Raw genomic sequence first — 144,179 nt, forward strand, 5'->3', positions numbered from 1 at the left:
AAAGGGAAGCATCAAAACTCTATACAATCTGCATATATACACAACATGCGGAAGAACGGCAAGCCGGCTAGGCACCGCTACATATCTTGTACACAAAAAATGAAAGCCGACAAGGCTACATCATCTAACTACTACATACAACTGTCTACGGACCTCTCCGGAATAAAAGCTGCCAGAAAGGACGGGACAGGCCCCGTCATACCCATGCATACACATCTCAAAGAGCATGGCAAGCGGCGCCTTCGGATCAAATGGAGTGCGGCGACCCGACCCTATCGCTAGATCTAGAGGTCCTTGCGGACCGGACCCTTCGTCTACCCGTACCTACGGGCGTGAACGCGTAGCCCCCGAGCGGCGGGAGTCGGTACGAATAATGTGTCGAGTATATGTAAGGCATAAGAACAAATATATATATATATATATATATATATATATATATATATATATATATATATATATATATATATATATATATATATATAAGAACTCTCATAAGGCGAAACGATTCTTCCGCATGTACTTGTATGAACTAGTATGCGCACGTATCTACATAAATCTATGTGAATCGACAATGCCATCGTGGGCGCATAATGTGTACGCTCATGCCTATCAACGAAGGTCATACATCTATATATGCATGTGCGCATATATACGCGATATATATGTGCGTATATAACGCCGTCCATTTTCTCATATCATATCGGCCTCTCTGCGGCCATCATCATATACATTGTTGCGGTACTTGCAGCCTGATTCTCATATCATCATCATAATGGTAATGCGTATACAACGCCTCTATCTCTTCTCATACTTTACATATATCTAATATTCGCGTATGTAACGCCTTCTAGTCACGGGTCAATGTACATAAATATATAATGAATGTAATGCATGGATAAACTGTATGCATGGAACTGGCTACATAAGACTGGACCCATGAACAGAAGAATCACTCATAAATGGGGTACATGAACATCAAAGACTGAAGTACTCCTAATGCTTCTAGGAATAGAGTAATATGGAAGCTCGCTTACTCACTTGTTGGATCATACGATAGGATCATGCCAAAGGAAAGAAAGCATAGCCTTAACATACCTTGAAGTACACTCAATCGTCCAACTTCTACCTCTCGAACTTGCAGTCTACAATTAAGATAACATGGCCTCAATTAGACTATTTACCGCGCTTACTAATCATTTAAACACAAATAGAGCTTGACAATTTATGGGCAACATTTTCCTATAAGCTTAACAGCTCTTTAACTTCTCATTCGATCCAACATCAACCACAATACCCACAACACAATGCCAACACACACACACATACACACACACACACACACACACACACACACACACACACATATATATATATATATCAAAAAATACTTAAATCCATCCCCAATCATCTTTTAAAATATCCTCAAATCATTATCTTACCCTTCATCAACTTACCACTTCCATAAGTATCCCTCTTCACTTAAAACCACTAAGACTCTCGATAATTAACTCAAATACAAGGGTAGAAATCATTTACATACCCTGAGGGGTCTAAGATTCCAAGAATCACTTCAACTCCAACTTCCTTAGCTTCACAACCTTGAAGAAACCCTAGGATCAACCTTCTTCCTTACAAGCACAGGTTCACGGGCTCGGATTTTTATCAAATCTCCACTAATAATGATGAAAAATATTGTGAGAGAATATATTAGGTTTTTTCTGATTTGGAATAGAGGAAAATATGAAATAGGGTCGTGAACCACCTATTTATACTCGGAATTAAAAAGGCTACAGCGGTCTGGTTCGACGAGCGGGTCGACGACCCGTCAACGTGTCGACGGTCCGTCGACTTGCTCCGTCGACCTGCGTCTATAGATGCAAGGCTGCTAGACCCTGTCGACGCCACATATCGACGGTCCGTCGACCATGTCGACGACCCGTCGATGATGACTGGTATCTGCAGATTTTTCTGACTCAGTCCAGATCGCGTCGATTCGATTCGTTCAACTTCTAACTCTGTAAATTGCCAGGAATATCTACCGGTACCCTTGTACACGGGGTAAGGCACTTTCTATCTCCAAAAATCATACACCAATCTCAATTCCAAGGGCATACCCGACTAGGAAATCATAGGCTCTACTACCACGAAAACAAGGAGTGTAACAAGAACAATCAATCACAACAGAACGGGATGGCTAGTCCCACACACACAACAGGTCCCAACCTAAGACAATATCCATCCCAACTTTATACCCGAAGGTTCACATGATTTCTCCGACAATATAATCTAAATATATGCTTCGCTATACGAAGTCACACAAGGGTAAGCCATAACCTACCTGGATGGCCAAACAATGACACCAACAAATCACTCTATCGCCTTCCCCTTCCGCCGAGCCTCAATATTGAAAAAGTCTAGGCATAATCAAATTCTATATTAGAAATCATAAAGAACGATACTAATATTGCCATCATTCAATTTAGGTCAAATCTAACCCTAAAATTTGGAAAAACGGGCCCACAAGGTCAAAATGGAAAATTCGGAAGCAAAATATCAAATTAATCACTAGGTGATCATAACCTAACCATTAATCGCTAAATTAACTCATAGATTTACCTAATCTCGAATTTGAAGCAAAACCCCCAATTTGGGTATAAACCGTAACTTTTCGATTATGAAATTCAACGCTAAAAATGAAAGATATATGATTAATATACTTAGATTCATCAAAAACTAGCATAAAGTCCACCAATTTCACCACTTATAAGCCTAGAGAAAAATTTCATCAAAACCCACTTTCATCTTTCATTACTAAAGGATTATTAAAGGAAAGGGGGAATCTATGATGATAAGGATTAATGGAATCGAAGAGGGATAGCAAGATTTACCTCCAAGAGTCTCCTCCAAATATCTCTAAGAACAGTTCCCCAAAGCTCTAATTACAAAATGGAAATAAATGAGGGCCTTAAGTCTTTTAACACTTTATTAATTATAGACACTGCCCGTCACCCGCTTTGGCAACACTGGGACCGCCCCAACGGAGCTACTTCTGTGGTCCCTCGACAGCTTTAGCGGTCAAGCCTAAAATGCTTGGACCGCTCTAACGGCAAGGTCACTGCTCCAGCGATACCGCTGCCGCTGTGCTGGAGCCAAAAAAGCGAGCACCATACACCAGAAAACTCACTTAAGTTTCACAATTCAATCCGATTTTCTGACTAATTTCCGAGGCCATCTGCTCATATACCATACAAATAGACACACATAAAAACATGCTTTGAAGGCGCTCGTGGCTTTAAAATTCCCAACGGAAGTCTCGTTGACCGAGTCAACCCCCGATGCCCTAATTCTAATTTCCCAACCCAAGTCCTAAAATGCCTCCGAGTGCATTGGGAACCGAACCAGAGATACATACAAAATCTAAACCACCATCCAGACCTCTCGGAATTGACAAAATTTTGAAAAAGGTTCCTTTACCCAAAATTCAACTTTGGGTCAACTCTTTTTCACTTTAAGCCTATATTTCAAGAAAAGTTGCTGAATCTGGTCTAGACACCTCAGGAAGCGTGTCAACGGTCCCCTCGGGTCAAAAATGAGGTAATCAATGCTCGAAAAAGGGCGAAAATGCCGAAAAGACTATACAAATGCCTCCAAATACTCAGGGTCTATTTATAATGTAATCTAGATTAGAAATCATGAAAAACAGTACCTATAATGCTAGGCTTCTAATTTGGTCAACTTAAGCCTATGGGATTCGGGGAAATGGGCCCACAAGGGCAAAATGAAAAATTCGAAAGTGAAACATGCAATTCAAGTCTAAGTGATCAAAACCCATTAATCAATTCCCAAAACAACTCGATATTAAGCTAAAATCGTATTTAAAGAGAAACCCCCAATTTTGGGTATGAACCCTAGTTCTCAAATTCATCAGTTGGTTACTAATAAAGAAGGATTCATGTTTATAAAGCTATTTCCCAACAATTCGATACTAAATAAAGCTTATTCCCCCAACAAATCAAGGTTTGATTATCAAAAGTTCATTCAAGAAAGAAACCCAAGAACCTCTTTTAATCCTTATGCTATAGGAAGATTCTAACATGAATTAGGGAGTTTCTAAGGTGGATTATGAATCATAAATGAAGAATAGGGTTAGATGAACTTACCCTAATGAAGAATTGCCTTAGAATCTCTTGTTTTTCTCCCAAAGTACTCTAGAACCGAGAGTAATGAATGAGGAGTGATAGGTTTGAAAAAGGATTTAAGTCATTTAAGTTCCCGTCGACCACTACAGCGGTCAGAAGTCCGCTACGGCGGAACCGCTGCAGCGGTGACATGACCGCCCCAACAGTCACTCACAATCTCGCTGAGTCGCTCTAGGGGCAGGGCCATCGCCACGGTGATACCGCTGCCGCGGTCCTAGTGCCGCCATGACGGTACACCAGCATCAGAAAGTTACTCAATTCCACAAGTCTCAACCCGAAATTTGACTATCACCCGAGGCCCCACAAATACAAAACAACCATGCATACACACGTAAAAATTATGCTACGAACTCACTCATGGCTTCAAATTTCCCAACGGGGGTCTCGTTGACCAAGTCAACCCCCGATACCCTAAAACCTACTTTCCAACCCAAGTCTCAAAACGCACTCTAATGCATTGGGAACCAAACCGAACATACACGCGAGTCGCAAATGACCATCCGAAACTCTCGGAATCGACGAATTTTCGAAAAAGATCTGTTTACCTAAAAGTCAACTTTGGATCAAACATCTTTTGCTTTAAGGCTTATTATCACAAAAACCCATCTAAAATTCATCCGAAGACCTTGAAAATCGAACCACCCATCCCTTCAAGTCTAATATAAGCTAAAGACGCTCAAAAAAGGGACAACAAGGTCAAAAGTACCGTAACGGCCAAACGAGTCGTTACATCAGATACCAATTAAACAATCGCTCGTCCTCTAGCGATAAGGAAATGGAAGGGGGGGAAAGTACCTGAATCAGTGAACAAGTGGGGATATCTCTCGCGGATATCAGACTCGGTCTCCCAAGTAGCCTCTTCAACAGGACGATGCTTCTATTGAACATTCATAGAAGTAATCTCCTTGGACCTCAACTTCCAAACCTGCCTATCTAAGATCGCTATCGGCTCCTCCTCGTAGGTTAGATTCTCATCGAGCAATACTGAATCCCAACGAACAATGTAAGAACCATCAGAATGGTATTTCTTCAACATAGACACATGAAATGGTGGCAAGGCCAACTCATAAGCAACATCTCCAACCCTACGGAGAATCTCTAATAGGCCAAGATACCTCAAACTCGACTTGCCCCTCTTCCTAAATCGCATGACACCCTTCATGGGTGAGATCTTCAGAAGCACCTGCTCGCCCACCCCAAACTCTAAATCCTGAACCTTCCGGTCCGCATACATCTTCTGTCGACTCTGAGATATTAGAAGCTTTTCCTGAATAAGCTTCACCCTGTCCACTGACTCTCTTAACAAATCTGTGCCCCATGGGCAAACCTCAAATGCATCACACCACCCAATAGGAGAACGGCACCTCCTACCATACAGGCCTCGAACGACGCCATATCAGTACTCGAATGGTAGCTGTTGTTGTACGTAAACTCCGCTAGGGGCAAGAACTGGTCCCAATGACCACCAAAATCAATGACACATGCTCTTAACATATCCTCGAGCACTTGAATAGTCCTCTCGGACTGACCATCGGTCTGGGGATGAAAGACTGTACTCAGATCTAACTGAGTACCCAACTCTGTTTGAAAAGCTTTCCAGAAATTGGAAGTAAACTGGGGGCCTCGATTCGAAACAATAGAAATAGGGACCCCGTGCAATCACATAATATCACGAATATAAATCCTGGCTAACCTCTCCGCAATATAAGTGACCTGAACTGGAATAAAATGAGCAGACTTGGTCAACGGTCAATAATAACCCACACAGAGTCAAACTTGCCTAAGGTCTTCGGAAGACGCCCCACGAAATCCATGGCAATCCTCTCCCACTTCTACTCGGGAATGGGCATTCTCTGGAGCACCCCCACCAGGTCTTTGGTGCTCATACTTCACTTGCTGAAAATTCCCATACTTTGACACAAAATCTGCAATATCTCTCTTCATCATCCCCCACCAGTAGTCTTTGTCTCAAATCACGATACATCTTCGTGGCACCCGGATGAATAGAGTACCTCAAACTATGGGTCCCGGTCAAGATCAAATGAATCAATTTACCAACACGAGGAATACACACGCGTCCCTTGATCCTAAGAATCCCCTCAGTATCAAGAATAGCCTCCTTGGCCTCACCCCTCAGAACCTTATCTCCAATCTTACATAACTAGGTATCCTCAAACTGATGAGCCCTGATCTGCTCTAATAGGGACGATCTCTCCTAAACACAAGCTAAGCCTTTACCTGGAACTAAAATATCAAGACGAACGAAACTGTTGGCCAGAGTCTAAACCTTCATGGCCAACGGACGCTTAGAAACAACCAAACAGGCTAAACTCCCCATACTCGTGGCCTTGCGACTCAAGGAATCAACAACAACATTAGTTTTCCCTGGATGATAAAGAATAGAGATGTCATAGTCCTTCAGGAGCTCCATCCATCGGTGCTTCCTGGAATTAAGATCTCTCTGGGTAAACACGTGCTGAAGGCTATGGTGGTCGGTGAAAACCTCATATGGACGCCATACAAGTAATGCCTCTAGATCTTCAAAGCGAAGACCACAGCTACCAACTCCAAAACATAGGTAGGGTAGTTCCGCTTATGGATCTTCAATTGACAGGAAGCATAGGCTATGACACTACCATCCTGTATCAAAACAGCACCCAAACCCACCCTCCAGGATAATGCTAGAATCGAGGCTGAAGTTAAAAGGGTCTTGAGCTTTTGGAAGCTCTCCTCACAATCATCGGACCACTGGAAGGGAACATCCTTCTGAGTCAATCTGGTCAACGAAGAAGCAATAGAATCGAAACCTTTCACAAATCAACTGTAATAGCTGGCTAATCCCACGAAGCTACGGATCTCGATCACAGTAGTAGGCCTCGCCCAATCTCTAACTGCCTCAATCTTCTTGGGATCAACCATGACCCCGTCCTTAGCCACAACGTGGCCCAATAATGCCACGGACTCAAGCCAGAACTCGCACTTCAAAAACTTGGCATAAAGCCTCTTCTCCCTTAACAACCCAAGAAGAATCCTCAAATGGCGCTCATGCTCCTCTCTACTCTTGGAATAAACCAAGATATCATCAATGGATACAATCACAAAGGAATCAAGATATGGCTTGAAAATGCCATTCATCAAAGTCATAAATGCAGCTGGGGCATTTGTAAGCCTAAAAGACATCACAAGGAACTCACAGTGGCCATAACGAGTCCGAAAGGCTGTCTTCGGAACATCCTTGGCCCGAATCTTCAGGTGATGGTAGCTTGACCTCAAATCAATCTTTAAAAATATCGAAGCACCCTGAAGCTGGTCGAACAAGTTATCAATACGAGGAATAGGATACTTGTTACAAATGGTGACCTTGTTCAACTGACGATAATCAATGCACATCCTCATAGTATCGTCCTTCTTATTCACAAATAATTCAGGAGCACCCCAAGGAGAAACACTCGGTCTAATAAACCCCTTACTCAACAGATTTTGCAACTACTCCTTTAGCTCCCTCAACTCAGTGGGCACCATCCTATAAGGAGGAATAGAAATAGGACACGTGCCCGGATCCAAGTCGATACAGAAATAAATGTCGCAGTCGGGCAGCATACCTGACAAATTAGAAGTGAAGACCTCGACAAACTCACTCACAATAGGCACAGACTCAAGGGGCGGAGAATCAACACTAGTATCGCGAACATGGGCTAAATACGCAGAACACCCCTTGGACACTAACTTCTTTGCACGGACACAGGAAATGATCTTCCTCGGAGCGGGACTCGGAGTACCCCTCCACTCTAATCTAGGAATCCTAGGAATGGCTAATGTGACTGTCTTGGAGTGACAGTCCAAGATCATATGATATGGAGATAACCAGGTCATACCCAAGATAATATTAAAGTCAACGATTTCCAATACCATCAACTCTACCCACGTATCATACCCCATGAAAGTAACTAAACAAGACCGAAAGACTCGATCAACAATAACAGAATCTCCGACTAGAGTAGATACACGGATAGACACACCAATACGATCACAACACAAATCCTAATCAACAGCATGGTAGACTGACACATTGAAAGAAATAGACCTCGAATCCAATAATACCAAAGTAGGTCGATGTCGAATAGAAATATTACCTGAGATCACAACATTAGAGGGCTCCGTCTCGGGACTACCAGGGAAGGAATAGAAAAGACCGCCACCACGGTCACCCCTAGATGCCTGAGTACCAACTCTACCTGACTAGTGTCCACCTCTAGTCTAATAAGAGCCACCGCGGCCTGACTGAGCACCGCCTCTAACTGATGAGCCACCTCTGCCACTAGAAGGTACTGGGGCCCTCAGAGTCTAGAACCTGAAACCCTGCTGGAACCCACTCTGCACCGGCCTGGGAAAATCTCTCATAAATTTATCGGGGTCACCACACATATAACATGCTCTAGGAGCTGGAGATCAATGCACTGAAGCTGATGAACTGGACGGACCGGCACGGTCCACTGTACAGGAGTAAGATCCACCATAAGACTGCCCAGCTCCATATCCACTGGGTCTAGTAGGGCCAATCGAAGAAGCCTGAAGTGCTAACTGGACAGGGCGGCTGGGGGCTCACCGATAGGGCCTGGATGACTGTCCCCCACCCCTGTAACTGGATCCACTTAAAATACCAAAATGACGTAGCTTCTTCTTACTACACTCTCCCAAAAATCGAGTCTTAGCAGACTCGACACCAATGGCATGATCAACAATAGCCTGGAAAGAAGAACCCATGGTCACCAACTGAAGACAACCAATATAAATCGCGTACACGAGTCCATTCACAAATCTACGAACCCTCTCCTCCTCTGAGGGAATCATCTAGGCAGCATATCGGGCCAAGAACAGAAATCTAGCCTCATGCTCAGAAACAGACAACCCACGCTGTCGCAAATGGAGAAACTCATCCCTGCGTGCATCCCTCAAAGTACGCGATACATACTTCTTCAAGAAAGCCAGATGGAACTTAGCCCAAGTAAGAGGGGGCGCACCCACTGGCCTGCTATCAATAAATGCTCTCGACCAAGTCTTCGCGTCGCCGCGAAACTGGAATGACGTGTAATCTACACCATGAGTCTCAACTATACCCATCTAGTAGAGACGCTCATGCATCTCCACAGGGAACTCATAAGCATCCTCGGTATGTAAGCCATAGAACTTGGGTGGTTTTATCTTCAGAAACCTCCCAACAAGATCCTGATCATCAACAGTCATAGTACGCAACGAATAGGCCTAGGATCACCTCGGGAATGCGAACGGCACCAATACGCGGGCCGTGGGCGGGGTAGAGGATGCATACCCGTGCCCGTCCCTACTCGGGAGTCTGTACCCCCACTCGAGTCTGAAAATCGCCACCTAGAGTAGTGGCACCCCCTACAGCATGCTGACGGTCCAAATGAAGAAGTACCTGGGACATGATATCCTGAAACACGAGGACAGACACAGTGTCGGGGTGAGTCTGAGCTGGTCCTGCACCACCCCCGACTACTGGTGCTACCTCTGGCCGCGTTTCTACGGCGAGGCCGAGCGTGCTCGCCCGTCCGCTAAAGCGCTCCACCCCTAGTTGGTGCGCTCCACGGCCCCGCGCTCGCACGCGCCCTCGCTCCCCCCGGCCCTCTAGTGCCTGCCATAAAATCCGGCTCTGGCACCTCATCCCTCACTATCATAGCTCGAGTCCTCACCATCTGTGAGAGAACAAAATTTGAATCAGATACCAATTAGAATAAAGTAGTACGAAGGAATGAAATAAGGGAAATTTCCTAAAGTTCTAAAGCCTCTCACAGATAAGTACAGAGCTTTTCGTACCAATCCGCAAGACTCTACTAGACTTGCTCTTGTACTTGTAGACCGGGTAACCTAAGGCTCTGATACCAACTTGTCAAGCCCCAACTCGGGAAACGTGCGGGCACCTATAATTTTCCACCTCAATAGGCGAACCCGTCCTTTATGCAATCAACCAACAATAAATAAATAAGTGAAAACCCAAGAATAATACAATAAGTCTGACATAATATATAAAAACTAAATGCGGAAGATAGATAAATCCCCAAAAACTGGTCTGATCGGTACAAGAGCTACTAAATACTACTTCAAGTCTGAATAGTCAATACATCATCTGAAATACATATTGTCTCGAAATAGAAATGACACAATAAAGAAGATAGTGTCTCGGGCTGCATGGATCATCAGTAGCTCACCCTCAGAACTCTAGGAGGGTCACCTCAGGATCAATCGTGAGGTGTGGAAGTCTCCCCAATAGCGAAGTATGCACTCAATAAAAAAGTACAGCAAGGTAACATCAGTACAAAACACGGTACTGAGTAAGCATCATAGGCCGACAACAGTTAGATCACGCATGTAACAAGAAAATGGAAAGATAATCATGCTCCCAGACAGATACAAGTCAACAAGTCCAAATAGTGAAATGAATTACCAAACAATGTCTCAAATATTTCACAAGTCCAAACATAACCAAATAATCACCCAATAACTCAAATATCACCGAAGATAATATCAATCCAAATGACAATAAGAACATATATTGTGAATACATATGGAATGCAATGCAATAATACACACATGCTCCAAGGGGACGATGTCCACCTCTCGACAGTTATAACCCATGGGGGACCGCTAAGTCCATGCAGCGTCATTCTGTATCACACAGCCTAGAATGACTCTTCCAGCTAATATCATTGCAAACCACTCTGTATCACTCAGTATAGAGATGGCTACGCAAATATAGTAATGTCGCATGAATCATACTTACCTCCGTCATCACCATTTTCCAATATCAAGAGCAAAATAGATATATTATGGATATGAGAAAGTATGCCATGCAATGAGAATATCATTAATAACATATGGATTCCAGTTAATTCATATAAGTACAGCCATCGTAGTACCAGTATCACATGAATCTGTTCCTTCCAACCAATCTGCCATAATACATAGAAACCACCAATTCACGTAAGAAAAGTCAAGCATAACCGAGGGATTCTACAAGCCATGTGCCCGAACACTCAAGTCACACAACAGTATCAACCTAAGAATTCCATCCCAAACTTCATACTCGAAGGTTCACTTGATGCCTCCAACAATTCCCTAGTACTACATATGAGTCCCTAACCGAAGTCTAACCAAAAAGGTAAGTCATAACCTACCTTGAGTGCCGAACAGGAATCCCAAACAATCACTCTAGACCTTGCCCTTCCTCAATACCTCCAAATACTCAGGGTCTATTTATAACATAATCTAGAATAGAAATCATGAAGAACGGTACCCATAATGCTAGGCTTCTAATTTGGTCAACTTAAGCCTATGGGATTTGGGGAAATGGGCCCACAAAGGAAAAACGGAAAATTCAAAAATGAAACATGCAATTCAAGTCTAAGTGATCAAAACCCATTAATCAATTCCCAAAACAACTTAATATTAAGCTAAAATCGTATTTAAAGAGAAACCCCCAATTTTGGGTATGAAACCTAGTTCTCAAATTCATCAATTGGTTACTAATAAAGAAGGATTCATGTTTATAAAGCTATTTCCCAAAAATTCCATATTAAATAAAGCTTATTCCATCAATAAATCAAGGTTTGATAATGATGATCTCATTCAAGAAAGAAACCCCAAGAACCCTCTTTAATCCTTATGTTATAGGAAGATTCTAGCATGAATTAGAGAGTTTCTAAGGTGGATTATGAATCATTAATAAAGAATAGGGTTAGATGAACTTACCCCAATGAAGAATTTCCTTAGAATCTCTAGTTTTTCTCCCAAAGTAGCTCTAGAACCGAGAGTAATGAACGAGGAGTGATAAGGTTTGAAAAAGGATTTAAGTCATTTAAGTTTCCGTCGACCGCAACAACGGTCTGTAGTTCGCTTCGGCGGAACAGCTGCAGAGGTAACATGACTGCCCCAGCGGTCACTCACAATCTCGCTAAGCTGCTATAGCGGCAAGGCCATTGCCACGGCGATACCGCTGCAGCGGTCCTGGTGCCGCCATGGCGGTACACTAGACATCAGAAAGTTACTCAATTCACAAGTCCCAACCCGAAATTCAACTATCATCCGAGGCCCCACATATAAAAAACAACCATGCATACACACATAAAAACGCGCTACGAACTCACCCGTGGCCTCGAATTTCCCAACGAAGGTCTCGAACCAAGTCAACCCCCAATACTCCAAAATCAAATTTCCAACCCAAGTCCCAAGACACACTCTAATGCATTAGGAATTGGACCGAACATACCTGCGGGTCACAAACGATCATCCGGACCTCTCGAAATTAATGGATTTCCAAAAAAGGTCCGTCTACCTAAAAGTCAACTTTTGGTCAAACATCTTTCTCTTAAGGCTTATTATCATAAAAATCCATTGAAAATCATACCACCCATCCCCGCAAGTCTAATATAAGCTAAAAAAGCTCAAAAAAAGGGCAACAAGGTCAAAAGTACCGTAACGGTCAAACGAGTCGTTACAGGAATCATACAAACCTAGGTAATGTCCAACCAGACATCATGTCTGAAGACCTATGCATGCTTTCTCCCATCAATTCTACTACACATACAATCAACTAATCAAAGTCTAAGTGAAGTAAACCATAACCTACCTCAGATGCAGAATTGGAACAATGCAAGCTACTTCGCAAGAGCTTTCCCCTTTCGTAATGTTTCAGAACACTCAAAGTCTAGCAATATAAAGCTAAGTAAGAAATAGACCTTTTAATAAAATAAGAACAATAATTGGGGAAGAAGGCCTAATTACTTCTACCCCTTTCAAAATAGATTTTAGGCCAAAGTTCCCATTTTTAATGGAACCCTAAGTCTCCATATACAATTTTCACCATAGGTAATCAATTTCCCTTCCTAGAAAGTGATATCTACACTCCTAGGTGATTAAACAACAATAAAATCCACAACCCACCAATTATTCAAAAGTTTAACAATTTTAGGGCTCTAGTAGTTTCATTTGCCATTAGAGAACCCTTAACTAGTATATGAACTTAAAGATGATAATGGAATGAACAAGGGAAAAGGTTAAGACTTACCCTCAAAGAAGAATCCACCAAGACGCTAGGAAATTTGCCTCTCACTTTCTTGGAAACAGTTTTTGGAGTTATGTGGGTAATGGCTCGAAGTCAGCAATATAAAAGTGGGTTTCTGTCTCCCGTCAACCGCTACAGCGGTCACTAGTCTCGCTGTAGCGGTCTCGTTGTAGCAAAAAATACCACCGCTACGGCGGACCTCATTAACTCGCCCGACTCGCCATAGCGGTCAAGACCGCACTGTTGCGATCCCGCTATGGCGGTCCACCGCTCGCTATGGCGGAGTTTACCAATTCAAGAAATCCCACGATGTCGATCGAAGCCCCATTGTGGTGGACTCGCTACAGCGGTCCTCTCCCGCTGCAGCGGTCGCCTTCGAACCAATGACCTCTGGTTTTCTACTAGATTTTCACCCAAAATCCCAACATTAATCTGAGGCCCTACAGACACAAACCAAACATGCACACATATGTATAAACACACTACAGACTCACCAGTGACCTCGGAATTTCCAACAGAGGTCTAATTTACTGAGTCAACCCCTCCAACAGAAATGTACCAAGTTTTTCAAACAAGCATACAAAGTGAAATCAAGTGTCTCAGTTTTTAGAATTCTAACTCTATAATTTTTCATTCGGCTCACTCTTAGTCCTGAAAAGGAACTAGCAGGGGTAAAATGGTCAAAATGCCCATAACGACCTAGTGGGTCGTTACACAAGATTTGATGATATCCTGCGAAGCAATCCCCGAATAATTCTAACTCGTGTTTTGCACAGTTATCAATGAGTATGTAGATGTTCAGGAGTGGGGAGTTGTCCTTGGGACTAGCCCGATGAGATCCCGGTAGTCCACACATATTCAGATCTTCTCGGTAGCCCGATTGTCGCCTCTTTGTGGTTTATTGGCTTGTTGCCATGTTTGTGATATTGGGCGATGTGTGGAACGATAAAGATTTGCTTATGATTTACACTTGAGATTGATACATACATATCATTCATACACATTCTACATGATTCATTGACGCGGGCTGTGATTTGATATTAATAATGATAAGAGGGAAAGTGAAACATCCGAGGCTTTTTATTATGGTTTTTGCTATGTGCATATTTCGTATGGCCTCACTTGCATATATATTTGTTGTTACCTATGTGGTTCGAAGGGAAATTGTTTTGGACATGGCATTGTACAGTTTAGGGTATAAGTTCGTATTGGTTTTTAATTTACAAATGTTGTTATGCTTATTCACCCTCCTAATTATTGTTGAAATTGGCATTCATACATGCATTTCATCCTGTATTTCTCATGACACTTTGATATGAATTATGAGTTGGTACTGATGACGATAAGTGAGAGAGTGTAGCCTCCAAGGTCTTTGCCAGAGAGTGTAAAAGAGAGATGAGAGTCTGTGATCCGAGGTCATTTACCGAAGCAGAATGAGCGTACTTTGCCCGAGGTCTCTTGCTGAGAACGAATGAGTGCTCGATGCTCAAGGCTCTTGCCGAGATTGAGAGAGTGCTCATCGCCAAGGTCATTGGCGGGACAAGTGGTACATGGACTTTGCGGGTCCCCCATGGGACATGAATATCGAGACGTGAAGGTATTCCGTCCGTACCATGTGCGTACGATATGAGACAGTTGGCCAGTGCATTGCATAACACACGCATTCATATTACATCTATTCACATCTCTGATTCTGGTTGTTGTATCTGTTGTACTGCATGGTGCGTTTTAGCCTTGATTTATTGGTTGTTGATTTATTTGAGATGTTGCGTGCTTGTTAATCACTTACCTAGACACTTGATGGATTCGAGGGCCAGAGGTTCTGCCTGGGCTATGACTATAGGCTACTGAGATCTAGTGTGGTTCACATTGTTGCAAGACTTACGTGGATGTGCTAAGTGATTGCATTTGAACTGCTTATCTGCCTATCTTTCAGTTTCTTTCATTTATATATGTTAGCTAATTGTTGTAGGACTATGATGCCTACCAGTATGTGTTGTTTATACTGATACTACTCTTTCTACATCCATTTCGGGGTGTAGAGTTGTTCCAGGTACTTGAGCGAGATTCAATTAGCCTTCAAGGATCTCACGGAGTTCATCTCGACTTTTCTAATAAATTCTCATTCTAAAAAGGAGTTGTATTCAGGTTGTGGTTGTAACTCTTATTCAAGTTGTATACTTAGAAGCTCTTGTACTATCCGGTAATTTTCGCATTCCTTGGGTAGTTTATGTATTTCTGCAATTATTACTTTTAAATGATGTTTGAGACCTATTAGCATTTATATTATTCTTCTGCATTGATAGATTGTATGTTGGGTAAGGGAAGGGTTCGCCCACTAGGGGAGAGTGTCTGGGTACCCGCTCGACCCTCGGTTAGGGTCGTGACAGAAGTAGCGGCGCTAGGGTTTGATAGAGAAACCCTTGTTCTTATGAACAAAGGATCGTTTGGCCATGTTTTCTCGTAGACTTAAGGGGTTCTGGGCCGGGTCTGGCCGTGTTTGGGCTGGACTCGGCTCTTTAAAAAAAAGGAGAAGAGGCCCAAAACATACACACCCACACACACACGCTTGTATACATGTATATATGTGTATATACATGTATATTCGTGTATATATGTATATATATGCAAGAGTAAAACTTGCAATTTTAATAAACGGCCAAAATTAAAACCTGACAATCAATTAAACATTTTTATTATATCCCAAATTAAAAGCGTAAACTAGTCAATTCCTTTTCAAATGTGGCCAAATGCATAAAATGATTAATTATTGCAATTATAACCTTAATTGACCCTTAACAAGCAATTGGCTATTTCAATCATAGCCACAATTCACTCATGCAACTAATTGTAATCAAATTTTGAAAAAATAAATGCAATTGTAGCCAAATAAATCATAAAATTGAGATGCAATTGATTATCTTATTTAATTAACCAAATTTTTTTTTAATTAACAGAGTAAAATACCTATCTATTTGATATTCAATACTTCAAACAATTAATTGAATAGTAGTTTTAAACTATTTTGAATTAATTTTGACAAATGTTTTTAATATTTATGGTAAAATATGCAAAGTATTTAAAATGATCCACAATATATATTTGAAACTATTTTGCCAAATGAAATGGTAAAATATTATCGAAATAATTTTGTAAAAAAATTTTGGTTTATAAAATACATGTTTCACCCCGTTTGAGATTCAAGAACTTCCCGATAATTAAATAAAATTATTGGATGGCCAAAATTAGGTGTCAAGAACGTGAAAAATTTCACAAGATAGTATTGGACAATGAAGATTGTACTAAAGTTATTGTGTCCCTGTTATAAATTGGAACAATTGAACACATGCATGCGTTAATGAGATAGGAGAATGAAGATTGTACTATAGTGATGACTCGTCCATCATAAGTTGTGGCTTGATTGACTATAAGTCTTAATAAACCAACACAAATCAATATCCTTGAAAGTTTACAGAGCAACTAAAGTATTATGTATGATAAAGTCTCGATTTTCACGTAAAACTAATTCACATGATACATTCCTTTTAACAACCTTAATGTCGTTTCTTACGTATATCCACATTACACATATGGGACTCATTGGAAGTTCACAAAGACTTCATTTCCCTCACAATGTGGTACAGGACTCCTAAGTCAATTACGACAAAAGATTAGCCATAGAAAGGAGAAAAAAAAAACAGAGAAAGGAGAAAAAAAAAAACAGTTAGCAACACATACATTACTGGCGTAACGAACACGAAGTACCTTTTTGGACTCATTATGATCTGTTTTATTAACCTTACTGCAATCACTAGTGCGGTGATCCTTTTAATCACAATTGAAGCATTTCACTTTAGTCATATTTTTTTTCTTTCCCTCTTTCTATCGTCTTGTTGGTTATCATTTTATGATTCCTATTTGGTTGAGCCTTAACTTTCCAGTTTTCTCTAATTTTACGTTTAAAATCATTTACCGAGCTAGAAATTATTTCGTACACTTTTGCACCTTATTTGGCAGCCTCATGCCGCTCCTCTTCTAACTCTAGGTGTTGCCTCACATCATAATATGTACTATTACATTTATTACAAGTCAGGTGCATCTTCATATGCTCCTAAGATTGAGGTAGGAAACGGATAATCGCTTGAACTTGGTTTTTATTAGTCATCTTATGACCTTAAGTCTGGTAACTGTAGTGCTACCACACGTAAATTCAAGAGGATCGCACAGAGTTTTGGCAATCTTGTGTGTAAAATTGCAGTGACATCTTCTCAGCTCAGCAACATAATGCGAGTCAAGAAATTATTTTAATCATCACAGGCTTCATCCATGACATTATTTACAATTAAAAGAATTTCTTCCAGCACATATCACAGTTTGTATTTTATAATTGTTAAGATTGAGCTTTTCACTTTTGATAAGCTCTACAATAATATTTTGAGGCAGTAGACATGGTATTTATGGAATTCAAAAGTTCCACATATTTGTAAAACACAGTTTCACAATAAAACCACGTGTGTTTAATACTTTTGCGTACACATAAATGTAACTTTAGCAAATTGACAAGGCTATTAAACATAAACCTAAACATAAATCCTAGAGTCGAAAGTTCACTACATTCCAAATCACTTTCTAAGGATGGATGTTAAATGTAAAATAACAATATCAACTCAAGCTAAATCACCAAATATTTCGACAAATATTTTTATTTCTTGATTAAACAAGCGGTATATACACAAAAAATACGCACACCAAATCGAAAAATTAGCATCTCATTCTAGATACACTTATATATCAATAGAACAATTTTATTAGATCTAAAAAATTAGACATGTTATATGTATCATATGATGATTTTTCATATTGTTAAATTTTCAAAAGTACCCTAGAAAATAATTCATAAGATATTAATAGTCTCAGGACAGTATTAATTACAGGAAAAATGTTTTCCAGCGTCAAAAACTTATTTTCAAAATATGAAAAAACCAGAAATTTAATTTTGAGCAAAACAAAAAGAAAATCATCAAAATCAGAGATCGGGGTGAGCCGCACTCTCTCGAAACGTGATCCAGCCAAGAATGGGATTCGCACTGCTAGACAGCAGCTTATTCTCCAGCCAATTCGACACAATTTGCTGTAAATGGGTCAAAAATGGGTTAAAATGCGACCCAAGTTGCATTTTCTTCAATTTTGGACCGTTTTGATTCAATCAAAACACCAAGTTTTTTCTTAAACGTGTTTTAGGATTGATTCCAAGCATCAATTTCTCAAATATCATTAAAAAAATGGTGCCAAAATTTGAGAAAACTTGTTGTTTTTTATTTTTTTCGACGGGTCAGCTGGTCTTTCGTTCAAAACCATATTTTCCGACCATTTTTCTTCAATTAAATCACGGGTTTACATCCTAAACATATTTTATGAATGATTTACACAATCAAATCCAAGAAAAAATGTTCAAAGATCGATCCATATGATTAAAAAAAATGATGTGTTTTGTTCTAAACAAACCCTAGCGAATTTTCCTTAAAATGCTACCCAAGTTTTTTATGAATATCACAATTGATTATATGGTTTTTCTCAAAAACATATGGGAAACAGATTACCCAACTTAATTTTCTAAAAATTGCATGAAACACGGATTATTGAATTTCTGGGTTAAATTCGTGATAATAAAACTCTAAAACTTACAATTCAATATCTCACAGACTACGAGGCCAAAAAATATGATCCACATATCGACGGAAAGCTCTCAATGAGATCTACAAAATCCCTAAGGTTTCATGAAAAACCTAGGCATTAAATATATGAAATAGTGCAATTAAGTTACGGGTTTAACATTGAAACACTAAAAATACGCTTTGCATACTAATCATGTCAATCATCGAAACATGAGTCTATGGCTCTGTTGCCCATGTAGTATTTGAAGCATAAAATACTAGTTCAGGAGACTTATGGGTTTCTCCATAGCGGAAGCGGATTTGCACCAATAACGACTCGTGTCATCCAACGTCGGAATCCTCACAAAGCTGATGAATCCCCATGTTTACAAAACCTAGATATTCCTTCTGAAGCAGAGATAGATTTTATATGTAAACTCTAGCCATCTCTATATGATGGATGAACCTTTATCAAACACCCATAATAGTGTTTATATAGGCTAGCTAATAGGGTTTAATGTGGAGGAATATTTAAGGGGCTCATGTGTTATCTTGCACCCCTTATGGGTGAACCCGACCCAATAATACTTTCCAACAAGGTGTATCAAGAAAGTTTAGATTTTAAGGCTCAAACTTGGTGCTAACATGGGACACATACATACATACATACATACATACATACATATATATACTTACATACATCATTTAAAAATCATTGTTTATAGAATTCGCTTGGATAGAGGGCAAGCTCTAGCAAAATTATATGAATTCTATCTGCTTGTGATCATAACACTTCTCAATTTCAATGGTTCTCAGATTTGGAGATACTAACCATTTGTCTTCACAAAAACAAAACCACAAACTTAGAAGTTATATGGAATAAATGAAAAGGTTATGTTTAAAGGTATGTAAATTTTTTATTTTTAACACTTTAAACTGTACAAGTGCAATAATGACAAATAACATATGAGTATAATGAAATAAGCATTATTCTTGATTCAAAGGCAGTAAACCTTAGACACAAGATATTTTTTTATTTTTGTTTTAGCACATTCTTTTCTGTATACTTATCTTAATTATAAAACCAAAGAGAATAGTTAGTATAAGTGTTAATCCAAATGCAAAAAAAGACATAAAAAATGCAATGCAATACTTGATTATGAGAATGCATCACTTCATAACGTAAAAAGAAATGCAGCACTCCAAACTAAAGAAATGCAGCACTTCAAGAAAAAAATTGCAGCACTTCAAACATTCTCATAAAAACACAGCAACACTTCAAAGTAAAATGCAATACTTTAAACATTCTCATAAAGAGCTTCAAATGAGAATGCAACACTTTAAAGTAATGAAGAGCAGCACTTCATAATAAAATCATATTCATATAATTAATTTTTTTTTTTTTTTTTGGTTAAACATATAGACAATTTACTTATTCACATAGTTAACTTCAAGTTTCCGACAACTCCTAATGACAAATATTCATTCTTCGCTATTTGTCAAATCATTCTACTACATCATACTAATTTGGAGTTCTAGACCATTCTATTGCATTATATTAATTTTGACAGTAAAAATATCTTACCAACATTCAACATCTAACAAATACCCAAAATCCTCCCCGTCTAACTAATTTGGAGTTATAGACCATTCTATTGCATTTTGATATTGAGTTGTTTTTGGAGGATTATAATGGTTTAAAGTGAAGGAAAACATTGTATAAAGGTCATAGTTTGATATGTTGATGCTGTTGGCTTATGGGCTGGTTTTCGAATGAAGTCATGGACGGATTTGTATATGTATGTCATGTAGTATCTTGATTATGTTATTGTTGATGTTGTTAATGATGTTTGGAAGCTGTTTAGGAATTGGTTGGTGTAGATAATATAGGGGAAATGTTGTCCGAATTCTGTTAACTTATTAACTAGCTAAGTTTGAGTGTGAAACTGTTCCTATGGCCTGATTGTTGAATGAATCATCTTGGATATAGATTTGCAGACTCGGAAGGTAGACTTTGAGTAGCTAAGTTAGCAGAAAGGTATGTTAAGGTTGTCCCTTTCTTTCTTAAGGCATGATCTTATTGATACATACTTACACCAATGATGTCCATAATGACTCCACTCATAAAAATGTTAGAAGCTTGTGTTCTTGACCTTCTTCTGATATATTGATCGTGTCTTATGGTTATTGATCTTATTTATTGATGTTGATCTCATCTTATGGTCATTGATTCTTTCAAGGTGAGATATGCCAACAATGATAGATCCATAAAGATAATCGGAGGTATAACGACCTTACGTCACTCCGATGAATTTAGAAATGTGTTCTTGAGGAATGTTTTGTAAGACATGAATAGTATGCTAGTTATGAGATCCCTAACGAGCTATTTAATGCTAGAAGATAGGCTTATGATGCAGCCAGGAATTGAATAAGGACTAGTTAATCAGGAAGAAGTCTTAATGGCCCGGAAATGTGTTTATAAATCTTATGTGATCATGGTGCATCAACAGATAAGTGACCATCACAGATGTATAAAAGTTACTTTGTTAGTTATAAAATCCCTAATAGAGCATATGACGTTAGAAAGTAAAGCTCATGACGTATTTGTGAGGTAGTCAAGGTTGGATCAATTCAGAAGGCGTTCTACCAATTTAGAAGTACGTTCATAAGACTAAGAGTTACATAGAAGCTAATAGATAAAGAACGAACTCTAGAAGTATATAAAGGGCACCTATAGGGGATATTTGGACTGGGTTGCACATTTCGCAACACATGCATTGATATTTGGATCGGGCTGCACGTTCCGCAGCACATGCATCCATATTTGGATCGGGCTGCACACTCAGCAGCACATGCATACATATTTACCACTAGTCTACAGCTAGCTGAGCAGATTATGTATCATTATTTACAACCATGCTACGGCCGGTTGGGCAGTTATTAACACCGGGCTACGGTCAGTCGGGCAGATATGTATTTACCACCATGCTCCAGCTGGTTGGATAGTTATTACTACCGAGCTATGGTCAATTAGGCGGTTACCACTAATCAGTCGGGCAGTGCGCTCTATCATTGGGCGATAATCGGATGGGCAGTTACCACCATGCTACGGCCAGTCGGGCAGTTACTACTGATCAGTTAGGCAGCTAGCACACGGATGATAAGTAGGTCAGAAACACAATATTGTACATATATGTAGTTAAGCATACAAGAGTATAGAGACACATATATGCTAGATTCTCATCGGTAAGTCAGAGGTGTCAGGTTGATTCTTATCCTTCTTCTTCTTTTCAGTATATGTTTATTATGTTACATTTTTCGTCTTACATACTCGGTACATTATTCGTACTGACGTCCCTTTGCTGGGGGTGCTGTGTTTCATGCCCGCAAGTCTTGAGATACAGGTTGACGGATCTCCCAGTAGGATATCAACTCAGCAGATAGTGTTGTGGCACTCCACTTGTTCCGGAGTTGCTCTCTGAGTCAGCATGGTTGCATATGTATTTGCATGGGTATGGCGGGGCCCTGTCCCAACCACGTTATGTCATGTACTCTAGTAGAAGCTTGTAGACAATATGTACAGTTAGATGTATGTGACAGTCTGGTCCAGCTTGCATACTTTGGATTAGCTTAATGACATATGTATATTATGTTTTGGGCTTGTGTCCCATACAGCTTTTGATATCTACGAGTTAGCATTATAGCCCACTAAGATATGACTAAGAGATGCATGTATGTGGTGCTCAGTAGTTTAGCTCCGTGTGCCCATCATGGCCCTCCGGTTAGGTCGTGATAGAAGTGATATCAGAGCAGTTCGTCCTAGGATTTATCTACGAGCCGTGTCCAGTAGAGTCTTCTTATGGGTGTGTAGCATGCCACAGTTATAAACATGAGAATGCAGGGTATTTCGGATGGTTACCCTTCTTTGTATGCTAAATCGTGCTATAGAGCTGAGACATAGGGTATAAATCTTCAATCATGACCTCTGTTATTTTACAGTTTGACGACCACTCCTTTAGAAAGGACTACGGTGATTCGAGGATTACAATGATGACGAGGAAAAGAAAAGGAGTACTATTAAAGAGGAACTTAGAGTGGAATCTGTGGTTAGACAATGGATTAAAATTGTGATTATGTTGATAGTGCAAAAGTATGATAAATCAGGAATGGCATGTGTGAGGAATATAGTTCGATGAAGAGATTATATCTACAAAATTACGAATGATGGGTATTAAGAGGAATCAGTAAGATATGAGTGGCTTGTGAGTAAGGGAAGACAGTACAGTACAAGGGGATGAGCAATGACATGAGGAACAATTATTGTGCTAGTATTGTTTGTATACCCTTGAGGGTGGTATTGATATATTATATGCAATTTTGTTAAGGTAAAGTTTGAAGAATTCTGATGGGACTTAAAAAGAAGAGAAGTTTGATGGGATTTTCAGTTGGGTAATAGCAAAGGACTGTAGTTATACTATGAATGGTTATCAACCTTAGAAGTGCTTTATGAATGAGACATTGATATGATTAGATGGAAGTCATATTTTCCCCTCGAGGAAGACGTGAAAAGGAAACATATGTGTTTAAAAATGATCCTTGAGTGTAAGTATGCCAATGATTTACGAGCAGAAAGAGGCGAAACTGGAATTCCGAAAACAGAAAGAGTAGCGGTTATAAGGATGATGATGTTTAATGTCTAAAAGGGATATGATACGGAACGCAAGATTTTGCCAAGGATAGTTCTTGTTTGAATGTTTAAAAAATGATATGATTGGTTAGAAAACATAAAAGAACTATGTATGTCATTCAAAGAGCTAGATATTGACAAGGGTCTCCTTATTGTATAGAGTATATTAGCAAGGGTGTTATACAGAAATATGAGATTAATGTATCCGCATTTTTTATCACTCCCAGAGGAGGCTCAGACTAAGACATCATAGCCTTCAAGTGCGTATATATTGTTAGTTACTGTCATTGGTCGTATGGGGCCATTGTTGTTACTGATTGTTATAGCCCTGGGTGGCATTGTACTGTTGGTTTGCTGCATGACAGGTTGGTAGTATTACAGTTACATAGGAAGCTCTGCCGAAATTTCCATAAGATCTCTGAGAGTTTAAAACTCGAGGACGAATGTTTTTAGGGGGGAGGGGAGAATGTTACACCTCGAAAATTTTCGCGTCGTTTGCGTCGTAAGTAAACTAACGTAAGATCGGAGAGGTCATGGAACCCTTATAAGGTTAAGAACTAATTTTAAAAAGTGTCTAAAGGTTTCGAGATCAAGCAAGAAATTACGTTTGTCGAAATTTTGGAAAACTTGGCAGAATTTTGGACAGGAATTTTGGTAAAAATTGAGGTAGGTGTATCTCCTAGAATAGGAGGAGTTATGGAATGTATAACCTATGTAAATTGAGGTTCATTGAGTCTAATTTTCAATGCAACAAACCATTCATCGATACGACATCGGATTAGAAAGTTATGGGCTTTTCAAGATAGGCTGCCAGATGGTTCCTCCGGGGGCCCATTTGGAAATTTGGTGGAACCGACCTTCAAGGGGTATAAATAACCCCATTCCCGTCATTTTATCATCATTCTACACTCCCTTGAGCTCTAGAAACCTCGATAAATATTTCTTAAACGTTTATAGCCCGTTAGATCAAGAATTCAATAAGATTACACTAAACTAGTTCATGAAAAGTGATTATTCTTGCTTCTACTTGATGTTATGGTGAGTTTGGTCTTGAAGAAAGCTGGTGTGGCTAAAGTTATTCAAGTATAAGGTATGCTCTTCATCTTGACTTTGATATTGAGTTGTTTTTAGAGGATTATAATGGTTTAAAGTGAAGGAAAACATAGTATAAAGGTCATAGTTTGATATGTTGATGTTGTTGGCTTATGGGCTGATTTTCGAAAGAAGTCTTGGACAGATTTTTATATGTTTGTCATGTAGTATCTTGATTATGTTATTGTTGATGTTGTTATTGATGTTTGGGAGCTGTTTTGGAATTGGTTGGAGTAGATAATATAGGGGAAATGTTGTCCGAATTCCGTTAACTTATTAACTAGCTAAGTTTGAGTGTGAAAGTGTTCCTATGGCCTGATTATTGAATGAATCATCTTGGATGTAGATTTTCAGATTCGGAAGGTAGACTTTGTGTTATACCCCGTTAGTTTCGTATGTTAAGATTCGAGCTACCTTTCACGAGGTATGTGAGCGTATATGTGTTTAACTTATGGTTATAAGGGTTTAAGTGCATATAGTACGCTATGGAAGGATTGAAGGGCAAGTGAATTAAGGAAATTAAATTTGTTGGAACTTGGAAGAGAATATGAGGGGTAATTTTGGCCCAACTCAGAGAAAGAATATCTTTTAGTAGATGAGGTGTTTTGAAGCAGCGTAAAAGCCTGAAATGAAGTTCGTCGAGTCTATCTCCCAACACAATAAACTGCTCGTCGATAGGACATCGGAGTAAAGAATTATGGACGTTACAATTTCGGCTGACAAAGCAAAAACGCGAGCTACGGTCTTGCTACGAAGAACCGACTTTAAAGACAAAAATCTGATTTTTGCTACTCATGGAGCCGACCCGAATTTGACCCACTATTTAAGGATCCAATCTGATCCTAAACCTCATTTTTCAGCCAAGAACCACTCCAAATATTTCCCACATCTTCTAGAAAATTCTCCCAACTTCCATCCATTAGATTTTAACGCAAATTAAGTGAAATCCCCGAATTTAAGTTCGGACAACACATAGCTGCGATTATAATATCGAATTGCGGCGAAACTTGGCTTGGATTCAAGGTGATAATCGAAGATATTGCAATTCTAGCGGGTGAAAGGTATGAATCTTTCCTTATTTGTATTGATTTAAGCTTATCTATGGAGGAAAAGTTACTAAACGAGCGTATAAGGAATTTATGGGTCGAGAAATTGGATAAAACATCGTGTGGGGTGTTTATGGAATATTTTGGTATTGATAATATTGTTGTTGATGTTGGTGTTGTTGTTGTTGTTATTAGTTGCTGAATTGAGATTTTGGGCTAGACATATAAACAGAGGAGAAGTTGCCGAAATTTCGGCAGATTCTAGAAAGATTTATTTGGAGGCTTAGGATAAGTATATAACAACTGGCCTAACAATAGTATGAATGGTTTTATATGTAGATTACGAGCCTATGAATGATCTTGCGTAGATTGTAAGGCAAGAAGTAAGTTGGAAAGTGAAATGTAAGCTTCCAGGTAAGTAAGGCAAACCTTTGTTCTTTTGGCATGATCCTTTTGTTATTCATTCTATATGTACCCCATATGATTCCATTCTTAGACAAGTAAGGTCTAAATGCTTCTTGTGATGACTTATTGATATTGTACTCCTATTCCTTTTCGAAGGGAACACCCATAAGGTGCCACGTTGAGTTGTGTATATAGTTCTACTAACGATTTCGAGGAAATGAGTTTTATACTAAAGGAAACATAAAGTTTGATTTTCAAAACCACTCCGAAGGGGGTGCGAGATTTTACTACTTCATTTCATTTACGATTTATGTCTACATTCCATAGTATCATCCCTTTGTATTGATATGATCACTTATTCTTTGGGTAAGGCAATAAGATGAAATTGAGTAGAATATAGGTAGTAAGAATTTCATAACAATTCTACCCTCAAACATGGAAGTACGTCCTCCTGAGTCTAGTGAGATACAAATTAGATAACTTTTATGAAAGACTAAGGCTAATAACTGGATTGTGATGAATGGATTAGTGACTTATGATATGATTGAAATTGATACTTATGGATTGAGTTTGTGTTGACATGATTGTAATATCAAGCCGGAAGCGGCTGCCCGAAGGGGCTATCATTATTAAGCCAAAAGCGGCTACCCGAAGGGGCCATCATTATTAAGCCGGAAGCGGCTGCCCGAAGGGGCCATCATTATTAAGCCGGAAGCGGCTGCCCGAAGGGGCCATCATTATTAAGCCGGAAGCGGCTGTCCGAAGGGGCCATCATTATTATGCCGGAAGCGGCCGTCCGAAGGGACTATTGTGATACTAGCCAGAAGCAGCTATCTGAAGGGACCATTCTGTTAACATGTCAGAAGAGGCATGTGTGTTGGATTGCATTATTTACTTAAGGATTGTGTTGAGATTTTGTGTGCACATTTATGTTTCTTCCAGCGAAGGCTGCAGGTGTTGAGTTAGATCGTGATTTCTTCTCTCCTAAGTCAAATTATGATTATGATTTGTTACCACCTTACATACTCAGTACATTGTCTGTACTGACGTCCTTTTGCTTGGGGACGCTGCGTTCATGCCCGCATCCCCAGATTGTTTGGCAGGTTAAGTGTATAGCTAGGATGCTTGGACGTCAGCTAGGATTGGTAAGTTCCACCTCATTCTGGAGCTGTGCTGAGTGATGTATAGATATGTATGATTATAGGTATGTCAAGGCCCTATCCTGACTCATAATGTTCAGTTTACTTCTTAGAGACTTTTGTAGACAGTGTCCTACGGTATGTTTGTCGAGATGGCGACAAAGTGATGTCAGTTGAGTCATTTGTGGACTTTAAAAGAGTATGTATTTTAGATGATTTCTATTTGGAAAAGTTTTATGTTCTTAAAAGTTTTTGAAATGATGTGTTTTGATAGAGCGAATGTCTGAGGGTTCGCTCGACTCTGATGAGAGTCGGGTGCCCGTCATGCCCTATCAGGATTGGGGTGTGACACTTTGAGTGGCTAAGTAAGTAGCAAGATATGTTAAGGCTGTCCCTTTCTTTCTTAAGGCATGTCACGACCCATTTTACTAGGCCGTGCGGGCACCTATCACTCCTATCGCGATAGGTGAACCCTTATCCCAATATAACCAATTTAAGTAAAGGTGGAAGAAATAAATATAGAATAAGTCTCAAATCATCTATATAAGATAAAGTGCGGAAATACTAAATACAACCCCATAGATCTGGTCTAGTCATACAAGAGCACTAACTAAATACTACAAGTCTGAAAGATGATAAAGTCTCATAATACAACTGTCTCAAAATAAGAATAAGACAATTAAGTAAAGGAAAGAACATCCGGGCAGCGGCCGTCATCGTGCTCACCCTGGAATGACTCTACAGCAGCCTCGCCAATCAGCCATGAGGAAAGAGTGGAACCTGTCTAATACTCTGCATCCATAAAAGAATGCAACAAGCGTAGGTCAGTACAAAACAATGGTACTGGTAGGCATCATAGTCCAGCTAAGACTAGTTGACATATATAAAGACAATAAGGTAAGAGAAAACAAGCAAACCATAGAGTACAAGTCATGCTTCCAAGAAATCGACTCACATAATCAAGCCTTAATATAACAACTAGCCCCAAGTGAAATAAATATCCAAGTATACCGAAAACCAAGTCCCATCAAGAAAAATCAACACGTAGCCCATATCAAATACAGTCCAAGAATATGACCAACACAGTATCCAAATCATAAGCAACCACGAAGCATAATCAAGCAATGCAATATGAGATATGAATGCAATGCCTGTACTCTTGTACTCCGACAGCGGAATACCTCCATGCCTCGGCAGCACAACCCATGAGGGACCCGCGAAGTCCAAGCACCGTCACTCCGCACACAACTCAGAGGACTGAATTATCAGTCAGCATCGCAATATCGGTGTTCCAAATAAATCCCTTCACACACAGCTCAGAGGTGACTTACCATGTTCTATAATAAGCCCCTCCGTACATAGCTTAGAGGTAACTTATCATGTTCCATAATCATCAATGTTCCTTCTCGTTTCCATCAATAGTGTCAGTCATACAGCATAATAAGATGATATGAAATGAATATGGAATGATGCAAGTACAAACAATGAATAATATCAAGTTCAAGTTGTGCCACACACAGCGCACCAATATCATCAACAAGTGATCCACACAGTAATTGTAATGAATCTCCAATTTACATAACAATAAGAGCCAACTATCCCAAAATGGCTATACCAATAACGAGGCGTACACTAAGTACTAATATCAATATCTCAACTTGGCGACGAGCCAACAAGTAAATCACACAGCAAGTAAATCAACACAACGGGGTGTCATGCCCCATAATCAATCAACAATTGATCCACACAGTAATCATAATGAAGCTCCAATTTTCATAACTATAAGAGCCAGCTATTCCAAAATGGCTATACCAATAACGAGGTGTACACTAAGTACAAGAATTAATATAAAGTAATTTCATCCTTCCAATTGACTCCCAATTCACAAACAATCCACCAATTTATACACAACGTACCAAACAAGATCCTATGGAGTCTACAGGCCACAAACCCGATCAAACAAGTCACAAGCAATACCAAACCCTAAGGTAAACATCCAACCCAACTTCATACCCGAAGGTTTACATGAAATCTCCGACAATATCATCTAGATATACACTTCGCTAGTCGAAGTCTCACCATAAAGGTAAACCGTAACCTACCTGGAATGCCAAAATAAGTAGTCACGAACCGTCAGCCACACGCTTGCCCTTCCTTTGAGTCTCCAAATAATCAAAGTCTATTCATATTCGAAATCTTGATTAGAAATCATGAAGATCAATACCTATATTGCTATCATTCAAATTGGGTAAAAAACCAACCCTAGAATTTGGGGAAACGGGGCCCACAAGGGAAAAACGGAAAATTCGGGGGTAAATTATCCAATTAACCACTAGGTGATCAAAACCCATCAACTAATTGCTAAATTAACTCAAGGATTCATCCAATTTAGAAATCCAAGCACAAGCCCCAATTTTGGGTACAAATCCTAACTCTTGAATTGAAGAATTCAACACTAATAATGGAAGGTATATGATTAACAACCTTAGATACATCATAATCTAGCATAGACCCAATCAATTTCATCATTTAAAGCAACTTAGGGAGTCTAACCAATTTTATGAACTTCTCAAGAAAGGCCCATTAAACCTTCTTTCATGAAAAACCCCAATTTCCTACTTTAGAAACCATGGATTAAAGCTTAAACCAAGGGAATGAATCAAAGGGAAATACTTAGATTATGGTTTAGACCTTACCCCATGGAAAAAACTTGAAGAACATCCTTGAATTCTCCCGAACCAAACTTTCAAGATGAGAGCAACACCAACAACATTAATAGCCAAAAACGCCCAGCTGTTCTGCCTCATTTCTGGTGCCCGACAATCCCAAAACTCTCTTTTGATGGCTCCAATAGATTCCTTGTTAAATTTCAGTCAAGTTACGCTTTTGAATCACTCCATTTGACCTTATAATGAAGGATCTCCATTTGACCTTATAATGAAGAAGATATGTTGGTTTCAATATTTGGAATAGTGCAGATTTTCAATATGAATTCAGTGACAATTTCATAATTAATCTGAAAAATCTGGCAACCCAATTCTTAGTAAAATGACCATAATTCCCTCATACGATGTCAAAACTTGATGATTTCAGTTGATGTGGTTACGAAATAACGATACGGATATAATGGTTTAGTCGAAACACGAATCAAAGGCCGTTTGCTCAATATAGTACCTTTTATGCTCAAATCGACATCGAAATCGAAAACAATAACCATACAACCCAAACTTATCCAAAACTCATCGGAATCTAACCAAACTTTGTGGACATGTCAAAAATCTTGAAACAAACTTATTGAAACTTTCAAAACATTGACAAGAGTTCATCTTGACCCGATGTTGACTGTGATCAACTCCAATTCTAACTTAACCAGTTTTTCAACCAATGACCCAAATCACACCCGAACCCTTCGGGAACCAAACCAATGACACCACCAAGTCATAAATCACCCTCCGGACCTAATGAAAATGTCAGAATTCGATTACGGGCACGTTTATCCAAAAGTCAACTTCGAGTCAAACGATTTTGCTTTAAGATTAAATTTTCTAAAAGTCATCCCAAAACCCAAAATGATGCCTAGGGAACAATGCCACCGGTCCCCGCGGGTCAAAATAGTACTAATAAGGCTCAAGGATGAGTCAACGGGGGAAAAAATGGTAAAAATGCAATTACGACCAAACGGGTCGTTACAAGGCATGATTTTATCGATACATAATTACACCAATGATGTCCATAATGACTCCACTCATAGAAATGTTAGAAGCTTGTGTTCTTGACCCTCTTATGATATATTGATCGTCTCTTATGATTATTGATCTTATTTATTGATGTTGATCTCATCTTATGGTCATTGATTCTTTTAAGGTGAGATTGCTGACAATGATACATCCATAAAGATAATCGGAGGTATAACGACCTTACGTCACTCCGATGAATTCAGAAATGTGTTCTTGAGGAATTTTTTGTAAGACATGAATAGTATGCTAGTTATGAGATCCCTAACGAGCTATTTAATGCTAGAAGATAGCTTACTATGCAGCCAGGAATTGAATAAGGACTAGTTAATCAGGAAGAGGTCTTAATGGCCCGGAAATGTGTTTATAAATCTTATGTGATCATGTAGGCATCAACAGATAAGTGACCATCACGGATGTATAAGAGTTACTTTGTTAGTTATAAAATCCCTAATAGGGCATATGACATTAGAAAGTAAAGCTCATGACGTATTTGTGAGGTAGTCAAGGTTGGGTCAATTCAGAAGGCGTTCTAACAATTTAGAAGTACATTCATAAGACTAAGAGTTACATAGAAGCTAATAGATAAAGAACGAACCCTAGAAGCATATAAAGGGTACCTATAGGGGATATTTGGATCGGGTTGCACGTTCCGTAATACATGCATTCATATTTGGATCAGGCTGCACGTTCACAGCACATGCATTCATATCTGGATCGGGCTGCACGTTCCGCAGCACAAGTATACATATTTACCACTAGTCTACAGCAGCTGGGCAGATTATGTATCATTATTTACCACCATGCTACAACTAGTTAGGCAGTTATTACCACCGAGCTATGGCCGATCGGGCAGATATGTATTTACCACTATGCTACGACTGGTTAGGTCGTTATTACCATCGAGCTGCGACCGGTCGGGCAGATATGTATTTACCACCATGCTACGACTGGTTGGGCAGTTATTACCACCGAGCTACGGCCAGTTGGGCAATTACCATTGATCAGTCGGGTAGTGCGCTTTACTATCGAGCGATAATTGGACGGACAGTTACCGCCGTGTTACGGCCGATCGGGCAGTTACCACTGATCAGTTGGGTAGATAGCACCAGGATGATAAGTAGGTCAGAGACACAGTATTGTACATAGATGTAGTAAAGCATACGAGAGTATAGAGAGACATATATGCTAGATTCTCATCGGTAAGTCAGACGTGCCAGGTTGATTCTTATCTTTCTTCTTCTTTTCAGTATATGTTTATTATGTTACATTTTTCGTCTTACATACTCGATACATTATTTGTACTGACGTCCCTTTGCTGGGGGGTCTTTGTGTTTCATGCCCGTGTGCGAGATACTGTTGACGGATCTCCGCCAGGATATCAACTCAGCAGATAGTGTTGTGGAACTCCATTTGTTCCGGAGTTGCTCTCTGAGTTAGCATGGTTGCATATGCATTTGCATGGGTATGGCGGGGCCCTGTCCCGACCACGTTATGTCATGTACTCCAGTAGAGGCTTGTAGACAGTATGTACAGTTAGATGTATGTGACAGTCTGGTCCAGCTTGTATACTTGGGATTAGCTTGATGACGTATGTATATTATGTTTTGGGCTTGTGTCCCATACAACTTATGATATATGCGAGCTAGCATTATGGCCCACTTAAGTATGACTAAGAGATGCATGTATGTGGTACTCAGTAGGTTAGCTCTAGGTGCTCATCATGGCCCTCCGATTGGGTCGTGATAGCCATCATACATCCAATTTATACCAAAAAGAAATAAATCAGTATCTTGCCCAATGACAACCTAATTCAGATTGGTTTTGAAATTTTGAGTGACTCGATCATCAATATTATCAAGATCATAAAGATGATTGATTTTCTCAACTGAACAATCAATTTTCACTCCTCTAACCACTGAAAATATGAATGCTTCTCCAAATTTGGATAAAATTCCAGCACCCAATTCAAATAAAAATTACCTAGTGGAAGTACAAAAGTATTCTAGCCATGATGATTCACTATTTGAACGATGATTTTCATCAAAATCTCCATCCTCTTCATAAAATTCCACCCCCCTTTCCTGAATTGTTCCCCTATTATACATTGGAACATTGGTTCTCTATGGACCCATGGAATATTAGTGAATGAAAAGAAGAAAGAGTGAAAAGGATGGCTTTGAAGTGATGATTTTCAAGTGCTGGATATTGAACAAAGATTTTAGGAATTTTGAGTATTCTAATGGTCCCTTGACTTCTCCTTTAAATACATGGTCAGAAGTTTGAAAATTTACCTGTAGATACGCCAAATAAGAAGCTTTGACGCGGCTAAGATTTTGGCAGAAAAATTGTCTTTCCATCTTGTAACACCCCATAAATTTGAGTTAAGTGTGAATGTATAAAAGCTAGTATTAAGATGATATTTTATCCATAGGAATCTATTCGGGATGAATTCAAGTGATAAACAGTCGTTTTAAAGTCAAACCAAAAAGTGGAGTTCTTAAGAGCTTCTAAATTCGTCTAAATCTGAGATAGTCTGTACTTATGGCCAGTTTTAGGGTATTTGTCCTAGGAATTTGAGAAAACTTATAAAATGAAAGTTGTAAGCCTCTAAAATACCTTTCCAACCATGTAAAGTGGGGCTCAAACTGAGCTACGTACAGGGATTTATGATCATTTTATGAAGCGAATATCGACTGTTAGAAGAAAAAAAAATGTGTTGGGCGTGCGTCGCGGACCCAACACGGAAAAATTCAGTTGCAGACCAAAAAAAACATGATCAGCAGCTGAACCCACTATGCCGACTCAGCAGAGAGCGAGGAATATTTTCTGGTTCCGAATTTTCTTTAAGTCCTACTTCGTTGTGTTATTTTCCACTTCATTTCAAATCAATATTTCTGAAGAAAAGAACCCTAGAAAAGTCTCTCTAACCCTAAGGTGAGTTCTCACTCAATCTTGATCATTCCCACACCATATCCATCCCACTCTTGATAGTAAATCATCTCTCTAAAATCCTAAGTTCTTGAATTCTCAAGAAGAAGAAGATAGGGGCATGTAGAATTTGTCTAAAAGGTACAGTTTCTAAATTTTCCTAGTATTAATAAAGTAATGGGTTAGAGTAGAAGTTCTACAAGGTTGGAATCCATTAGTGATTCATGAAAGGGTTCAAGAACCCGTTTATAAGGCTTACGAAAAAAAACCCTAGTTTTCGAAATTCCAAGAAAACTTCAAGAAACTATTCAAGTTCTAATATTTATCATCTAAAACCATTGTAGTGTGATTATTGAATATTGGAAAGCGCGCTTGAGCTGGATTTGAAGTATGTTTAGATTTTCTCAAAAGTCTTTCTTGAAGTATGTCTATATTTCAAAAATCGTCTTTTCAAGTATGTCTACTTTTGAAGTATGTTTATATTGTGAAAGCTTGATTTATATTTGAGAATCCTTCCTTGATTGTTTGTATAAGTTATAACTCTTGTTTGGTGGAAGTTTTTTTGGAATTAAAGAAGATTTCTTTTAGATAAGGTCATGGGTGCGTAAGGTCAAGCCCGCATCGAACCTTATACGAACTATATTACTTTGTGAAACTCGCTTTTCCCATTATTGGATGATTGAACTCACTTTTCTAAAGGTTGGACCTTAAAACTTGTTTTGCCGTTGAATGGATTTCTTGAACTTGAAAATTGAATAAGAGATTTAAATAAGATTCTAAATCGGCTATGACTTGAAATATGATGACTTGAGAAGTGAGATTCGGCTCTAAGCTATGATTGATGATTCGGTAATATGCCATGATTTGTATTTTGTTTGAGTTTGGGCCTGTATGGGCAAGCTATGCTAGTCCAGAGGACGATTAGCCGTTATGGATCCTAACGTATCGATACGAGTATTGTTGTGTCAGTCCAGAGGACGATTGACCTCCATTGCTTCCTAGCTCGGAGTATCTACTGTTGTGTCAGTCCGGAGGACGATTGACCTTCGAGGTATGTTGCCAGTGCATTTGTTGTTGTGCTAGTCCAGAGGACGATTAGCCTCCGTTGGAGTATCTATTATTGTGCTAGGCCAGACGATTAGCCTCTGTGGTTTCCTAACCCGGAGTATCGATTGATTGATTTTCCTGTGAGTGGCTTGTTTCGTACTTTGATTAGCCTGTGAGTGGTTTGTTTCGTTATTGTTGCCTGTGAGTGGCTTGCGGTGATAGTGAATTGAAATACTTGGCCTGGAAAATGGTAAGGAGTTAAGTTAATGTGTCCGTCGTTGTTGGATTCTTTGATGACTCTTTAATGTTGCTGACTTACTTTATTCCTGGGTTTGGAACTGCTATTTTCATTGATATCATTATATTGACTTAGTTCATCATATCTTGTTTTGTTAACTATTGCCCCTTAGACATTCATTGAGTACGAAGTACTCAGGCATACCATTGTTTTTTTTATGGTATGTCAGGTAACATAGAAGAGCAGGTTCTTGGTACTCAAAACGCTTAGGAAGGACTTGTTGTTGCTGCTGACTTGGTGAGCCCACATGTTCATTCGTAGGACACCCCTTATCATATTTATTTACTATTCTAGTTTTTTTTTTTTTTTTTTGGGCTGCGTCCCGATGTGTCAGACAAATTACTCTTTTATCTTAGAAGCTCCATAGTACACATTCTTGTGGGTAGTTGTTGAGTTGTGTTTAACTCTTGGGCGTTCGTCACGTTTTGATTAAGTTTTATAATATTAAAGACTTCCGCTGATTTAATTCATATTCATGATTTGATTGTATTTATTTTATAAACTGTTGGAGGTGAATATTAAACCTGGCGGGTTCAAGTGTTGTTATTGCATCTTTTAGATTCGTCCGATGTTGTTCATGACATCGGATGCCAGTCACGTCTAGGGTGGGTTTTGGGGCGTGACACATCTAGTGGGATGGATGTGTCGAAGTACACTTCTGAAGATGAACAATTCTTTTGTACTTCTGAAGATGATAACGTAACTTTAGCCCTCTTTGCCTTTTTATCCTTCCTTTATATTATCCTTATTTGAATGGATTCCTAAGACTTATCCCTAAGCAAACACGAAAGGCTAAGGAGAAAACTGGACCATGTGAAAAGGTCTTAGCACATGACAAAACATAAGAAAAATATTCCTCCTACCAACAGCCTATTAAAAGGGAGTATGGGATATACCAGTTCCTAAAAGATCCCTCTCCCTATTGCATATAAGAGAAACTTGAAGATCTCTTGCAGAAGACACCTTAGAATTGAAAGCCATGAATCAAAGTGCCGATGAACCAAACTCTCCAGATGCCTACAGCAACAATCAAGAAGAATAGACAGAAAGTGAAGAGAAGAAATCAAAGAACCTGATCCTTCACAAAGACAACCAATGGCCTGATTGAACAGGGAGAAAGCAGTAGTACAACATATGGCCAAAAGAAAGTAATAAATATCTACCTTTACCAAGTACTATTACAAGGAACCTGATTCTTAATAGAGGATACACTATTTCTGGAGCTGAACTTAAAAGACCCCCATAAAAGAACTTATCAGAAGAAGCCTTATGAACATTAGCAAGGAAGAAGAGTAAACCTAGAAGATTAGCCAACGAGAAAAGGCAACCATAAAGTCATATTAATGCATATGGATGAAGGAGGAATCTACATCAGATAGACAAGAAGCCGACACCTGCACAGACTTATGGTAATCAAATACTTCTAGTGAAACCACATGTAGAAACTGGCTCTCTGAAGAAAAGTAAAAATATAATCCAGGAAAACCTATCAAAAGAACACCTATAAAGAAATTGATCCAGAAGAAGTGTTGAAGAAGTAGGGAATAACACAAACCTGCATTGATAGAAGAAGAAGCTAAGAAGCAAAATTGGAAGATAGACTGACTATAACAGACTTCTCCTCAAATTGGCTATGAAAAGGAATAGTGAAGACGAATATAAGTGGAAGAATGTCTTACTCAGTCTTATACCTTTACTGGTAAGCACTTATGGCACATACAATGGAGCATAGACAACACATACAATGAGGAAGCTAATCTAAGAACCTGATTTTTATGACCTTCAGATATGCACCTCCTTTCCAATTGAAAGTTGCGTATATATGTCTATAGTGCCAATCCATCCTAGTCAATCATAAAATTCCATTCCAGAAAGCAACCAACTTGAGTTGCCTTATACCAATATATCTTGTGTTGATTTACTTATTTCCCACTTTATCTTCTTATATAGATGCTCAAGTGCATAGATCACAGCTGAACTAACACATATTTAGGTCTTTCTGTTTGAAGATGTATTGATACTGAAGGCTTTTGGGATCTATGAATATTCCACATGGCTCATCATACAAGTAGTGACGTCATAACTTTAATGCAAAAATAGTTGTTACTTTTGGATTTAAATCATCTCGTGGTGTAGTTTTTTCCTGAATCATAAGTAATCTGGAGGTGTATGCAATCACCTTGCCTCTCTACATCAGAAGACAGCCCAAGCCCATACGTGCAACATCACAGTACACTGTATAACCTTCCTCCCTGGTAGGCAAAGTCAAGACTGAGGCTGTAGTTAAAGTTGTCTTGAGATTCTGAAAGCTCGACCCACACTCCTCTATCCACTTAAATGGAGCACCTTTCTAGGTCAATTTAGTCACTGGAGATGATACGGTCGAAAATTTTGCCACAAAGCTCCTGTAATAACCTTCAAGCCTAGAAAACTTTATATCTCTATGGGAGTAGTAGGCCTAGGCCACTTCTGCACTGCTTCTGTCTTCTTTGGATTCACTTGAATACTATCCTTATAAACCATATGACCAAAAAATGCCATCGTGTCTAGCCAAAACTCACAATTTTAGAATTTGACATAAAACTTATATTCTCGATGTTTCTCCAACACCGCCCTCAAATGACCCTCATGCTCTACCTGAATAAGAGAGTAAATCAGGATGTCATTAATGAACAATATAACAACAGTGTCGAAAAACGACCTTGAACACCGGTTCATAAGATCTATAAATATAGCTGGGGCATTGGTAAACCCAAAGGACATGACCAGAACTCAAAGTGGCAATACCTAGTCTAAAACGTTGTCTTGAAGATATTCTCCCCTTGATCCTCAAATGGTGGTATCCCAACCTCAAGTCAATCTTAGAGAAATAGAGGCACCCTACAATAGGTCAAATAAATCATCAATGTAAGACAAAGGATGCTTGTTCTTCATTGTAACCCTGTTGAACTGCTTGTAATCGATACACATATGCGTTAAGCCATATTTCTTCTTCATGAACAATAGTGCACCCTAAGGTGACACTCTAGGGCTAATTAAGCCTTTATCAATCAAATCTTGTACATGTTCCTTCTACCCTCTCAACTCGGTGATCCGCAGATTCCGTTAGCTCCTTCGCATATCCAAATTTCACTTTATCAGAATCGGGAAGTAGATTGCATCTTTAGCTCACAAACCTCATCTATATATTCACGAACATTTCACATGTATCTTCCTTATATTGCCAACCTTCTATTAAAACATGCTGCTCATCATCATTGTTTTGCTATTCGCAAAATCCATCTACGACTTGCATATTGTCTTTCTACATTTTTGACTATTTTTTATACTTTACATATCGTACAAACACACCATAAATATAATAAATGTTCGAAATACATACTTAATAAACTGCAAAACTCACGAGAGGGTGTGCATACTACTATAAGTTCACCACTCATCTAACTCCCATACAACATAAAATGAACTTCATAAATACACTACATATACTCCATTATAACATATAAAAGAGCCCAGGTTAAGTGGCGTTAATCATATTCTTATAGTAAATTCTCACCTTTTAACTTTTGGGTGATCCTTGAGAGAAAATGAAAATCTAGATAAAATTAGGAACTTTTGATTGTCTAGATAAAATCAAGAACTTTCGGTTGCTAGACTAGTATTAGTGAGTCACAATTACACCAAGAGCTCATACATGATCTTAAATGATCTTACCTTGATAGTTGGAATGAGCGGAACGTCCAAATTTAACTCTTAATTCATGCCCTACCTTTTGGAGTTGGTAGGAGTGAGATAAATTATGTTTTGAGACCTTTTATAGGAGAATATACAGGATAGAGCTAGAAAATCACATGCTTATGCCGCACACAAAAGAAAAACTTCAGAGAGTAGAAATACTGCTATCTGCGAGTGCGTTTTCCCAAGCCATACATATGCACAGAATTTTGCGGGGCGCTACAATTGAAGAAGATTATAGAACAATATTGAGTGCAAAAATACAAATCTTCATGTTTTCTCTTCTTGTTTCTCTACGTGAGGTAATGACTTCATTATATAGTCATGCCCTCTCTATTTAGCTAGGACTCAGCAATCCTAATTCTAATAATATAAATAATCCTAAGCTATGTCAATGTTTAAATTCTAGAATAATATGAATTGGACTCTACTTCTCTATCGTACCCCTCGCGCTACACGTTGGCAATGTACAACTTCAGCTTGCTCTAAAGTCCACGTAAATTTTGTTGTATGATAGTTCATTGATTGTTAATGTAGAAAGTCCTTATGGAGTTTCCTGTTGATATCGATAGGAGTAATCCCACCTATAAAATATAGTAGTGCATGTGGTTGTTTCTTTTACAATTTTGGCATGAATTTACTTGTGTTTGATAGATTGTGTGATTATTTTAGAAACCAGATTGCCTCCCAGACTGTCCACCAGCTGTGTACGTGTTGAACCTTCACGAACCTTGTATTTTTTGGGTTTGAAAATCCATGACCTGATCAACAGTCCTTCTCGCTATCTTCTTCTCTCATATCACACTCTCTCAGTGCATCAACAAACTGGGTGAAGATTGGATATGAAGCTTTGCTTAGCATAACAAACCTCAAGGTTTTATATCTGTTTCCAAGATCTTTAACAAAGTTTATAACCTTGCTATCTTCGTCTAACGATTTGTGTAAAACGGCGAGACAATCACAGATTCCCTTGAATTCCTTTTATATTCATCTACAAATTTGGATCTCATCTTGATACTCTGAATTTTTTGCTTTAATTGAAATTTCTTAGCATTGCTAGTTTGTAGGTAATTATCCTCAAGACTCTCCCAAATTTGTTCGTTCGAAGTGCAGCCACTAACAAGGAACATTGGCTCTTTAGTCATAGATCCAGTTAGCCAACTTCTCACCAAGACGCCTTTTTCTTCCCACTCTATAAACTTAGGGTTGACATTTCTTCATCCTTTTTGTTTACCACAACCTTAGATGAAAATTTCTTCACAATAATGTTATTAATCGTCGAGGTCTGCATCAACTACTTATCTGGGTTCTCCGAACAAGATAGTTTGAGAATTTCAATTTTATCGAATATATAACCATGATTTGATGGAGAAACCCTGGTAAAAGGGAAAGAGTGGAGGAAGAGAACTAGCCATTAAAGAAGGTGGAACATGGTTCAAGATACATAACAACTTAGGTTAGAATCAAAGCTCTGATACCATAAGATTATAGAATAATATTGAGTCTAAAAATACACCTCTTTGTGTTTTATTTTCTTTTCTTCTCTACGTGAGGCAGTGACTTCATTATATAGCCATGCCTTCTCTATTTAGTTAGGACTCAGCAATCCTAATTCTAATAATGTAAATAGTCCTAAACTAAGTCAATATTTAAATTCTAAAATAATATGGATTCGACTCTACGTTCTCTTTATCAGCAGTGAGGTATATTAAAATTTAGCGATATGCAATAGGGTTTGTCCTTATGTCTACATATGAGAGTGAGTCATCTAATTAAATCCAATTAGCAATTTTGACCATGCCGAAAAACCTATACAAGCCTTTTAAAGAAAATGATGCATCTATGTATGCTAATTGAACTAAAATAAAGCTTATACGATATTTTGATCGGAGATTAAAGAGTACTGAACCTCGTGCACAAAGCAATGCAACTATGAACATTAATTGAACTATACTGAACAGGGCTAGCTTTGTGCCCGATACTCTACTGAAGAGGGTAAAGTACTTTCTATCAAATTGTTATTCATTCTCAAAGTTCGAACGCGAAACTTTTATTAAGGCTGTGTGGGTCCGACCAAAGCCCCACAAATTAAAGCTGTCATTTCATTTGGTTTAACACACCGAAGAAAAAAAAAGGAAAAGAAAAGACATAAAGAAAAAAAGGAGGAGGAAAGACTAAGAAAGGAAGAGCATTGCAGTTTTGTTTGTACAGTATGTTTTTTCCTTTTTTCCATGTGATACACCAGTTTGGTTTGTTCATTGAATTCAATTTGCATAAAATCATCTTTGGACACTGTTATTTCTCTTAACGCAGACTCTCTCTCCTTCATTTCCAGATCCAGACGGATCAACGATCTTTCAATTGTATCTTTCCCAGATCTCCAATTCGCAGTTTCAGCTCTTATATTTTATTGCAGCTTAATTTCACGTGACAATTAATCAACAGTCCTGGATCTGATCGAGCTTTCGCAGAGTTTCAAAACGGACCCAATCATGAACCCTTTTTCTTCCGGCACTCGTCTCAGGTTACTACATAAAATAATCTACTAATTGCATTGTTGCTTATGACTTGAGATGATCTATATACTTCGCCCCAACTAGTTTTGTAATTCAGAGTTATTGGTAATGGGTTAATGTTTCATTTATTTAAGGGCTAATTTCTTACTTGGTTCTAAGGGATTTAAGCTTGAATTCTTAATTATTTTAATCACTTTCTAGTCAAGTGTAAACTTTCTTTATGGCAGAATATATAGATAGACACCTTAACTTGGTCCCGTAAACACCCAACTCTGAGAATGCACATCTAGCACGCACAATTTGAGGATGGAAAAGTGTGTTTACGAGGCCAATTTAAACCAAGTTAAGGTGTCTAGAAGTGCATTTTCAAAGTTTGGGGTGTTTAGTTGCTAGTTGAGCGCAAGTTAAGGTGTCTATCTATGTATTTTGCCTTTGTTTATTCCTTCAATTTCTTCTTTAAGAAATTGTCCATGGGATTTATTGGTTTAGTGCTATGCTGAAACACAACATTCAAATATGGCTGGCGTTGCATAGTATAAGCTTCAAGTCTGGAACTTTGTCGGTTCTGGGCTCAGTTAAGAGGAAGAGGGAACTGTTGAAATTGGATGATTGATCAGAATGAAAATGCTCGTGGTTATTTAACTGATATTTATACTGGACACAAAATCTCAAAAATCCATGATCAGGCGTCTTTTAAACCATAAAATAAGGTGTTGAGTAATGAGTAGATGTGTAATGTGATGTGGCTCCCTTGAATGCAGTAATTTAGTGATAAGTACCATTAGTGGCCTTAATTCTCTTAACTGGATAGTTATAATCTTAGTTTTTGTCTTTTACCACCAGAAAGACTAACTTTGTAGTAATCTAAAGTTAATTCCTTGTTTTTCTCTACCCTTTCTTTATTTTTCTTCATTGGATAGTTATAGTCTTAGACGTTGCAATCTGGAGAATACACAAGAATGAAGATCAGCCACATGCTTCTTTTTTTGTATTTATATCAAGATATATATGGAAATTCCCAATTATTTTGGTAGCACAGGAAGCTTCTTAGTAATCCTAGATTGCTGAAAAATGAAGCAAATAAATGCGTCCACTGATTTCCAGGTTGTCCTGTAATGCCAATCTGAGAGAAAGATCAAACTGAAGGATCTTCCCAATGTGCCATGTTGTCTGTTCTTTTGAGCCCGTTTCTTCATATCATGTTTACATAGTATTCAAACCCTTTGGTGGTGGCTTCTCTGAGAGCTGGTTTCTCCTTTTTCTCGATGACTTGGCCTTAGAAGTGAGAGTGTGGACATGGGGGTTTGTTATGATGTTGGATTGGCCATAACCTTTGTATTTAGTATATGTGTTAAGAAGAAATTGTTGGTTGCTAATATTAAATACGGCTAATAAGTATGAAAATTAAGGTTATCTGTATATGATATTTGAATATCTATGAAGGAATGATCTTTCAGATATAAGGATTTGCTTAATGTAATCTAGAGATTCTACGTCTTGAAAAATGCGACTTTTCATGAGTCTATATGATTGGTTATTCTTTTCTACACTGATGTATGATACTAGTTCCTGGCTGCATGAGCTTGGCAGTGTTTGGTGTATCCAGACTAGTTTGAACGAGTTGAGAGTTGGGCATATGCAATTAATTCTTCTTTCAATTTTATGTTTATGCTTTTATAAGCTCAATTTTGATTCCTTTATTTTGTTCAGAACAGTAAAAATTTCAGTGAAATTACATTTTTAGATTTTGTCTGGGACTTGAAGCATTATTGATTGAATGATTCATTGCATTTTCTGATCCCCCCATTCCTTCTATATCACACTACCATAATACAACAACATACATAGTGTGGTCCCACAAGTGGGGCTTGGGGAGGGTAGAGTGTACGCAGACCTTATCCGCATCTCTTGTGCAGGTAGAGAGGATGTTTCCAATAGACCCTTGGCTCAAGAAAAGTGTTTCCGAAACAGGTTTGAAAAATACAAGAGTGCAATAAGCTTTGATGAAAACATGAAGAAAAAAGAAATATTGACAGCAAAAATAATACGATAACCAAAGCAAAAGAAACAACAGTAGTAATAAAATTGAAGAATAAGAATAAGATAATGATAGAATAATAATAATGTTAAATACTACTGAAAAGGAGAAGAGAGAGAAAATAGAGTGCTCCAAGCTAGAACCATGCTCTCCCACACTGAAGAGAGAAAATCGCTCGACTACCTACTAAGCTTCTACGCTAATCCTCGACCTCCATGCTCTCCTATCTAGGGTCATGTCCTCGATGAGCTGAAAATGTTCCATGTCATGTCAAATCACCTCTCCCCAATTCTTCTTGGGTCTATCCTTTACCTCTCCTTAGGCCTATGAATGCCAACCTCTCGCACCTCCTCACTAGGGCATCTGTGCTCCTCTTCACATGCCCGAACCATCACACTCGCTTCCCTTATCTTCCTCATCACGCCTTGCCCCGTATATCTTCGTTCCGAATCTTATCTCTCCTAGTATGCCCGTACATTTACCGAAGCATCCTCATTTCTGCTACTTTCATCTTCTGAACGTGTGAATGCTTGACTGGCCAAATCTCTGCCCCATACAACATAGTTGCTCTACCAACCACTCTGTAGAACTTATCATTAAGACCTGGTGGCACATTCTTATCACATAGGACACCGGATGCGAGCCTCCATTTCATCCACGCAGCTCTAATACAATGTATGACATCACCGTCGATTTCCCCACTTGGATTATTGACCCAAGATACTTGAAGCTTCCTCTCTTGGGGTGACTTTGTGTATCAATCCTCACTTCCACATCTGTCTTGCGTCACTGAACTTGCACTCCAAGTACTCTGTTTTAGTCCTGCTCAACCTGAAACTTTTAGACTTTGGGGTATGTCTCTAAACCTCCGGCCTAGTGCTAACTCCGCTGCGTGTCTCGTCAATACTATGTCATCTGCAAATAAGACACACCATGGTACCTCCCCTTAATATGCCGTGTCAATTCATCCATCACGAAGGTGAGTAAAAACGGGCTAAGAGTTGATCCCTGGTGCAACCCCATCACGACTAGGAAGTGTTCTGATTCTTCCCCCACTGTCCTTACTCGGGTCTTGGAATCATCGTACATGTCCTTATATGAAATGTCTGAATTATTTCATGTCAGTTGGAGGCTTGCACATTTAGAAGAAAAACCAGGCTTTCTTTTTGTTTATATTCCTTTTTCAGACCGCATTGTACAGGTTGTTGATACACTTTTATTATATGCTGCCGTTTTTAGAAGTTGTTTTAGTTGGATAGGTAATGTAGAGAACCTCGGCTGTTATAGAACACCTAGTTTGTCTTAAAAGAAAAATTATTGAGCATGATGGATAATGATGATTCCTATAGCTGACTCAAACTAGTTTGGAATTGAGGCGTAGTAGTTATTGTTGTTGTTGTGTTGTCTACAAATCACTCTGAAACTTGTGGTTTCAGTTTTGTCCAAGTTGGCAGTTTAGTAGCTTCTTTTTTGGACTGCCATTAACACTTTAAATGTAAAAAACACTTTTAGTTTAGTTTGGTTTAACCTAAAAGTGTGCTGTTTTCTACATATTCCAGATCACATGTAACACTTATACATATGGTTTCAGTTTCCTCTGAATTGATGGTTTTACAGCTTTGTTGGCATATCTGCAGCCTTTCCTTGTAGCAACATGATTCTTTACATTTCATGTGATATAGAACAGAACAGCTATTCGTTCTCTTTATTTAGTTTTGGAGTTGTTTCTGATGGGTAAGACAATAGTGTGGATGGACCCTAGAGGTGTAACTCATGAAGGATTATTTTAAATTCTCACAAAAAGCATCCAGGAAACAGGAATTACTTGCATTACAATATCTTTATGAAACAATTTTCCTCTCGAGCTACGGACTGACTATTTCATTTTATTTGCCCCATCCTTGCATAACCCATCCCCACAGGAAAAAGAAAAAGTGTGTACGGATGCTGATGCTAAGTTTGTGTCAGATTCTGTTTAGTTAAACAATGATGCTTAGTTCGTAAGATAGTGTAGGTGTGATATAGATGATGATGTACCCTTATTGTACCAATGCAGGGACATGATTCGGGCTATCCGTGCTTGCAAAACTGCAGCAGAAGAACGTGGCGTAGTAAGAAAGGAGTGTGCTGCTATTAGAGATTCAATCAGTGAAAACGATCCGGACTATAGACATCGTAATCTTGCAAAACTAATGTTCATTCACATGCTTGGTTACCCGACACATTTCGGTCAAATGGAATGCTTGAAGTTAATCGCATCTCCGGGATTCCCAGAGAAACGAATAGGATATCTTGGTCTAATGTTGCTGCTTGATGAAAGACAAGAAGTTCTCATGTTGGTTACAAATTCTATAAAACAGTATCCATTTCAGATTTACTGCTTTTATTGTGGTCCCTCTTTAATTTATTTCTCTCTACATTAGTAGAAGTCCCTTGAATAAATAGGCCAAATTAAAATGACTGAAGAAAGAATTACTGGAGAAGTTTTTTTTTTTTTTTTTTTTCATTTCTCCTCTTTTGCTTCTTTCGAAAAATAACTAAAATGCATAAGCTGTTGCCCATTGATTTATCATTTATCCCCCAAAAAAGAGAAAAATATAGAATACGAAAAGAGAAAAATCTTTTGCTGGTCAGTTTGTTTGGAAGATGAAATTTGATTTTCTGAGATATCTTAACTTTTAATAGAGATCTTAATCACACCAACCAATATATTGTTGGACTTGCACTTTGCGCCTTGGGAAACATTTGTTCTGCCGAAATGGCTCGTGATTTAGCACCTGAAGTTGAAAGGTTGCTGCAGTTTAGAGATCCTAATATCCGAAAGAAGGTAAGTCTTATATCTCTTGCTAATAGATAAAGTTTTCCATTTAAATTGTTTAAGTTCCATTCCAAAATGTGAAATTCTGTGGGATTTAGTTTGCCTGCGCGAACTCGTTAAATATTAATTGCTTAAGGAATTCATTGATGAATCAATTAAAGTTGAGGCCTTCTGTTCCGCACACGGTGAGTGGTGAATTAAAAGGAAAAGACAAAATGTTTTAGCACATGTGTGGAAACACTGATATCTTAATAGGAATTTCCGTATGTTGTGTTAGAGAAAGTGAACTTGCTCAATTTTATTATGATGTCTGTGGGATGTGTGAGCCAATTCAGTGTGTGAGAAACGAGAAATTTATCGAGCATTTCAGGATTTGTTATTAGAAGGTGGCTTTTCCTTGAGCAGCAGTAATATGGAGACTATCCTTCAGATCAGAGGTTTCTGGTTTAGTAAAATGTTGAGATGGAGGCTTTATAATGAAGGCCTTCCACTATGCAATCCTAGATGGTGAAATTTATATTATCCATTTTGCAGAGCTGTCATCAAACTTCATGTAGGAATTAGGAATTAATATGGATGAGAACTGGTTATTTCCATTTCAACAACAAAAAAGAAAAGGATGAGAACTGTTATCCTAGGCAATTAAATGTTCTTGCTTGACATTGATCGCTGAACAGAAAATTCACTCCACAATCAATTTAATAGCTGAATAAGCAGAGTCAGATTTTACTTTTGCTTAGTGTAGTCACCAATACATTGTTTTATGAGTAGCTGTTACGTCTGTGGGCATATCTCATTAGATCCTTTTGGATACCGTGCATTTATATGATTACTTTCCATTATCAACCATCAAAATTTCCTTTGTGAAATATCATCTTGCGCTCCAATAAGGGAGGAATAGCCCAGTGAAAGGACATTCATGGTTGGAGGTTCGAGTCACCAAGGAAGCAAAGTGGGAAAGGGCCACTATTGACCCCTGCATAGGAGGGGGGAGAAGGTGGGTTTGGTTATGGGTGGGGTTTGCCATACAAGAAAATCAATCCACTTGGGCTCCCGTTCTAGTTTATCACTCTTCCTTTTTATCCGTGACCTCCTTTGAACAAGATTAACTTATGCATATTATTCAGGGTAATCCATTGTTCCTTAAGTATTCTCTTCTGTGTATTGGTCTGAGGTGTCTTTATTCCTACACTTACATATGGTTGTTGCCAACATTTATTCAATTTACTTTGGTCTACTGTAGGCAGCACTTTGCTCTATAAGAATTATAAAGAAGGTCCCAGATCTTGCCGAAAATTTTGTAAAGCCTGTAGCTGCCTTGCTCAAAGAGAAGCACCATGGAGTTCTCATCACTGGTGTTCAGCTTTGCGCAGATCTATGTAAAGTTAGTCCAGAGGCCCTTGACTATTTTAGAAAGGTAAGTTGAATATGGGCAGCATTATCTTTTGCTACTTGTACATTCCGTCGCTAGGAAATCTGTTACCTTGGAATTGCTCGTTCTTTCTCCCTTTTTGTGACATTCTGCTCTTAAATGCAGTTCTGAGAAACTATTGTTAAGAAAGGAAGACATCTTCGTTTTAACTGGTGTACAATCTAAATACAAACATAGTTACATAAAAAAACCAGCATTTTCTCTTTCTATAGCTCTTCCCAACTCCAGTAATGGGATCTGATCTTCTTAAATTGAATGTGGGAACCTGGACCCAAAAGAAAAGGACATGATAATCAAAATTGATGGGGAATATATGCACTGACAAGTGTGGCTGTAATCTATGATCCCCCACCCAACCAGGAAAAAAGAGAGAATATAGAGAAAAGGGGGAAAAGGGGATGGGAGATATTCTGATTGGTATTAAGATTTTCGCTTCCATGGCGTTATTTTATAAACTTGGTTGGAGCATGACGTTTGTGATGGTAACTCAGATTTTACTATATCTTGTGTTAGGGTTTTGAATTTCATTGCCATGTGAAATAGTGCTTGTTGTGATTTAGGGCTTTGCCGATATCATTCTTGTGTCTACTACTGTTTTCTTTTTCGCTTTTGGTTCTACAAGGATATATTTTGTTTACCCTTAAAAAACATCTTTTATTTGCTGATTTTATTGCTTGCTCAAATTTAGGAATCCTTTTCTTTGCTTGATAACTTGGGAAAAATCTATGACTGAATAGTTTGACCAACGGTTTGTCTGGAAGGTAAGAAAGGAATGCCAAGTCGAAGTTCTAGAAATTTCTGTTCTCTTGTTCGGTATGCAAAATGGAAATTATATTCCTCTGGGGCCGGCAAATTTTCTCACTAGATCAACAAAAAATCTTATTCTCTTTCCTGTTCTCTCTTTCAGCCCAGAAAGGAAAGTTAATACTTTTCTCCACTCTTCCCGTTTTCCCTCTTCTTGTTTCTCTTCCTTGGTATTTCATTTTCTAAAGGGTAATAATCTGAAGCTTTGGCAGGTCAACCAGGTATAACCGTATAAGTACAACCACATAGGTAAAAGGAAAAAGTGGAAGATGTTCCCAAAGGGGCCGGGGGAGACTAGGAGAGACATTTTGTTTGATAAATTAAATATCATTTTATTAATTTTTTAAGATGGTTCCAAAACTTTTTAAGTCATTTGGGCTATGTAGGCTACTGTTATTCTCCTGTCAAACCGACCCTACTACCTATACAAGAAGGTATTCTTTCTTTATGCCAAAAGTGCATGTGAAACAATAAGAACTCTTAACTCTCTTGAAGCTCTTGTTCGTTGCTTTGATACATCCTCCCAAACCTTCCATTCCAAATGCATAAAAAAGGAATAATGGGCTAGATTTTTTTTAGCAGCAATGCTTGGTCAACCTATTGTATCTTATTTCTTGCTTATTATAACTTTGAGTTTGCAATATTTTTGTGGAAGTAGTATTTATTGCTGAGATTTCTGCTTTCCAGAAAGTTATAGTTTTATCTGACCTGTTAAGTTAGATTTGATAATATGCCTCTACTTTTATTGGTCAAAGCACGTTATTAGGATCTCGACCACTCTTTCAATTCTGATTCTTCCTTTCTGCACCTCAGACTTTTTATTTGATGTTCCAACTGAAAAGAATGACTAAACTTGCACAGGTAGATCTTAAATTCACTTGTTGCCATGATTGGTTGAGGTGAAAAAACGAGAGGTGGGACGATATGAAGTAAAAGAGGAGGCATAATTTTGTGTCTCTTTGGTTAAATATGAAGTATAAGGGAAAATGAGCTATTCTTTCGGTGTTTGACATCTTTGATATTTAATGGGAAGGGTGACAAATTTTGCTTACTTCTCTCCTTTAGACCAGAAAAATTGGAGGTGAACGTTGAATACTTTAGCTAACGGAAGTAATCAATGATCCCAGCTAAACATTTTTATGCTTCACCTTGCCTTATATTGTATTAAACATAGTGTTAAAATATCTTAAGGAATAAACATGTTGGATTGTAATGGATAAACATTGTGTTAAAATATTCTGTGCATAAGCTTTGAATTTAAATGCGTATCTGAATTATGAAATCGATAAGATTTAAAGGTTTGAATTTTTTTTCCTGTCATCCGTGGTTACAGAAATGCACGGATGGTTTAGTGAAAGTTCTAAAGGATGTCGCCAACAGCCCATATGCACCTGAATATGACATTTCCGGCATTACAGACCCTTTTCTTCATACAAGATTGCTCAAGCTCTTACGTGTTTTGGGCCAAGGCAATGCGGACGCTAGCGATTCCATGAATGATATTCTTGCTCAGGTCAGTTATAGCTTAGTGATCTATTGAAGCCTATGTGATTGTCATGGAGTTGTAAAGTTTTTCGAATGCTTTCCTCATAGGTATGGTTTGTCAACATTTTGGTAGTTCACTTGTGAAATCTTGCATTAGAATGGCCCATATCCCGTGATTAGTCTATACAAGATAGAAGAATGGGTTTAATTCCAGTATGTCTGTACAAGATAGACGGACTGTAGTTGATAAATAATTGCTTATAGTCAAGGATAAAGAGAGCAAGGTATCATTCTAGTTGATAAATGTTTGCTTGTTGTGGAAGATAAAGAGCAAGTGAATACTCTTTTTCATTTTATTTTGTTCCCTTATTCTCATCGAGAACTTTATTAATACTCACAATCACACTGCTGGGCTAGCTATCTTTATTTGGAAATTTTACTATGCGAACCCCAGTGTTTTGGACGGCGCGCGGCGACAAAAGGCGACAAGGGCTTGCCTCGCCTTAAGGCGCGGCGCGCGGCGAGGCGCTCGCCTTTTTGAAGTGCGGCGCCAATAAATACCAAAAAATTAAAATATTTAATTGCATATGTAAATAATCAAAATCTCACTAGCAATAACATATTAGCAAATATTTCAATTCCAAAAATTAAAATTAGATAGTAGATACTAAAAGTCTAGAACTTGAATGAGTCAATGACTCAATAATTCATAAGTGACAAGACAAGCAACACTAAAATTTAAGCAATAGTGCAATACTAAAAGTCCATTGAATTTGAACCTACTGTTTATAGCTGTATAACAAAATTTAAACAATTATTGAACAGAAAAAATAGGAGCAAAACAACCACTGCCTCACTGGTCCAAACAGAGAAAAAAAAACAGAGGAAAAAACAGAGGAGAAAAAAACAGAGCAAACAACAGAGGAGAAAAAAACAGAGGGTAAAAAAACAGAGAAAAAACAGAAAAAGAAGAAGAGAATAGAAGAAGGGAAAAAAAAAAAACAGAGGTGGCCGGAAATAGGGCAGTTGTCGCCGGAAAAAAAGAAGAAGAAAGAAGAAGAAGCAGAAGTCGAAAATAAGAAAGAAGAAGAACTGAAGAAAAAGAAGAAGGAGAAAGAGACGTACCTGAAACCTTGAAGGAGAAGAGAGGAGGAGGCAAACAAAAAACCCTAGCTGCTATTTTTATTTAAGTCCTCCACTTCATTTAAGTCCTCCACTTCTTTTAATTGTTTTTTTTTTTTTTAAAAAAGTTCTGCTCGCCTCGCCATAACTGGGCGCCTCGCCATGGCGCCATTAGCGCCTTTCTCGCCTTTTTGTCGCCTTTTGAAGGCCTGCTCGCCATGGCCATAAAAGGCGATGGAGCCTCGCCTCGCCACGCCTCTCGCCAAAGGCGAGAAGGCGCTCGCCTTTAACAACACTGGCGAACCCTTTATGAGGAGACCGAATGAAGCTCTACTAGTAAATGATTGGGCTAAGCATATGCATCACGATAAGTTTATTCTCAGTTCAGAGACTGATTAACGCAAGCATCTTAGCAAATACAACAATCTGAGGCAATTGATATTTTCTCTTAGTGCTTTTTGACAACTAATTTGTGGCAAGTTGGACTGTACCATCATTGAAATTAGTATTAACTATAATAAGAAGCATTAGAGTTTGCTGAATATCAAGGAAGTTATTATGTAATATAAGATTTTCTTATTCATTCTCTAACAATTTTAAATTACTTTTAGGTGGCAACGAAGACGGAGTCAAACAAAAATGCAGGCAACGCTATTCTCTACGAATGTGTTGAAACTATCATGAACATTGAAGATAATGGTGGTTTACGTGTGCTTGCTATTAATATTTTGGGAAGATTTTTGTCCAACCGCGACAATAATATCAGGTCATCTTCATTCATCTAGTTAAATTTTCTTCCTAATTTTTTTTGGGGTAATCTTCCAATTTGTTGGGACTCTTTTTTTGTGTCCTAGGATTGCACCTTAGAACATTCTTTGGTTGAACCCGAATTCATCGTTTTCAAAGTTTGTGCAAGTTCAGTATGTGACTTCTTCCTGAACACCCTCCAGTTGGTTTTTCAGATATTTTTGCAAAGGAGTTGTATATATTAATTTTTTGCTTGTCGCTCACCTTGAATGTGCAAAGTCTTCTTGTGTTATGATGCTATTGGTGTTACATCAGGAGTGGGACTAGAAAACTAATTTGCACCAAACCTATAATTACAAATTGGCAAAATACCTAAAAACTCTCCTAAACTTGGAACGGATTATTAGTTGAAACCTAAACTATTCAGAGTGTTAATTATGCCCTGAGCTTGGCTATTTGATAGTTATTACCCTCCCCCTGGACGATCTCATCCCAGGGAAGTGGCATGCACACGCCTGCCACTTGGATTTTTCGTCCACATCATATTTCTTTTAAATAAAATAGGTTTTTTTACCTTTTTAAATTCGTTAATTTTTAGATCATCTTTTTCGGGTCAACTTTGTAAAAGAATTTGCCTAGAACTCCCTTATTTAGGCTAAATTTTTATAGTTTCAGTTAATTTTGACAAATTTGGCCTAAAAAAGAAGAAATACATAGTTGAAACAAATAGTCAGTGCATCTAAAAAAGATATAAAAAGAAATACACAGTTGAAATACTAGAGCTTTAGTTAAGTTTTTTTATTGATTTGACCCGGAAACAAGAACACACAGTTGAAATAAATAACTATTGCATCTAAAGAAAATATAATGAGAAATAACAGTTGGAACTACTTCATTTTAGCTAAAATCTTTTTATTTGGCTAAAATGGAGTTCCAGCCAAGTTGTTTACAAATTTGGATGCAAAATGAAAAAAGACATAGTTGGAACAAATAGTCATTGTATCTAAAGAAGAAATTAAAAAATGCAAAGTTGATGTAAAATATGCATGTGATATTTAGATGAGCCAGAAGAACTACATAATTGTAACATAGAAGCATTTTATATAACTATGCGCCAATTAACGATTGAAAAATACCCCACCTGGAAGTTGATTTTTCTATTTTTCTTCACTTCCACGTGCCATAAAGAGAGTGTATCCACGCTCTTTGCCATGCCAGCCAAGGGGTAACATTTATCAAATAGCCAAGTTCAGGGGGTTAATTAAGACTGCAATACGAATAATCTGTGCCAAGTTAATGGGGGTTTTAGGTAATCTGCATTAAAAAAATCGTAAAAGATCGTCATATTTCTTTAAAATCTAAGGAAAAAAATATCAAGGAGACCAGTGTTGTCAATGGCGAAGAGCTTTAAAAAGCGCTCCAGGTCTATTGGGCCATTAAGGGCAGAATGCAGTTAAAAAGCGTGGGCTTTAGTCAAAAAGGGGCAATGAAGAAAAATATTTTTACATATATATTTTAGTACTTTTTTTTTTTTTTGATAATATCATGTTCATGATATATAAAAAAAGTGTTAAAAATATATATGTAAAAAATTCATTCATAATATTTTCCTTAACAATTAGTATATCTTTTTGCGGATTACATTTATGCTTAGTACCACCCAAACTCAATTCAATATATATAGAATGCATGGGCAATTAGGAGCACGTCTTCGTTAGTTGCCTATACTGAAGCATAGCTTAAGGGAGGCGAATCGCCTTCCATGAGTTTTTCTGTGCTTCAGGGCTTAAGCGTGTCGTAAATTAAGACAACACTAAACGAGACAAGTATGAACTAAGAAATCGTCCAAGTGGCTCGAAGTCTAGAGTGCTGGACTAAGGAACATAAGAAAATATACTCATTTTTTTCAAATTTATATGACACTCTTTTCATTTTGTCATGTTCCAAAATGTTTGACACGATTCCTTTTCTATAAAACATTCACGATAGTTAAGAATAGAGATTTATCTAACTACTCAAAATTTAACACTTCAATGTGATATTTTTTTTCTATAAAACTAACTTTAACTTCACTTCATCTTTTCCCACTCTCACTAGAATAATTTTTAAATTAAATTAAAATCTTAGCTCCATGAGTGGTCAGATAACGTCAAATGGAGTCACCTTATCAAAAAAAAAAAAAAAAAAAAAAAAAAAAAAAGAAAAGAAAAGAAAAGAAAGAAATGGAGTTAGTAATTCTTTCATGTGTTCCAGACATAAATGGAGAAAGCTATTCAATGGTGAAAAGACAACACTGTGGTGATACATATAAGGAAGAGGAAAGGGCCCCTCGTAGCTCCCACTTATTGCACCGAAGCTGTACCTTAATTATGTGCAGTCAAAGTAAGACATGCTTTTGTGTCTCAAAACATCCCTGGTTTTGGTATGATGTGAATCTGACTGCAATCTGCATGGAAATTCAGTACAAAAATCTTCATGCTTTCAGTTGACTTACCACTTTTGCACAACAATCCTGGTAACTTCTGACTGTGTACAACAATCCTGATGATGATACCTGTCTAATTTTCTTTGTTTATTTTCCTTTCTTTGGGCGGAAGGGAGGGAAAAAGTGGTTTCCTTCTGTGTTATTTTGGCTGCATAATTACTGGTATTCTTCTGCAATATGCTTTCCATTTTATTGAGGTCCAATTATTTCAGATATGTTGCCTTGAACATGCTGATGAGAGCTATAGCTGTCGATAGTCAAGCAGTACAAAGACATCGGGCAACAATTTTGGAATGTGTGAAGGTATATTACCTTTATATTTTATTGTTTCTTATAAAGCATAACAATTTACTGCTTCTCATTTTTCTTCTTCTCCAATCCTCAGTGTTCTTTTCCTCTCATATATGGAGTACATCCTTGATAATACTTCTCCGCGTATGTTTAAACTTCTGCTAGCCAGCACTTTGCATGATATGTGCTCTAGATATGCAGTACTCTAGGTTTATAAGTCTGTCTTAAAAGTTATGTAGATGCTGCAGGGGAATGTATAACACGTACATATATACATAGAGCCCGTTTGGATTGGCTTATAAGTTGCTGAAAACAGCTTATAAGCTGTTTTCAGCTTTTTTGAGTGTTTGGCTGGCCAGCTTAAAGCCATTTTGTGCTTAAAATAAGCCCAAAAATAATTGAGCCCGTTTGGCTTAGCTTATCTAAAGCAGCTTATAAGCTGAAAACAACTTATAAGCCAAAAAGAGCCCAACTTATTTTTTTTTGGCTTATAAGCTGTTTTCAGCATATAAGTTGCTTTTTTTAAGCCCATCCAAACAGGCTCATAGTTAATTGCATTTTTTCAATATACATAGTTAATTGCATTTTTTTCATATTGGTACTAACGCCATTATATGGCTACTTGAGTTGAAATGCAAAAGTCTTACATCTTTTCCCGAATTTTTCATATTTATCATTTCTGTTGCAACTTTTGTGCTTATTTAATTTTCAGGACTCCGATCCATCAATTCGTAAAAGAGCCCTTGAGCTAGTGTATCTATTGGTGAACGACACCAATGTGAAGCCATTGACCAAGGAGTTAACTGATCATCTGGAAATAAGCGATCCAGAGTTTAAGGGAGATCTGACTGCCAAAATCTGTTCCATAGTGGAAAAGTAAGTCAATACTGAATAAGTGTCAAACTTATCATCTCTTAAGAAAAAGGGCAGCCCGGTGCACAAAGCACCCCGTGTCAGCAGGGTCCGGTTATTGGTTATCATCTCTTATTTTTATAATTCACAGAAAACTCCTGCTTTTGAATATTCTGGAAAGAGATCTTCTGGTTATTGCTTTGCTATTTCCTGTTTTTGTTTCTGTTTATTTTTCTGGTTGTGTCCCAAGGGGATTCTTGTGTTGTAATACGATTACATAACTTTCCTGAACATGTGGATTGTTCGTTCGTTTCAAATGCATCTCGTGCTTACAACTACTTATGGTGAACTAGGTTCTCCCCTGAGAAAATTTGGTACATTGATCAGATGCTCAAGGTCCTTTCAGAGGTATGTGCTGGCTTTAGATTTGACTCTACATATTTGAAGCCCCTTGTTGGATAAATTTGTACTTATCATACCTATTTCTCAAATATCTATCAAAGTGTCAGTCCTTAGCATCCGATTCATGTCGGCCTGTTTTGGTGGATCTACTTTTTCTTTCTCTCTTTTTTTGTGTGGGTAAAGAGTACTAATATGTCAGCTGTGCTATAGGCTGGAAAGTATGTCAAGGATGAGGTGTGGCATGCTCTGATTGTGGTGATTACAAATGCTTCCGACCTCCATGGATATGCGGTACGGTCTTTGTACAGAGCCGTGCATACAGCAGTGGAACAGGTATGTCACGCATTTCCTTTATCTTCTATCAGAAGCTAGGGTCCTGTATCCCATGAGCAGTTTTCTGGTCTTGAATATGTCCATATTGTTTACTGTTTTCTATTTGATTGTTTCGTTAGGAAACTCTTGTTCGAGTTGCAGTTTGGTGCATTGGAGAATACGGTGAAATGTTAGTCAATAATGTTGGAAGGCTTGACATAGAAGAACCCCTAACTGTGAGTTCATCCATTTGGACAGTTTGCAAATATGATCTATGAATATTTTTCTCCATATCAGTATGCATCATATTCTTAACTAGCTTGTATTTCATTCGTGATCCAGCAATCTCTGGATGAAGTTTCTCATTCATTATTGTCATCCTTTACACAACTCACGATGGGTGTGTTGACAATAACTATAACCGTTGAATTTCCTCTTACATTTATTGGGAAATTCACTAATATTGAATTTATGCTCTGGTTGAATGTAGTAATGGATGTAAACTGGTTCCATGTGATTTCAAGTAGTATATAAAATACAGATCTCCAAGAAATGTCTTATTCTTCCAAAATACTAAAATAGGAGGAAAAAGGGGAGAGTGAAAGAAAGAAATATCGACAAACAATTATGTTTTACCATATGCTGCTACTGGTGTATTTCAAGACCAGAATATGATGATATATTGTGAAACATTATTGTTATAATGTGCATATGCCATCTACTGATGTACTGTAGTCAAACAAAGATGTAAGTTTGAAAACAAATGATGGATAGTCCAAAAGATGGCTTATAATCATCACCATGACTTATAAAAAAGAAAACTAAATATTTTGTATGTTATCAATATTTCCTTAAAAGAGATTTAACTTTTTTCCTTTATGGAGTTGGGTGCATGTTATTATCATTTCAGCTTTCTCTGCAAAACTAAATATTTTGTATGTTATCAATATTTCCTTAAAAGAGATTTAACTTTTTTCCTTTATGGAGTTGGGTGCATGTTATTATCATTTCAGCTTTCTCTGCATGATAATTTTCTCCTTCTGCGGCATATATGAAGAAGTTTCTTGGAGCAGGTGACAGAGTCGGATGCTGTGGATGTGGTGGAGACATCTATCAAAAGCCATTCATGTGATCTCACATCTCAGGCGATGTGTCTGATTGCTTTGTTAAAGCTGTCAAGTCGCTTTCCATCTTGTTCACAGTATGTATTCGTTTCTACTATGCTTAAAATACTCTTGACTTCAGTATATGAAGCTCACATATCTTATCCATCGGCTGACATTTCTGCCAGAATTCATGTTTCATTCAGTTGGATATCGGTTTGTGCTGTTCAGCTCTAACATATAGTCAATCGTGCTCTATTTTTATGTGAAACTCTTCATTTTTGGTAAATAGTCTGGACAATCAAATCTGCCTCTTGTGCTTTTAAAATCTTCTGCTCTCTCTTCTCAACTATTCACATGTTTCAAAACTTTATTCATTAACTAGTTTAATTTAAGCAGTGATGTGATGTTTGGGACACCAAACAACTTTATATTCAAGCACCATGAATAATTTAATGTTTCTTCCTTCAGTATTAATAATGATTGGTTAATTGACTGATTCCTAAGTTTCTGAAGAGCCAAGGAACTCTTCCTTTTCTTTCAATAAGGTTTTATTGATGATTTGGAAAACCTGTATACAAGTTCCATCCTCGAATTCTGATATTTATTTAAGACAGATTAGTTTCAGCCATTTAGAACAATGCTGATCACCACTCCCTATGATGTCCAGTTGAGCAATCTCTTGCTCCGTTTTCTGCTAACCAGAGGCTGTTCTTGTTTTATTCCTTCCTTGATATAGCCTTGCTCAGTCCATATCATGTTGTCCTTAATTAGTCCATTTTCCTTGATAATTGACTTTATCCTAAAGTTATGCTGAGGCAATCTCCTTCCCTTTCCAGCCTTTGAGTTAGTAATTACCTAGCCTACGTTATGAACTTCAAGAAATTCTTTCTGCAATCAAGTAATTTTGTCGAAGGTGTGGGTCTTCGGAGGTAATTCTTGGGTTTTCGCTTTCTAGAAAGAATGTTTGATCTCTATACAGGCTACTCGTCCATCTAGATTTCAACTTAATGCAACTTCTTTTGGTTTCTATGATACTCTTCTTGAAGAAATATGCATTCCTTTTAACCTTGTTAGAGTCCCACATCGGATAAGTATATGAGCTATAGTATCCTTATATGATCTCGGACCATTCTTTAAGTGACTCTCATTGGTTGACGGAAATGGTGGTTGTCTTGTTATATGGTTTTGGACAATCCTTATCTTAGGAGCTTAGCTTTTTGGGTTGAGATAGGTTAAGGTCCATCCTTTTTATATGGTATAAGAGTCATACCCATCCTAATTCTTGGTTTACCCAATGTTGGTCCTTTATGTTGGTTTACCCAATGTTGGTCCATGCTCTAGGGGTCTAGTTTGGGGATGTGAGCCGGTTTCAAAAAAGTCTTACTTTAGTTGAAGGAAGGGGATGTTGTCTTCTTATATGATCTCAGACAATCCTCATCTCATGAGCTAGCTTTTGGGTTGAGTAGGTTCATGGTCCATGTTCTTTGCTCTAGCATTTCGGGCTGAATAAGGTCCAAGGTCCGTTTTCTTAATATGGATTCATAGCCACAATAATCTTTGATGTTGGACTACCCAATGTTAACCGAGAAATCCCTGGGTTAGTTGCCCAGCCCTAGCTGGTGCACATGTCCAAAACTCCGAGGAGTATGACATTGCCCTTCTATCCTTCTGCCACTTAAATATCAGGCTTTTGTTTTCGGCAGAGTTCGAGCTCGTGATGTGCGTTTACCCCACATTGTACTGTACTTCCTTCATTGTCGGACCAAAGCCACAGGGCATGTTGGACTAACCAATGTTGGGCCATCCATGATATGCTGCTCTTTCCAAATTTCATGCCCAGTGTTAGAACCCCACATCGGTTAATTATGTGGGCTATATCTCCTTATTGATTTTGCACAATTCTCACCACTTGAGCTAACTTTTCTGTTTGAGTTAGGCCCAAGGTACGTTTTCTTAACAAACCTGTTCTTTTCATCAACACGGAGAAGGACGTGTTGTATTAAACTTTTTATTACATCTGTTTGTTGTCTACATCACTCTCAGACTGTTATCCTGTATTGTTCCTTGGGAATGTTATCTGTACTTGCAATCCCACATGCCTCGAACTTGGTAAATTGTATTTTCTCCTATATAATATTCTTAACTTGATGCTTGGCTATGTTGCTCGGACTCGGGTGCGGGTGTCCGACACGGGTAAGGATCTAGAGGTCGGATCCTTCATGATCAAAATTTCAAGATTCGGGGATATGGATAGAGGTGCGGGGATTCGGCTAAAAATAATTCAAATATCAAAAAATATAGGTATAAAAATGTAACTTAGGTGTTCTCAATTCTTTCTATGCTTTGATTTTATCTTTTCAAAAAATCTCTATTTGGCTCTTTTAAGTAATATTTTTTCAACTGTTATAGAGAAGTAGTTTGTTCCCTAATCATGTGAATTACAGTTAGGGAAAATACATTCTTATCTATCATAGGTTATATAGAAGTTTCTTGAGGAGTTTATAATGGTCTTGGGTCACTCAGCCTAAAATATTGAAAGTCTTAAAGAATATGATACAGTGGATTATATTGAAATTAAATTAGAAGGTTTATCTATTACTAGGTTAAACAGCATAATCTTAACGAAGTTCCAAGTCTAGCCTAGGTCAGAAAGCATGTAGTAGATCTGCATCCAACTTCGATAACATACTCTTCATACCAACCCCTTTCATAAACCCCAATCCACCATGAGATAGATCGACTCCCGACGACCTGATCTCTGAAAATCCCAGCCGCAAACGACCTTGCACGCTCCGTTACGTGCCAGCTGTCAGTCAGTGTCAGCGAGTGCGTCAGCATCACATGCAGGCAGGTGAAGCACTTTTCCGGCAGTTTCCAACCTCGTTTCTCTTCTTCTGTGGAGGTCGTCAGCACCTTCCGACTCTACCCGTAATACTTTTTCTGTTTGATTTGGTCAAAGTATCCAATCTCTATTGACCGGATCTGACATGAATCCCGCACCCTAACCCGTGTCGGTGTTGCGTCGACACGGGTACGGCGGCAAAAGTACTGGGTCCGAGCAACATAGATGCTTGGGGCCCTTACATCTAGTTGGTAAACGGTTGGTCTGAATATGCAACTTAAGTGAATAACCTGCAATGCTCTTGTTTGGTGTAGGCGGATAAATGATATCATTGGTCAGTATAAAGGAAGTTTTGTGCTTGAACTGCAACAGAGAGCTATTGAATTTAACTCTATTATCGAGAGGCATCAGAATATGAGGTTTGGTTGATATCTTATAGAAAGTTGTTTCTATTCCTTTTGTTGTCTTTCTAGTACGCTTTATGCTGAGCAGCGATGTATGTTTTCAGGTCTTCACTCGCAGAGAGAATGCCGGTTCTGGATGAAGCAACCTTCAGCGGAAGGAGAGCTGGTTCTGTGCCAGCAGCTGTGTCAACTTCACAAGGAGTATCAGTTAATCTTCCAAATGGATCTGCCAAGCTCAGTACTGCTCCTGTTGCTGACTTGCTCGATCTCAGTTTAGATGATGCTCCTGCACCTAGCTCTTCTGGTGGAGAGTTTCTTCAAGATCTTCTTGGTGTCAATCTGATGCCAGTGTCTTTGCAACCAGGTCACATTTACTGTGTATTGCATGAATCTTTCAGAATGCTTTTCCTGATTTATAATTCTGATCATCCTCACATTTTTTCTTTTCCTCCTTACTCCATTTAAATTTTAAATTGCCATCTTTTGACTATTCCAAGCACAAACTGACACCTAACATAAACTTGACTTCATAGTGGATTTTCTCTTTATGCTCTTTGAATTTCAGATACAAATCAGGCCCAAAAGAGTGGCTCTGATGTTTTACTGGATCTTTTGTCGATTGGAACTCCTCCTGCTCAGAGCAGCCCGTCTCCACCTCAGGTGTTATCCTCCACAGACAATGGAAGTCCGTTGGATATATTAGATAGATTGTCCACACCTTCAGCTCCTTCCGCGCAAGTCTCTTCTACAAGTGGAAATTCTTCTATGTTGGATTTATTGAACGGCCTTCCCTCCAGTCCACCAATGTCTGGTACTATCTCTATCAGATGTTTAACCTCCCGGCCAGTCTAATTTTATTCTGGAAATGCTGACACCAATTTTTTTAAGTTACAGAAGGCAATGGTCCGGCACACTCATCAGTTACTGCGTTTGAAAGCAGCTCCTTGAGATTAACATTCAACTTCTCGAAGCAGCCGGGAAACCCACAGACAACACTTATTGATGGTAGTTTTACAAATAAGTCACAAGATGTTTTCACGGACTTCATCTTCCAGGCAGCAGTTCCAAAGGTAAACAAAGGAACCATCATCCAATAGTTAATTTGTTCTGTTATTCTTTTCCTTTTCGTTATTTTTCACTTGGAATGACAATCAGCCCATGTATTAGAGTGTCCCAAGAGAATAGACTGTTGTCTCCTTGTGTGAGTTTGGGCAATCATCATCTCACGAGTTGGCTTTTCTGGTTGACTTATGCCCGAAGTCTACTTTCTTTACACTATCATAGTCAGTCCCATGCCAATTATTCGTTTACTTAATGTTAGGCCTTCATGTTGTCCACTACCAGATGTCCAACCCGGGATGTGGAATTTGGGGGGGGGGGGGATTAAGGGGCTTATTAAGTGTCTCACATTGGCTGAGGGAATGAGTTGTTGTCTCTTGATATGATTTTGGCAATTCTCACTTTATGAGCTTCCTCTTGGGGTCGAGTTAGACCTAATGCACATTTTCTTAATATTGTTCATTGATTGGTCTTCCCTCCTGGCTTGCACCTTCTTGGTAGTTATGTGCTATGCAATAATTGCATCTCAGTTCCAAAAAAGCTGGGGTGGACTACATGAATCATCACTTGACCATGTTTTTTTATTTAAATTCATCTCAGGCTGACATTAAATAAAATAAAAATAGAAAGTACTTGAAGTTCTCTATATTTAAAAAATCTCGACAGAATACATAAGCGGTCTCTCAAACTTGCCAAAATTTTCTATTCAGCTACTTGAACTAAGGGATGTACCTATTGAACACTTGATGTTAGTGAAAAACGTACCTACTTGACACACACAGGTGACATGACACAACGTGTGTAGTACACTCCATTGAGAGCGTGAGAAGCCTCTTTTTTCTTCTCTGTTAGTTTTTTGCTTCTATCTACTTCAACTTCGAACTGCCACCACCATCTCCCCATTTCTACCACTATAACAACTGCCTCCACCTCCTCCACCACTATTATAGCCACTGCCACCACCGCCGTGCAGACCGTCCCAAACAAGAGGTACTGCAAGACCAATTCCAAATCCCTCTAATACTTGTGCTATAACCAATCAAATTTCTGAATTACAGTATTAGAACATAACTGTTGCTGCGTGGAGACTGAATTTTATTTCCAACTTTCTTAGAAAATCTGACAACCTTTTCCGACCTATGGGACTCGACCGGAGCTTCTACCGGAGGTTTTTCAGGTCGTTAGTCAGTTTTGATGGAGAAACTGGAGTTTTTGAGAATGGAAGTCCGATATGGGTTTAGAATGAAAGTGAGAAGTGAGGTTGTCACAGGGTCTGAGTGAACTAAAAAAGAGTTCTTTTTTGAGAATTGACAGGAGCTAAGTAATTTTTGGGGTAGAGAGAGGAAACAAAGGATGAAGCTAAAAAGGTTTTCTGGATATAGGTGCGTTCCGTCTCAGCTAAGCCATTGTTCCGTCTTGCTAGACGCCTATATCTTCATTTGGCCAATGGTTACTAGTTTAAAAAAAAAATATTCTCATTTAGCCATGGAGTTTTAGAAGTGAGAATTGACCAATCTGTGCCAAAAAAGTTCAGTAATCAACTACTATCTCTTGGATAAATATTAACCAAACTTTTAAAAGGTAGGCGCAGTTTCGAGAGCAAAAAAATCAAACAAATATAATAATGAATTGTTCAATACTAAGGAAAACACATAGGGAACTAATCTTTAGAACTTATTGATAACTAATTTTGATTTTTCTTTTAAGAACTCAAGTGTGATTTCAGAAACTAAATTTTAGACGACTTAATTCTGATTTTGAGAACTCAAGTCACAGTAATGCTGTGGTTAAGGAAATTTGCCGCTTTGTTGTTGGAGATGGGCTGATGATGGTAGTTATGCAGGTATTGAAATGAAGAAGATGGATGTAGTGCGAGGGGGAAAAAGAAAAGCTTTTTCTTTTTGATATTTTACACGTGTTATTCATTGATTCATCTCTTTACCATGTCAGTGCGTTTGAAAGTCATGCAGCTCATCTTTGCAGGAGATTGTCATTTAGGGATTTTGCCTCGAGTTCCGATGTCAATACGTTCAATCCTTAATACAAGTTTCTAAATGAAAAATTTTGGCAAGTTTGAGGGGCAAAGTCTGTATTTTGCCAAGAATCTCTGATAGGGATAAAAGACGTATAGAAAGCATAAGACCTAAGATAAACATACCAGCGTAACTAAAACATCCCAACTAATTGGCATAGCCTATACAAATATTTTTCTTCCATCATGTCCAGTATTTCACCATGTCTGCAAGATTCCAAGAAATTATACGCCTTTTAAGACACCTTACCTTCCATGTGATTTTAGGTCTACCTCGTTTCCTTTTAACACCTTCATTCATCATGGTTCACACCTAAGTACAAAAGCATCTGTAGGATTAAGAATTGTTGGAACAATCCTTTAGCCTAAGCTCTGATATCAAATGATACGATCCGGCTTGTGAAAGACACGGATTTAAACAACAAATATGCGGAAATAAAGATAACGAAGAAATCAAAGATGAGAAGTGAAGAATTTGAGATGAGGAGAGAGGATAGGAACAAGACCCACTTGATAATCAATCTATGGGCAAACCTAGGTATACTAAACTTAAACCCTCCCAATTGGATTCAATCAAAGAACCTATACGATTTGAATTCTATTAAGAGTCAATCCAATGAATCCACAAATGAACAACTCTCATATGAAATCAATGGAAAATGGGTTCAATAGCCAACAATGGAATCCACCATAATCAACTCTCTCACACACACTAATCACTAGATTAGCGCTACACTAAACTACCAAACAAACTATCACTCTTCTCAACATCATCATAATCTAAGTAATGAAATACCAAGCCTAGTATTTATACTACTAGGCTAAAGAAGACTAACTAGCTTATTACAAAAATACCCTTAATGAAGTAAGGGCCTTGTTTGGTCTTCTTCCTGGATGGTGGCTTGTCTTAAAAAGATAGCCTCTTGCGTAAATAACCACCTTCCGGCCTTTGACTACCCAAGCTTGCAATTGTAACCATAGATCACACGTTTTGGCTTCTTCTAAGAGGCAAGAATTGGGCCTTGGGTTCTTGTACTCTTCTTCCATAGCTTGGAGGCCCTCCAACGCATGTCTTCAAGTGCTTCCAAAGCTCCATCCTCCATGAACAGGGCTTCTAAAGCTCGAAAGTCCTTGACTTCTAGTACACGGCCTTGGATAAAATTGAGCACTTGAGCCATCCTGTATTGTATCACATATGACATAATTAAACCATCTCAAGCGACTTTTTCTCGTTTTATCCTCAATGGGTGCTATCTACTCTTGTTTAATCATACATCCATCTTAATATTCACATCTTTGCCTCACTCATCTTGTGGATGAGTGAGATTTTGATGGCCCAACATTCATTCTTGTTGGTCTTAAAATTGTTCGAGATAACTTATCTTTCTCTTAGGTAGACGAGGAGTCATCATGAATTGACTAGCTTTACGCTAACTACCACCTACCGCAACCTTCCTTCTTTATTCGGGCTTGAGACTGGCAATGTGAACAAGCTCACATAGGCGACGTTGGTATTTATGGGGTATAAATTCATTTAAGTGTGTCAGTAAATCTTTTCTCTATTCAGGGAGGGCATTGCCCTTGATGTGGATTTCATGCCTTGCAAATATCTCATCATGGTTGACTTTTCTGATAGGCGAAAATTTTAAGGATAGCTTGGTGACTCTTGTAAATAGGTCTACCAATTATTCTAGGGAGTAAATTATCCACTTCTTTGAACTTCTAAATGGAAAAAAATTAAAACAATTTGCTGAAGGCTTAAATGCATTGGGTAATTCTTGGTATACAGGTCCTTTTGATTAATTGCAATTGAATGTCAATCGTAATATACGTTGGATGGCCTAATGTTATTCTCAATACATGTAACATTTTTCATGTCTTGACTATGCTTATTTGGGGCATTTCTATGAAGTTCCTTCAACTGCAAATGGATCCAGCTAGCGGTAATACCCTACCTGCAAGTGGTAATGGATCAATCACACAGAAGTTGAAAATTACAAACAGCCAACATGGGAAGGTATGTGAATTGTTCATTTTCTGGCTTGGATTACTTTTACTAGATGTTTTCCAGGTAGAAAAAATGTATGAATTGTATGGTTTAGAAACCTCTTTTAGCCTCTATTTTGTCTTAAAGCACAAATATGAACGCATTCAAATGAAATAGACCCAAATAGAGTGAATGAAGATAGATGATTACAACAACATATGGATATTATGAAAAGCTTTTGAATAGGGAGGAGATGGACTTCCCTTATAGAGCGATTTGGATCCTGAAGATATCGAGCTGACCATAACCTCTTAAACCGTGCCTGGCATCACCCAGAACACCCCAAACCATGTAAAAATCTCCCACCATAATCTCGAAGCTACTGGACAGTGAATGATGAGATGGTCGACATTTGCACCTGGACCCTTGCACATAAAGCACCAACTGACGCAAGTGATATTCCTCTTTCGCAGAATCTCCACCGTCAAGATCACCCCTCTAGTTGCTAACCAGGTAAAAGAACACACCTTTCTCGGTTTCTTCGGGATCCAAATCGCTCTATAAGGAAAGTCCACCTCCTTCCTATTCATAAGCTTTTTTTCATAATATGATTTAACCGAGAAAATACCATTATGTGTGATAAATTTTCATCAATCTTGTTAGCAAAAATATGGCCTCCGCTGTAGATTTACCAGGCATTAATCCAATCTGGTGCTCTATCACTCTTGTCGTATTCCTAAGTTTATGCTGTATCACTCTTTCCCAGAATTCAATTATGTGATTCATGAGTTTAATGCCACTCCTTCCCAAGTCTATGCTATCATTCTTTCCTAGAGTTCCGTCGAAAAGATGATTAATATTAGAAACATCGTCTAGGCTCATTATCAATATGATACTGATAAACTGGCAGGCATGTTGCAAGTCCAATCTTAAACATGAGTTTAGTTACAGTATTATGAATCAATGCTAACTTCAGAATTTCATTTGTTCCATTCGCTCATGAAGAGAAAAGCTATTACCAAATGTTTGCACGTGGATCCACAAAATTATAAACATGAAAATATGCTTTATGAGTTCAGGCTTTTACCCCCACTACTTTTCATATGGATTCTGAGTGAATTGGATATGAGATGGGAGAGATTGAAAACTCTTGAAACATTATTTTGCCTTGTAGAGGTTTGAAAATATAGCTACAGATGTACGTTGTTATTATTTAGCAATCTTTGTCTCTTTGCTAATAGAAACAGAAACTAGTAACGGAATTTTGTTTGTCAGCTATTGGAATTGAATGTATTTCAGCATTATGCAGTTCCCTTAAACCATGAGACTGAATGTACTTTCCACTTCTCTGTTGAATTCCTGTGATTCTTTAACAGCTATATCTTTATCTTTATTTTACCAGAAATCCCTTGTCATGCGCATACGGATAAGTTATAAGGTGAATAACAAAGATATCTTGGAGGAAGGCCAAATCAGCAATTTTCCTCGTGATTTGTGAGGTTGCATGGCCCTATAAGAGGATGCTTTGTAGCATGTCATTTTTTTTCCCCTTCTCACAATGAAGAAGCTTCTGCTCGTTGTTTGTACTCCCTAGAGCAATTTATTCAATTGTTTTGGAAGAAGAGGCAGTACTGGTTGGACTTTTCAAGTGGTGGCTTTACCTGGGAATCGCTCAGATGCCTGGCATTGCTTGCTTCTTTTTACCTTCAAAGGTGGCATTGTACATTATGATCTGATTACCATGTATGCCATTGTCAAAGTCAATTTTTGCCTATGAGGCACTCACAGGTGGAGATCATGTGTTTGGACTCATTAAAATTTATGAGATGTGCATTGTGCAAGTATTATTCTGTTTCTAAAATTTTGGCTAATCAGATTCAAAATGAGGAATTGTAATGCAGGGTTTTCCTGTTGGCTTGGTAAATGTTTTATCACAGGTGTTATAAGTGGGATATATTTAGTTGTAATGAAAAGCTCCTTAATTGGTTATAATATTGGGTGTGCTTAACGCTAGTTCATATTCTTCATTTAAGTGCAATTGCACAAAGGTTTCTAACCTCATTACAATTTAGGACTTATTCTGGGCAAGTCTTATGCGACCTAAAGCCTGTTTAAGGTTTATTCAACCTTTAATAGGAGATGACATATAAACAATAAACCTATCTGTATAATGTCAGATAGATCATATGTTTTCCTGATAAGCGAATTCACGTTCATCAACATTAATTGAGTGTTTATTAATTGAGTGTTTTCTAAATAATTGCTTTCAAGTATGACTTCTAGTTTCTGTACAATTCGAGTTTGTGACAAAAGATGAGATGAGAAAACGTAACCAAACTTAAAATTGGGATTCCATCTTTTAGCTCTCTGAAAGGATGTGGATCTTGTTCCAATATACGTGACATTCTATTTTTTCCTACATCAACATGGCTCTTTCCAAAAGTATTTTCTTTTTGCTGTCTCTGCATTTGTTTTTCTCTTTGCACTAGCCTTGGCGTTCTAAAACTTTCTGACCGCAATGACAACAGCACCACATCAATCGATACCAATAATCTGTCGACAGAGGAATTGATTCAGAGCTTATCAATTTGACCATCACCAAGCATGGAAACAAGCTTTGGATCAACAGAGTTATGATAACCCTCCTCCTTGGGCACCACCACAATGATTCTATTACATATTTCCACCAGAAATTGGTGAAATCATGACAGTTTATTTATAGACGCCGCCACAATGGTTACAATTTTCTCAACCAAATTATTAGTATTATTATTGTCCTCCATACCAGTAACCCGGAAATGGGTATTGTATCAACAACATGAAAACGGGTACCAATCAACAACCTGCCGGTACCAACGAGCTGGAAATGGATATCAACCACTTGGAAACCGGTACCAACAACCTGGAAACGAATATAAGTAACCTGGAAATTGGTACCAACAATCTGTAAATAGATATCAGCACCTGGAAATCGGTACCAACAACCTGGAAATGGTTACCAGCAACCTGAAAACGAGTATCAGCAACCTGGAAATGGGTACCAACAACTTGGAAACGTTACCAACAATCTGGAAACAGGCGTCAACAACCTTGGAAACGGGCTTCAACAACTTGAAAACGGGCACCAATCACCTCCCACCAGACACCAACAACCGAGAAACTGATATGATCTCATTATAGTTCATTCCTATTTTGTATTTTAGATTAGTTTAATTGATAAATGTTGATTCATCATTAGTGAGTTGATCGAGTAGTTAGTGTCTTAGTTGTTGAAGAGTTAGTTAGCTGCACGTGACATGCACGTGGTTCCACAAGTTAGTTGCTCAACTATAGCAAACTTACTCGCCCACACTTGCTCATATAGGATCAACTAGACTGCATTGATTCATTTGTGAAATAAAACAGTTTCTCTTTTTCTGAACTCATTTCATAGCTCTTGAGCTATCGAATGCATCTATTCAAGAGTGATTCAATCTTCACTCTTTAGGATCATTTAAATTCTTTTCATAATTGTTCTTTACTTTTTTAGCTCACATCACTGGTATAGAGCCGTGGTTCTCTGACCTGTAACCATGGGAGATCATAACACTCGTATGCAAGAGTTGCGAAGAGAAGTCGATACATTAAAGGAATTCATGGAAGGAGTTGTCAACTCTGTTGCAGAAATGCAACAGTCTATGGATGCAAAAGTAGCACAAACAATGGAGGAGATCAAGCGATTATGACGAGGAACTTTAACCCTGCAATGGATCCTATTCCTCAAGTTAATTTAGAGGAAAATAGAGAACAGGATGAAGCTGGAGATCTAGGTAATCGAAGGTGAAATGGTGCCCGAAGAAGATAACTGTAGAGGCAATTAGAGGGCCTGAGATCATCACTTCACCAATCACAGTTATCAAATGGATTTTTCCAAATTCGATGGGACTGGATTGAAGGATTGGTTTTACAAGAGTGAACAGTTTTTTGATATGGATGAAGCTCGTGATGGTTCAAAGGTGAAAATAACTTCTTGTCGATTGGAAGGCCAAGCATTGGAATGGCATCAAGCAATGATTGACCAGGGATTGGCCAAGGTGGGGATGAGTATGTTAGATGTTTGCACTCTAGATTTGGATTTGAACTCTTTGATGACCTTATGGGTGACTTCAAATACTTGAGACATGTAAGTCCTGTCCAAGAATATGTTGATATTTTCGATGAATTGCTCACTCGAGTAGAACTTTCTGAAGAATATGTGGTTAGTTATTTTGTGAGGGGTCTGAAACCTGAGATTGGACTAACAATTAAAATGTCAGGCCCTAGAAATTTGGCTAAGGCTATTGGCTTAGCAAGAACCCAAGAACAAACGTTAGTAGTCTAACAACAAGTTTCCTTTCAGAAACATATTTGGTCAAACCCCAGAAATACCCATGTATCCTCTTTTCAAGGTACTAATCAACCCTATTCAAAACCATATAACAACTTTAGATCAATGAATGCATCTGGACCAGTGAATGCCGTTGCTCGTAGTTCTAAGCCAGTTTTTAAGAATCCAAAACTACCAACTCTTGCTGAAATGGAGGAAAGTAGAAGTAAAGGGTTATGCTATAACTGTGATGAAAAATACTCATTTGGTCATGTTTGTAAGAAGAAAAGCAGTTATTTTCAATGGAGGTGGATAGCTATGAAGAACTAGTGGAAATAGAAGAAGAAGTCATGGTGGATCCAAGGATTATTAGTTGTAATGCCTCAGGGTTTGGAAACAAACTCTGAAGGATCTATTTTATCACATGTGTCAATACATGCAATGACTAGTACTCATGACTTTAGGACTATGAGGGTGATGGTGTCTATAAGGGAGCAAGGCTAATATGGTCTTAATTGACACTGGTAGTACCCATAACTTCTTGGATTACAATAATTCTCAAAGTTTGGGGTGTGGCACGACTGCTATAGCTCATTTCAATGTGTCCATAGCTGATGGTAATAAGGTTCAATGTCAATATGTGTGTAAGAAAGTGGAATGAAAGATGCAAAGGGTCTGTTTTGATTCAGACATGTTGATACTTCCTAATGGGGGTTGCAACATGGTGCTTGGAATCCAATGGTTGATTACACTAGGTGATATTATGAGAAACTTCAAAAAACTCAAAATGGAGTTTAGTATCAATGGGCAGAAGGTGTCTCTCAGAGGTGCAGAACCACTTGTAGCTAAAATGATTCCAGCTGGCCAGATAGATAAATTGTTAGCTAAACCTGCTAAAATTTGTAAAATATCAGTGGGCATGCTCATTGAGGAAGGACAAGAAGAAGGGATTAGTTTATGTTATATGCAAGGGGAACCTGTTGCAGATATGCAGAAGCAGGACTTAAATGTTGTTTTTGGACAAGTACTCAGACTTGTTTGAGACATCCACTGAACTACCTCCTTCTAGAGGACATGATCATAAAATCATCCTCAAGGAAGGTACTTCAGCAATCAATATCAGTCCTTATAGATAACCCACTATACAAAAAAATGAAATTGAAAAGATCGTTGATGAAATGTTGAGAATTGGAGTAATCAGAAACAACACTAGTCCTTACTCGTCACTTATTGTCATGATGAAGAAGAAGGATGGCACATGGAGGATGTGTGTTGATTATAGGGAACTGAACAATTTTACAGTAAATGATAAGTTTCCAATTCCTGTTATTGAGGAATTGCTAGATGAATTACATGGTGCCAAATTCTTTTCAAAGCTGGACCCTAGGTCTTGCTATCACCAAATCAGAATGTTTGAACTTGATATACCCAATACTACTTTTAGAAAACACCATGGCCATTATGAATTCTTAGTAATGCCTTTTGGGCTTACTAATACCCCATCCACCTTTCAAAGGTTAATGAATCAAATTTTCCACCCTCATCTCAGAAAATTTATCCTTGTTTTCTTTGATGACATACTCAGTTACAGTTCTAGTTGGCCTGATCACTTGTCCCATCTGGAAGAGGCCTTTAGAATACTGAGGAATAATGTCCTATTTGTGAAGAAGAGTAAATATGACTTGGGGGGTACTCAAGATTGATAATTTGGGGCATGTTCTAAATGAGTAGTGGAAATGGACAAACATAAGGTGTAAGCTGTGCTACAGTGGGCTCAACCTAAAACCTTGACGAGACTGATAGGATTTCCTGGGATTAACAAGTTATTATAGAAGGTTTATTCAAGGATATGGAACTATTTCTAGGCCCTTACATGATTTGTTGAAGAAATGCAGTTATCATTAGAATCATGATGCTGCAATAGCTTTTGAGAGGCTGAAACTGGCCTTCACTTCTGTACCTGTGCTGGCCCTTCTTGACTTTTCTAAGGAATTTAAGTTGAAACTGATACATCAGACCATGGTATTGGTGCTGTGTTAACTCAAGACAATAAACCCATTACCTTCTTTAGTAAGGGGTTGTCTGCTAGAAACATGGCACTATCTGTATATGAGAGAGAACTTTTGGCTTTGGTTATTGCAATTCAAAGGTGGAGACTATACTTGCTTGGTAAACATTTTATTATTAAGACTGATCATCAAAGTCTTAAGTATTTTCTTAAGCAAAGATATCAATCCCAAGCCAGCAAAAATGGTTGATTAACCTACTTGGTTATGACTATTCCATATGTACAAAAATGGGAAGGAGAATGTTGCTGCTGATGCATTATCTAGGCACGGTGAATTTATTCAACTTTACATCATCTCAGGAGTGCACTCACCTTTAATTGAGGAAGTGAAACCAAGGGCAGACCCACATAGAGCGTGGTGAGTGCTCGAGCACCCATTAACCCCATCCCGAATTATATATATTTGTTTATAAAACTCAGGAAAATGGACATATAATGTTGGTAAGCACCCACTGAACAAAAATACTGATCGGTGCTTTGGTTCAGGCGTAGGAGGTTAAGGTTCTAGCTTGCGTAAGGTTCGGTTTCGATTCTCGACCAAAGCATTTTTCTGAAACTCTACTTGCTTTTATTTCTATGTCTTGGTGCTTTCTTTCTTAATTTTTTTCCATTCAGATTCTTCTGCGATAATTTTCAAGATGACACTAAATAAGATTTCATTTGTGCTTATACTATTTTATTGTTTTAAAATATTGCTCTCTCCATTTCAATTTATGCAAATCTATTTCATTTTTAGTTTGTGCAAAAAGATGACCTCTTTCCATATCTGAAACCAATTTATCTTTATGCAATAGTTTATAGCCACACAAATATGTACCTTATTTTACACCACAAATTCAAAAGTGTTCTCTTCTTTCTTAAACTTCGTGCCCAGTCAAATAGGTTCACATAAATTGAAGCAGATGAAGTATTAGTTTTAATTAAATATATAATTATATTGAAGACAATTCGCTAATCAATTAAATTTAGGATTTTTAACCTTTTATTAGCTTATATTTAGATAGAAAAATTAGATAGAAAAAATTATTTTTATTTGGATAATAATATAATATATATTGATTCTATATGCGATTAAATATTTAAGTATAATATTCGACATTTCTGTACTTTTTGTAACTATGAAATATTGTACCGAATATCAAGTATTTTTTTAAAGATGCATACCAAATACTGTAATTTTGATTTCGATATGATATATAATTCGGTATATACCAAGTATGCACACCCTGCTATCTTCGGTCTCTAACTTGAACGCGATATTTGTCGTTAAAGGCAAGCACCCAGGATCTTAAAATCCTGGATCTGTGACTGAGTGAAACTATCCTGGTCCCATGATCCTCACTTGCAGAAGTTATTGCAAGCTATTAAGACCAATGATCCTCACAAGCCTTATTACCAGTTCACTGCTAGTATACTAAGTAGAAAGGGAAATATTATGGTAGGGTCTGATATCCAATTGAGGAAAAAGTTGATGCTACATTTCCAAGCTAATTCTGTTGGTGGTCACTCTGGCATTTCAACAACTTTGCGTAGTCTGAAGCATGAGTTCTATTGGAAGAAAATGAAACAAGATGTTTACACCTTTGTAAGGGAGTGTGATACTTGTCAGAGGTGCAAAGGAGAAAATGTTGTTACGACCTTGCCCATACCTGAGAAAGTATGGCAAAACATCTCAATGAATTTTATAGAAGGCTTTTCAAAAACCGCTGATAAAGAGGTCATTTATGTGGTGGTGGACAGGCTGAGTAAAGCAGCTCATTTCATGGCTCTTATAAACCCCTATTCTACATTGGATATGACACAACTATTCATGAATGGTGTTTTCAAATTACATGGCATGCCTGATGTTTGGCCAAAAATGCATATATTTAGCCATTGTTGCCTCACATTTTAATACTTTTAATTGTCTTTTGAGTATAAACTATATTGCTTTGTGCTTAATATTATATTTTTATGTGTAGGAATAAAGCGGTGTAAAGATGAAGAGATTTGGAGCAAAATTGAATAAAACGCGGAAGAAAAATTAACAAAAAAAAAAAAAAAAGAAGGAGAAAGAGACGAGAGAAAAAGAAAAGACATAATAATTGGTTCATCATTTCTCCAATGATTGGAGCAATGATGAGACCAAAGTGGAAAAGGAAAGAAAGAGTAAAGAATTGAAAAGGGGAAAACGTACCCGAAGGCACCGACCAAAGAACTTGCGTGCGCATGAAATTCGGTCTCGAATCCTATTCTCGTTTCCGGTTATATTTTATCCCTGTCCGACTTGGACTGGTTTATTTTATCTGGGTTTTTTTCTACACCTATAAATACTTCATAAGCCACAATTCTTAAACATCTTTGGCATAAAACACAATGGAGGCTAGGGTTCCTATGTATATTTTCTTTCTTTTATTCAAATCTTGTTTATAGGAATTTCTTGGTGACAGTTGAGATTGAAAAATCTTGTTGTGCTTATTTATTGATCGACATTATTTTTAATCAAGTAAGTTATTGTTATTTTAACTATTCTTGTTCTTCAACGTTTCTCAAGGGAGTAGCTAATCCTGGGACTCGCCCATTTACTTTGTTTGAAACTCGGAAGAGGAAGAACGGGATTGGGATAGAATAATTAACATGAATTTGGGGCGTTAACCCCCATCTAATGGAAATTGACCTAGGAATAGGCGATACCACTTGTAGCCATAGTCGGGTGTTCTTAATGCTCCTAATTGCTTTAGGGATATTCAATTAGGTAGTCTAGTTAATCTTCGGGAGAAGTTAATTTAGAGTCATTATCCGAGGCTAATTAACATAATATTACCATTATCTGTAATTCGTGAAATGTATTGGATCGTTACTTGAGAAGTAGTTTCCTTTATTCCATTCTTGTGGCAATTGATCAATTTACTTGCTTTCTAGATTAGATTTAATATTTTCGTATTTTATCAAAACCATATCTAAAAACCACCATTGATGCGTTCAGCCTAGCTGTTGTTGATGATAATTCCTAATTTGCTTAAACGCCTACATATTGTTCTCTGTGGGATTCGACCCCAACCTTGTTGGGTTACTATATTTGACAACGTCCGCGTTAGGCCATTAAAAGGTGTAATTTAAGTGTATCAAATTTTGGCACCGTTGCCGGGGAAAAATTGGCGTATTTTGGCTAATTTAGGAAATAAGCTAACTTTCTTTGAACCGAACCTGTGAATATTTGTTTAGTTGTTTTCTGTGTTTTACTTTATTTGTAAAACAAAAAGAATAAAAAAAAAATGGCATTTTTCCATGAAAACTTGTTTGGTAGTGTTTTTGACTTATATTGTGAGCATGGCCAAATTGGTGAGTTCGAACTCATGTTGGAATGTCTGCTTAATGAGGGTAACAAAAATCAAAAAGTCTTGGAAGAATACTTGGAAACTAGTCTCCAACTTGGTTTGATGACAGAAGAAGAAAATCCGCCATGGGCATTCGATCCAGATGAGAATCAATATGAACTCCCCAATGCTCAATCTGAAAAGGTAATCCCTTTGTTGGGGGTCAATCATGAAGATGAGTTTATTGGGCATGCCAAAGAAAAATATAAATTGGAGTCAACCATTGTTCTGAAAAATATGGTTGTTGTTGACTCCAATCTGGGGGAAAAAGAGGATGTCGAAATTCAAGAAGTTCAAATGCCATATATCTTGCAATTTGAAAACTTAAGAAGCCAGAACGACATTCCTCACTTGAAAGCCAAGAAGTGTAAGATGAAAAATATTATGCTTAGCTTGTTCATCTACTTACCACCCCCCGCCGCTCGTGGTCACAAACTTGAATCTAAGTTGGGTGCCTAATTCATAAGCTCCAAATGGCGAGAAAAGCAGTAAAGTTGATTCACGTCATGCCGGGACATTAACTAAGGCGCTTATTGGGAGGCAACCCAATGTGTAATAGTTTTAGATTTTTATTTTTATAGTGTCACGTGTTGTTTTGTTTTTGTTTTGCAAATTAGGGGAAGTCTGAGTAAGTCTGAGTACCCGAAGTTGAAAGCTGAGGAGCATGTTTGGGCTTAAGTGTGGGGTCGTCCCGACCCTTAACATTGAGAATTATGCTGCTAGTTAGGCCCTACAGGGTCTCAGCGAGTATTTTTCACCCTTGTTTTAATTTTTCTCTATTATACATACATCGAGGACAATGCATATTTTTAAGTTTGGGGTGGGTACTTCCGATTTTTGAGGTCAAGGATGATTATGCCATAGGATTTTTTTATTTTTTATTTCTTAGCCTATATATATATATATATATATATATATATATATATAAACTAATAAAAATTCAAAAGGATTTTTTTTCTTTGTTCGTTCTTATATTTTTCTTTTATAGCTTCTTTTTCTCTTTTAGTGGCATACATCATCCGCCTCCTTTGGTTTTCTTATGGCCTCGGTTCTTTCCAGAGGGGGGGCTTTTGAACCGGATAATTTTTTTATTTTTAGGGTTATTTTTTTTTTTTAGGAGTAGTAAAGGAGAGAGAAAAAAAAACCTGTTTTGACTTGTTTGATACTAGCATATTTGGGCTTGAGCTTGAGTTATACTTTCATGTGAGTGCTTGAGTAACGAAAAGATAGCAGACTTCTGACACCTAAACTCATGGTTGTGACTTTGTATATAGCTTTTCTTATTTTGTAGTTCGTCATGATCCTATCTGTCCTAGAATAGAATTGATCCATCTTGATTGAGACTTGTGCCATGTGTGGTGAGGATTTCTTGCAGATATTCTATGTTTTGCATCTTAATCTAGAACTTGTCCTGCATGTTATTGAAGCGAAATAAAAAGTGTTGCTCTGTTTAGAAGATGATAATAGGCTTTCTTTGATATGTCTTGTAAATTTTAGCCTTTTCAGATATTGTACCACTAGTTAGCCCTTTGAGCCTGTGGCCGTTCTTTTATTAGCCATAATTTAAAACTTGATCCTTTTGTTGAATTCCTCGTTTTTGCACCCTGCTTCCTTGAGCACTGTAGCATAGACTGTGATATAATTGATAAATATGAAGAAAAAGGATGGTCAAGTGAAAAATGGTGACCAATGATAGTTGCAAAGTGATGAAAAGACCCTCTTAAAAAGAATGTAAAAAAAAAAAAAATGAAAAAAAAAGTTGCTTGAAAAAAAAAAATTGAAACGTTCTTGATATGATGAGAATTACTAGAGAAAAAAATTGATGAAGAGACGACTGAAAAATAAAGTGAAAAGATGAAAATAATGGGTGATGAATTTAAAATTGCAAAGTGCTTAGGAAAGTGTAAGTCACTATTATATAGTTTTCCTACCCGTCTCCTAGCCAACATTACAACCCGTTAAAGTCCTATTTGATTCTATTCAAGCACACTTAATTAGTAGAGATGTACATAATGGGCAAGCCTATGGTTCTTTGTGCATACATGTGAATTTCTTTTTTGAGTGCGAGAGTTGTGCTTTGATGTTAAGTACTTAATTTACATTCGATTCTTTGATTTAAGTGTGTGGACTATTTCTTCTTGTGAGGGCACTTGTTTCATGATAGATAGGTAATGTTATTAGATTTCTTTGACAGAGTAGGTGAGCGAGCTTAAATTTGATGAGTTAGAGTCCGTCTCTGAGATTAGGAGGTTAGACGTTTGTTGTTTGTTTGTTGATTTGTATATCTTGCATGATGATCAGGAAGTATATATTTGATGGTTTGAGTTGCTATAGAGCCTAATTGTTGGTATCAATCAAAGTGGTGGTATTCCTAGGCTTGATTTATTGAGAGTGGTTTTAGTGCTTACTTGAGGACAAGCAAGAGTTTAAGTGTGGGGTGGTGATGTTCGGCCAAAAATGCATATATTTAGCCATTGTTGCCTCACATTTTAATACTTTTAATTGTCTTTTGAGTATAAATTATATTGCTTTGTGCTTAATATTATATTTTTATGTGTAGGAATAAAGCGATTAATGAAGATGAAGAGATTTGGAGCAAAATTGAATAAAACGCGGAAGAAAAATTAACAAAAGAAAAAAAGGAGAAAGAGACAAGAGAAAAAGAAAAGACATAATAATTGGCTCATCATTACTCCAATGATTGGAGCAATGATGAGACCAAAGTGGAAAAGGAAAGAAAGAGTAAAGAATTGAAAAGGGAGAAAACGTACCTGAAGGCAGTGACCAGCAACTTGCGTGCGCACGAAATTCGGGTCTCTGAATCCTATTCTGCAGTCGGTTATATTTTATCCCTGTCCGACTTAGACTGCGTTATTTTATCTGGGTTTTTTTCTACACCTATAAATATTTCATAAGCCATAATTCTTAAACATTTTTGTCATAAAACACAAGTTTGGAGGCTAGGGTTCCTACGTATATTTTCTTTCTTTTATTCAAACCTTGTTTATAGGAATTTCTTGGTGACAATTGAGATTGAAACTCTTGTTGTGCTTATTTATTGATCGACATTATTTTTAATCAAGTAAGTTATTGTTATTTTAACTATTCTTGTTCTTCAACGTTTCTCAAGGGAGTAGCTAACCCTAGGGCTCATCCATTTACTTTGTTTGAAACTCGGAAGAGGCCAGAAGAACGGGGTTGGGATAGAATAATTAACATGAATTTGGGGCGTTAACCCCCATCTAATGGAAATTGACCTAGGAATAGGCGATACCACTTTTAGCTATAGTCGGGTGTTCTTAATGCTCCTAATTGCTTTAAGGATATTCAATTAGGTAGTCTAGTTAATCTTCGATAGAAGTTAATTTAGAGTCATTATCCGAGGCTAATTAACATAATATTACCATTATCTGTAATTCGTGAAATATATTGGATCGTTACTTGAGAAGTAGTTTCCTTTATTCCATTCTTGTGGCCATTGATCAATTTACTTGCTTTCTAGATTAGATTTAATATTTTCGTATTTTATCAAAACCATATCTAAAAACCACCATTGATGCGTTCAGCCTAGCTGTTATTGGTGATAATTCCTAATCTGCTTAAACGCCTACATATTTTTCTCTATGGGATTCGACACCAATCTTGTTGGGTTACTATATTTGACAACGTCCGCATTATGCCATTAAAAGGCGTAATTTGAGCGTATCAATGCCCAAGACTATTGTTTCAGACAGAGATCCTATTTTTGTCAGCAAGTTTTGAAAGAAATTATTCACACTGAAGAAAGTTTCCTTGCTCACTTCTAGTGCATACCACCGTCAAACTGATGGACAAACTGAAGTTGTAAATAGGTGCTTAGAATGTTATTTGAGGTGCATGACCTTTGAGAAACCAAAGGGCTGACCTAATTGGATAAGACTTGTTGAATGGTAGTACAACACTTTGCATAATTCTTCCATTAACATGACCCCTTATAAAGCTGTTTATGGTCAGAAACCTCCTCCATTACATCCCTATTCTCCTTTTAACTCCTAACTGGATGTTGTTGACAGAAGCTTGCAGGCCAGAGAACTACTCTTAGGAAGTTGAAATTTCAATTGGGATAAGCTCAGAACAGAATGAAGGTGTAGACTGATAAGCACAGGACTGAGAGATCTTTTAATGTTAGGGATTGAGTGTTTGTTAAGTTGCAACCCTATAGGCAGCTTTCCCTCAAAGATCATTCCTTTCAAAAACTCTCTTCCAAGTTCATGATCCTTTCCAGGTCATTGCTATAGTGGGGTCTGTTGCGTATACCTTAGCATTGCCTATTGGTTCTAAGATCCATCCAACCTTTCACGTATCACAGTTGAAGAAAAGTTAGGTTCTCATACTACTTCCACAACTTTACCTAAAGTTCATTCTGATTCGAGCTACATTCTATTAGCACCTGAGGCTATTCTTGATAGAAGACTAGCTTAGAAGAGGGGCAAAGCTGTTACACAAGTCCTGGTGAAATGGTTGAACACTGCTCATTAGGATAGTACATGGGTAGAGCTGTAGGACTTTTCCAGGGGATTTCCCCATAATAATACTTGAGGACAAGGATGGTTGGGGGTTGGGGGGTGATTGATATAATCATTATGGTTCTTTCATATTTTGTATTTTAGATTAGTTTAATTGATAAATGTTGATTCATCATTAGTGAGTTGATCGAGTAGTTAGTCTATTAGTTGTTGAAGATAGTTAGTTGCATATGACACGCACGTGGTTCCTACAAGTTAGTTACTCAACTGTAACAAACTTTTCCGTCCAACACTTACTCATATAGGATCAACTCGACTGCATTGTATTCTTATTGATTCATTTGTGAAATAAAATAGTTTCTCTCTTTCTCTTTCTGCACTCATTTCATAGCTCTTGAGCTATCAAATGGATCTATTCAAGAGTGATTCAACCTTTACCCTTTAGGATTATCAAATTCTTTCCATAATTATTCTTTACTTGTCTAGCTCACATCAGAAACAATCGACAACAACCTAGGACCGAAATCAGTCAAGTATAACCTGGAACCAAAAATCAGTCACATCCCGTCAGTGGACAACAACCTGAAACTAGATACTAACCACCTCCCACCAGGCACCAACAACCTAGCAATGGATGTGCTAGGACATCAACTAGAGTGTATGACAATTGTTCAGCAAACTATGGAAATAGTTATGAGTGTAGTTGTTTGACAACGGGTGATGGATGTTGCCAAGCTGCTGCTACTGTGAGGAATGAATGCTACTGCGAATCCTATCACCTTTCTCAAGCACTTCTGTTGCGGTTTCTGAGGTCGTTAGAAGAAAATAACCTAGTATTAGTTTAATTTGATTTTGTAGCTAGATAGTTCAGAAGAGTTAATTAGTAATTAGATTTCTTCGTTTCTTATTTATCATGAACTAATCAGTAGCTTGTTGCCTCTATTATATTTATCTATTCTCGTAATAGCTTCATTCTCTCTCTCATAGCACCTTTCTATTTTCTATTTGCGTTCAATAACTTTTCTGATGAGACGTTACAATTCACGTCGTGTTATATTGTGAAACTAGATTTATCGGATATAGTCTTTATCAATACATAGTCCTTTTTCTTGGTCAAATCTATAGTCTAATGAGTGCATAACATAGTATTTGTTCTGGCTTTTGTAAGATGTGTTCTGAAGGCAGCAATTTTGACTTGTACTCCCTCCGTCACAATATATTTGTCTAGTTTTACTTTTCGAGAGTCGAATTACTTTAACTTTAGCCAATGTCTTAAGATGTATTTTTTCACCATATTGATATTAGGAAAATTGAAACTTATAGTACTTTTATGTAATGTTTTCATATCTAAATATTAATTTTAAAATATTAAATTAATATAATCCAATTTAGCTTCGAAGAGTGGTCATATTGATTCCGGAGAAACGAAACGTGACAACTATTATAGGATAAAAGGAGTATTATCATATCCTATTTGAACTATTATATTAGATTATCTGGATTAATAACTAAAGGGTTAAAGTCTAATTGATCAAAATGAGAGAGATCATTCTAAAATAGGTGCCTTATTAGTATTTCCACTTAATAGAATGTGAGACATAAAGGGCCTTCTGGAAAAAATAGATTTTCTCCAACCTAAGAAGGATGCTTATTAACTAAATGAAAGGGTGAAAAGGGAGAGGGAGAAAGAAGGGGGAATGACGCATTCTTGGTCAAGCTTTGAAGAACAACTCTTTTATAATTTAATAGATTATGACTATGTTTTAAATTTAATAGATTTCTCATTTTATTCGGAGTCCATAGTGGAGTTTAAACTCTGCGACGATTCTGCCTCTTCTCTCCAAAAGACAAAATAACCTGGTTGAGGAATATGTCTTATGAATGGAGAAAATTCAAATCAGATTTTGGGTTCTTAATTCTATTTCGTATTGCATCCTAGTTACGTATGTTTAGATAAGTAATTTTTGGTATTTTCAATTAAGTCCAAGAGTTGTTACTCAATAGGACAAGTGTCCAGGTAATAATTGGACGTAGTCGTTATACTCTAGTTATGGATCCGCTTGCATTATACTGAGTCTTTTATCACATATGGAAGTCAATATTTCCTTTATTCTATGTATTCTCTCTTCAACCTTTTCCCTGAATTCAATAACAGAGCTTCAACTCTTGTTACAAATGGTATCAAAGCCAACGTTCGGCCTCACTTCCACTTCCACGTCTAACATATCGTCAAGAATGGAGGAATTTCTCACTCCAATAAAAGTCCAAAAGGCTAATACCCATTTTCACGTATCGCCCGGTCCATATGAAGCACGATGCGGTGGTGAGCAGCAATACAATTATCATCATTCTTACGCCCATCAATTTTACAGGTGCAAATCACAGTTTCAGTCCAAATCCATATGGCTTGGGGTATTACTATGTCACTGACTGCTCCTGTCCACAGATGAGCATACAATGACGACAACGACAAGGAACTTGGCTGGGCTTTAGGTGTCAAGGCAGGTTCTGAGCATTCATATGCTTGTGACGAAATTATACTTACGGAAACTGAAAGCATAGAGGCTATAGACAAGGTGTTTGATAAAAGTTCTCAGAGAAATGAGACTACAAAAATTTATCCCAATTAAATCACAACTTGGAGTGTAGGTCTTGTGATGCCGTCTAAACCAAATGGACTCGAAATCGGTTGTTGGACGTGAGGATGAGCTAAATGAAGTTAACGATGAAGATGTGGAAGATAAAAAATTGAAGGAAGATCAGATGTTCGATGTAAGTCATGAAAGATAAATCAACTCAGAGTGTGAACCTGATTTTACGGCAATGAAACCAAAGACTACATATGAAAGTGATATGAAAAAGTGTAAATGTGCCTGTTCTATTTTCTTTTGGTTGCCAGAATGTCGTGAGACTGAGGAATTTACCCAAACTAAAGATATAGTTAGTTTTTCCATAAGATATCTATATGGTGATTCTATTGAGGCAGTTTCTGAACCAACAGTTGGTACTGCTAGTGTGGAGGAGACGAAGTAACATTCTATCCTTGCTATATAACTAGTGATATCTTTGGCTATGCAACTCAAGCTATTGAGGTTACTAGATATCTCATTCTAGTTGAGAATGATGTTCATGTTGTCACTAGTGCAATTGACATTGTCTTCACACTCGAGCTACCAGGATATTGTCTAATACATACTTTTCAGGATGTAATTGTCGCGCCACTGGTTGCAGGGAGATTACACAAATCTTGCAAAGAGGTACGAAATAAACTTCGAAGTGGAAATGATGTGCATGTGGTAATTCTATAAACCTTGCTGGGCAGCTTGTAGTTGGGAAGTTGGAAGAGAACACTATTACTATCGAAGCTCTTATTGTACCCCTTATTCCCTATGTTTCTACCGATGTATTTATCTATTTGAAGTTGGAATATTTGCATATCTCAGTGTTTCTGCTTAGTGCTCAACAATGAGATCAATCTGGTAACTGCTTCTACCTTCTTCATATCTATATGCAGAGAGATACCGGCTGCATTGTGTTTCATATTATTATAGATAAGCTCACAATGTTTTCCGAAATGATGTTTTGAATTGAATTATCTTTGAACAGTAGCTCTACTGTTGAGTCCTTCATATTGGTTGTATTGCATTGTTTTATAAATATCGGTGCTGTTAAAGGGAATATTTTGAAGTTGACAGTAGAAGGTCAAACGATAGATGAAGTAGAAGAAACTTTAGCTTCCTTGTTGTCTCTAAGTGAATTTCTTCACTCCTTGTTTATCCGAAGCTGTACAGGTTCTGAGAGCAGTATAGTAGCTATGAGGCATGGAGCAGGGCCCGTCAAGGTGATTCTTGGTGACTTCCTGAACTTGACAAATCAAGTGGTGGTCTCATTAGCTAGACGACATGATGAGACCCTAGAATTGCGAAATCTTGATTGGTGGAGGGAGGTTGCAGATGCAAGATCAGTGGCAGTTGCAGATGCAAGATCAGTGGCAGTTGCAGATATTTGCCCATTACTTAATGATCTGGATATGTCTGAGTGTGTAATAACTGATTACAATCCTTTATTCTGTGAAGTACAAGTGAAATTTGCAAGGTTTTTCCTTATCTGGTTACTCCATGGTTTCAAACAAGAATATTTCTTCCTCTGCATTCGTTCTTGTAGCAACAAAGAAATTATGTCAACTGGCAGATTTGTTAAATGGAAGTTCAAATAGAAGTTGTTCATGGTAATCTTCTCTCATAATCAAAAGTGAAAGAATGTTATGAAGTGCTCATTTATGCAAATAATTTTTGGGAAGACATTGTCATTGAAATGGATGGTAAGTTCTTATTTATTCTAGTATATTTTATCCAACTTAATGTGACCAATTCTGCATTTGTACTATCTGTTTGTGTCAGAATGCTATCTTTATCATCAACCACTAGTTTTGCCGATCATTATTGTGCAAATGCTAAGTTGAGTTGGATCAAGGAAACAAAGATTTTCAAGGTAGCTAAGAAGGTTGATTGGATAAGATAGTACGACGTTCTTACTGTTGGTATTACATAGAAGGATGTGGCTAACAATGAAGATTCTATATTCGCGAATGTAAGATTTCGTAAGCTCAACAGACAAGTTGGTTGTTTAACATGTGAAGCTTCATTTTATGAGGACTATACTGAAAATTCTAGACAGTTCACAAGTCGTAGGCTCTCTTGTCTTGGCTCAGTGAAATATCTGCCTCATATACAAATGAGGGGACATGGTATGCTGCATTTTGAGGATTATTTGCAGCCATATCTTGTTGCAAACATGTGTTGGAGTACTTTAAATGCTCCAGTTGATCTTTTTATCAATCTTAAGCTTATCATGCCATCACTTCCTGGGTCAGTTTGTTCCTTTGCTCTTGTCTACTATTCATATTAATTCCAAGGTTCCCATGAAGAAAAATTTAATGGAAATGATGTTGTTTTAGGTTCATTTCCGCAAGTTTGGAAGATCACTTGGACTGTTCGGGTAACTTCTTTACTTTGTCTTGTTGAGTTCTTTTCAATTTTAGCTGCATCTAATTATCACCACTGGGTAACTACATCCTTACTAGGAATTGGTGGCACCTTTGTCTTAAAAGTTACTGGTTATATTTATCAAAATAAATGGATGGAAATAGCATTGATGCGAAGTACTTTTAGTGTTGTTCGAGGTGTTCTTCTTTGTAAAGAAGCTTGTCGAAGAATCAAAGATTTTTGTTATATTGCTCCCTTTGTTTTTGGTACTAAAGCTATTAGTGTTTTCAAATTGAATAAATTCTTCCAATGCTAAATGATTCTTCAATCAGATTACATGTTCAATGTATGGCCAATGGTATTTTAAGTAACAGAATGGGAGGAAGTGAGCATAGGAAGGTCCTGTTGTTTGCAGTATCAAGCCTTGAGGTCAAGGTTTGTGTTAAAGGAGGATGTAATGTCATGAATGGAGGAGATTCAAATCAGATTCTAAATTTTTAATTGTATTTTCGTATTGCATTTTCCTCACTTAAGTTTAGCTCAGTAGCTTTTGGTATTTTCAAATAAGTCCTAGAGTTTGTTACTCAATAGGACAAGTGTCCAGGTAATATATGGACATGTGTCTAGGTGACAATAGTCGTTCTATATTATTTCTAGACTTGCTTATAAAATCCGGTGCATTGTAAATTTGCAATGAGCATTTTATCATATATGAAAATCAATATATCCTTTCTTCTATCTATTCTCTCTTCCTTCTGTTCCCTTTCCTGCGAATTTGGTAACAGAGCTTCAGCTCTTGTTACCGAATATAAAGTTGAGTTTGTTTTATTGTAACGAAACTATTTCCATATAAAAGCTATCCAAAGTTTTGCCCATCATAACAGGAGTGTGGATTCTGCTTTCTTCATGAAATTATTTGTTTCGAACTTATGCAGAGAAAGTGGCTCTACTAGAAATTCGCTTATTTTACGATCGATATTTCCAACGACAAGAAAAAGGATTGTTTTTTTTTATTACTTTTCCGAAGGACGTAGTCGGAAAAATATTTAAAAAAAAACTTAATTTTTTTACATTTCTGACTACAATTCCAATAGAGATAGTCGGAAATGTTGTGCATCCAAAATTCTAACTAATCCTGTCACCTAGGTCGTCGATCTAAAGTCAAAGCAATAACAAATATTGAAGCCGCTGAAAATTATAAAAAATAAAGAAAGATAAGAGTTATTTATAGCTGAGAAAAGATTTAAGTGTAATTTATAGAGGGTTAAAATTAAATTTTGGAGGAGAGGAGGGAGGGGTGTTTTGTGGGCGTGGGGGGTTGGGGGCCAGTTTTCATTTTTTTGCGCGGAGTGCCCTTCTTTTGGGGTGGCTTTAAATTTTCTCATATTTCGTATTTTGTGTCTTTTTAAATTATCTTTTTATTTCATATTCTTTTAATTTTGCTTCTTCGCATTGCAACTTTAAGCTTTCGCGCCGAAATAATGAGGTTCGAGTTCGAACCCCGCTCAAGCATAAATTAAAAAAAAAATCGCAAGACAAGGTTTGGGTCGCGTGTATGCGGACCTAAGATACTTTTGTTAAGGAATTACACATTTTATCTGGGACCGGCATACTCGTGCGCTTATGGGCGGACTTGGCATAAGTATGCGGGTCGGCGTATACTTTGATAATTCCTTCACAAATCTTTGGTGGGGCATACTTTTAATGGGCAAACTTTTATGCCGGACCCGGCATAACTTTGTGAAGGAATTATCAAAGTTATGCGGGACCCATACTTATGCCAAGTACGCCCATAAGGCATAAGTATGCGGGTCCGCATAACTTTGGTAATTCCTTCCTGCCAAAGTTTGCCGGTGGGGCATACTTTTAATGGGCAAACTTTTATGCCGGATCCGGATAAACTTTCGAATAATTATCAAAGTTACGCGACCGGCATACTTATGCTAAGTCTGCCCGTACAAGGCATAAGTATGCGGTCCGCATAACTTTGGTAATTCCTTCGCAGTGTATGCTTGGGGGCATAGCGAAATTTAAACTTGCCTTGCGAATTTTTTTTTAAAATTTTGATCGCGCGTGGGTTCTGGAATCCTGGAACCTATGGGTTTATGCGAAGGGTAAAATTTAAAGATTTCAAATATGAGGGGCAAAATTTAAAGACCACCCCAAACGAAGGGCAATTCTGCGAATTGCCCGCCAGTTTTTGAGCATTTGGCCGTTGGCCCAATAACTATAATTTCCCCAACTTTCCAGTTTTTTTTTTTTTTTAATTACTCTGGGCCGGTGCATCGATGGGCCGCGTCTCCGGATCCTACCTGGGTCGGTCTACCAGGCCCAGTAGCTCGGCTGGCCTCAAGCCCCGCAACCTAGCCCCATCCAGTTTATAGCTGAGTCGTCTTCGGCCGGTCTTTTACCGTGTTGGGCCGATCGGGCCCCATTGATAGGCTTAATCCAAGCCAAACCAATTTAGATGATAAATTGTACCATTATTTTGTGCGGATTGGCCTTCAAAAGCACTTGTCTTTAATTTTTCTCCCTCAAATTGGTGGTCTTTAATTTTTATCCTCACCTAATACCTCAAGGTTCTGGGTTCGAATTCGAGCTTAGTAAAAAAAAAAAAAAAAAAAAAAAAAAAGGAATTTCACAAGGCAGAGAGGTTTGGATTCGTAAGGTGGAGTTTTGCAGAGGTTTGGATTCGTAAGGCAGAGTTTTGCATGCAAAACTCCACCTCAGGCAGAATTTTAAATGCAAAACTCTATCTCGGTGCATTTTATGCAAAACTCCGCCGGCAGTAGGGGTGTTCATGGTTCGGTTTGGGTCGGTTATTGGTTAAAACCATAACCAAACCAATTTAGTCGGTTTTTAAATGTCTAAAACCATAACCAAACCAAGTAAAATAATAACCACCGGTTTGGTTATTGTCGGTTTGGTCTCGGTTTGGTTCGGTTTTTTTCAATTTATGACTACCGTGACAATTCAAATATTCTCTCTCTACATTCTTCAAATTTCTTATGAAGCTCTTTTTTCTCTTTTTTACCACAAGGGCGAACTTTCCGTATTGAGGAAAGACATCCGACGGCAATGTAAAATGAAAAGAGATAGTAGGATTTTTACTTTTTACCCTTATGCTTACGACTTATTAGAGTTGAGGCTTCGATTGTTGATTTCGACATATTCTTTTAAGACATGGGCCTTAAAAATAAGTAGATCAAAATTAAATTAATAATTAAAAGGTATAAAATATCTTTAATTATTTATGAAAAGTTAATATTATACATATAAATAATTATAAATTTTATGTATATAATTATCGGTTTGGTTCGGTTATTTATTCGGTTATTTTTTACCATAACCATAACCAAACCAAATATTATCGGTTTTTCAAATTTAAAACCAAACCAAACCAAATCAAACCAAATGTCGGTTTTTTTATTCGGTTTGGTTAAATTTTCGGTTTGGTTTTGGTTTTAACCAAAACTGTGAGGCAGGTGGAGTTTTGCATTCAAAATTCCGCCTGCAGGTAGAGTTTTGCATTCAAAATTCTTCCTGAGCCCTAACTTTGGCCGGAATAGGCCTAACTTTTCTACAAAACTCTGCCTTGCGATTTTTTTTTTTGACTGAGCCGGGGTTTGAAGCCAAACCTCATGGTATTAGGTGAAGGACAAATATTAAAGACCACCAATTTGAACGACAAAAATTAAAGACCACCCCAAAATAAAGGCATTCCTGCGAATTGCCCAAATTGTACTAGTATTTTAAAAACACAGTACATGGTACCTAAACCCAAACTAATTACGGCAGATATATTAGAAAAACGTAATACAATTCTTATGCTCTGATCAAAACTAAACCACATATACTCCACTCCCTTATTCCCATCATCACAATCAAAGTGTTCTTACAAAATTAAAAGAACACCCGGTCTTATACTATCACAAACAACTTCAACTTGCGACCGATGGAGGGTTTCGTAAAACACACCCTCCAATACATATTTACAATTGGTCGATCGTTCTTTCCAGTATCCTAGACCGTTGAATCTTCTTCTTCTTCTTGTTCTTGCAAAAGAGGGGCTCTTTCATCAGAAGCAAATACGTTGACTTTCATGTCTCTCTTTGTCTCGTCTTCTTTGAGTTGTCCCCATAGCGTAGTGTAATAACCAAGTCCACATATACATGCACTAAACATGTTGCATGCACATATCACCGATGTAAATATTCTATTTGGTCCTACTTACAATAATATGTCGTTATCTTTTAAGTGACCTGATAATGTATTAAAAAAAAAAAAAAGATAGAAACTTGCCTTCCATAGTGGAAAGTAGCAGCAAAGAGTACACAACCACAAGTGCTGGCAACTGGAACTCCCACAGGCTTGAAAAAGAGGATATAAGAAGACCCTTTCAAACGTGTGCACCACATCTGGACACTGCTACGTATTAAACTCCCGAAAATTGCCTATTACGTATTATAGCATCACATTATTAAAATTAGCTAAGAAATGACTAAATTTACCTTATAATTAACTTAAAAGTCTGATTGCTTTAATTAGCTAGTGAGCTTACAGTTAAAACAATGGCAAGAAGTTCAAAGTCAAGCTTAAGTCTCCAAACGCTAAGATCTTTTTCCATAAATAGAGCAAGTAGTGCAGATTGGATGGTTCCAAATAAGGTATAAAGACAAGTTATTTTCATCACATGTGGGTGCTGCTTGCTAGTTCCCGCCTGAAAACAACAACGCAACATATAAGCATTCTATTTGATAATAAAAACCAATTAAAGGGGAAAATTAAATAGAACGAAAGGAAATTATAATACCTGAATAATGTTCCATATGACAAGAACAGAGGAAGCAGATGAAAACAAGAAGCAACCAAGAACCCAATTCTCATGTGTTGAAGTGAAGACAAGGAGCTTCGGTGACGTGGCAAGATGAAGGAAAGATGGAGAATATTGTTTGACTACTGGACCTTTATATAAAGTCATTGCTAATATCCCAACTATTGATATTAAGGTCCCAACCACTCTTACTATACTTCCTTGGCTCTTCCAGTTGATTTTTATTCTCCTGAAAGAATTATATTAGAAAGTTGTTCAAATAACATAGATGTAAAATTAATACTTATAAGTTTTTGGTGATGTTGATAATATAATTAAATAATAGAAGTATTATTTCTAATAATTTAAATTTTTAGATGAGAAGATCACACAGTTTAATAAGTGACTCAAAAAATGATAAGCCATTCAGAAAAATGGTAAAGACACTCAATCCCAAGATATATAATTGATGAAGTTTCTTTTCATTATGCTCATCCTTTTTTTTTTTTTTTTTAAATTCCAATTTTAAGAGGGAGGATGTTGGAAAATCTATTTTTTTCTTTGAAGCAACTGTTTTGCAAATAACATTTTATTCCAATAATCCCACACATGCAATATAAGAGTGGCAGGTCCATTCACTTCTGCTCTTTACCTACCAATTACATCAGTTCCAAAAGTATGGCCCATCAATAGATTCCAAAAAAGGGAATCCTGAATATTTGAGAAATAGTCACACGAAAGCTGAATCTAACCAAACTTTGTAGTACAATTTGTAAAGTCGTTAACAAGTTTTATCTCCCTATCTCAAAACTTTATGAGTTCGAGTTCACAATTCTACCACATCGCATTTCATTTTGTGTTCAATTTTTTTTATTTTATTTTTGAATGATTTTTATATAAGGTCTCAATCAATAGGCCATAAAAAGATACGAAGTAAATAGGTTATTAGAAAGAACCTGAGGATAATGGCAATAATGAAAGAAAAGGCTGGTATCATGTTGGCTGCACCACATGCTACTATTGGAGAACTATAACTTAGTCCAGCAAATGCAAGGTTCTGAGCTATTGTTACCCTGCAGCATCCATAATTTCATTACATTTTATCACACTAATATTCAAGTCAACCGTATGTGAAATCAAGAGAGTACTAACCCAACTAAACCAAGGAAGAAGGCACGCGAAAGAAGAGGAAACGTCAATAATGGTTCCTCCGTGCTGCAATTACAAGTTATCGAAAGAGACGATCAACACAAGAGTCACACTTTATCTATATAGAAGAAAGAAAAATGAATTCATGAAAATATATAGTACGTACTTGTCTTTTCTGTGTAAAAGGAAGGAGTATGGAATGAGAAGGATGAAGCTAAGAGCATTTGTATAAACCACGAATACAAAAGAACTCATCCCTAGCTTCGACATGGCGGTACTCGCCATAATTGTCAAGAAAATGGTGCAAGCTTCAATTATGATCATGGCTATGCATGGCAACATTTTTTCTCCTATGGCAACCTTCACACCCATCTCTCCTTCTCTCTTTTTGTTTGTGTATTTATGTTTTTATTTCTGTCAACTTCTATAGCTCCGGATGATCCGGTCCTCCATATTTATAGAGGCACATTAATTCAATTTGCTATTTGGAAAATACAAGAAATATATAAACAAGGTAACCTTTCATGGGAATGATAAGCTACTTGGAAAGAGAATAGGCTAATTGAGTGACCCAGACATGGCATGGAAGGGGGATGCAATAATTGTTTAATGCTATTAATTCATTTTTGATATAAAAAAACTTCTCCATATATGTACACCTACTATTTGTCCTGCGTGGACTCTGAGAGTACGTATTAACCAAGAATTAGATTTTGTCCTAGGTGGTCTAAATTATTTAATAAGAAAACAACCATAAGGTTTGGTTTGTGGCTGGCATTAACAAAGGCCCTACTTTGGGTTGTTACTGAACTCCAGTGGGTCAGTTGCGGTTACGTTAAACTCAGGAGCGTCTTCATATCCGTTTTTTGTATAAAACAACCCTTAGCTATTAAATCACATGACAATTTATCATAGTAATGAAACTATGAAAGTAGAAAGCTAAAAAAAATACTCCTTTCGACTCATTTATGTGAAGATGTTACTATTAGTGTTACATCTCGAAGATTTTCGTGTCGTTCGCGTCGTAAGTAAACTAACGCAAGTTCGGAGAGGTCATGGAACCCTTATAAGGTTAAGAAATACTTTTAATAAGTGCTAAGCAAGTGTCTAAAGGTTTCGCGATCAAGTGAAATGAAGGAATTAAGTTTGTTGCATTGCATCTCATACGATTTCCAGATGTCCAGGTTTCTCCTATCCTCATTTATGCTATATTATGTCTTACTTATGTCATTACTTCCCTGCCTTACATACTCAGTACTTTTATCCGTACTGACGTCCCATTGCACGGGACGCTGCATTTCGTGCTGCAGGTCCTGACAGACAGAGCGGAGGACCTCTTCAGTAGGATTGACAGCTCAGCGACATCAGCAAGTGCCATTCCTCCGGACTTGCTTATTTTGGTACATGTTGTGTTCACATGTTATGCATATGTATCTTTTGGATATGACGAGTCCATGTCACGTCCAGTATGTCATGTATATGTACTCTTAGAGGCTCATAAACACAGTGGGGTATATAGATGTTATGTCTAGCCTCGTCGGCCCTGTTTTGGTTTTGATATTCTCTTGATAGCCTTGCCGGCTTTATGCCACTCATGATGTTGCAGCGGCCTTGTCGGCTCGCCTATGTGTATGTGTATATATATATGTTGAGTTATTGCATATTTCTGTAATGAGTGCATATTAAATTTCTGTATTTCAGCCTTTTCTGCGTGTAGGTGTCCCTCGAGCTATATTATATGATAATCATGGTATACGTTATGCCAGGTGGTACCCGACTTACGGATCGGTGCCCGTCATGCCCCTCAGTGGGGTGTGACAATTAAGGGAGTCAAATAATCTTTTCTTTGGCTATATTTTTTAAACTGTTTTTAAATAGTTTGAATCATTAGTTATGTTGGCTTGTAATACGTTTCGTGTAGGTTTAAAATATGTAATTTTATTTTAAAATATTTAAAAAATTTATAACCGAATTTATAATCAAAATTACGTGTATGTCACTCACACTTTGCCACTTCACAAAAATTGAGACAAAGGGAAATAAGTACTTATAGAGATAGTCTAAAAGTTTATGATATTGTTAGGGCCGTTTTGTTAATGGGATAAAAATAATTATTTCGGGATACAATGTGGTATTATTTTATTCTATGTTTGGTTGCAATATTTGATTCCAATATGTTGCAATATTTGATTCCAATATGTAAGTAATCTTGAAATTATTTATACTACAATAGTGATATATTATTTATACCACATTAATCGATGTGGGCGCCATATTAACTAATCCCAAATAAAATAATCAAATGACAAAAATATTGTTCTCAATAACTCTTCCGAAAGTTCTCCAAGAAGATCAATATTAAAATTTACTCAAGTCCGTTTAATAGTAAAACCAAATACCTATTTTACATTATATCATGTATATTCTATTCTTAATCAAATACATCAACTAATTAATGGAATTATTATTTAATCTCCTTATTAAAATGTCCACACTATAATCTCAAAGGTTAATGTATATATCCATAATAAAGATTATTAATAGTATTTGATTAATTGATTGGTGAATGGTGTTAGAGTACAATGGTATGGGACAGTTGAGTAGTTGATAAAGAAGTGAGCTATGAGAATTCTTTTTGTTTTGGAAGGGAAGTGCGTAAGCAGAAGAATGGGGAGAAAAGAGTAGTTAATTACAATAAGAGTAAAACGTCATGAGAGGCGACCACGACGTTTTTGGATACATATATTGGCGCCTTGTCAGCTTTGGACTCACTATTAGTGTCACATTATCAAGAGGTGGCCAGTCCAGCTTTGCAATTTCTTCTTATAATAATAATAGTAAGGCTAGCATCCTATTTAGGGTTTTATGACGCAACTCATTTGAACTATTCTTTTTTAGTTTCACTATTCTTGGAACAAAGGCATACACATTAATTTCTAATGCTTTTGCTTGGATGGACAGAGGCTAACCTTTGGTGTCAAACTCATTCAAGTTAGAGTCAATAAGATTCAGAATGACACATGCTGTCATGAAAGCCCATCCAACAAACCGAGGGGTCGTTTGGTGGATGGTTAGAGTTATATTGGTCAGCAATGTTGGCTTTAGTTGTGCATGCATTAGTAATGTGAAAATTAGTTATGCAGGTATTAGTAATATGAATATTAGTTAATGCAGAATTTTATTATGCAGGTTTAGTTATTAATGTATTAGTTATTTCATCTTTTATCCTGCATAAAATAATATATAGTTTCCTCATAACTTATACATGTTTGAGTTATGCGGAAAAAAAATATGAACAAAACATTGTATTAGCAATGCTATGTTTTATATGGAAGGACAAAAACAAACCAAATATTGTATAACTTATGCTAGATTCTATATTAAAATTATTTTTGCTCATTTTTAGAACCAAACAATGTATAAAATTATGCAAGTTTTAATATATGATAACTCTTCTCCAACCAGCAACCAAACCACCCGGAAGGGTCGGAATTGTTCCATAAGGGTAGGGATTAATGTTCCACAAAGGATGGGACGACTATCACACTGAATAAAAGTGAAACAAGCACCTTGGTCATAGGAGCTAGGTTGCATGCTAGATTACCTGAAAAATAAAAATATATTAATCAATAGTATAATATGAGAATTGTATTCAATTGAATTATTAGTTTAAAACCCAAATGTTCTTAAATGAAATATTAAACATTAAAGTCAGCTTTTAGACTTAATAAAGTTAATTCATCAACATGGATGAAATAAAACCTAAATTTGAACTAAATTAACCTCTTTTATAAGTTGAATTCTTAAATTAAAATTTCAATAATATTTTAGGTCATCCAATTAAAAGTTTAATTACATTGAGTAAGGATAAATTAAATATTTATCAATGATCAAATTTATGTACATTATAACTGAGCGTAAGCATTCAATTTTATTTTATTAAAATAAATTATATGATCAATCAAGTTAGCCAACTAAGCCAAACTTGACCTAGGTTTGATAGTGCCTATTCAAACAAAGTCGAACTAAGGCGAGGTAAAATGCAAGCAACCATCAAAGGATGTGGTGCAGTGGATGGAGCTGCTCCTCCCTTAACTAGAGGTGTCAGGTTCGAGTCTCGAATATGAAAAAATTCTTGATAGGAAATGCTTCCCCCGAATGGACCCTACACAGCGCGAATCCGGATACAATCGAACTCCAATGCGAATATCAGATACTGGATGGAGAGAAAAAAAAAAAAAGAAAAAAAAAAAAGAGGTAAAATGCAAGCAAGCCGAACCCAACTCCAAACTGCCTACATAGGCCTAGATGGACATATAAACTAGACCCCACTTAATTTTACGAAAAAAGGACAAAAAAATACTTCTAAAGTTCGGAATAGGTGCTCTTAATTGTAAAGATTTGAGCAAAAATTCATATTGGTGATTATGAGATCACTTTGACTATTTTAAACAATAATGTTTTTACGCTGCCAATTTTATGTACTATATACTTTAATAACCAACATTGATTTTTTAATTAAATGCTTATTCTATTGTTTTTTTTTCAAAATTATTATATCGTCGACTGAAATATGGAACTAGTTGAAGTAATATTAAGTAAGTAGTAACATACCACGATATCATTGAATTTGATTACTTTTATCGTATCATTCTTAGGATGAGTAAAATAAATCCACTATTATTAATGTTGAAAAATAAATTGTTAAATAGTTATGTAAGAAAAGGTATATGCTTTCAGGTTCAAACATAATAACTTATACCTAATGCCAAAGGAAAAAAAGGTTATCTGCCATCGTTTTTTATTTATATATTAAATTATGTCAAGTATTTATATACTACATACTTATTTTCTTAGTGTTGTTATTATATTTCTCACACATTCAATCAACCGTCCCAGGGGGGAAGCCAGCGTAAGTGTTACGGGTTCGGCTGAACCCAGTAACTTTGGTCCAAATTCTGTAATTGTCTTAAGAAATCCATTGAATATATACATATTCTTAATTTAGAACCCTGTAACTTAAAAACTAGCATCCCAAACCCAGTAATATCAAATCCTGGCTCCGCCTCTGCACCCCCCTCCCCCCACCCCCCACCCCCTCGCATGAAAAGAACAAGGGCAAAATTATTTCATCTTGAATAGTTTAAGGGCAAAATTGACTCTTTTTTCTTTTCTCGGAGCAACCGTTAGTAAGGAGGGTATTTTTGAGCTACTTATTTAGCTGGATGACATATTTTTGTTTTCCTGGAGAAAACAATTCATTGCTAACTGCTAAGTCTAATAGTGGATTGCATTTAGTTTGAAAATGAAGACTCCCGATGTCAACAAAGAGACATTTTACGTTCAATTATCATATATATATATATATATATATAAAATTGACAAGAGGGGGTTGCTCAGATGGTAATCGTCCTCCACTTTCAACCCGAAGGTTGCGAATTCGAGTCACCAAAGGAGCTCCTGGGGGGAGGGGTAAAAATAATATATATATATATATATATATATATATATATATATATATATATAAAATTGAAATTGAAGGGGAGTTCTGGAATAATGTCAAAGTTATTTTGGTATGATATATAAATGAAGGATTCAAGCCGTGCCTCTAATTTTTTATTTTATTTTAATGATAGTCTGCCTACATTTACGTCCTCTTAAGGTGTGATTTTTTCTTGAACCTTGTTTGTGCGCGTAATGCTTTATGCATTGAGTTAACTTTTAATTAATGTTCCACAAACAAAGCTATATAAATTTCTATCGATGTTTTAGTTTTTAGAAATGTAATGAACAGGCACTTAATTGGATCCACTATCAAGAATTTGACGACCTTTTAAGAAACTAGAGAGTTGTCCCCTAATTTTTTTATATTCTTCTCTATATATTAGTGTATGATTTTTGTTTACAATCAATAGTAGCTTTATCCTTATATATTCATTGTCGGTTGACCTTTTTAGAAACTAAAGAGTTGTCTATGCTTATTATTTTCTATTCTTATCAATTAATATAAATTTCATTAATTTGGTTACCATGAGTAGAAGGCCTTAACCACATTAAAGTGGGAGATTTTCATGACCTTCTTTACCTGTATCAGTAAGAAATATTATTGCAGAAGTAATCAACTTACTTCTTCAGTCAACAAATATAATTAGAAATAAATTTCTTTAATCAATTGTGTATCGGTATTTGTCTTCTTCAATTAGCTAACTTGTCATCATTAAACATGCAGAACTTAGCTAATAAAAGAATCTTTTTAATTAAAGAGGCTTTTTATTACATATGCAACCTTTCTAGATATGTAAGGGCATTTCTTTTGGATATCTTTGAGAAATGAGAACTTCTAGTTTTCCTAAAATAACGATGCTTCAAGTTAATATAAGAGTGCAATGTGTCTATATTAAATTTGAAATAAGTCCAATTCCAATTAAATTATCTACTTCTCTACAAAATGTTCTCTTCTGATCTCAGCCGGCCCTCTCTAGCAATCTTTGCCACATTTTTTGTTTTCAAAATATGATTTTAATCGAACTTTTACTTTTAACAGGTTAAGTTCATGTCAAATGGATGAGCAGAATCTTTTTTTTTTTTTTTTTGGTTGCTGCTTCAAGTATGAATTTTATGTAGGGAAAAAGGTCAATTTTACCTCTGAACTATTCAAAATCGGACATCCTTGTCGTTCTACACTTCTTTTTTAACCTAAAAGTGCCTTGCCGATGATATCCACCGTTAGGCAAGTAACTCAAAAACGTCCTCCTCACTAACGACCGATGATAACAAAACAATGAAAAAAAGTTCTCCCTTTTAAATAGTTTGTATTTTTGGTCATTTTTCTTTAAAATTAGATTCCTCCATGGACCATGGCTGCATATGTTAGTTGTAAAATTTGTTGAGAAAATAGCCTTTGGAGATTTTGTGGGCAATCAACTTGTTAATATCTGAAACTTTTGTGTCCATCACAGAAAATTCGATACGTGAGGAAATGGTTTTACATTAGCTCATCTCTTTACTACTTCGAGTTCGACTCAACCGAATGCTAAAATGAGGTTCTAAAAACGTCCAAGAGCAACTGTAAGTTTGTTGATTTGCAATGTTTTTCCTGGGTTTAGTGAATTGAAAATAAAAAGTACAAAATACTCCCTCAGTATCAATATATGTGATACACTTTCCTTTTTTATCTGTCCAAAAAAGAACGATACATTTCTATATTTATAAATAATTTAACTTAAAACATCTCTTTTCCCTTAATGAAATGATTTACAACCACACAAATATCTATGACTTGTTTTAGACCATAAGTTTTAAAAATTATTTTTTCTATCTTAGACGTCGTACCTAGTCAAACTATATCACATAAATTAGGACAGAGGGAATAAAAAAGAAGCGCAACTCTCGTTACTAAAAGTTTGGATAGATTAGGAGCTGGGTTTCTAAGCTTGGTGGAAAAATGTTAGTACTAATTCTTGACTAAATTTTTTTGGTTGAAACTATTGTTTTTTTTTTTTTTTTTTTTTTTTTTTTTGGTTGTTGAATTGGTCCGATTAATTCATGTGGCTCTATTCAAATTTTGACAACAGCGGACCTCAATCAGGTCGTGGTTTCCATGTATGTCACTAGGACGACATGCCCATCAGACTTGCTTTGAATTCTTCTATTCCGCAGGCACAAAATAGCTTAGCATAGTACATAGACATCTTAAATTGACCTCAACTGCAACTAAACACTCCAACTTTGAGAATGCACATCCAGACACCTCAACTCGTTTTCAATGTATCTTGTGGACAGCCGGTGTTGACATAACACATAAATTTTGGAGGTGTCTAGATGATCATTTTGTAAATTGGAGCGTTCAACTGACACAGTGAAGACGAGTTGAGGTGTCTAAATGATCATTTCGTAAGTTGGGTTGTTCAATTGACAATAGCGGCAAGTTTAAGTGTCTATCTATGTATTATACCAATAGCTTATTATGCAAATGGGTATTTTTATCAAGCATAAGACTCCTAATAACACATTTAGAAGTAAATGACATGTGTGAACAGGTCATCATCACACTTCATTAACTTGAAAATATAAGATATAACCATCAAACTGTTGAACATTTCAGAAGAAGCTACATGGTATGTCAGTCTTGGTTGACCTTTACTTAGAAGGGGAAATACCTAATTAAGTTGCTTTGAATGATATCGGGAGACATGCGCTATGTATTCTCCTAAAGAACCTCTTATTCAGCCTATATAGTGTCAACCTCAACCGACATTTTGAAAAATTACATTTTAAAAGCAATGTCAACCATTACAAAATAAGAAGTGTCTTCTCCGAGTTTGTAGGCAATATCTGTTGGTCTGTTTAAAATAATTGTCAAAAGGAGTATATATCGTTCTCCTTTTCTTGAAGAACACAATTCAAACAAACGATATCAAATTAAGAGAAATATAACAACATATATTCACGATTCAAAATGTAAAAAAACAGTGTGCAATTAAGAATTACGCGCACATCACACACTTAAGTCTTGCCGTAGACTAAAAACTTGATATTTACGTAGAGACAGGTAAAACACGAACTCACCATTCGACAAGTTTTGAGTCGTGCTAGTCCGGGATTCTCGATTATCAAAGAAAAATGAAAATTACATAATAATTGTTTCTCACCACAAATATATCATTTGATGTCTATACAAAGTTAGATTTCACCTTTTCTCCCCTCCCCCCCCCCCCCCACCCCACCACCACACACACACACATTCATTTGTGTTTACCCATAAAACGCTACAGTTGCATTTGTATACGTAGTTATGGACATGCAGATCAATATGAACAAAATAACGAAATAATAAACAAGAAAAAGTAAGATAATTGTAAAGAAGACAAATGATATTCAAAGTTAATAGTCTGAGCCTTGGCGAAGCTTTGAGCTAGAGTCTCTGGGTGGACTTATTGTCAAAACTTTGTTAAGATAAATCAAGTACGGGTATAAAGAAATTGCGACTGACATTCCAGTTATACTCTTCTAGTTAAATAACTTGTGAAAACTCTTCCACTTCCCAATCACATCTGAACGAGTGTCCCCGAAAAGTGGGGGGACTATCTGTATTGGGCAAATTTTATAGATACCAATCGGATGTATTGTATAATGACACGTGGCAACGGTGATAGATCATATTAGAGTCAGCATAAAAGGCTCCGAAAAATCATATGCGGCCCCAGAAAAGTAACGTGGTATCCTGCCTCTAGAAACAGAGATTATAGAGGATTCGGAGAATAATACTTCTTCAAGCGACTGACATTCCAGTTAGTCGAGAGTTTATTCCCTTCCTGATCTTCTAACTGGTACGTCCCTTTCCTGACCATTCTGGTGACTTGGCTATTGTTAGTTACTTTTCGGAGGACCAAGTCCCCAATTTTGAAGTGATGAAGGTTCTCCCTCCTATTATAGTACCTTTCCATTTGCTGATTTTGTGCCACCATCCGGATGAAAGCTAGATCCCTGTGCTCCTAAACTAGATCTAGCTGAACCAACATAGCCTTATTGTTATCCTACTTATTTGCTCGTGAATAACTTAAACTCGGGTCCCCTACTTTCACTGTGATCAAGACTTTGGCACTATATACGAGAGACAATGGTGTCTCTCCGGTACTTATCTTTGGTGTAGTGCGATATGCCCACAATACTTCAGGCAACTTTGCCGGCCACGAACCCTTGGCATCTTCTAACTTCTTATTTAAATTCTAAATGATTGTCTTTTTAGTGGATTCCGCTTGCCCTGACACTTAGATGATAAGGAGAAGACCTGATTCTCTTGATGTTCAAAATCTTCCAGGAACTTAGTGATTTTGGATCCAATAAATTGAGGACCTCTGTCATGGAATATCTCTTATGGGATCCCAAACGGACAAATAACATGTTGCCAAACAAAGTCTATCACCTACTTTTCTCAGACCTTCTTGTATGCACCTGCTTCAACCCACTTAGAGAAGTAATCAGTCATAACCAATAAAAAATTTACCTGGCTCGGACCTGAGGGTAGAGGTCCAATAATACACATTCCCTACTTCATGAACGGCCATGGTAAAATAACCGGGTGCAAGAGCTCCCTCGGTTGGTGAACTATTTGAGCATGACATTGACACTTCTCACATTTTCTTACAAAAGTTCTAGCATTGTCATCCATTCGGGGCCAGTAGAATCTAGCCCTTTCTCCCCAGAATAGTTGCCACATATTTTCTCGTGCACTTCTCTCTTCACCTAATCAGCCTCTTCAGGGCCCAAACACTGTTCCAGTGGGTCATAGAAGCATCACCGATGTAGCATTCCATCTTGTTGTACCGGACAACTTTTGTTCTAAATGCCCGGGAAGCCTTTGGGTCCTCGGGTAACTTTCCATGCTTAAGATAATCCTGGAGCTCATTCCTCCAGTCCCAAACCAAGCTCGTCGAGTTTACCTCGACATGACCAGTGGCATTCAAAGCTTAAAGGAGAAACTGCACCATTGATCCGGAGTCCGGTCCCTCTGCCTTTGTAGACGAACCCATATTCACCAGGGCATCTGCCTCTACATTTTCTTCTTTGGGCACTGTTAGGTTGCACAACTTACTTCCTATCCTATGCAGTCTCCAATTTTAGCCTATGGGATGGAACACGTTACTCCACTTTTTCTATGCTAGCGTCTTGTAGAATATAAATTGTAGGTAAGTAAAGAACATAGTGATTTTGTTACACCCCAAAAAAATTTGCATCGTTTCCATTGTAAGTAAACTAACGTAAGCTCGGAGAGGTCATGGAACCCTTATAAGGTTAAGGAATACCTTTAACAAGTGCTAAGCAAGTGTCTAAAGGTTTTGGGGATCAAGAGAATTGAAGAAATTAAGTTGGTCTCACGATATTATTGATGTTGGTCTCACCTTATGATTATTGTTCCTTCAAGGTGAGATATGCCAATGATGCTAGATCCATAATGGAAATTGAAGGTTTACCGTCCTTACGTCACTCCGATGAATTTAGAAATGTGTTCTTAAGGAATTTTTTGTAAGACATGAATAGTATTCTAGTTATAAGATCTCTAATGAGGTACTTAATGCTAGAAAATAGGCTTATAATGCATCCAGGAATTGACTAAGGTTTAGTTAATTCGGGAAGAAGTCTTAATAGCCTAGAAATGTGCTTATGAGTCTGATATAATCATGTAGGCATTAACGGATAAGTAATGATCATGAGAAGTGCATAGAAATTAATAGATAAAGAATGAACACTAGAAGTATATAAAGGGTACCTATAGGGGATATTTGGATAGGGCTGCACGTTCCGCAGCACATGCATTCATATTCGAATCGGGCTGCACGTTCCGCAGCGCATGCTTTTATATCTAGATCGGGTTGCACGTTCCACAACACATGCATTCATATTTACCACTGGTCTACAACCAGTTGGGTAGATATGTATTTACCACCATGCTACGGCTGGTTGGGCAGTTACTAAAATCGAGCTACGGTCGATCGGGCAGATATGTATTTACCACCATGCTATGGCTGGTTGGGCAGTTATTACCATTGAGCTATGGTCGGTTGGGCAATTAGCACTGATCAGTCGGGCAATGCGCTATACCATCAGGTGGTAATCGGATGGGCGATTTTACCGTCTTTACGGCCGGTCGGGCGATTACCAGCGATCGGTTGGGCAGATAGTACCAGGATGATAAGTAGATCAGAGCAACAGTATTGTACATAGATGTAGTTAAGCATATGAGAGTATAAAGAGACATATATGCTAGATTTGCATAGGTAGCTCAGAAGTGCCAGGTTGATTCTTAGCCTTCTTCTTTACTGTATATGTTTATTATGTTACATTTCCGTCTTACATGCTCTGTACATTATTCGTACTGACATCCCTTTGCTGGGGGCACCGCTTTTCATGCCCGCAGGTCTTGAGATACAGGTTGATGGATCTCTCAGTAGGATATCAGCTCAGTAGGTAGTGTCGTGGCACTCCACTTGCTTCGGAGGTGCTCTGTGAGTCAGCATGGTTGCATATGCATTGCATGGGTATAACGGGGCCCTGTTCCGGCCACATTATGTCATGTACTCTAGTAGAGGCTCGTAGACATATATGCACAGTTAGATATGTTATGGTCATCTCGGTTTATATTCTGTTGTATCACTACTATGGATAGCCTTACCAGCATATGTAATTAGGATTAGCTTGATGACGTATGTACATTATGTTTTGGGCTTGTGTCCCACACAACTTATGGTAGCTACGAGTTAGCATTATGGCCCACTTAGGTATGACTATGAGATGGATGTATGTGGTGCTCGGTAGGTTAGCTCTGGATGCCCGTCATGGCCCTCCGGTTGGATCGTGACAGGTATCAGAGCGTCCTAGGTTTTGTCTATGAGTAGTGTCCAGTAGAGTCTTGTTTATGGGTGTCTAGCGCGCTACACTTATAAACAGGATGTTGCAGGGCATTTAGGATGGTTACCCTTCTTTGTATCCTAGATCGTGCTATAGAGCTGAGTCATAGAGTGTAAATCTTCAACCCTGACCTCTGTTGTTTTACAGTGAGTCGACGACTCCTTCAGAAAGGACTATGGGTGATTTGAGGATTGCAATGAAGATAGGGAAAAGGAAGAGGAGTAATATTAAAGAGGAACCTAGAGTGGAATCTGTAGTTAGACGATGGGTTAAAATTGTGAATATGTTGACAGTACGGTGGGAAAAGTTATGTCGTGGTAATAAGGCAAAAGTATGATTAATCAAGAAGGGCATGTGTGGGGATCATAGTACGATGAAGAGGTTATATCCACAGAATTCCGAATGATGGGTGTTAAAGGGAATTAGTAAGATACGAATGACTTGTAATTAAAGGGAGATAGTATAGTACGAGGGGATGAGTGATGACGTTAGGTACAATTATTGTGGTAATAATGTTTATACACTCTTGAGGGTGGTATCGATATATTATATATAATTTTGTTAAGATAATTTTTGAAGTATTCTGATGAGACTTAAAAAGAAGAGAAGTTAGATGGGATTTTCAGTTGGGTAATAGCGAAGGACTATAGTTATACTGTGAGTGGTTATCAACCTTAGAAATGTTTTATTAATAAGACATCGATATGATTAGATGGGAGTTGTATTTTTTCCCCTCAAGGTAAGACGTGGAAAGGATACGCATGTGTTTAACTATGATCCTTGAGTGTAAATATGCGAATGATTTACGAGCAAACAGAGGTGAAATAAGAAATACGGAAATAAAAAGAGTAGCGGTTATAAGGATGATAATGCCTAAAGTCTAAAAAGGATATGATACGGAACACAAGATTTCGCCAAGGATAGTTATTCTTTGAATGTTTAAAAAGGGACATGATTGGTTAGGAAAGGTAAAAGAGCGATGTATGGCGCTCAATGAGCTAGATATTGACGAGGGCCTCCTTAGTGTATAGAGTATATTGGCAAGGGTGTTATAAAGAAATATAAGATTAATGTATCCGCATTTGTTATCACTCCCAGAGGAGGTTCAGACAAAGACATCATAGCCTTTAGGTACGTATATGTTGTTAGTTACTGTCATTGGTGGTGTGAGGCCATTGTTGTTACTGATTACTGTAGCCCTAGGTGGCATTGTGCTGTTGGTTTGCTGCGTGATAGGTTGGTAGTGTTACAGTTACATAGGAAGCTCAGCTGAAATTTCCATAAGATCTCTTAGAGTTTAACATTCGAGGACGAATGTTTTTAAAGCGGGGGGGGGGGGAGAATGTTACACCTCAAAAATTTTCGCATCGTTTGCATCGTAAGTAAACTAACGTAAGCTCAGAGAGGTCATGGAACCCTTATAAGGTTAAGGAATACTTTTAATAGGTTCTAAGCAAGTGTCTAAAGGTTTCGGGATCAAGCGAATAGAAAAAATTAAGTTTGTCAAAATTTTGGAAAACTTGGCAGAATTTTGGACAGGAAATTCTGGTCCAACTTGAGGGAGGTGTATCTCCTAGAATATAAGGATTTATGGCATGCATATCCTATGTAAGTTGAAGTTCATTAAGTCTAGTTTGCAATGCAACAAACCGTTCGTCTATACGACATCGGAGTAGAAAGGTATGGGCGTCTCAAGATAGGCTGCCAGATGGCTTCTCCGCAGGCCCTATTTGGAAAGTCAGTGGAACCGACCTTCAAGGGGTATAAATACCCCCATTCCCCTCATTTTATCATCATTTTACACTCCCTTGAGCTCTGAAACCTCTATAAACATTTCTTAAATACTTATAGCCCCTTAGATCAAGAATTCAACAAGATTACACTAAACTAGTTCATGAAAAGTGATTGTTCTTGCTTCTACTTCATGTTGTAGTGAGTTTGGTCTTAAAGAAAGTTGGAGTGGCTAAAGTTCTTCAAGTATAAGGTATGTTCTTCATCTTGACTTTGATATTGAATTGTTTTTGGAGGATTTTAATAGTTCAAAGTGAAGGAAAAATATAGTATAAAGGTCGTAGTTTGATATGTTGATGTTGTTGGCTTATGGGCTGATTTTTGAAAGAAGTCTTGGACGGATTTGTATATGTTTGTCATGTATTATCTTGATTATGTTATTTTTGATGTTGTTATTAATGTTTGGGAGCTGTTTGGAATTGGTTGGAGTAGATAATATAGGGGAAATCTTTGTCCGAATTCCGTTAACTTATTAACTAGCTAAGTTTGAGTGTGAAAGTGTTCCTATGGCACGATGGTTGTACAAATCATCTTGGATGTAGATTTGCGGGCTCGAAGGTAGACTTTGAGTGGCTAAAGTAGCTTGAGCAAGGTATGTTAAGGCTGTCCCTTTCTTTCTTAAGGCATGATCCTATTGTTATGAACTTTCACAAATGATGTCCATAATGATTCCTCTCATAGAAATGCTAGAAGCTCACATTCTTGATGTTCTTACGATATTATTGATGTTGGTCTCACCTTATGATTATTGTTCCTTCAAGGTGAGATATGCCAATGATGCTAGATCCATAATGGAAATCGGAGGTTTATTGACTTTACGTCACTTCGATGAATTTAAAAATGTGTTCTTAAGGAATGTTTTGTAAGACATGAATAGTATGCTAGTTATAAGATCTCTAATGAGGTACTTAATGCTAGAAGATGGGCTTATAATGCATCCAGGAATTAACTAAGGTTTAGTTAATTCGAGAAGAAGTCTTAATGGCCTAGAAATCTGCTTATGAGTCTTGTATAATCATGCAGACATTAATAGATAAGTAATGATCATGAGAAGTGCATAGAAGTTAATAGATAAAGAATGAACACTAGAAGCATATAAAGGGTACCTATAGGGGATATTTGGATCGGGCTGCACATTCCGCAGCACATGCATTCATATTTGGATCGGGCTGCACGTTCCGCAGCACATGCTTTCATATCTGGATCGGGTTGCACATTCCGCAACACATGCATTCATATTTACCACTGGTCTACAGCCAGTTGGGCAGATATGTATTTACCACTATGCTACAATTGGTTGGGCAGTTATTACCACCAAGCTGCGGCCGATCGGGCAGATATGTATTTACCACTATGCTACGGCTGGTTGGGCAATTATTACCATCGAGCTATGGCCGGTTGGGCAGTTACCACTGATCAGTCGGGCAGTGCGCTCTACCATCAGGCGGTAATCGGATGGGCAGTTACCACCGTGCTACGGCCGGTCGGGCAGTTACCACTGATCAGTTGGGCAGGTAGCACTAGGATGATAAGTAGATCAGAGTAACAGTATTGTACATAGATGTAGTTAAGCACATGAGAGTATAGAGAGATATGTATGCTACATTTGTATAGGTAGCTCAGAAGTGCCACGTTGATTCTTATCCTTCTTCTTTACAGTATATGTTTATTATGTTACATTTATTCCTTACATACTCTGTACATTATTCGTACTGACGTCCCTTTTCTGGGGGTGCCACTTTTCATGCTCCCAGGTCTTGAGATACAGGTTGACGGATCTCTCAGTAGGCAGTGTCGTGGCACTCCACTTGCTTCGGAGGTGCTCTGTGAGTCAGCATGGTTGCATATGCATTGCATGGGTATGGCGGGGCTCTGTTCCGGCCACATTTTGTCATGTATTCCGCAGGCTCATAGATAGATATGCATAGTTAGATATCTTATGGTCATCTCGATTTATATTCTGTTGTATCACTACTATGGATAGCCTTACCAGCATATGTACTTAGTATTAGCTTGATGACGTATGTACATTATGTTTTGGGCTTGTGTCCCATACATCTTATGGAATCTACGAGTTAGCATTATGGCCCACTCAGGTATGACTATGAGATGCATATATGTGGTGTTCGGTAGGTTAGCTCCAGATGTCCGTCATGGCCCTCCGGTTGGGTGGTGAGAGATTTTTACGTGGAAACCACCCAGCTCACAAGGGCGATAAAAAACATGACCTACACCTTTGTAGGATTTTCCCCAAACTCCACTACAACGGTGAGCCTCTAGAAATTCAAGTTACAAACTCTATAACCTATGAACTAACCTCTAATTCTTATCTTACTAATCAACCTCTGACTAGCAAGAAACCTTCAAGTTGAGCTCTAACTTGAAGTTGAATTTACAATGTTTTTGTACCTACTTGAATGCTTATAATAATGCGGATAAAGTACAACTCGATAGCCCAACCTAATACAAGTTTTCTAGACTCAAAAATTGTAAAACATAAACTCTATTCTATAGCTTCTTCAATCATCTTCTCGTACTAAAGACGAACGCCTAGATTCTGAATATACTTGATAAATCTTTTGATAGCTTGATATTCTGAATTCTCTGTTTGTGGGTGCGCAAACCTTCTTCTTGGTAAGACTTGGATATTTATAAAATTGAGTGCATAGTAGGTCAGCAAACACAAAACCCTCTTCGAGTAGGCCTATGAGATGTTAGGGTTTGTGTTGTATTTGGATTCTTGCCTTGTTGAGTCTGCTTCTTGTCCATGTAGAAGTCTTACTAATCCCAACAAATATGGCAAGGAAATCTGCATACTTGACCGCCAAATCTTTACTATAAAACTGCAAATCCTAGTTGCTGTAGGACTTGCGCTGGAACATGGTCACGAACCTGTTTCATCCACCTGGTTTATCTGCCTCTGAATCTCTGCACTTTCTGAGATGGAACATGTTTACAAACCTGTTTCATCATCCCCGTCTCGTTCATTCCTGCGACTCTATCTTGAGCCCGCTTTTGTAATGAATGATGGAACATGTTGACAGACCTGTTTCATTGATTATGTGTTGCTCTGTGTCTGTCTTCTTCTTCATTCAAATTTATTCTTTTTCCTGAATAAATCATGTCTTCTGTCACGACCCAACCGGAGGGCCATGACGGGTACTCGGAGCTAACCTACCGAGAACCTCTTAACATACTTCTCATAATCATATCTAGGTGAACCACGAAAGATAACTCATGAATATCATAATCTGTAAGGGCATCAGTCCACAAGTTAATGCACATCTATATAAATATCATCAATTGTGCCCATATGTACAAGCCGACAAGGCTGCCAAAAATGATATACAAAATATGAACTAATGAGATTATAGGACATTTAACGATATACATCTGTCTATGAGCCTCTACATGGAATGTACAACATCATAAGGACGGGACAGGACCCCGCCATGCCCATATATGTACACAAAAGAATAATACCAGCTAAAACACTGCTCCAGAACGAATGGAGCGCTCCTGTACAATCGCTAATAAAACAACCTAGGGGTCTGATCCGTCTTCCTGTCTACCTACTGGCATGAACGCAGCGTCCACAACAAAAGGACGTCAGTATGAATAATGTACTGAGTATGTAAGACATGAATAACAACATAATAAAGATGTGAAGAAGCATGAGATAAGAGAGATAACCTGTACATCTAACTTTCTCTTAAGGCAGATTTCATGCATGCTTAGCCTTTTTAAAAAAAAAAAACATTTTCATTCATACATATATAATATAAGTATTAGTGTTGCGGAACGTACAACCCGATCCATATATCATATCATCCCACGTCCGGAGCATCCCGCGTCCGGGGTAACATCATAACCTGCCTATTGCAGTGGTGTGCACATCTACGTGTCTGTTCGGCCGACTATAGCGCGGCGTGGTGTGAGAAAATACATATACATATATATATATATATATATATATATATATATATATAAGCATGAATGAGAGCCCAAATAAAAGCTATAACTTTATCGGAGTGACGTAAGGTCGGTAAACCTCCGATTATCATTATGGAACTATCATCATCGTGACATCTCACCTTGGAAGAACAACTATTTTAAGATGAGATCAACAACAATGAATAAAATCAATAATCATATGAGGAAGATCAATAATTATGGGACAATTATCAACAATATCATATGAACCTAAAAAATCATAAGCTTTAGCATTTTCTAGAAGTAGAGTCATTATAGAGGACATTTGTATGTATGTTCATGTCGAAGTGATCATACCATAAGAAAGAAAGGGTTAGCCTTAACATACCTATTTCGACTCCTTAACTACTTAACGCTTATCCTCTCAAGCTCGTAAATCTACATTCAAGAGAATTCATACTAGAGTTAAATCTTGAAAACACTCTTAAGTTCAAACTAGAGTAATTAGCGAGCTAGTGGAATTTGGGTAGCACTTCCCCTATTTTATCGACTTCCACCAAATTTCAAAACAATTCCCAAACAACAATAACAATACCAACAATACCATAGTTGAGGAATTATATTCAAATTACTCTTAAATTAATCCAAAATCCCCTTTCAAGTTCACCTCATAGTCATCAACTTCAATTCCGTCCTCGAATGTTAGACTCTTAGGGATTCTACTAAAAATTTGGCAGAGTTTCTCTTGTAACTGTATCACTACCATCCTATCACAACAACCCAAAATATATAACGCTTCATAGGGACACAACAATAATAACAATAATGGCCTCACACGACCAAGAAATCATAAAAAGAAAGCATTACACAACTGAAGACAATGGTGTCTCTATCTGAACCTCCCCTGGGAGTGGAAACAAATGTGGATACTTGGACTTCATATCTTCTTCAGCTTCCCAAGTCAGTTCTTCTTTATCTCTATTCCTCCAAAGGACCTGTACTGAAGCTACATCTTTAGTCCTCAATCTCCGAACCTGCCTATCTAGGATAGCAATGGGAACTTCTTCGTAAGATAATTACTCGGTAACTTGAACATCATCTACGGGTCCAACTCTGGAAGGATCCCCAATACACTTATGAAGCATTGATACATGGAAAACCGGATGGATTGACTCTAAATCTGAAGGTAGATCTAACTCGTAGGCTACCTGGCCCACTCTGTGAACAATCCTGTAAGGCCCAATATACCGAGGACTAAGCTTACCCTTTTTGCCAAATCTCATGACGCCCTTCATAGGTGACATCTTCAAGAATACCCAGTCACCAACTTGGAACTCTAAGTCTCGTCGGTGATTATCTGCATAAGACTTCTGACGACTCTGAGCTGTCAATAATCAATCCTGAATAAGCTTGACCTTCTCTACCGCTTGCTGGATCAAATCTGGCCTTACTAATTTAGTCTCCCCCACTTCAAACCATCCAATTAGTGATCTACACTTTCGCCCGTATAAAGTCTCATATGGGGTCATCTGGATGCTGGAATGATAACTATTGTTATATGCAAACTCAATGAGCGGTAAATGATCATCCCAGTTACCTCTGAAGTCCAGCATACATGCTCGTAGCATATCCTCGAGAGTCTGAATGGTACGCTCAGCTTGTCCATCAGTTTGGGGGTGAAATGCTGTGCTAAGATTCACCTGAGTCCCCAAACCCTCTTGAAAGGACTTCCAGAAGTTAGCTGTAAACTGGGCACCCCTATCGGAGATAATGGATACCGGAACACCATGGAGTCGTACTATTTCCTAGATATAAAGCTTTGCATAATCTTTAGCAGAGTATGTAGTCCTGACAGGCAGAAAATGAGCTGATTTTGTAAATCTATCCACAATTACCCATATGGAATCATACTTACGCTGAGAACGAGCCAAGCCTGTAATGAAATCCATAATAATTACTTTCTATTTTCAAGTCGGGATCTCCATAGCTTGTAACAATCCACCAGGCTTTTGATGCTCGATCTTTACCTGCTGACAGTTAGGGCATTGAGCTACGAACCTTGCTATGTCTTTCTTCCTTCCATCCCACCAATAAATTAACTTAATATCATGATACATCTTCATCGCTCCCGGATGAACAGAATAACGGGAACAATGGGCTTCCCCCAAGATCTGGTGACGTAACCCTGCAACATCAGGAACACATAGTCTGCCTCAGTATCTGAGAACTCTATCTGCAGAAATCTCAAATGGTGACTTTTTTTTCTGAGGGAATGTATCTCTATATTGAACCAGCATGGGATCCTCATACTGACGTTGTTTCACCTCAGCAACTAAAGGAGAAGCAGCCGAATCTTGAATTGTAACTCCCGTATTGCCCGAATCCATTAATCAAACTCCTAGGCTAAATAACTGTTGAAGCTCATGAGTTAACTCCCTCTTCTCTGATTATACATCACATAAGCTGCCCATGGATCTGCGGCTAAGGGTCGGCTACTACGTTCGCCTGCCCCGGATGATACAAAATGCTAACATCATAATCTTTTAATAACTCTAACCATCGCCTTTGCTGCAAGTTCAATTCCTTCTGCTTGAAAATATACTGGAGACTCTTGTGGTCTGTATAAATGTCAACATGAATGCCATAAAAATAATGCCTCCACAACTTCAATGCATGAATTACCGCAGCCAACTCTAGATTATGAGTTGGATAGTTCTGCTCGTGTTTCCGCAACTGCCTTGAAGCATAAGCAATAACTTTACCATGCTGCATCAATACACAACCTAGTCCAACACCTGAAGCATCACAATAGATAACACAACCTTCTAATCCTTTCGGAAGTGTCAGAACAGGGGTCGAAGTCAATTTGTTCTTCAGCTACTGAAAACTGCGCTCACAAGCATCCGTCCATTGAAATTTAACTGATTTGTGAGTCAGTTTCGTCAATGGTGCAGAGATAGAAGAAAATCCTTCTACAAATCTTCTGTAATATCCTGCCAAGCCCAGAAAACTATGAACTTCCATAGGTATTGTAGGTCTCGGCCAAGTCTTCACATCTGCAATCTTCTGGGTATCTACTCGAATACCATCAGCTGAAAGAATATGCCCCAGAAAAGTTACTGAATTCAACCAAAACTCACATTTTGAGAACTTTGCATACAACTTCTGATCTTGAAGAACTTTAAGAATGGCACGTGAATGATCTGCATATTCTGCCTTGGATCGAGAATATACCAGGATATCATCGATAAACACAATCATAAACGAATCTAGGAAAGGCCTAAATACACTGTTCATCAAATCCATAAATACCGCTAGTGCATTCGTCAATCCGAATGACATTACCCAAAACTCAAAATGACCATATCTCGGTTACGTAGCCGTCTTCGAATGTCTTTCTCTCTAACTCTTACTTGGTGGTAACCTGATCTCAGATCTATTTTCGAAAACCATTTAGCACCCTGCAACTGATCAAGTAAGTCATCAATCTTTGGAAGTGGATACTTGTTCTTTATTGTCACCTTATCAACTGTCTGTAGTCAATACACATCCGTAACGAACCATCCTTCTTTCTTACAAACAACACAGGTGCTCCACACGGCGACGTACTAAGCTTGATAAAACCTTTCTCAAGCAAATCTTTCAACTGCTCCTTTAACTCCTTCAATTCTGCAGGAGCCATTCTATAAGGAGGAATGGATATTGGCTTAGTATCTGGTGACAAATCAATGGAAAATCAATCTCCCACTCTAGTGGGAGACCTGGAAGCTCGTCCGGGAATACATCCGGAAACTCATTCACTACTGGAACAGATTGAAGAGTTGGTGGCTTCGCTTCCGTATTCTGAACCGGGACTAGATGATAAATACACCCCTTAGAAATCATCTTCCTTGCTTTGAGATAGGAAATAAACCTACCTCTCGGAGATATTGTATTACCCTTTCATTCTATAACTGGTTCTCCTGAAAACTGGAAACGGACCATTTTTGTTCGACAATCAACATTGGCATAACAAGAAGCCAACCAATCCATACCCATAATAACATCAATAGCTATCATATTTAACTCAATCAAATCAGCCATGGTATGATGGTCACAGACTACAACCACACAATTCTATATACCCGTCTAGCTATCACTGGGTTACCAAGAGGTGTAGACACTTCGAAAGGTTTAATTGACTCAGGTTTCACCCCAAGTTGACCAGCGATAAGAGGAGTAACATATGACATTGTAGAGCCTAGATCAATCAATGCAAATACATCGTGAGAAGATACTGATAATATACTTGTAACCGCATCAGGTGAAGACTCGAGATCGTATCGCCCAGCTAGTGCATAGATGCGGTGTTGAGGACCGCTCGAATTGAACGCTCCCCCTCTTCCTCTACCACGACCTGCTGATATATGAGAGATTTGCGCTAGAGGGCGTACAGACGATGAAGAACCTGCTGCTTACCCTGTAGGCTGCACTACACCTCTACCACCACTCGATGGACAGTCACGCATCATATGGCATGGTTGACCACAGGCATAACAAGCATCTGAACCAAAGCAGCAGTGTCCCGAATGTGTCTTACCACACTGAGTACATCACGGTAAAGGTGGCCTCATCTGGCCTGACTCACCTCTATACTGAGAACTCGAGACTTTGGAACTCTGACCTGGTCCGGAATAAATAGGGCGATCAAATCTCTTGCCTGCAAATCACGGAGGTGCACTAGCTATCGAATAGCCGGAGTATCTAGAATAGTGCTGCCTCTGACTCCCTCTGAATTCACTAACAACACATGAGGATCCGGCCCTCTTACTATAGCCCCTATCATACTCACACTCACTCTTCTGCTGCTGTTGTCGCTCCTCCAGATTTTGAGTGTGGGCTTGAATGCGAGAAACATCCATACCATCCTGAAGTGAGGCCGTCAAGCAATCATCAATCAAATGTGGTCCCAAACCACTCACAAACCAGTGGACACGATCTCCTATATCGGTTACCATAGCTGGAGCATACCTAGCCAGTGAATTAAAACGAAGGCTATACTCCCGAGCACTCATGTTCCCCTGTCTAAGATTCGGTGAACCCATTAGCTGCGGCCCGTCGGGACCCTCTGCGCGCGTATAGTGTCGAGAAAGCATCTACAAACTCCTACCACACGGGTGGAGGCATTTACCCCTCTAGAGGACACGGTATACTATACCAATGAACAGCCACATCTCGCAATCTATAAGAGGCCAATTCTATCGACTCAACATCCGAAGCATGCATTACCGACAATGTCCTCAACATCTCATGTATGAAGTTCTGCGGGTCCTCGTCTGATTTTGACCCAAAGAATTCTGGAGGGTCTAAGCTGATGGAATCACGAACTCTGGCGCTGACAGCTCTATCACCATGGCTCGCACCCTGCCGCAGGGCCTGAGCGGCTATTAAATGGGTCAATAACTGAATGGCCTCCCTCATCTCCTGGCTGAGGCATCCGACAGAACCAGGGGGGGGCCGGAATTCCCCATGCTCCCGTAGCGGGCGAGTGAGAGGACCGAGATGGAACCTCATTCTGAGACTCGCCCTCCTCCACATCTGTAGGCGGTACCTATTCAATCTTCTTACCTGTCGCTGACTTGCCTTTTTGGGCTGCTGTAGCTTTTCTCTTCACAAGCATCGCTGAAATCATAACACACGGTCGGGAAAAAGGAGAGTCCTTACAACATGGCTCTATCGCACGATCTAAGATGAGAAAGAAAGGTCAATCATTCCTAAATGCCCCGCAGCCTCCTATTTATAAGTGTGGCGAGCTTCACACCCATAAACAAGACTCTATTGGATACGGCTCATAGACATACCCTAGGACGAACTGCTCTGATACCACTTTTGTCACGACCCAACCGGAGGGCCATGACTAGGGGTGGGCGTTCGGTTCTTCGCTTCGGTTTTATCAAACTTCAGTTTGGCTATTTCGGTTTTGGTTTTTTGAAGGTGGACACCGAACACCGAACCAAACTAGTTCGGTTCGGTTCTTTCGGTTTTAATTTTTTGAAGTTTGGTTCGGTTCGATTTCGGTTTTTTCAATTCGGTTTTTTTGATATGATATTAGAAGCAATTCCATTTGCACTAATTCATATTCTCAAAAGCAACAAAACATAAAACTAACAAACTAAAATCAAAATCAAACAAACAAAGATACACAAGAATGTAGAAAAACCATAACCATAATATAGGATTACTAGGTGTTATATACATACAAAAGAAGAATAATTAAGAAAACACATAAATGACATACATTAATCCTAAAGACACATCCTAGTCACCTTTCTTTTTTAAGGATATTTGATTTTCTCAACTGAAGTGGAAAATTAGGGATACAAAAGCAAAAGAGAGCTTATTATTTTTTTTTTTTTTTTTGGGCTTAAACTTAATGGGTCTGGACTATTTTAAATTTTTTGGGTAATATATAAATTTTGGTTCTTCGGTTCGGTTTCATCAAAGTTCAATTCGGCTATTTCGGTTTCAGTTTTTTGAAGGTGAACACCAAACACCGAACCAAACTAGTTCGGTTCGGTTCTTTCAGTTTCGGTTTCTTGAAGTTTGGTTCGGTTCTGTCCGGTTTTTCGATTTTCGGTATTAATGCCCAGCCCTAGCCATGACGAGTACCCGGAACTAACCTACCAAGCACCTCTTAACATACTTCTCATAATCATATCTAGGTGGACCACGAAAGATAACTCATGAATACCATAATCTGTAAGGGAATCAGTCCACAAGTTAATGCACATCTCTATAAACATCATCAACTATGCCCATATGTACAAGCCGACAAGGCTGCAAAAAAATGATATACAAAATATGAACTGATGTGGTTATAGGACATCTAACGATATACATTTGTCTATGAGCCTCTACATGGAGTGTATAACATCATAAGGACGGGACAAGACACCGCCATGCCAATATATGTACATAAGAATTATACCAGCTGAAACACCGCTTAGGAACGAATAGAGCGCTCCTGTACAATCGCTGATGAAACAACCTAGGGGTCTGATCCATCTCATTGTCTACCTGCGGGCATGAACGTAGCGTCCACAACAAAAGGACGTCAGTACAAATAATGTACTGAGTATTCATTCATAGTGTTATCTTTTATTCATTCCATGGTGTTATCTTTTATTCATTCTCTCTTCTATCGTATTTTGAATTTCAGAAAAAGTATAAAATAGAAGATAATGAGAAATATTGCTTTTAAATTCTAAATGAAAATTGCCGAAGCATCACTTTTACAATATCAAATTTAATTTTCTTTTTAATTTATTTCTATAATAGTTTGTGTTAATGTGATGCTTCATTAATTTCAAGAATAAGTAATAAAGTCACTTACGAACCATCAACGCAAATACATTAGAAAATAGACTATTCATTCAAAAGACTTAAACGATTTTAAAGCAAATCACATAATTATCAAAAGAATTATTGGTGCCAACTTCAATTTGGACTCCTTTTCTCGAAAGAGAATTCTTAATCTGGCTCATTCCCTTTAATATATTCCTACATGGAAGAAAATAACGAATAAGAAAATAAAATTTTCAAGCACAACATGTAAGAGTGTCATAGATTTTACTTTACTATTGGGTTAAACTTTACTAAAAGTTCCACGACTTCAACAACAAAAAAAAAATAGTTCCAATATGTGCACAAAACAACCACTTTATGAGCACAACTATATGGGAAAAAAATAGGAGTTAATATAATAGATACCTACGGATTTTGGATCGTTGTGGGTGTTGCAATCTCTCTCTTCCCTTTTTCATAAGTTTAAAATAAAATAATTCTGATCCAACAAATTCACTTACCAACCAACCTGCAAAAAACAACAAATCTAAGGTCATTAAATATAAAATATAACAAAAAAGGGGAAAAAGAAACATAAAAAACTAATACTCTGAGCATATTCGATATTCAATTTCTGTAATTCAACTAGAAAATCCCCCTAAAAAGGTCAACAATAAAACATTCCCAACTAAAATTTATAAATATAGGGGAAAATATATAAAAGAGTTGTAACAATTGATATTCTAATTATAAGCATTTTTAGTTGAAAAAGGTCTCAAATACATATTTCAAACACAAAATCTATTTAAAATTTTCTAGTTGGAAAAGGTCTCAAATACATATCTTAAACACAAAATCTATATGTAAAATCAAGTAAGCGGAAAAGAAGAAAAACAAGAGCGGATAAAGAAGGCTACTTGGTAGCAAAATTTTCTCCATATCAGCAATATCCACTGGAGCAAGATGCAATGTAGTTCCATCCAAAAAAAAAAAAAAAAAAGCGTTAAATAAATTAAAAAAAGAATAAGAGAAGGAAAGCAACAAAATACTGTACAAGTAAGTAAATCTCCAAATATGTTGGGAATAAAGTTCGGTTAACATTGTTGTTGTAACGACCCGTTTGGTCGTTTAGGCATTTTACCCTTTTACTCTCGTTGACCCTTCCCCTAACCTCGTTAGAGCGTGTTTGACTTGTGGGGATGGATGGAGCAGTTCTCAAGAAAGTCGGGCGAGCCTTGCTTGATTTTTGAGGAAATTAGAAGTTCTAAGTTGAATATGTAAAAAACCTTTGACCAATAGTTGACTTGTGGGTAAGCGGACCTTTTTGTGATCTTCGTCAGTTCCATGTGTCCAGAGGGTCGATTATAGCTTTGTAGGATGATTGGTTCGGTTCTCAAGGCACTCGGGAGCATTTTGGTCCCTTGGTTGGAAACTTGATTTTGGGGTTTTGGGGGTTGACCGGGTCAAGATGAGCTCCGTTGGGAATTTCGAGGGCATGGATGAGTTTGTAGCGTGTTTGTACATGGGTCTGCATGTTTGGTTTGTATCCGGCTGGTCTCGGATGAGAGTCGGGCTTTGGGTTGAACTTGGAGAAAACCAGATTTTTGCTGGCTTCTGGTGTGCCGCTTTTGCGGTGTTTTGGCCGCATCTGCGGACCAAGCCTAAAGTTCCTATAAAAATGGGAAATGCCTTACCTTTGATTCCGGTTTGAACTATTGATTACGTAATTGGAAATAACCAATTAGGTTTATGACGAAACCTAGAAATCGATCATTGATCCAATTTGGGTACCTCTGTAGGATAGACCTCAACAGAAAACTAAAGAGTAACGGCAGCAAGTGATTGAGTTTAGTAGTTCCTCATATAAAATTATTGACCTGCCTCTACGAGGCTTGGTCTGCAGATGCGAAGGTTTGCCCTTCCTGGTAGTTCCGCACCTGCGGAGTCTTTTCCGTAGGCGCGAGGCTGAGTAGGAGAGAGTTTCTCCACATCTGTGAGATGCAGAGTCATTTAATGAATCCGCATCTACGGATATTTCTTCGCAAATGCGATATCGCGTAGGCAAGCTGGGGTGCCGCAGAAGCGGAAATCGCTGTTTCCAGATTCTTAAATTCCCTAATCCAAACCCATTGTCCTCATTCACTAAATTAAAAACCTAGAGAGTTCGAAGGGCGGTTTGAGGAGCTGTTGATTCTTCATTGGGTAGGTTTCTTATACTCTCTTTGTGATTTTAATATGGTCTAAGTATGGAATCTATGGTGGAAATAAATGGATTAGTGGGGAAAATTGGGTTATAAACCCTAGTGATGATTTTTATAAGTTTTGTTCAACGTAAATGAGTTTGTTGGGAAATCTTCTTGAAATCTAGTCATGAAATCATTGGGATATTTAGTTGCTAATTAAGCTTGAATCTCTCATTTTATGTAAGAATTTGGTTATGAAAAATTAGGATTTTCTCTAAAATTGGGGATTTTCGATTAATGACGAACTTGATGCTAAATTGCGACTAGTTTGTGATGATAATTAGGGTTTTGACTTCCTAAGCTTTGATAAACCGTTTTCCAACTTGAAATTCCTATTTTGCCCTTGTGGGCTCGGGTTTCCTTTTTGAAGGTTGTTTTTCAATTCGAATGGTTTTATGGCATTATGGGTATCATTAGTCTCGGATTCTAATGTAGACTAATAAATTGTTAGATTTCGATTGTTATGAGGCTCTCTGGAGGGGAAGGCATCTGGCTTGGGGTTCGTGGCACCTGTTTGATCTTCGAGGTAGGTTACGGCTTACTTATGTTTAGACTCCGATTAGGGACACGTATGTAGATGGTAGTGATTGACGGGAAAATCATGATAGGCCTTCGGGCATGTTGTGGAGGTGAATTCCATAGGTTGGTATCGTCAGCTGTTATGTGGGCTTGTCGCCATATTTTCTAATACGTGTGTTAGTTGATTGATCTGTTTTGTCACTTGTTTCTCACTTGCCTCATGAAAAAGAAAGGAAAATATTGAAGAGTGGAGTTTGATACGTATTTATGGCAAGTATTTGTTGATCCTATGTTATGTGGTGTATTTGAGGTGGATTTCATTGCATGGCATTGCATCTCATACTTCATATGTGACTTGTTACACTTGTGTTTACATTCATCTCTCTCTTGATATTTCACTTATCATCGTATGAAAAGGAAGGATAATAAAAGCGGCTTGAAATTGTGATATGTACTTTATGACAAGTCACAGATGAGATCTTGATATGATTTACTGTTGATGTTGATATCATGCATGACATACATTTTTATTTCATATGATGAACTAATATGAACTATGACTGGAAATGATGATAAGTGAGAGAGTGTAGCCTCCAAAGTTTTTGTCGGGGTGCATAAAAGAGAGATGAGAGTCCGTGCTCCGAGGTTGTTACCAGAGCGGAATGTGTGCTCGTGATCTGAGGTCATTACCGGAGCGAGAGAGTGCTCGTTGCTCGAGGTGTCTTGCCGGGATGAGGGTGTACGTGGACTTTGCGGGTCCCCCATGGGTCGTGGCTACGAGGCATTTCCTTTAGCATGTGTGTACGGTACAGAGAGGAGGCCTGGGGGGCATTGCATTGCATTGCATAGCACCTGCATAGCATTTCATTGCATCCCATTTGCATTGTACTTCATACCATTGCACAGTACATTATCTCATTGAATTCTTGTTGGTGATTTATTTGAGTTGTTGCCTATTTGATAAGAGATTACTTAGAAACTTGGCGGACTTGTGGATTAGAAGCTTCCACTTAGGCTATGATTGGAGAATATTGAGACTTACTGTGCCTTGTGTTGTTGTGAAACGTTATCCGAACATGTTTAGTGACTGTACTTGATTGCTTATCTGTTCTACTCGTTGATTTTCTGCTCATTTATATGCGTTATCTAATCGTTGTCGGCCTGTGATACATACGAACCTTGTGTTGTGCTCATAGTACTCTTGCTACACTCCTACACTCCTTATGGAGTGTACAGTTGTTTCCAGGTTGGTGTTCGAGACCTCGCGATAGATCCCGAGGATAGCCCAGAGATGTGTCAGGTGAGCTATTAGTCGGTCTTGCGAACATGCGGGAGTCTTTTCTTATTCATTCTGTTATTTCTTATCCATAGACAGAATTTATGACCAGTTTGAGTTTGTATTTCTTTTACAAACTATGTATCTTAATGCAAGCTCTTGTACAAGTTAAGACCATGTCTTGGGGATTTTATAAGATTAAAGATATTCTTCAACTGTTGAATTGTGTTCTACATACTTACTTTCCGCATGTTGTATCAAATGGATGTAGTTAAGGGAGGGATTCGCCCACCCGGGGAAAGAGGGAAGAGGGGGCTAGTGTGGGTGCCCGCACGACCCGTGTTGGGTCGTGACAATTGTGCATGATTTCATTCACCAAAAGAGAAGCACCCAAAATAAAAGAAGAATAGTTCATCATCCCGAGAGATTCCAATGAATAATGAACATGCATAAGTTTTTATTTTATTTTATAGAAACGGTTATGGAAGAGTGGATGGTGTAATTAATAGAATTGAAGGTTTGACTTCTCAGTGTTTTGCTAATTGTTTTTAAAAAAAGATTTAGCGAGTAGCTTTGTTACCCTACGTTAACAAACAATCAAAACGATTCCTACTGAATCTCAGCCTCGTAACGTTGCAATTTTTAGGAAGATGGAAGAAGTGGCTTCTTCATTATTAATTTATTATTTTACATTTACTATAATTTTTATTGCCTTTACATAGGATATTAAATATAGTGAATGAGAAAAATGGTAGAAAAAATGTCAAAAAAAAGGAGAAATAAGATAAATGGCTTTCTAGGCCATTGAGAGGTGTCACATCACTTTGTGTATACCTAACTTTATTATATATATAGATATAGATATATACATACATGCATACATACATACATGAAAATTTGTATGATATGCACTAATATACATGATATACACTTTTCGTGGAGACATTTTCTACGTCTGATTTTTTTGTAGTTGAAAGAAGTCCAAATCACGTCTAATCTTTCTCAAATTTTGTGTGTATTTATATTTAGGTGTTTTCAATTAATTCCAACCACACCCGTCCAATCTAAGAAAAGGATGAAGAAGAAGAAGAGGAGAAATAGAATGTTAAAGTTTGCCTTTTTTTTTTCCTCTTGATTTTTGCTTCTGGTCTTCTCTCATCTGGGAAATGGGTACACTAACTTTTGGAAGGGATATCTACTTCAAGCATTAAATTAGAAGTAAAATATTTAGAATCTCCTATTATCTAATTGGTTTTCGCTGGAATGACTATACAATTACAACTTTTTAGGTTTCAATTTTTAAATATATTCTTTGGCAAAAACTATATCACAATATTGATTGGGAACTTTGTATAGATATCGATATTCTAAGGAAAAAATTATTTAAAATTGTCTTTCCTCCTCTCCGCCCCTCATACGAGCTCCCATGTAGTAAAAATCTCGGCCAAGCGCTAGGCTCGACTAATTATACTATAAGCGGTCGTTTGTTTCGGGGACTAAATTATTCTGGAATTATAAATCTTGAACTAGTTTATCCCATTTGAGAGGTGGGATAAAATAATCACAAGTTGATGGGATATTCACGACTAAATATGGGATTAAATTGATAATGTGTTTGATTGACGGTATAAATTTATCCTCAGATATACCATCAACCAAACAAAATATAAATTAATCACAATCTAAATCTCGGAATATCCTACCTTATCCTGCGTACCAAATGAATCTTGAGGGACTCGATTTGATAAAATCAATTTGGCTCGACTAAAGAAGTCGGTGCCTATGTCCCAAAAGAAAAGTAAAATCAATAAAGGAATGGTTGAAATGAAGTGTGTCATATATAAGCCCTACAGATAAGATGGTATTCTTATAAGGAGAGATTGCACGGTTGAACCAAGCAACCAATCCAAAGCTGACAAGGCGTCCACTGACGTCGTATTCTTTCTCTCCATTCTTCTGCTTACATACTTTCGTTCAAGACAAAAGAATTCGAATCCTTTCATTCTTTCTAAATTTCTACATTGTCCGTTATCATTGTACTCTAATAGAACAGCCAATCAAATAATCAGATACTCAATTATAAGGGGCCGTTTTTTAGGGTGTATAATAATAGTACTGATTGTGATGTACTAGTAATGCTAAAATTAATTATGATATACAGGACTTTTTATTATCCACTATTTGGTTTGATGTATTACGGGCAATTCCGTCTTTAACTATGTAATAATCACCCTTGTATTGCTAATACCATGATTTCTTTATGTATAAGAATAGTACCAAATAGGGTGTATATGTATTAGTTATACATGAGTTGAAAAACACTACCAAATAATAAATTAATAATATCAAAGCTAATACATATATTATTTCTCAGATACATCCAAACGGACCCCTAAGTAACAATCTTTCTTGTGGTCAAATTAGCATCCCCGCAAGTGACCAATGGAGTTAAGTAGGGCTTTTGTTAATGTCAGCCACAAACCCAAACCTTATGGGGTTACTAGTTAATCACTATAAATGAAATGATATTGATCACCTATACAAAATCTAATTATGGACTAATACGTACTCTCAAAATCCACGTAGGACAAATATTTGGTGTACATGTGGTCTGTGGAGAGGTTCTAATTAACGAAACTCCAATTAATATCATTAAACAATTAATGCATCCCCCTTCCGTGCCATGCATGGGTCACTCGAGTTGCTTATTCACTTTCACGTAGCTTAATCATTCCATGAAAGGTTACTACGTTTTTTTTTTTTTTTTTTTCTCTTTTATTTCCCGTATACAGCAAATTGAATTGATGTGCCTCCAGTCTCCATAAATAGGGAAGACCGGATCATCCGGAGATATGGAAATTGACAGCAAAACACACACACAACAGATAAAGAGAGAGAAGGAGAGATGGGTGTGAAGGTTGCCATAGGAGAAAAAATGTTGCCATGCATAGCCATGATCATAATTGAAGCTTGCACCATTTTCTTGACAATTATGGCGAGTACCACCATGTCGAAGCTAGGGATGAGTTCTTTTGTATTCGTGGTTTATACAAATGCTCTTAGCTTTATCCTTCTCATTCCATACTCCTTCCTTTTCCACATAAAAGACAAGTACGTACTACGTATATATTTTCATGAATTCATATCTCTTTTTCTTTCTTCTCCGTATATAAATATAGAGTGAGTCTCGTGTTGATCGTTCTTTTTGATTATTTGTAATTGCAGGACGGAGGAACCATTATTCACGTTTTCCCTTCTTTCGCGTGCCTTCTTCCTTGGTTTAGTAGGGTTAGTACTCGATCTCTTAATTTCTCATACGGTTAATTAAACTTGATTAGTGTGATAAAATCTAAAGTTATGAATGGATGCAGGGTAACAATAGCTCAGAACCTTGCATTTGCGGGACTAAGTTATAGTTCTCCAATAGTAGCATGTGGTGCAGCCAACATGATACCAGCCTTTTCTTTCATTATTGCCAATATCCTCAGGTTCTTTCTAATAACCTATTTACTACGTATCTTTTTATGGCCTATTGGTTGAGACCTTATATAAAAATCATACCCAAAAAAAAAAAAAAAAAAAAAAAAAAAAAAATTGAACACAAAATGAAATGCGATGTGGTAGAATTGTGAACTCGAACTCATAAAGTTTTGAGATAGGGAGACAAAACTGGTTAATGACGTTACAAATTGTACTACAAAATTTCGGTTAGATTCAGCTTTCGTGTGACTATTTCTCGCATATTCAAGATTCCCTTTTTGGAATCTATTGATGGGCCATACTTTTGGAACTGATGTAATTGGTAGGTAGAGAGCTGAAGTGAATGGACCTGCCACTCTTATATTACATGTATGGGATTATTGGAATAAAATGTTATTTGCAAAACAGTTGCTTCAAAGAAAAAAAGTAGATTTTCCAACATCCTCACTCTTAAATACTCTCTCCGTTTCAATTTATATGAACACATTTAACTGGACACGACATTTAAGAAAGAGGGAAGACTTTTGAAACTTATGGTTCCAAATAAGCCTTGAAAATACGTAGTATGTAAATCATTCATAAAGTGAATTTGTTTCCAAATTAAGAAAGAGGTCATTCATTTTGGCACGGACTAAAAAGGAAATAGGTTCAAATAAATTGAAACAGAGGGAGTAGGAATTTAAAAAAAAAAAAATGGATGAGCATAATGAAAAGAAACTTCATCAATTATATATCTTGGGATTGAGTGTCTTTACCATTTTTCTGAATGGCTTATCATTTTTTGAGTCACCTATTAAACTGTGTGATGATCTCATCTAAAAATTTAAACTATTAGAAGTGATACTTCGATTATTTAATTATATTATCAACATCACCAAAAACTTATAAGTATTAATTTTACATCTATGTTATTTGAACAGCTTTCTAATATAATTATTTCAGGAGAATAAAAATCAACCGGAAGAGCCAAGGAAGTATAGTAAGAGTGGTTGGGACCTTAATATCAATAGTTGGGATATTAACAATGACTTTATATAAAGGTCCAGTGGTCAAACAATATTCTCCATCTTTCCTTCATCTTGCCACGTCACCGAAGCTCCTTGTCTTCACTGCAACAAATGAGAATTGGGTTCTTGGTTGCTTCTTGTTTTCATCTGCTTCCTTTGTTCTTGTCATATGGAACATCATCCAGGTATTATAATCTCCTTTCTTTCTATTTAATTTTCCCCTTTAATTGGTTTTTATTATCAAATAGAATGCTTATATATTGCTGTGTTGTTTTCAGGCGGGAACTAGCAAGCAGCACCCACATGTGATGAAAATAACTTGTCTTTATACCTTATTTGGAACCATCCAATCTGCACTACTTGCTCTATTTATGGAAAAAGATCTTAGCGTTTGGAGACTTAAGCTTGACTTTGAACTGCTTGTCATTGTTTTAACCGTAAGCACACTAATTAAACCAATCAGACTTTTATGCTAATTACTCCCTCAGTCCCAATTTATGTGGCACACTTTCTTTTTTAGTCTGTCCAAAAAAGAATATCATCTTTCTGTATTTAGAAATAATTCAACTTTATGAGATGATTTACAACGACACAAATATCTAAGTGTTGTTTTGGATCACAAATTTCAAAAGTCTCCCTTTTTTTCTTATCTAAGTCAGATGGTTCCACATAAATTTTAGGAGGGAGTAAAAGGTAAAATAGTAGTCATTAGTCAGCTACTCTTAATAACGTGATGCTTTGATACGTAATAGGCAATTTTCGGTAGTTTAATACGTAGCAGCGTCCAGATGTGGTGCACACGTTTGAAAGGGCCTTCGTATACTCTCTTTTTCAAGCCTGTGGGAGTTCCAGTTGCCAGCGCTTGTGGTTGTGTACTCTTTGCTGCTACTTTCCACTATGGAAGGCAAGTTTCTTTCACTTTTTATATTATGGTCACTTAAAAGATAATGATAGGTAATATATCATTTATTCTAAGTAAGGATTAAATAGAAAGCTTACATGGGTAATATATGCAGCATGTTGAGTGCATGCATATGTGGACTTGGTTATTACACTACGCTATGGGGACAACTCAAAGAAGACGACACAAAGAAAGACATGAAAAGCAACGTGTCTGTTTCTGATGAAAAAGTCCCTCTTCTGCAAGAAAAACAAGAAGAAGGAGATTCACAGGTCTAGGATATTAAGAAAAACGATCAATCAACTGTAAATATGTATTGGAGGGTGTGTTTTTCAAAACCCTACATTGCAAGTTGCATTGAAGTTTTAAAAATTACTCCTAGAAGCATCCGGTTACAGAATAATGTAAGAACGAGTGTTCTTTAATTTGTAAGAACACGCAGATTGTGCTGGGAATGATGGAGTGAATTATGCTTGGTTAGTGTTGACCAGACTACAAGAAATTGTACTACGTTTTATACTATAGTTTACCTTGTTTAGGTTCAGATATGATGTCCACTGTGTTTTTAAATATACTAGTATACGTATCCGCGTGATGCGTGGATTGCTTCGAAAAATCTTATCTTTAAGTTTTGACCATCTTGAATATTGCTAACAGGACATAAGTATACTACACTTAATTCAAAATTTTATCTTTGAATTCCAATTCAAACACTAACAATACTCAATTGTGTCAATTTCCAAAACTTTTTATTCCAAGTTTTAAATTTAACCACTCATTTTTAAACATCTTATAGACAATATCATATACTGATTGTTGGATATGATTTTTTTTTTTTTTTTTGGCAATAACTGTGAAATATTACCATACCAGCAAATTAAAGCAACATTACATCTAAGATAGCATCTATAGTCTTAATCACGTTCTAGGAAGATTATTAAGAGCTAGTAGACCTCTGAGAAAAGAAACTAATTACAAACATTTTATTGTCAAATAGCCACTCTGTAAAAAGAAACGGATTGTTGGATATGATTTCATTTACATGCATTTCGTATAAATCGTGGATGTATACGATTGTCAAATAATTTTTTTTTTTTTTTTACATCCGTGAGAGCATCAATAGAGGCTAAAGTATGACATTTTTTTACATATATCGAGAGTGCTATTTACATCTTACTAACTACTTCAACATTGCCCGAAGGTAATGCATATCTTTGCAACGCTTAGTGACTCATTTTAATGAATGGTTTGGGATTTTTCAAAACACTAATGGGCTTAGACATTTAGTAATCACATGGTGGCTCAGTAAAGGCAAGAACCCCATGGAGGATATGGTTTTGCAGGTTCTCCCTGGAATTATCATTTGGCAAATTTGGATAGATAGGTGCAAGGCTAGATTTGAAAACAAGAAAATGTCTACACAAAGGATAAAGATTAGAATTTATCAACAACTAGTAATGGTGGTTCACAAACAGTTTCCTGATATCAGTCCATTTCTGAATTGGGAACAATTTATTAGCTCTGTTGAACAGTTTAAGTACTATACTAAATCAATTCCTGTTAAATGGACTTTTCCCTGCAATGGATATATGAAGTTAAACACGGATGGCTGCTCAAAAGGGAATCCAGGATACAGTGGAGGTGGTGGAATTATAAGAGATCATAGGGGATATTTTGTTGCTGCCTTTGGTATTAACTTTGGGATTACAACCAATAATGTGGCTGAAGCACAAGCTATGATGATTGGTATTAAATGGTGTATTCAGAATGGGTTTAGATGTTTGGAATTGGAAAGTGATTCTAAACTAGTAGTGGATTAGATTCGGAATGCTATCAACCCACCATGGAACATCGTGGACACTATTTTGGAGATTAAAAATTTGTTGGAACATGCTGAATATTGGAGTATCAATCACTGTATAGGGAAGGCAATAGGGTGGCTGATTGTTTGTCGAACTGGGGATTAAAGTGTAGCTCAATGACATGGATTACTGAATTTCAAGCTCTTCCAAAAGAAGTCAAAGGAGAAGTGAATATGGACAGATTACAGATGCCAACTTTTAGGAATAATGTCATTAAGAAATCTTGTAACATAAATAGGAAGCTAGATAGGAGATATGCTTTTGACGTTCCTTGAGGCAATCAGTATATAGAAGGAGAGTCATATCTCTTCATGTAAAAAAATTTTGTAAGCTTAAATGAAATCCTATCAATCTTAGTATGGGACTTGTCCATACAAGATAGGTACAGTTGGATAATAATCCACTGTTTTTGTGCTATAATGCAATGAATAAAAGAGCCCCTCGATTAGTGGGGTTGACTGATAAAAAAAAAAAAAAAAAAGAGTGTCCGTATCAGTCTCTGACATGAACAAAAAGACCTGCAAAATTATGAAGTAAGGTAGTTTTTGTCAATTTCATACAACAACAACATATCCAGTGAAATCCCAAAAAATGAAGTCTAATTTTTGTCAATTTCATAATAAAACAAAAATATCACATATTATTGTAAAAAAAAATATCGCCTATCTCTTAGATAGGAGCATTTGCAGATTTAAAATGGAAATCAGATTGTTGGGTATTTTATTTGTGAATAACATAGCATTTCAAACATTGTTTATCTTTGAAGATATGGTTGTATTGTGCTTGTTTAAGAAAAACAAACTCACTAAAAGGAAAACTTAATCAATAAAATGTATTAGGGAAATCCATGTACGTGCCATTTGCATATTGATAAAGTGTCAACGTAACCACTGTGATATGTGGTGTCCTTATTTATTGGCACCTGTAAAATTTTTAGCCTTAACCCCCTCTTTCCTTGTATGAATAGAAAAGGGATCATGAGTGGAATTGTAGAATTATGACACATAGTTGCAGATTTAAACGGTAAACCTACCTTTTCTGAACATGCTCTTATTGAGAATGTTTTCTGCTCTCTTCTCGAATTGAAAAATTCTCAGGTCTTTTCGCAGCTTTACAACTACTTTTACTTGGGGAAAATGTTACACTGAAATCTAGAAAAATCTCTTTTTAATTTGTCAGGATGAATCAGTTAACGAAGTTCACATCACCTTAGCCCTTTTATCAGCATGTGTTTTTTTATGGTTTGATCATTTTTATGATCCCTGTTTGATATCTCTGCAGTCTCTTCCCTAAATATTTCTGTAAAGGATAACGCTTGAAAATTTGAGTTTTTGCTAAATTACATGTTTGACATTGCATATAGATACCTTTTTAGGAGCAGTAGAGTTGGATTAGTTGGTTGAAATAGACATACCTTTTTAGAGCATTATTTCTCATATACATTCTGTTACACCTCGTGGTTCTGTACATTGAGATTCGTCGTGTGTTAGTGGTTCTAGTCTTGGAGACGGAGTTATCAAGGTTATATGAGATTAGACGAGTTCATCTTATAGGTACAAGGGGTTAAGTTCATGTTTAGTAGGTATTGAAAGGATTAAAGGTTGAACAAATCGATGAGAATATGTTTTCAGGAGCGGGGCGGGGGGGGGGGGGGGAGGGGGGTTTACGATCGTATATACGAGTTCGTATATCTGGCTGACCTCCACCGTAACTTGATTCCAGAAAAGGGTGAACCACTGGTGGGATTTTACGGTCCAATTATACAGACCATATAATTTTTACGGTCTGTAAAGTTGACCGTAAATCCGGGTCGGCCCAGATTTTTTTTAGTTATATATATCCGACCCTTACTCATTTTATTTCATTTTCAACATTTCCCAAGTTCTTGAGAGCTCTAGAACCTTCTTCCAAATATATCTAACCAAACCCAAGTGAAATCAAAGATCAAGAGGCAAAAATCAAGAGATTCAAGTGTTGGGAGGCTCACTAGGGTTTGTAGAATCCAAGAATTCCTTTGGTGTTGAAGTTGGGGTTTCATTCAAGTGGAATAACTTGATCCAAAGCTCATCCTTATATGATAAAAGGTTAGTTTTCATAGCTATTTCATGTTAGTGAGAATGCTTGATTGTTGAACAACTTGATTGAGGAAAGAAGGTGGAAGAAGAAGTTCAAATGTGGATTGGATGATGTTGTGAGGAGTAGACTAACTTGAGTTATAATTTTTAGAATATTTTAAGTGTAATCTTGTTGTGAAGGGTAATAATGATGATGGGGAAGTGTTGTATACAAGTGTACAAAGGGTTGTGTTGAAGTTGTTGATATAAATTGATTATGAGAATGAGTTTTGAGATTAAATTGAATGCAACTACTCGATTATGATATTGTGGATGTTGTTATTATTGTTTGGGAGCTGTGCTGTAGTATGGTGGAAGTCGATAAAATAAGGGAAGTCTTTGCCCAAATTTCGTTAGCTTGTCAATTACTCTAGTTTGAACTTAAGGGTGTTATTGAGACCTTAACCTTAGTATGAAGCCTCTTGAATGTAGATTTTGCGGACTTGGGGGAGAACGTTAAGTAAATAAGGAGTCGTAAAAGTAGGTAAGGCTAACCCTTTCTTTCTAAAGGCATGATTTCCTCATCGTGAATCCATCTATGGTAATCATAACGTTCTATTCCTAGAAAATGCTAGGAGCTCATGACTTCCAAGATTCTTAAGATATTATTGATAAAAGTTCTTAATAGTGATGATAATAATGATAATGATGATGGTGATTCCATAATAGAAATCGGGGGTTACCGACTTTATGTCACCCCGATAGAGTTGTGATGTTTCCTTTGGATACTCATGTACGTTATATATGTATATAGTCATTTTGTAACACCGAGCCTATACGGCCGAGTATGATATCTATTGCGCGCACACCACTGCAGTTGGGTACGGACAACATCGAGCCTTGTTATGGCCGGATACGGATGACACCAAACCTACATGGTCGGGTATGGTATCATTATATGTACATGTATATGTGTGGAAGGTTTCCTTTAGAGAAAGGTTAATTAAGTATGATGAGCGTCTCAAGAGGTATAAATGGTTCTTCCATCTTATGTTATCCTTCATGTTTTTATCATGAAGGTTAATTAAGCATGATGAGCGTCTCAAGAGGTATAAATGGTTCTTCCATCTTATGTTACCTTTCATGTTTTTATCAAGTTATTACTTATGCCTTAGATACTCAGTACATTGTTCGTACTGACGTCCTTTTGTTTATAAACGCTGCGTTCATGCCCGCAGGTGGGCAGGGAGACAGACTCGACCCTTAGGCTGCTTCATCAAAGATTGTCTAGAAGAGCTCTATTTGATCCGGAGCTGCAGCAGTTGGTACTATTCTTTTGAGTACATAAATGGGCACGGCGGGGTCCTATCCCGCCTTTATAATGTTCTATACTCTTTGTAGAGGCTCGTAAACAGATGTGTATAGTTAGGTATCCCATAGCATTATTGGTTCACATTTTGTATATCATTTTGATGGCCTTGTCGGCTTGTATGTATGGGCATAGTTAATGATGTTTATATAGATGTGCCTAAGTTCAATGGTACTTGTGTCATTTGGTTCATGATAATTATGAGCTAGCCATGTGGCTCACCTAGAAGTGATTATGAGAGTATGATAATAGGTGCTCGGTAGGGTAGTTCCGGGTGCCCGTCACGGCCCTCCGGTTGGGTCGTGACTGTCACGACCCGACTAGGGCCATGACGGGTACCCGGGGCTAACCACCGAGCACCATTCATTCTATTACTCATTTGTGGTCATTCATTAATTTCATACTCAAATCATAGGAAAATCATTTTTTTCACTTGAAACATATTTACTTTATATACATAAGCCCTTCGGCTATCAAAATCAAAATAATGCATATACATATGAGAGAAATCGTGAGACCATACTACCCACACATACGTATCTCCGAGCCTCTACTAGAGAGTGCTAGACATGGGACGGACAGACCCCCGTCATGCCCAAAACATATATATATATATATATATATATATATATATATATATATATATATATATATATATATATATACACTAAAAGAATAAATCAATGGCACCTCCGAAACAACGAATGGAGTGCTCTCCAATAGCTCCTACGAGTCCGGATCACCCCCCCGTCTACCTGTGGGCATGAACACAACGTCCAAAGAAAACGAATGTCAGTACGAACATTGTACTGAGTATGTAAGGCATAAACAATAATAATACGTCAATGAAATAAGGAAGCATCAAATAAGGAGCAACCTGTAACTGACTGTCACTTATAAAAGAAATAATGCATACTGGCTTACTTCATAATCATCATCATATCATGTATGCATATATGTATAAGCTGCCCGACCATATAGGTACGGTGTGATAATCATTAGCCCGCGTCCAGGCCTCCCGTGTCCGGGGTACCATCTCATGCCGCCCACTAGTGGTGTCTGCCTATGCCATCTAGACATGGTGTATACGCTGTCCACCTTAGCGGCATCTGCCCGGCCATATAGGCGCGGTGTAACATCATCATCATGTACTCATCATAATGCATGCATAGAAACTCAAAGACAACAATACTTTATCGGGGTGACATAAGGTCGTAAACCCCTGATTCCATTATGGAGCATTTATAAGCATTCTGCCTCACCTTGAAGGAATTATCATATAAGGTGAGTGTATACAACAAACAACATCAATGGATCGTAGTTAACATCACTAGCTTTGTAGAAGCATCATATCATGAACTCTAGAATTTTTAGACTTAAGCTCATCATCATCATTATCATGCTCATAATGTATCTCTTATCTTTATCTCATATGGCTATTCATGAACATAGACTCTTAGTTTCCGGAATGTAGGAAATTCAAGGAGAAGGAGGGAAAATCATGCCATAAGATTCATGCCTAGAAAGAAAGGACTAGCCTCACATACCTTTTCCTTTAGCTATTCTACCACTTGATCGTTCTCCTTCAATGCTCACGTCTTTACCTTCAAGGGAGTTCGTATTAACATTAGCTAAACAATTATAAGAACGTGCTTACTAAAGCTAGGGAAAATTGGGCAGCATTTCCTTTGTTTATACAACTTTCCCCATATTCCATATCAACTCCCAAACATCGATAACAACATTCACAACATTATAAGCAACAACATCATTCATCTACATTATCCACATTTCACAATTTTACTTCAATTCCTCTATAACCATGGTCATAGTTCATTATTACGTTCTCTCACATATAATGCTTATCCCATGTTCTAAATTTCATTCATAACATACTTACAATCATAACATATCAATAATCATGACTCAATCCAAACTACTTCTCAAAATGTCACTATTCTTACTTTCATGACCCATTTTCTATATTCTTCTACAATCCAAGTGTTTCAACTCTCAATACCTTAAACAACATGAAAATACCATAAAACCTACCTTAGATAGTGTAGGAATAAGCCTTGAGTGGAAATACTTCTCTTGCACCAAAACCCTAGTCCACTTCCATTTGAATTCCTTGGCTTGGATGAACTTTAATGTGTTTCATACACTTGATTTTGTTGGTTTGATGAAGTTGATCATAGATTTCTCTTGGGTTCTTATGGATAAAGAGTGGAGAGGATTCTAGAGGGTTCTTGAGGTGTGGAGTGAAAATGAAATGAAATAAATGAAGTTGGGGGTCCTTATATCAACTTAAAAATTGGACCCGACTCGGACATACGGACCAACATACGGTCCGTATATTTTATACTGACCGTATGTCTGGACCGTATGTTTGGTCCAGTGAAGGTCCTCATTCTCGGCGTAATATACGGCCGACATACGGCCGTATGTTTTATATGGCCGCATGTTGGACCGTATGTTGCCCAGCTTTCCGGAATTCGTTCTCGTCGACTCGTTTGATCTCCAATCCTTAGGGAACCTTCTTAACACTGGTTTAACACCTCATTAACAATCTAAGGGACATTATCACTCTTCTCCAAAACATTATTAAGCCGTCATTAACTTGTCACTCGTAAATCTCTTCCGATACATAACGTATACCTTGCCTTTCTTGGCACACTTTCTTCTCTTACTTTGAATGTCTTTGAAATCTCAATTAGGACCATCAAGTGCTATTTCTTACTTATCAAGCATCGTATACATCGTGCCCCTCGTTAGTCTATTCACTGAACGTTAACGGGAAATTTCCAAGGTGTAACATTCTTCCCCCCTTTTGGAATATTTGTCCTCGAATGTTAAGGACTCGAGAATTCTACAAAAATTTCGCCAAAGTTTCCCCTGTAATATGGCACTACCATCCTGTCACAATGTACCCCACAATAACATTGCCTCATTGTGGCCACAACACAATAGTAATATAAGTTGGCCACACACGACCCATATGCATAAAAAGAAAACATACATACCTCATAATCTCGATGTTTCATCATGGATCTCTTCCGGGGGCTGAAATAAGTGCGGGTATTTGGATTTCATACTCTCTTCTGCTTCCCAAGTCATTTCTTCTCGGTTGTTATTTCGCCATAAGACTTTAACTGAGGCTACTTCCTTATTTCGAAGTCTCCGTACTTGCCTATCTAATATGGAAATGGGCACTTCTTCATAGACTAGCTTTTCTGTCACTTGAACATCATCTACTGGAATAATCCTCGTAGGATCTCCAACACACTTGCGGAGCATGGAGACATGGAAAACTGGATGGACCGATTCAAATTCTGGAGGTAAGTCCAATTCATAAGCTACTTGACCCACCTTCATGGATAATATTATAGGGTCTAATGTATCGAGGACTTAACTTTTCTTTCTTACCAAATCTCATCACCCCTTTCATTGGCGTCACCTTCAAAAATACCCAAATTATCAACTTGAAATTCTAAGTCTCGCCGCCGTTGTCCGCATAAGATTTTTGGCGACTTTAACGTCAATAATCGATCTCTGTGTCACTTTGACTTTTTACCGTTTGTTGAATCAACTCGTGGCCTATTAGCCGTACTTCTCCTATTTCAAACCATCCAATTGGAGACCTGCACTTCCTTCCATATAAAGTTTCATACGGAGCCATTTGAGTACTGGAATGGTAGCTATTGCTGTATGCAAACTCAATTAGAGGTAAGTGGTCATCCTAACTACCACCGAAATCTAAAACACATGCTCGTAGCATATCTTCCAGGGTCTGAATGGTACGTTCGGCTTGCCCATCAGTCTGCGGATGAAATGCCATGCTAAGCTTTACTTGAGTACCTAAGCCTTCTTGGAAAGATTTCCAGAACTTAGCTGTAAATTATGCCCCTCTATCTGTAATAATGGATATCGGAACACCATGAAGCCCCACAATCTCCTCGAGATACAACCTTGCATAATCTTCTCGCCGAGTATGTGGTTCGATCGGAAGAAATGAGCTGCTTTCGTGAGTCTGTCCACGATCACCCATATGGAATCATACTTGCCTCGGGAATGGGGTAACCCTACAACAAAATCCATGTTGATCACTTCCCATTTCTAAGTAGGGATCTCCATTGCTTGCAATAATCCTCCTGGCTTTTGATGTTCGATTTGCACTTGCTGGCAATTTAGACATTAAGCCACAAATTCTGCTATGTCTTTCTTCATTCTATCCCACCAATATATCAACTTGAGGTCATGATACATATTTGTCGCTCCTGGATGAATAAAATACCGAGAATAATGAGCTTCTTCTAGAATTCGGCGACATAATTCTGCAACATTCGAAACACATAGCCTGCCTCGGTATCTAAGAATTCCATCCATAGAAGTTTCAAATGGAGACTTCTTTTTTTCATGAAATGTGTCTCTATAATGGCTCAACTGAGGATCTTCATGTTGCCGCTCTTTTACTTCCATATTCAAGGACGAAACTGTGGGATTATTAATACCAATCCTTGCACTACCTGAATCAATCAAATGTACTCCCAGGTTAGCTAGTTGATGGAGCTCATGAATTAATTCTTTCTTCTCCGGAGGAACTTCACATAGGCTGCCCATCGATCGGCGGCTAAGCACATCAGCTACTACATTTGCCTTTTTGGGGTGGTATAAAATATTCACATCGTAATCTTTCAATAATTATAACCACCGCCTCTGCCGCAGATTCAACTCCTTCTGTTTGAAAATGTATTGAAGACTCTAAAGATATCAACATGCACACCATATAAGTAATGTCTCCACATCTTTAATGCATGAATAGCTACAGCCAATTCGAGATCATGAGTTGGGTAGTTCTTTTCATGTTTCCGCAGCTGTCTCGAAGCATAAGCGATGACTTTACCGTGCTGCATCAATACGCATCCTAACCCAACATTGGAAGCATCACAAAATACAACATAATCATCTGGCCCTTCTGGGAGCGTTAAGACTGGAGCTGAAGTTAACCTATCTTTCAATTCCTGAAAGCTACGCTCACAAACATCATTCCACTGAAATTTAGTTGACTTTTGGGTTAGCTTCGTCAATGGGGCTAAAATAGAGGAAAATCCTTCTACGAACCTTCTATAATAACCTGCCAATCCCAGAAAACTACTTGACTTCGTAGGCATCGTAGCAGTTTTGGCCAAGTCTTCACAGCCTTTCAATTTTCTCGAGTATCAACTCGAATACCATCATCCGAAATAACATGACCCAAGAATGTCACAATATCCAGCCAAAACTCGCACTTTGAAAATTTTGCATACAATTTTCGAGTTCGAAGAATCCCAAGAACAATACGTAAATGGTCTACATGTTCGATTCCGCGCGACAAGATACCGTAATATCGTCAATGAATACTATTACGAATAAATCCAAGAGAGGCCTGAATACATTATTCATCAGATTCATGAACACTGCCGGAGCATTAGTTAACCCAAATGACATCACCCGAAATTCATAATGACCATATCTCGTTCTGAAAGCTGTCTTGGGAATATCTTCTTCTCTAACTCTCACTTGATGATAACCTGACCTTAGGTCTATTTTGGAAAATCACTTGGCACCCTGTAATTGATCAAATAGATCATCAATTCTCGGAAGAGGATATTTATTCTTTATTGTCACCTTATTCAATCGCCTATAATCGATGCACATTCGTAGGAACCATCTTTCTTTCTCACGAATAGATCGGTGCTTCCTACGTGATTTAACCGGGTATAATAAACCCCTTCTCAAGCAAATCTTTCAATTGTGCCTTTAGCTCTTTCAATTCTTCCACAGTCATCCGGTAAGGAGGAATAGAATAGGCTTGGTGTCCGGTAACACATCAATAGCGAAATCAATTTCTTCCGAGGAAGGTCCGGAAGTTCATCCGAAAATACATCCGAAAATTCATTCAATACCGAACGATTGAAAAGTCGGGCAACTTTGCTTCAGTGTCATGAACTCGGACTAAATGATAAATATAGCTCTTAGCTATCATCATTCTTGCCTTAAGGTAGGAATAACCCTACCTCTTGGAGATGCTGTATTACCCTTCAATTCAAGCACGGGCTCTCCCGAAAATCGAAATCGAACTACTTTCATTCGGCAATCAACATTAGCATAACATGAGGCCAACCAAGCCATACCCATAATCATATCGAAATCTAACATTTCCACTTCAACTAAACCGCCTTTAGTCCGGGCCGCATATCACAATTACACAATCTTTGTACACTTGTCAGCTATCACGGATCACCAACCGAGTCGATACCTCAAAAGGTTTAAGTGGCTCAGCCACCCCAATACGACTAGCAACATACAAGAGTAATATAAGATAGGTAGAACTCGAATCCGTCAACGCATACACATCAGCGGGAAAATACTGATAATATACCCGTAACCACATCCGTGGAGGACTCAAGATCCCGTCATTCGCTAAAGCATACACGCGGGCCGAGTGGCACCCGGCTAGATGCTCCCCCTCGGCCTCCCCTCACCCCCCGCCGGGAACTGGGAGTCTGCCCTACCGGCGCACGCAGAACCGCCTATCGATCCTGGGCGTGGCCGAACCCCAACTCTACCACTCATCGACGGCACCCGCATCACGTGCCCAACCCGGCTACTGCATAGCAAGCATCTGAACCTTGGCGACACTGTCCGAAATGTAATCTAGCACACTGGTTGCATCGCGGTACTGGGGGTCTCCTCTGGCTGTAATCTCCCCCAACCTGAGAACCTGAGGCCCTCGAACTCTGACCCTGTCCTGAATGAAAGGAGCGATCAAATATCCTACTCGTAAATCGTAGAGGTGCACTATTCACCGACCGGCCCGAGTGTCTAGAATGTGACTCGCTCGATCCCCTCTCTATAATCACTACCCGCCCCCATAGATCCGGCCCTCTTGCTCGCCCTCTATCAATATCACGATCACCCCTTTGCATGACGTCGTTGTCCTTCTAAATTTTGGGCATGGGCTTAAATGTGGGAAATATCCATCCCATCTTACAACGAAGCCGTCAAACAATCCTTAAATAAATGTGGCCCTAAGCCACTCATAAACCTGTGCACCCTATCTCCCATGTCGGCCACCATAGTCGGGGCATATCTACCCATGAATTAAACTAAAGGCTATACTCCCGGGCACTCATATTTCCTTGCTTTAGATTTAAGAACCTATCCGCTCTAGCTCAGCGGACCTCGGGTGGCAAATAGTGGCGGATAAAGGCATCTACAAATTCTTGCCAAACGGGAGGAGGCGCGTCCTCTTTTCTCGATGATATCCAATTACTGTACCATAAGACCGCCACATCCCAGAGTCTATACGATGCCAACTCCACAGATTCAGTTTTGGAGGCATGAATAATCTTCAATGTGCTCAACATTTCATCAATAAAACCCCGCGGATCTTCATCCGCTTGACCCGAAAAACTCCGAGGGTTCAAACTTATGAAATCACGGTGCCCGGTACTAGCTTCCCGATCACTTGGACCCGCATTCTGCCGCCGTGCCTCGGGCAGCAACTAACTGTGTCAATAGGTGAATAGCCTCGGCCACTTGTTGACCCGAAGTAACCGTGGAGGAACCGGGGGCACGTAGAGCCGGAGCCAAGCCCCTTCTTGTTCTTCTAAATTAGGCGGAGTGGAAGAAGCATCAGACGGAGTCTCATTATGTGATTCACCCTCTTCTACATTCATTGGTGGCTCTCTTTCTACCCGCCTTTTCATCGTAATTTTTCCCTTTTGGGCGGCTGTAACTTTTCCCTTTGGCGGCATTTCTGAAATCATAACACACTATTAGGGAGGAGATAATCTTATACATGGCTCTATCGCACGATCTCATAAGAAGAAGAATGGTCATTTTTCCTAAATGCCCTGTAGCCTCCTGTTTATTAGTGTGGCGCGCAACACACCATAAACAAGACTCTACTAGACATGGCTCGTAGACACTTCCTAAGACTGAACTGTTCTGATACCACTTTGGTCACGACCCGACTAGGGCTATGACGGGTACCCGGGGCTAACCACCGAGCACTACTCATTCTATTCCTCATTTGTGGTCATTCATTAATCTCATACTCAAATCATAGGAAAACCATTTTTTTCACTTGAAACATATTTACTTTATATACATAAGCCCTTCGGCTATCAAAACCAAAATAATGCATATACATACGAGAGAAACGCGAGACCATACTACCCACACATACGTATCTTCGAGCTCTACTAGAGTGCTAGACATAGGGACAGACAGACCCCGTCGTGCCTAAAAACACACACACACACACACACACACACACACACACACACACACACACATATATATATATATATATATATATATATATATATATATATATATACTAAAAGAATAAATCAATGGCACCTCCGGAACAATGGAGTGCTCTCGCCGTAATAGCTCCTACGAGTCCGGATCACCCTCTCCCGTCTACCCGGCATGAACACAACGTCCAAAGAAAACGAATGTCGCACGGACGAACATTGTACCGAGTACGTAAGGCATAAACAATAATAATACGTCAATAAAATAAGGAAGCATCAAATAAGGAGCAACCTGTAACTGACCGTCACTTATAAAAGAAATAATGCATGCTGGCTTACTTCATAATCATCATCATATCATGTATGCATATATGTATAAGCTGCCCGACCATATAGGTACGATGTGATAATCATTAGCCCGCGTCCAGGCCTCCCGCGTCCGGGGTACCATCTCATGCCGCCCACTAGTGGTGTCTGCCGATGCCATCTACACATGGTGTATACACTGCCCGCCTTAGCGGTATCTACCCGGCCATATAGGCGTGGGGTAACATCATCATCATGCACTCATCATAATGCATGCATAGAAACTCAAAGATAACTATACTTTATCGGGGTGACATAAGGTCGTAAACCCCTGATTCCATTATGGAGCATTTATAAGCATTCTGCCTCACCTTGAAGGAATTAGCATATAAGGTGAGTGTATACAACAAACAACATCAATGGATCTTAGTTAACATCACTAGCTTTGTAGAAGCATCATATCATGAACTCTAGAATTTTTAGACTTAAGCTCATCATCATCATTATCGTGCTCATAATGTATCTCTTATCTTTATCTCATATGGCTATTCATGAACATAGACTCTTAGTTTACGGAATGTAGGAAATTCAAGAGAAGGAGGGAAAATCATGCCATAAGATTTATGCCTAGAAAGAAAGGACGAGCCTCACATACCTTTTCCTTTAGCTATTCTACCACTTGATCATTCTCCTTCAATGCTCACGTCTTTACCTTCAAGGGAGTTCGTATCAACATCAGCTAAACGATTATAAGAACGTGCTTACTAAAGCTAGGGAAAATTGGGCAGCATTTCCTTTGTTTATACAACTTTCCCCATATTCCATATCAACTCCCACAATATCATAAGCAACAATCATCATTCATCTACATTATCCACATTTCACAATTTCACTTCAATTCCTCTATAACCATGGTCATAGATCATTATTACGTTCTCTCACATATAATGCTTATCCCATGTTCTAAGTGTCATTCATAACATACTTACAATCACAACATATCAATAATCATGACTCAATCCAAACTACTTCTCAAAATGTCACTATTCTTACATTCATGACCCATTTTCTATATTCTTCTACAATCCAAGTGTTTCAACTCTCAATACCTTAAAAAACATGAAAATACCATAAAACTTACCTTAGATAGTGTAGGAATAAGCCTTGAGTAGAAATACTTCTCTTGCACCAAAACCCTAGTCCACTTCCATTTGAATTCCTTGGCTTGGATGAACTTTAATGTGTTTCATACACTTGATTTTGTTGGTTTGATGAAGTTGATCATAGATTTCTCTTGGGTTCTTATGGATAAAGAGTGGAGAGGATTCTAGAGGGTTCTTGAGGTGTGGAGTGAAAATGAAATGACTTAAAAATTGGACCTGACTAGGACATACGGACCAACATACGGTCCGTATATTTTATACTGACCGTATGTTTGGACCGTATTTTTGGTCCAGTGAAAGTCCTCATTTTGGGCAGAACATGCGGCCAGTATGTTGGACCGTATGTTGCCCAGCTTTCCGGAATTCGTTCTCGTCGACTCGTTTGATCTACAATCCTTATGAAACCTTCTTAACACTGGTTTAACACCTCATTAACAATCTAAGGGACATTATCACTCTTCTCCAAAACATCATTAAGCCGTCATTAACTTGTCACTTGTAAATCTCTTCCGATACATAACGTATACCTTGCCTTTCTTGGCAAACTTTCTTCTCTTACTTTGAATGTCTTTGAAATCTCAATTAGGACCATCAAATGCTATTTCTTACTTATCAAGCATCGTATACATCGTGCCCCTCGTTAGTCTATTCACTGAACGTTAACGGGAAATTTTCAAGGTGTAACAGTGACAAAAGTGGTATCAGAGCAGTTCGTCCTGGGGTATGTCAACGAGCCGTGTCTAGTAGATTCTTATTTATGGGTGTGGGGTGCGCCACACTTATAAACAGGAGGCTACGGGCATTTAGGAATGAATGACCTTCTTCTTCATCAAAGATCTTGCAATAGAGCCATGATATAAGAATTTTTCTTTTCTTAACCGTGCGCTATGTTTTCAGCGATACCTGTAAAGAAAAAAGCTACAGCAGCCCAAAAGGGAAAGACAGTGGCAGGAAGAAGGACGGAGCTGGTACCGATGACAGATTTAGAGGAAGACGAGTCTCAGAATGAGGTTCCATCTCGGTTCTCTCACTTAGTGCCTGTTTCAGAGGAGCATGAAGGAGCCTCGACTCCAGCTCCAGCACCCGCAGTCCCTCCACCAGATGCCTTAGGCCAAGAGGTGAAAGAGGCCATCCATTTTCTGACTCGGTTAGTCGCCGCTCAGGCTCAGCGGCAAGGTATGGGTCATTAAGATAGAGCTGTCAGTGCTAGAGCCCGTGATTTTATTAGTTTGAACCCTTCAGAATTCTTTAGGTCAAAACTGGATGAGGACCCTCAGAGCTTTATAGATAAAATGGTGAGAACATTGTGATTAATGTATGCTTTGGTTATTGAGTCAGTAGAGTTGGCCTTCTATAGGTTACGGGTGTTGCGGTTCATTAGTATACGGTTTGGATGTCTTCCAGAGGAGTCAATGAACCTCCACCGGTATGGCAAGAGTTTGTAGATGCTTTCCTCCGACACTATTTGCCACTAGAGGTTCGACGGGCTAGAGCTGACAGGTTCCTGAATCTTAGACAGGGAAATATGAGTGCCCTAAAGTATAGCCTCTTCTTTAATTCTTTGCTAGGCATGCTCCAACCATGGTAGCTAATATGGGAGATTGCGTGCACCGGTTTGTGAATGGCTTAGGGTCACATTTGATGGATAAGTGCTTGACAGCCTCACTTCAGGAAGGTATGGATATTTTTCGGATTCAGGCCCATGCCAGAATTTGGAAGAACGACAACAACAGCAAAAGAGGGAGCGTGAGCATGATAGGGGTTATAGTAAGAGGGCTAGATTCTCGGGCCTGGTCAGTGAGTTTTGAGAAAGGCAGAGGCAACAGTATTCCAGGTGCTCTGGCCATTCAGCGACTAGTACACCTCCATGATTTGCGGGCCAGAGATTTGATAGACCTATTCACTCCGGACTGGGTCCGAGTTTCAGAGCTTCGAGTTCTCCGTACAGGGGTGATTCAGGCCAGGCAAGACCACCCTTATAGCGATGTGCTCAGTACGGGAAGCTACATTGGGGAAAGTGCTTATTAGGTTCAGATGTTTGCTATGCATGCAGTTAGCCAGGCCATATGATGCATGACTGTCCCTCGAGAGGTAGTAGAGGTACGGTTTAGCTCACAGGGTCAGCAGCTGGGTCTTTATCATCTATACACCCTCCGGTGCAAGGCTTACAGACACCATCTAGTCGTGGTAGAGGTAGAGGAGGAGCGCCCAGTTCGAGTGGTCCTCAGCACCGTATCTATGCATTGGCTGGGCGACAGGATCTTGAGTTCTCCTTCTTTGATGCTGTCACATGTATAGTATCGGTATTCTCTCATGATATATATGCATTAATTGATCCAGGCTCTACATTGTCATATGTTACTCCTTATGTTGCTGGTCGATTTGGCATGAAACCTGAGTCAATTAAACCTTTCGAAGTATCTACACCTGTTGGTGATCCAGTGATAGCTAGTCGAGTATATAGAAATTGTCGAGTATATAGAAATTGTGTGGTTATAGTCTGTGACCGTCGTACCATGGCAGATTTGATTGAGTCAAAAATTATGGATTTTGATGTTATTATGGGTATGGATTGGTTGGCTTCTTGTTATGCCAATGTTGATTGTAGAACAAAAATGGTTCGCTTCTAGTTTCCGGGGGAACCAGTTTTGGAATGACAGGGTAATACAGCGTCTCTAAGAGATAGGTTTATTTCCTATCTCAAGGCAAGGAAGATGATTGCAAAAGGCTATATTTATCATTTAGTCCGGGTCCAAGATACAGAGGCAAAATCGCCGATTCTTCAATCTGTTCCAATAGTGAATGAGATTCCGGATATGTTCCCAAATAAGCTTCCAAGCCTTCTATCGAAACGAGAGATTGATTTCGCTATTGATATGCTGCCGGATACCAAGCCCATATTTATTCCTCCTTATAGAATGGCTATTGCATAATTGAAATAGTTGAAGGAGCAATTGAAGGATTTGCTCAAGAAAGGCTTTATCAGGCCTAGTTCATCACTGTGGGGAGCACCTGTGTTATTTGTAAGGAAGAAGGATTGCTCTTTGCGAATGTGTATTGATTACAGACAGCTAAATAAGGTGACGATCAAGAATAAATATCCACTTCCAAGGATTGATGATTTATTTGATCAATTATAGGGTGCCAAATGGTTCTCAAAGATACATTTAAGATCCGGTATCATCAGGTGAGAGTTAGGGAGAAGGACATTCCAAAGACAGCCTTTAGAACTAGATA

The 144,179-nt window shown here is 37.9% G+C and overlaps 3 protein-coding genes and 1 long non-coding RNA gene across 5 annotated transcripts; 3 read left to right on the forward strand and 1 right to left on the reverse strand.

Moving 5' to 3' along the window:
• The first annotated feature begins 41,177 nt into the window (after nt 1–41,177).
• On the forward strand, nt 41,178–67,793 carry LOC132059762 (AP-1 complex subunit gamma-2-like). 2 transcript variants are annotated; one of them, XM_059452535.1, is made up of 19 exons: nt 41,178–41,256; nt 41,463–41,570; nt 45,657–45,959; nt 46,286–46,427; nt 47,662–47,835; nt 49,988–50,167; nt 51,873–52,027; nt 54,706–54,796; nt 55,497–55,660; nt 55,990–56,044; nt 56,249–56,371; nt 56,491–56,586; nt 57,424–57,551; nt 60,613–60,717; nt 60,807–61,066; nt 61,268–61,513; nt 61,591–61,772; nt 65,706–65,810; nt 67,183–67,793. In XM_059452535.1, exons 2-19 carry the CDS (start codon nt 41,539–41,541, stop codon nt 67,276–67,278), a joined length of 2,637 nt encoding a protein of 878 aa, XP_059308518.1. In that variant the 5' UTR covers nt 41,178–41,256; nt 41,463–41,538; the 3' UTR covers nt 67,279–67,793. The 2 variants fall into 2 exon arrangements, with proteins under 2 accessions (XP_059308518.1, XP_059308519.1); XM_059452536.1 differs by lacking the exon at nt 41,178–41,256 and having other exon boundaries at nt 41,263–41,570; nt 61,597–61,772.
• LOC132059763 (uncharacterized) lies at nt 50,909–51,378 on the forward strand. The gene is made up of 2 exons (XR_009415725.1): nt 50,909–51,207; nt 51,238–51,378. It is a non-coding gene; the product is annotated as an uncharacterized LOC132059763 (long non-coding RNA).
• A 20,976-nt stretch (nt 67,794–88,769) lies between the features above and the next one.
• Nucleotides 88,770–91,477, reverse strand: LOC132060796 (WAT1-related protein At1g70260-like). The gene is made up of 7 exons (XM_059453713.1): nt 91,168–91,477; nt 91,005–91,067; nt 90,809–90,925; nt 89,853–90,102; nt 89,601–89,759; nt 89,342–89,493; nt 88,770–89,225 (listed from the first exon to the last, which is right to left on the reverse strand). Exons 1-7 carry the CDS (start codon nt 91,371–91,373, stop codon nt 89,063–89,065), a joined length of 1,110 nt encoding a protein of 369 aa, XP_059309696.1. The 5' UTR covers nt 91,374–91,477; the 3' UTR covers nt 88,770–89,062.
• Nucleotides 91,478–123,097: 31,620 nt separating this feature from the next.
• Nucleotides 123,098–126,291, forward strand: LOC132060797 (WAT1-related protein At1g70260-like). The gene is made up of 7 exons (XM_059453714.1): nt 123,098–123,605; nt 123,720–123,782; nt 123,866–123,982; nt 124,917–125,166; nt 125,260–125,418; nt 125,734–125,885; nt 125,998–126,291. Exons 1-7 carry the CDS (start codon nt 123,400–123,402, stop codon nt 126,158–126,160), a joined length of 1,110 nt encoding a protein of 369 aa, XP_059309697.1. The 5' UTR covers nt 123,098–123,399; the 3' UTR covers nt 126,161–126,291.
• The last annotated feature ends 17,888 nt before the right edge of the window (nt 126,292–144,179 follow it).

This window comes from Lycium ferocissimum, chromosome 6, assembly GCF_029784015.1.
Source record: "Lycium ferocissimum isolate CSIRO_LF1 chromosome 6, AGI_CSIRO_Lferr_CH_V1, whole genome shotgun sequence".
Classification (NCBI taxonomy): domain Eukaryota; kingdom Viridiplantae; phylum Streptophyta; class Magnoliopsida; order Solanales; family Solanaceae; genus Lycium; species Lycium ferocissimum.

Coding starts and splice junctions, on each gene's coding strand:
- LOC132059762 (XM_059452535.1), top strand. CDS start 41,539: ATGAACCCTTTTTCTTCCGGCACTCGTCTCAG. Junction 50,168..51,872: donor TGAATGATATTCTTGCTCAG/GTCAGTTATAGC, acceptor AATTACTTTTAG/GTGGCAACGAAGACGGAGTC. Junction 56,587..57,423: donor ACATAGAAGAACCCCTAACT/GTGAGTTCATCC, acceptor TTCTTGGAGCAG/GTGACAGAGTCGGATGCTGT.
- LOC132060796 (XM_059453713.1), bottom strand. CDS start 91,373: ATGGGTGTGAAGGTTGCCATAGGAGAAAAAATGTTGCCATGCATAGCC. Junction 91,068..91,167: donor CTTTTACACAGAAAAGACAA/GTACGTACTATA, acceptor TTGTAATTGCAG/CACGGAGGAACCATTATTGA. Junction 89,494..89,600: donor TTCTTGCCATTGTTTTAACT/GTAAGCTCACTA, acceptor AATACGTAATAG/GCAATTTTCGGGAGTTTAAT.
- LOC132060797 (XM_059453714.1), top strand. CDS start 123,400: ATGGGTGTGAAGGTTGCCATAGGAGAAAAAATGTTGCCATGCATAGCC. Junction 123,783..123,865: donor TTCTTCCTTGGTTTAGTAGG/GTTAGTACTCGA, acceptor GAATGGATGCAG/GGTAACAATAGCTCAGAACC. Junction 125,167..125,259: donor TCATATGGAACATCATCCAG/GTATTATAATCT, acceptor TGTTGTTTTCAG/GCGGGAACTAGCAAGCAGCA.